This window comes from Erythrolamprus reginae, chromosome 6 (assembly GCF_031021105.1).
Source record: "Erythrolamprus reginae isolate rEryReg1 chromosome 6, rEryReg1.hap1, whole genome shotgun sequence".
Classification (NCBI taxonomy): Eukaryota; Metazoa; Chordata; class Lepidosauria; order Squamata; family Dipsadidae; genus Erythrolamprus; species Erythrolamprus reginae.
The window spans coordinates 72,424,237-72,529,324 of NC_091955.1; the positions used below are offsets into that span (position 1 = coordinate 72,424,237).

General features: G+C 38.2%; 5 protein-coding genes across 6 annotated transcripts in view; 4 read left to right on the top strand and 1 right to left on the bottom strand.

Moving 5' to 3' along the window:
- Positions 1 to 2,684: 2,684 nt before the first annotated feature.
- On the top strand, positions 2,685 to 20,435 carry LOC139169037 (BPI fold-containing family C protein-like). The gene is made up of 15 exons (XM_070754833.1): positions 2,685 to 2,796; positions 4,958 to 5,069; positions 5,977 to 6,120; positions 6,302 to 6,457; positions 7,342 to 7,405; positions 8,017 to 8,077; positions 10,318 to 10,409; positions 11,674 to 11,847; positions 11,946 to 11,999; positions 12,936 to 13,106; positions 14,646 to 14,713; positions 16,508 to 16,550; positions 16,864 to 16,927; positions 18,661 to 18,737; positions 20,162 to 20,435. The coding sequence occupies exons 1-15, from the start codon at positions 2,694 to 2,696 to the stop codon at positions 20,201 to 20,203; spliced, it is 1,425 nt and encodes a 474-aa protein (XP_070610934.1). The 5' UTR covers positions 2,685 to 2,693; the 3' UTR covers positions 20,204 to 20,435.
- A 4,486-nt stretch (positions 20,436 to 24,921) lies between these two features.
- Positions 24,922 to 45,169, top strand: LOC139169705 (BPI fold-containing family C protein-like). Its single transcript, XM_070756227.1, has 16 exons — positions 24,922 to 25,015; positions 27,505 to 27,633; positions 28,435 to 28,546; positions 29,838 to 29,966; positions 33,669 to 33,824; positions 35,095 to 35,158; positions 36,059 to 36,119; positions 36,692 to 36,783; positions 38,114 to 38,293; positions 40,578 to 40,631; positions 40,735 to 40,905; positions 41,104 to 41,171; positions 41,584 to 41,626; positions 43,427 to 43,490; positions 44,048 to 44,124; positions 44,361 to 45,169. The coding sequence occupies exons 2-16, from the start codon at positions 27,531 to 27,533 to the stop codon at positions 44,400 to 44,402; spliced, it is 1,416 nt and encodes a 471-aa protein (XP_070612328.1). The 5' UTR covers positions 24,922 to 25,015; positions 27,505 to 27,530; the 3' UTR covers positions 44,403 to 45,169.
- Positions 45,170 to 46,797: 1,628 nt separating this feature from the next.
- On the top strand, positions 46,798 to 62,217 carry RTCB (RNA 2',3'-cyclic phosphate and 5'-OH ligase). Its single transcript, XM_070756228.1, has 12 exons — positions 46,798 to 47,009; positions 48,857 to 48,935; positions 49,490 to 49,557; positions 50,335 to 50,434; positions 52,364 to 52,520; positions 53,763 to 53,919; positions 54,731 to 54,890; positions 55,337 to 55,512; positions 58,361 to 58,549; positions 58,852 to 58,962; positions 60,935 to 61,054; positions 61,712 to 62,217. The coding sequence occupies exons 1-12, from the start codon at positions 46,917 to 46,919 to the stop codon at positions 61,817 to 61,819; spliced, it is 1,518 nt and encodes a 505-aa protein (XP_070612329.1). The 5' UTR covers positions 46,798 to 46,916; the 3' UTR covers positions 61,820 to 62,217.
- Positions 62,218 to 93,233: 31,016 nt separating this feature from the next.
- On the bottom strand, positions 93,234 to 93,818 carry ASCL4 (achaete-scute family bHLH transcription factor 4). The gene has a single exon (XM_070754967.1). The coding sequence runs from the start codon at positions 93,816 to 93,818 to the stop codon at positions 93,234 to 93,236; it is 585 nt and encodes a 194-aa protein (XP_070611068.1).
- Positions 93,819 to 97,219: 3,401 nt separating this feature from the next.
- The window catches only part of PRDM4 (PR/SET domain 4), a 21,611-nt gene continuing 13,742 nt past the window's right edge, over positions 97,220 to 105,088 (top strand). Inside the window, exons 1-3 of one of the 2 annotated variants that reach the window (XM_070756229.1) lie at positions 97,220 to 97,636; positions 103,985 to 104,118; positions 104,744 to 104,920. In XM_070756229.1, the coding sequence (XP_070612330.1) occupies positions 97,626 to 97,636; positions 103,985 to 104,118; positions 104,744 to 104,920 (322 nt within the window). In that variant the 5' untranslated portion in view covers positions 97,220 to 97,625. The remainder of the gene's footprint in view (positions 97,637 to 103,984; positions 104,119 to 104,743; positions 104,921 to 105,088) is intronic. The other variant, XM_070756230.1, reaches the window with a different exon arrangement.

Below are 105,088 nucleotides of genomic sequence, written 5' to 3' on the forward strand. Positions count from 1 at the left end.
GCAGCTCTAGTTTGGAGTCATGTTGTTAAAAAGAAGAAACTTGTACAAATAATCTCAGTTGCTGGTACCTTTGTGGACACTTCTAGATGACTGTAATGGGAGCATTAATGGAAGTGGTTTCCTTTACCTCAAGCTGCTTTTTCCACTTCACAATTTAGCCTACAAAGGGGGAAGGGGATTTGTGGTGCTCCCATCCACAAACTAGGTCTAACGGGTCTGATCTGCTTGTCTTACAAGCCCATATAGGTTGCATACACGGCTACTCAGCAGTAGTTTACATTCATACATTCACACACACATAAATGGAAATATATGCATTTTAATTAAATGGGAATGGGTCATTGTGTCATGCATAATTTCTTTTAATTATGGTTTATTAAAAGAAGCCATAATGGCTTGTAGATTAAATCTTAAAAGATGATTTATAAATTCCAATCACTGGATTAATACTAGAAACCGAAACTACCACAGAATGGTTTGATGTTGGTTATTCAATCAAATGCCCCATTTGCGGTAACATTGAGTGGAATCATTTCTTGTATTAGCTCGTCATATAATCTTGATTTTAGTAGGAATCATGTTAATAATGTTAAATTTAACTTGTAAATAAAATCAAATTTAGTTTTGCTTCTAATCCTGACTGACTTTTCTAAAGTGAGCCAACATATCATTTAAAGGCCAACTATGGCCCTTAGTCCAGAAAAATTATATAATATTAAGTGTAGCATTATAGTTACGGTATAATTTTAAACCATAGCTTGTTTTTTATCTCACAATTACAGTTTATTCAATAAACCATGTTGTAATTGTAATTACTAATTGTAACAGTGTAACAGTGACATGTTGAATCACTGACATGTTTATGGAGTTATTGTTAAGTTGCAAAACAGTGAACTTCTGAAAAAATGTAATATGTATCACAATTAACATACCCCTATTAAATTAATAGTATAGTTTTAACCTTGGATTTATTTTGTTACTTAATTACAATTTATCAAAGTTACTGCTGTGTCTATAAATTGTTTGAGTATCAAACAGTCCTAAATGAACATTTGTATTTGTATCTAGATTTTTCCAGTTCATGACCATACAGTTCAATATCATATTGGACAATATTTTTTTCTTTCTCGATGAAAATGATTAAATGAACATCCACCTTGGGTGATAGGGGCTGGAATAGTCTTCTGCCTTATAGGAATTTGAAAATAACACACAATGTTCCTTTGCCATTCTAAAAGAATTGAATACATGTGAAACCATCTGGATATTTGTCTTTCTCATCAGACAGACTTGGCACTGACCACACAGTGTGAAGTTCAAATAATAACTAGCAAATTAAGTACACTAAATAAAAGTAGCATGATTAATTGGAACATGTAGTATTTTGCTGCTGACATTAAAATATCTCTGTGAGTTGGTTCTGATTTTAGCAAAAACAAAATCTAGAGAGAATCCAAGCTATTTTAACTGGCAATCTGATGTGCATTTGTGTGGCATTAAGTCCCTATGGTAATTACATTCATTTCTCTTAATTCCCTTCTAACTTTCATTCTGAAACTGGAGAACTATATATATTTAGATGCAAGTCACATATTGATGTAGATATGGAAGCTTGAAGTTTGGGTGAAGAGGCAAGAGTATTTACACATAATTCTCTCTCCATGGGGAATTACCTGAGTTCACACAATACATTAAAACCAAACAAGCCATGCACATCTTTTATGTTGCTCATGCAAATCTGTTAAGGTCTCCATTACAATATATCTTCTTTGCCATTAGAAAATAAGAGTTATCCGCTTAAAGAATCTTGGAGTAACGCTTCTTTATGTTTTTAAGCTTCGGTATTTCTGAGTAGCTGCTTTGGACAGAATCTCAGTTGAGTTAGCTGGCATGTCCTCATTCCTGACTAACTGTTCCAGGATTCTGTATTGTGCATTCTGTACCACAAACAATGAAACCACATACATAAAAAAAGTAGTCAGGCCAACATTTTTAAAAAGTAATGAAGTGTTTGATTCTGCTTATAGGATATACAGTTCTCACATTTTGCAGTGTCATGCTCAGAAAAGGATAATTGCTCCATCAGTTCTTTTTTATATTCCTACTTCTGACATTTAGAACACTAGGAGTTTTTAGAGGTAAGGATTAGAAAATCTTTTTTTAAAAAGATTATTACAATTATCCTGTACCTTGATTTTAATCCTACATGCATTCCCTCAGGGTTTTTTTCTGATCTTAATTTGTTTTGCCAGACTTTAATTTCCTGATCTTAATTTGGATATTGTAGCCAGACTTTAATGGAGATCTGTTGAAATCAGGGATAATCATGATAAAGCATCTCTTTTATTTCAGGACTAAGCCTGCATCTTATGTATTGAAATTAATATGATGTCTATAGGATTCTATTTTTTTTACAAAAACATTTACAATGAAGATATTTTAAAAATATACAGATGAAAATGTTACAGCTGTTAAAATTTATGACAAATTGTGTAAGATAGACTCATAATGGAATTTTTGAAATCTCATGTAAAAATGTTCCTAATTTTTAGATCTAAATATTTGATTGTTATTGGCTAATTGTGCCTTAAATTTTAGTTTTAACAAACATGAAATTAGGATTAGGATTATGAAATAACCAATCTTACAATATATTTTAACAGGTAATACTCAACCAAAGGTGAATAAGGAAGATGAGATTCTGGTGGGTTTTCGTTCTTTTAAGTTTATTTCTTTTTCAACTTGAGGCTAACCCTGAAGTCAGAATAAGAATTACACAAAGGGGATTGAATTATGGTAAATTGGTTTATTTTATTTTGCAGCTATATTTCAATATACTTCAAAACTTTTATATAATACTATGGATTTCCTCAAAGCATCATAGCAATAGACACCTCAGAGAAATAAAGTACAGTGGTACCTCTCCTTAAGAACTTAATTCGTTCTGTGACCAGGTTCTTAAGTAGAAACGTTCTTAAGTAGAAGCAATTTTTCCCATAGGAATCAATGTAAAAGCAAATAATGCATGCAAATCCATTAGGAAAGAAATAAAAGCTCGGAATTTGGGTGGGAAGAGGAGGAAGAAGAAGAGGAGGAGGAGGAGAGTCACTGCTGAAAGAAGAAAGTGAGGGGAGGGCAATCAAAATAATCCAAACCTTTAATGCTTTAAAAAGGGGGGGACTCTGAGGCAGCAAGGAGGAGCACTGACCTCCAATACACCCAGTGTGAGGCTGCCTCACATACACTGTCTCCCATACACTGGCTGCTGCTGTTGCTACCTGCTGCCTCTTCCTTCCCATGCTCACATTAGAGAACCATCTTTCAGCTGTGGCGAGGGGAGAAATTTGCCCAGGTTCGCCTGGTGCACCAGTTGCGGCCCTATTTGGACTGGGAGTCGCTGCTCACAGTCACTCATGCCCTCATCACCTCAAGGCTCGACTACTGTAACGCTCTCTACATGGGGCTACCTTTGAAAAGTGTTCGGAAACTTCAGATCGTGCAGAATGCAGCTGTGAGAGCAATCATGGGCTTCCCCAAATATGCCCATGTTACACCAACACTCCGCAGTCTGCATTGGTTGCCGATCAGTTTCCGGTCACAATTCAAAGTGTTGGTTATGACCTATAAAGCCCTTCATGGCACCGGACCAGATTATCTCAGGGACCGCCTTCTGCTGCACAAATCCCAGCAACCAGTTAGGTCCCACAGAGTGGGCCTTCTCCAGGTTCCGTCAACTAAACAATGTCATTTGGTGGGACCCAGTGGAAGAGCCTTCTCTGTGGCGGCCCCGGCCCTCTGGAACCAACTCCCCCCAGAGATTAGAATTTCCCCCACCCTCCTCACCTTTCGTAAGCTTCTTAAAACCCACCTTTGCCGTCAGGCATGGGGGAACTGAGATATTCTTTCCCCCTAGTACTTTACAATTTATGCATGGTATGTTTGTATATATGTTTGGTTTTATAATAAGGGATTTTTTTAGTTGTTTTAATATTGGATTCTTACATGCTGTTTTTTAACACTGTTGTTAGCCGCCCCGAGTCTACGGAGAGGGGCGGCATACAAATCCAATAAATAATAAAAAATAATAATAATGCTGAAGGGCTCCCCTCTCCTCTCACTCGCTCGCTTTGTAGCCGGTGCCTTTCCTTCGCTGTGGTGACTCCTCGCCTACCCAGAGCGAAGGGAGTGTTTCTTTTCTCTGGGCGCTGGCAGAGGTTTATTTCCTGTCCAAGCGCCCAGAGAAAGGAAAATGCTTTGTTCACTCTGGACTGCCAAAGCCTCCTTAAGCGCCACCAAAAGGCTCCTCTTGCAGTCCAGATGGCCAAGATTAAAGGGGAAATGGCAGAAAACTGGCTGGGCCTTCGTGCCGCTTTTAAATTTCCTGGGAATTTTTTCCTGGCTTGGGTTCTTAAGTAAAAATGGTTCTTAAGTAGAGGCAAAAAAATCTTGAACACCCAGTTTTTAATTAGAAAAGTTCTTAAGTAGAGGCATTCTTAAGTAGAGGTGCTACTGTAATTTGAGCCTGCAGCATACATCTACCTAAAATGCTGTTTATAAACATGCTTAACATATCTTTATTTAATTTTATTTATTTATTTATTTTGTCAAGTACATATTGGTGGTATCTTATATCTGTAAATTAGAAATTAGATTGCATATCTATAGAAATCCATCCTAACTGTCTGAAAGTAAAATACACTAAGCATTCCTATTCATTGATATGCATCCCCATTAAATTCTCTTCCCTTTCTGTGCAATTGACAGAATAACCTCGTTTCTTGACAATATTTCAAAGTAAGGAAGGAAGGAAGAGGATATGAAGAATTAGAGTAATTACTAAGAAATCTGCCCCTTATTTTCCATCTTTCAACATGTTCACAAGAATATTGAGTGGCTTATGAATTCAAGTAAATAATACTGATAAATGATGGATCTGAACACCATGTATTCCTTTTAGCAAAAGAAATTGGAATGAAGCTCCTTAAACAAGAACTAAGGACGAGAATATTTCCAGATGTGATCGGCACTGAGAAATACTTTTTTGGCACAGTTGACTACAACGTATCAAGGTATTTGCCTATCTGCGCCATGTATATGTTATCTTTAATTTTTGAATTTTGTGACAATATACACTGCTCAAAAAAATAAAGGGAACACTTAAACAACACAATATAACTTCAAGTAAATCAAACTTTTGTGAAATCAAACTGTCCACTTAGGAAGCAACACTGATTGACAATCAATTTCACATGCTGTTGTGCACAATCAAATTTGTACAGAACAAAGTATTCAATGAGAATATTCCATACGTTCAGATCTAGGATGTGTTATTTGAGTGTTCCCTTTATTTTTTTGAGCAGTATATATCATTTATAGCAATAGCATTTAGACTTATATATCGCTTCGCAGTGCTTTACAGCCTTCTCTAAGCTGTTTACAGAGAGTATAAGCATATTGCCCCCACCAATCTGGGTCCTCATTTTACCGACTGTGGAAGGATGGAAGGCTGAGTCAACCTTGTGCCTGCTGAGATTTGATCTGCTAAACCGCTGGCAATCAGTGATCAGCAGAAGTAGTTTGCAGTACTTCAAATCACTGTACCACCGAGGCTCTTTGATATAAAATCAGGGGTGGGCTTCTGCCCAGACGGGGACAACGCCACTGCAGTGGGGTAGCAAAAATGGAGTTCCACCCCAGAGCACCCAATTTGCATTGAAAGTTGAAAGAAAATGCATAAGCCACGCCCACAGTATGGTAGTAAAAATTTTGGTAGCCCTTCACTATATAAAATGTATTTGTTCATTTCAATATAACTGCTGCCGCTGCTTATCATTTTTTTCTATAAATGCATATTTCATTTTACAGTTATTCTTTAATTTCACAAGCCACGTCAAAGAACTTTATTCTGAGTTAACATGCCCTGCTTTACATTACATAGATTAAGCTTCATTTCACCTTGCGATATGATATGTCAAATTTCTCTCTTTATAGAATTCAAACCACATCTATCTCAATATATAATTCTTCTGTGGTCCTGATACCTGGGGATGGTATTAGCCTATTAATTAAAAATATTTCTGTGACAGTTACTACACACTGGACTTTGAACAACTGGCTGTTGTAAGTACAATTTTGTAAATCTAAGGCTATTTATTCCGTCACCTGATAATTGAAAATTAGCTTCTTTCATCCAGATATGAAATTGGAAATTAAATAAAGAAATGAAACACAAAAACACTTTTTAAACCGAATGAGATATTGAATTTAACGCTTGCTGTGTCTTCTTATTTTCCCTGTGTAGCAACTATCAGGGAGAAGTTGAAATATCCATTTTAGGACTGTCTATTAAAACAAATTTGATTGTGGCACAAAATAACGGAGGAGATTTTCTGGTGTCTGTTCAAACCTGCCAATTGAGCATTGGTAATATTGAAGTCCAGCTTAATAGTGAAGGAAGGTAAATTCAAGAAATATATTATTAATGATATTCAATTATAAGGAACTACAGTAATGGGGGATCTGTTTTTAATGAGTATTGAACAATGCATGATTGTCAGAATTTTGTTATTTGTATGAAGTTGCAAATTATTTAAATAGCATAAATTGTAGCAGAATCTGGTCTGTTGTATACAAAGCCTGATAGACATCAAAGTCTGATAAATTCAAATTTCACTCGGGTCACCCTAATGAATATATAGAGATATGTACCTGTAATGTGTATATTAAAATTTTGTGTACATTTAAGGTTTCCATGTACTGGAAACATCCAGTTATTAATACACAGTCCTAAGTTTGTCTGTTGTGAACTGTGCTCCAATAAATTAAATGGGATTTGTAACATTCTAGTCTTATTCGGATAAATAGTTATTTTCCATATTGTGTTTCACATATGGAAACCAAATGGAGAATGGAATCATTTTAAAACTTCTCCCAAAAGTAGCATGCCACGAGGTAGTATTTTAATTAATTATTAAGCTTCACACCAGTTAACTTTCAACGACCATCCAAACGTTGCATATGTCTGCATAACTCCTCAAAACCCACCTTTGCCGTCAGGCATGGGGAAACTAAACATCTTCCCCTGGGCACGTTGAAGTTATATATGGTATGTCTGTATGTGTGTATGTTAGTACAGGGGATTTTCTTAAACTTATAATATTTTAATTAATTGGATTGTATTGGATTGTTTTTCACTTGTTGTGAGCCGCCCCAAGTCTTCGGAGAGGGGCGGCATACAAATCCAAATAATAAATAAATAATAAATAAAATAAATATTTCTATTCTCTAATAAATTAAATTATGAAGGAATTAACATATGTTCTGTTTTATTTTAACCTCCAGGTGGTTTTATAATGATTTTGTTCAACATTTGAAAAAGGTTATACAAACAAGATTGGAAAGTCAAGTAAGTTTGGGAAATTTGTGTGGATTACAAATGGCATCGGGCCAGATTACCTCCAGGACTGCCTTCTGCGGCATGAGTCCCAGCGACCGGTTAGGTCCCACAGAGTTGGCCTTCTCCAGGTCCCATCAACTAGACAATGCTGTTTGGCGGGACCTAGGGGAAGAGCCTTCTCTGTGGGGGCCCTGGCCCTCTGGAATCAGCTCCCCCCAGAGATTCGCACTGCCCCCACCCTCCTCGCCTTCCGTAAAAGCTTAAAGATCTATTTATTCCGCCAGGCTTGGAACCATTAGACCCTTGCCCCCTGGCTGATGAGTGTAGTATGCTTTGTTGTATGAATGGTAATGGATGGTTTTAAATTTTATTAGTGTTTTTTAAAGTTTTTCTGCTATATTAATTGGATTTTTAGATATGTATATGCTATATTGTTTTTGATACGTTGTGAGCCGCCCGGAGTCCTCGGAGATGGGCAGCATACAAATCCAATAAATAAATAACAAATAAATAAATTATAAACTTGCCTCCAAAGAGCAATATGTTCTTTTACTTAGTTGACTCTTTCTTACAGTTGACAAAAAACAAAAATTTTATGTATGTTTATATATTTTTCACAGATTTGCCTAAATGTTATATTAAGAATCCAAAAGGAAACTGAAGTACTTAAAGGACTAAAAGGTCAGTCTGTGATAAACTATCAATATTTTTCTGGTGGACTTACTGTACTGTAAACTAACAGCATTTGAGCAATGTGCAAAATCTTTAAAATCTAACAATTGTGAAGTTAAAAATGAAAGCCGTTCTGATACTATTTGTATTGATAAATACTATTTATAATGATACTTAACACTAATATTGAAATAAAGGAAAGGATGCTTAAAACAGCACAGCGTTCAGTACTCAATATAAAACGATAATTTTTCAAAAGTGTGGAATTATATTTGTCACCCATACACTTGGTGATTTGTAGTCATATGTTGAAAGCTTCCTTTCTGAAAACAATTTAATTTTTCTATCTTACCTTTCTTTATTTGTACATGAAAGACTTCATGAAAACAACTCTTGGAAAGATAGCTATTGACTGTATTAACAGACAGAAGGACTATTTCTTCCTATTGCAGTGATGGCAAACTTCTTTTGGTTTGCGTGCCAAAAGGGTGTGTGTGGGTGTGCTAGGATGTATGCACATGTCCACACCCCTTCTCTCCCATACACACATGTGCACACACACACACCCTGCCCACAGGTCTCAGTAAAACCTGGGTCGTGAAAAAATAGCCAAACTGGAAAACCGTAAATTCAGAAAACAGATTTCTGGTTTGCCCACTGTGCTGTTTTTTGCACTCCGGGCTTCAGGAAGCTTCCCTGAACCCTCCGGAGTACAAAAACTAGTACAACAGGCAAACCGGAAGTGTGTTTTCCAAACTTCCGGTTTGTCCGTTGGGCGGGTTTTTTTGCACTCCTGGGCTTTAGGGAAGCTTTCCTGAAGCATCCGGAGGGTGAAACAGGCTTTCCCAAGGCCAAAAATTAGCTGGCCAGCACATGCATGCGCTCTGCAGCTGACCCTTCCATATGGCTCTGCATGCCACCTGTGGCATGTGTGCCATAGGTTTGCAATCACGGTCCTATTGCATGACATGTGGGTTTCTCTGCTCACCCTCTTTCTTGTTACATTTATGTAGTTTTCAAAGTACATAGTACGACCACTATAAGGAAATCCCATCATTTCACTTTAGAGTAAAGAAAACCCAAATGCAAAATTTAATTTGGTTTGTTGCAGTGAAAATACAATACTAAACTCGTGTTAAACATGGATAATTTCTCCCTCTCTTAAATGGGAATACAGTAATCCCTCGTTTTTCACGGGGGATGCATTCCAAGACCACCCGTGAAAAACAAATTTCCGTAAAGTAGAGGAAAGATATTTTTAATGTATTTAATGAGTATTTAGACTTTAAACCCTCCCTGTATTGTTAACAACGCACCGCTGGTGACTGCTGGCGACCGCTGAGAGAGATCAGCTTCTCTCAGCTACCAGGCAGGATAAAGGAGGCCGCCACTGCAGTTGCCCCCCCCCCCTTGCCACGGCGTTCTTCCATCACTGCCCCAGCATTTTTTTCCCATTGAAAAAACCTTTTGAAAAAAACCGTGAAATAGCAAATCCACCAAAGATGAATCGTGAAGTAGTGAGGGATTACTGTATTTGATTTATTTCACTTATACTGTTGATTATTTTATTTATGTATTTACATTATTGCTGTTCCTTCTGTGAGGAGCTGCATCTTGATCGATTTATTACAAAAAGTAGGCTGGATTAACGACACACGGTTTTGTACTATAGCTAACTAACCAAGAATTGTAGCAAATACAGACCAGAGACTTGTAATCTCTTTCTTGTATCTTGCATCTTTTATCAAAATATTTCGTGGCAGTTTTCATTTCTTACGGCTGTGGTCAATCTGCTCATCTTCGGGATTTGGACTAGAAAGGATAAACAAAGAATAAAACCTTTTTTTCCTTTGAAACTCAAGTTCAAGTGTTATCAGGAAATCAGTTAATTTCAATATTATCTGTGCCTAACAGGCATTAGGCATTTCTCACAAGCAAACATGATATGTCACTTGCCATGCTCCTAACATTTTGATCTGCTTCAAGTTTTGTAGTACTAGTTATTTCAAAACACTTCACTTGATTAGCTAGTCATCGGTAAGATTAATGGCAAGGTTATTGGATTTAGAAAAGAGAATTCTTGAAATTCCTGCTGTCTGTGAGGTTTACGGGATGTCATTGAGATGGTTATTGCTTTACAACCCTACCCAACTTTTGTGGAGCAGAGGCTATCTGAGACCTTGAGTATCTGTGATCTTGAGGAAGAGAGTTTAAGAGACCTCAATTTCCCTTTTTCAATAATATTGCAGGTGTATTCCAGATTAATCCTTTTGTTCAAGTAAAGTATTCACTTATTTCACCTCCTGAAGTCTTTACATCCTATGTTGATCTGGATTTTAAGGTAATCCTGTTGGTTATTATACTGCCTGAAATTGTAGTTTAGTAGGCTATTTTTGCTTTAACAATCATCTAGAAATTTTTCAAAATCTAAAACATTGTTTCTTTATTTTAAAAATTTATTAAACCTATAAATATAATTGTACATTATTATTAGATTATTAAATCGATAAAACTGTCAGATTCCCTGATTCATTGTTCATCCATTTCTAGGAAATGTAGATAGACATTTTTATTATTGTACTTCATTCATTCATTCATTCATTCATTCATTTTATATTTATTTTATTTTAGCTTACTTGTTTAATTTTGAGATTTTTTTCATAAATACTCATCCATTGGGACAGGACACAAATTAATAACAAAAACTAAAAGCAGATAAAATTGGACTTAAATATGCCTTCCTCACTGATTTTAATCTGTGTAATTACAAACTCCATAATGCCCAGCCTTGTAGCCGCCCCGAGTCTTTGGAGAGGGGCGGCATACAAACCTAATAAATAATAATAATAATAATAATAATAATAATAATAATAATAATAATTATTATTATTATTATTATTATTATTATTATTATTATATGAAGGACAATGGTAATTATAGGGAAAGCACAGAATAGGAATAGAAAATTTGAAAAATCTGAAAGTCAAAAGTGAAATAAATCAAAACTGAGAGCTAAACAAAATATTGCAATTGTTCATTCAGCACTTGCAAATATTATCGTTCTTTTTAATTTAGTTTCTATTGAAAATTTTTAACAAGATAAAAACAATACTGTACAAATATTAGAAAAGAAACGAAGAAAATAAATAGAACTGGCTCACTGGCCCACTCTGTAAACAGCGAGAGACCGGCTCAAGTGCCTTTGCCAGCAAAAATAAAGCTCAGGAGGACTGCGCACGGCCCTCCTGGGCTCCATTTTGACTGCAATGGCCTTCTGCAACCCTCTGCCAGTAAAACTAGAGGTTGGAGAGGCCATGTGTGGACTGGCAGGCTCTGTTTTTGGCTGCGACAGCCTCCTGGAGCCTCTGCCAGCAAAAACAGAGCCGGGGGAAGCTGCTCCAGGAGTCTGTCACAGCTGAAAACAGAGTCTTAATGAATGACATTGAGCTAGCTTGAATGTAAAGAACAAAAATGGACATTTTCTCAGAGAAGGAGGTACATGTCTAAATGAAGCTCTATTGAAATCAATATGACTAATATGCCATTAAGTGGAATACCTGTTTTGTTCTATAAGTAAACTTCTATTCTGTAAATATATTTTTCAGGTTTCTGTGTCTTCTTCAAGTAATCATACAGAGTCTCCCTTTGTGGCAGCTCCCTTCACTCTTCCAGAAAAGAATAATTATATGCTCTTGGGTGGAATTTCCGAATCTTTGCTCAATTCTATTACCTTAGCTTATTACACTACTAGGGTGTGGAAGATAACTTTTTCTGAAGAGGTAATTATCGATAGTATCAATAGCATCATTAGTAGTATTTAAGTAGTCCTTCATTTAAAAGATGAGCAGGTGACTCATATATTTCTTTCATTTTGCAGCATTCTTCACACTTTAATTTAACCACAGGTACCTTAAGCAGAGTCATTCCTCAAGTAAGCATGAGCTATTTTAAAATTTTAAACAATTTTGGGATTATGAGCATGAATGAGCCTCTCCTATCCCCTTCTCTCTCTTAGGGTTGCTCTACAGAAGCCTCTCTTATCTTATCCTCTTCACTCCCTCAGGATCAGAGATGGGCTACTAGCTGGAACGCCTAATTGGACCCGCTTCCGCGGCTCTAGGGGTCCATGAGTTCGAGCGGAGTTCTGTTGCACCCGTGCAGGTAGCGAAATTGTGCATGGCCGGAAGCAAAAAACTTCACTGAAACTCAGGCGCACCTGCATGATTTTGCTAACTGCACGGGCGTAGCAGCATAACTCCACTCGAACTTACGGGACCTCCAGAGCCGCGGAGAGGAACCCAATTAGGTGTTCCAGCTAGTAGCCCACTCCTATTCAGGATGGTCCCATTGACTCTCTCCTATCCCCTTCTCTCCCTCAGCCTTGCCCCACATAGACCCTTCCTCTCCTAACCCCCATCTCTCCCTCAGGATGGTCCCATCGATTCTCTCCAAACTCCGAGCCCACAGGCCAGATGAGTCACACACTGGCCACGCTCAGTGGCAGTTGGAAGAGAGTTCTTTTCAAGTGAGGAGGGGGAGTATAACATCTAACTCCTTAGCCTCAGAGTGTGTTGATAATAAGAAATACTAATGATCTGATGGTCATTTCGAAAAATCCTTTCTTAGCGAACACCTAGAAGCAAAGAGAAACATACGGGCCAAATTTCAAGTTTGTAGGCTTTATAGCTCTGGAGATTTCATGATTCTGCATGAGTGTTTTTAGTTGATAGATAGATAGATAGATAGATAGATAGATAGATAGATAGATAGATAGATAGATAGATAGATGATAGATAGATAGATAGATAGATAGATAGATAGATAGATAGATAGATGATTATTAATAAATAATCAATTCTTTATGCAGGTTATGCAGCATTATGCCAAATCACATCCAGTGAGAATGAAATTGATGGTCACAACAGCTCCAGTTTTAAGGTTGCAAAATAACAGTTTCACTATAGAGATTCCTTGTTTTGTAGTAGTATCTGCTCTTCTGCCAAGCTCAAGAATTAAGCCCATCTTTGCCGTGAACGCAGTAAGTAATTATAAAATATTACAATATATAAAAGAAATTGGTTGAATAAAATTCACTTTTTCCCTGCCACTTATTACAGAGATGACCAAGAGCCAACCAATAAAAATCACAGCTATGTAATAATTGTTTGTCATGTGCTCAGCCACTGGCAAAAGTAATTAAAGTTCTTGTTTTCTTAGTTCCCATCCATTTTTGTCATTTCTGACTTTCTGTTTTTATGCTGTTTTCTTGTTTTAAAATGTTTTCTCCATATCCAGATTACCTCTGACTTTGTGTTTGCCAATCAGATTTGTTGGCTCTGATTTCACTGAGCTGTCTTCAGTTCTCCATATCTCTCCTGGAAATCCCATCCAGGATATTTTCTAACTTTACATTACAAAAGGACAAATCTAATAATGCTAATCTGTTGGCACTATTTTAGGATTGACTATCTGAATTCCTCCTTTTACAAAGGTACAATATTTGCTTTTGCAGCAAAGTACAAGTGTATGAGTTTGTCTCTTTGATACAATTGTGATAGATAACGGAACTATGGAGTGTTCTCTGTTATTAGCTTGTCTTTGATTTGTTAGTTAGGACTCAGCTATTTGTTAGTTAGTTCTTAGCTATGGTTTACTGAACCATATAAGAGATTATCGTGTAAGTAAATTAAATGACTCCCTCAACAGGGTTTTTGTCCATGCTCATTATTCAAAAATTGTTGGCATTGGTGCTAAGAAGACTGGAGTCTGTTTAAGAGTTGAAATTAATGAAATTGAACACAATGAATTTGTTAAAATGTTCCGTTCATCCAGTATTCTCTTAAGCAAATGAGAGGTTAAAATGTCATTTTTAAAAACTTTAATAATTTAACTTTTATCTCAAGAAACACCTAGAGCTTTTACCTAACATTAATAGCAAATAGGCCAGTCTGTTCCCCAACTTTAAAATCCATTGGGTGGAATACAAAAAAGAAAATAGTGCAAAATGGACTTTCTATAATGTAGATATCTAGTGGTTCTCAACCTGGGGGTCGGGACCCCATTGGGGGGTGGAATAACTGTTTCACAGGAGTCACCTAAGACCATGGGAAAAGACAAATTTCCCACAGTGTTAGGAACTAAAGCTTTTATTCTGGTGCCTTGAAACATATTTTTACAATCCAACCAATCAGGCATTTACAATGGGGGTGTCCCTCTGACCTTCCTGCCAATCAGCTTAAAGCTCTGTAGGGAGAATTGGAGCTAGACTTATGGTTGGGGGTCACCACAACATGAGGAACTGTATTAAGGGATTGCAGCATTAGAAAGGTTGAGAACCACTGAATTCAGGCACTATTTCAGGTTACAAAAATCTTAAATTACCTACTGGAAACAATTTGGAGAAAGGAAATGTTGGTGAAGTAGACCATGAAAAATTATTCCCTGTTGAATACAAAATCAGGAACAAACAAAAAAATGAACTTCTATTTTGAATTTGTGAATAGAATACTCTAATTTTAGCTCAAATAAACACAAATATTTTTTGTTCCTCTATTAATGCTTTTTTTTCTCTTTGTAGTCTATAGGTTTAAAAGCCAATGCAGTAATAGCTAAGCAAAAGCTAATTGCTTTATTCCAGCTCCAGAGGTAATCAAGAAACTCAGTCCATGATTACAATATTAAATAATAATTACATTCTAAATTTCTCACTTGGGATTGTCATTGCTGTCATTTATATAACATAAAAAGAAACATGGTAGGTTTGATTTTTTTTCAGCAGATAGGCTTTAAGAATATAATAATAATGGACTAGATGCAGGGGCAGGTTCCTCTTACCTGCCTGACAATTCAGGTACTCGCACACGTGCACACCATCTCACGCAAGTTTGCTTCTGCACATGTGCAGGAAGCAAAAAAGTACTAAAATATCACAAAGGGACACTCGTATACATGCAATTTTGGTGATTTTTTAAAATTTCTGCACATGCGCAGAAGCAAAACACCGAAATCGTATGCACCCCTCATGAAATTTTGTTTCCACGCATGCACAGGAAGCAAAATAAAGCCAAAATTTCCCCCAAAAAGATGGCGGCACACAACGGACCGTCGAACACAACACTGGAACCGTCGCAAACCAATTGCACAATTCATGGAGCTCTACCGGAACGGAGCTCTGGGGCGTACAAGTAGGGACCCACCACTGGCTAGATGCTAAAAGAGGGAAGTCTGGCATTGAGTTTCATGGAAAGAATGAATGGGTTGAAAAGCAAAATATTAATCACTCCCCCTCCCCTAAAAAAAAATAACCAGCACAGAGACTTCTTGGTATACAGAGATAAGTTTATTATACCAAATAAATTCTTTTTCAAGGACATTTTAATAACTTTTTCCAACCCACCCATAAATAGCTAGAACAACCTTCATCAACACATAGTTGAATTACTGACACTCTGCTTTTTCTTTCAATACTATACCTTTTTTCCTGATTCATATTTCTCTCTCTGTTCCATGTGCTCTAGTTGTCAATTTGTAAACACTCATAGATTACAGGAATGCTCTTTACATATTCTGTGCCATAAGGAAATTTTCCATGTAAAGGAGTGCCTTGAATCTCCCTATCTGCTGTTCTAAGTACATTAGGAACAGATTTTATATTATTGTTTCCAGGGGTGGGTTCCGCTTACCTTCGCCATTGGTTTACATCACAGGTTTTGTGTGTGCACACTTACTCTGATCACGCACATGCGCATGTGCCCCCATGCAATTTTACTTCTGTGCATGCTCATAAGGTGGATTCAGCCCAAAACACAGCTGATCAGCTGTGCTTCAGGCAAAGAAATAAAAGTCAGCATTAACCCCAGGGTGGGCAGAAGGGCTTTTTCCCAAGCACAGAACAAGCAGAAGCCATATAAACACAGGGAAATTCGCCAAAAATTCAGAAAAAAAGAACCGGGTCCATGATGGCAATGTTATGTCATCAGTGAGTTGTTAGCGGTTTGGGCAATCTGGTCCAAACTGGAAGGAACTCACCCCTGATTGTTTCCAGAGTAGCCAATCAAGTGGATCTTGATAAGCACAAGGAGGACATGCACCTATGACCTCCTTCCTACTCATTTTCTGAAATATCTCTTATTTAGTGGTACATTAGTCCTAGTGCTGAAGATAATGAATAGAATCATGAATACTATCTTCTTGCACACTAATCCATACTAGTAGTATTGCTACATCTTGTGATAAAGGAAGTTGATTACTGTACCACTTGTGGTTTATCTAGAGAGGTTGTAAGTTCACATTCAAGCAAAATCTGGATAGATGTTTGCTGGTGAGCTCATTTTAATTTTTCTGTGTTAGAATGGATGCTCCCTTCCAGCTATACCAATTCACACCAAAATGTTAAGACTTACAAATACCAAATTATCACATTCCTATGTTTTATTTTAGATTACATCTGTCTCTGACTTATTCAAGCATTGGCTCTTTCCAGGTAAATGAAAAATGACAACAATAATAGAAACATGTATTAGAATACTTCTTATTGTGAAAATACAAAACAATGAGTTGTGAAAAAACAAGGCAATGAGTTTTAATTCTGAGCTGGACCCAGCAATTAAAAATAGAAGTTAGAGTTTTCTCCTAGATTGTGTGCATTAAGGGACAATATGCCTATTTCCATTTATGTCCTCTTAGCTATACAGACAACTATACAACATTTCCAAGCAATCAAAACATATACATAGTGATCATTTAAAGAGAAAATAAATGAAGAGACATATTAAATATAGCTTTCTATTATATAGGTCCAATGTTTGAAGAATTTCTTATTTCACTCCTTACAAAATACAGTAATTCCACCAATCGCTGGTAAGAATTATGAAAACTTTCTTCACAAGTTATGCTTTTTGGGTCATCATTTAAGTGAACAAAAATTTCCCAAGGATTACCAAGATCCCAGGTATCATAGAAAGGTATGTTATAAATAGCAGAAACAGCCATCAACTGATATTTTGTTACTCCTTAAGAACAAGAACCCCAAAGTAACTGAATCTAAAACCATGTTTAACATGTGAACAACAAAATGACATTCAAATTAAGTTTTGAGAATAATAAATATCGTGTGATATCTATGCAATAAATGTCAATATGATCATAATCTACATTTACTTACTTGTTAGATTTATATCCAACCTTTTTCCAGAAATTTATGGAGACATACAGATGTTAGATTTATATCTCACCCTTATTTTGAGAGGCTGAAAGGAAATGACTGATTCTGTTGGCTAAGAGTTGCCTTAAACTTGGCATTCCATGTTGTAGTCTTAATTACACTTTAATTATATTTATTTTATTTATTTATTTTGTCAAGCGTGTATAAGATTACAGACAAAGTATAAACATTAAAATGAATACATAAGAAGTATTGGTATGGTTTAGAGCAGTGTTTCCCAACCTTGACAACTTAAAGATATCTGGACTTCAACTCCTAGAATTCCCCAGCCAGCGAATGCTGGCTGGTGAATTCTGGGAGTTGAAGTCCAGATATCTTCAGGTTGTTAAGGTTGAGAAACACTGGTTTAGATTACATGGTATTTTATAAATACATGAGGACTTTAGGACAGGGATGGTAGGCATGCTGGTGCACATGTACACCCCTTACAGACCTCTTAGGAATGGGGTATATCAATGTATACAGTTTAAGGTTAAAGTTATGGGGGTTTAGGGAAAAAAATACAGAGGCAGGCACATTATTATTCTTTTGTATAAGTGTTCAGTTTTGGAGATTAATTTAGTTTTTTCAAAGTCAATTTTATGTCCTGTTTTTTTAATGTGCTAGAAAAGGGAGGATGTTTTTTCTTATTTTCTGATTTCATTTTTGTGTTCTGCGATGCGTGCTATTATTCTCCTATTAGGTTGTCCAGTGTATGTGGCTGCACAGATTTTGCATGGTATTTCATAGGCTCCTTGGTTTTCAAGCTGGATTTTGTCTTTGGGGTTTCTTAAGATATTGGATATTTTCTGGTTTTTCCGTGCAAAATCTGTGCAGCCACAAAGAATAATCATGGAAGCCATAGAAATAGAAACACACACACACACGCAATATGAATTCATGTGATGATACCTCCCATCTACCAGACATTTGGGAGCTAGCCCTAGTCAAAAAATGAATCACAATCTCAACTCCACCCTGTCAATCATCTAACCAAATGGGATTCCCCCAACCAATCAACACAGCCTATCCAACCTACTTGCAGCAGTTGAACTAGCATTAAACACACACACACACACACACTATTTATAAGAAAAAACAGCAGTTGAAAACAAACTATATTCGCAGCAGCACGAAGCCAAAGACTTCAATCTGAGGATGGTGAGTGTGATCTCGCCAAAACATTGCAAAAACACTCACAATATTACACAGGAAAAAACCCGAACGTACAAAAACTTACATCTGTCTATCTATCTATCCATCCATCTATCTAATTTGTTCCTAGGAAGCTACCAAATCAAATTATCCAGAGCTTGCATCACTAACAAGCATCCCTATTGCTTCTGTTTATTGTGTGTTTTCCTTCTTTTCCCCCCTTTGTTACCTTAAGCTGCACTGAAGAGAGGATTACAGTTACCTACAATGGCCAAACTTGTTTTTTCTGAAGCTGTGACTGAAGTTAACAAGGTAGAATTTAGTTTTCTTTGTAGAACATCTTCTTTGTTTCCCTCTATTTTTAACTGCAAACTGATGGTGTCCTAGCTGACGAAACTCATAAGTTTAAGTTATTGAGAAGATATATTTGGGAATATTCAGAATATTCAGCCCCAACACAAATAACAACAAATGAAAACTAACCTTGTTTTTAATGAAATATTCAGACATTGGCTCAAAATCAAGCATTAGTAGATAAGAATGGACTTATCTCGTGGACTCAGGGCGGCTTACAGAATAAAAATAAACAAAGATAAAAATTGTACAATACAATTAAAACATTAAGAAAGATAGACATAGAATCCAATGTAAAACAATCAATCATCCCTCATTCATACTACTGGCCCAAGCAGAACTATCACCCACAGCCCCAGGCATGCCGGCATAGATGTGTTTTAACACCCTTTGGAAGGTGAGGAGAGTGGGGACGATATGAATCTCCATGGGAGTTGGTTCCAGAGGACCGGGGTCACAACAGAGAAGGCTCTTCCTCACTGACCCGCCAGTCGGCATTGTTTGGCTGATGGGACCCTAACTGGTCACTGGGACATGTTAGGCAGAAGACAGTCCTGTAAATAATCTGGTCCAATGCCACATAGGGATTTATAGGTAATAACCAATGCCTTGAATTGCAATCAGAGACCAATCGGTAGCCAGTGCAGCTCACAGAATGCTGGACTGATATGGGAGTACCTAGGTATGCCTAACATGGCTCTCGCGACTGCATGCTGGACTAATTGGAGTCTCCGAACCTTCTTCAAGGGTAGCCCCAAGTAGAGCGCATTGCAGTAATCGAGCCTTGAGTTGATGAGGGTGTTAGTGACTGTGAGAAGAGACTCTCTGTCCAAATAATCTTAATAACCATTCCAAGTTAGTTATAATACAACTAGTTCAGGACTGATATGTTAATTAAACTACAATCTCTAATTTAGTTTAAAAGGGCAGAATTAGACATCTCATTTAGCTATTTCAGGCTAGGCTTTCTGCCTAAAGTTTTCTTGATGAAAAATAGCAACCTTCATGTGTCCTAAAATTTACTTAATTTAAAATGATTAATCTGTTGTCTCCTAAATACATGCTGTTTCAGAATCTCGGAATCTTAAAATTATATTATACTATATATGAATTTAGTTCTACAGGTTTCACATTTTAAACAATATTTTAGACAGTGTAATCACTGAAGTCCTTTCAGCAAAATAGAGGAAAGTTAAAATTGTGAGTCACAAATCCACAAGAAAAAAATGATAATAAAATATTGCAAAATACAGTCAGCAATGTGGGGTACAATTAGTGCATAGTGAAAAACCAACGTGAAAACTAAACAATTTAACTACAGTATTTAAATGCAACTGGAGATAATAAATTATTTCTTTCTGTTTCTTTTCTTAACTTTTCAGGGATATATACTGATTGCCACTGACCTAAATTACAAATATTAAGAAATCAGATGTTTTATCATGGAAGAGTCTATGGAGAGGGGCGGCATACAAATCTAATTAATAATAATAATAATAATAATAATAATAATAATAATAATAAAGAATTACTGTGGAATATGTAGCACTCTAAGTAAGCACTTTTCTCTAGCTGATTTTAAAGACGACCATGACTCATCGTTTGAAATAAGTGTAAAAAAAACAACACTTCCAAATGTTGTGAATAAAAAATTTGTTGGTACAACCACATCAAATTTTGAAATCTCAAAAGTTTGTTTGTGAAATAATTTGTTTGTATTTTCCAGTTCTCTCTCACACGTAGTGCATACAACCTGTACTTTGGAATTAAAGTATTTATTTCAAGAAAGGAGGCAAATGTGTAAATATTTCTTTAAGCCAAGAAAAAGCACTTTCATAATGGTCTAGCTTGTGAAAAGACATCATGGAGATGGTTATTTTTATGTTTCTCAAGACCTAGCAGCATGCTGGGTTACCAAATATAAGACTAAATAAGAACAATTTGAGCAACATATTCTGTAGCTCTGTCATGTTATTGCTTAAATGGACTGACTTTGTAAACAGGTGTTTTGAGTCTCATCACTGTATTTGATCATATTCAGATAATCTTTAATTTATGACCATTTATTTAGAAACAATTTTAAGTTACAATGGCACTGAAGAAAGTGGCTTAAAACTAGCCCTTGCAATTATAACCATCGTAGTATCCCTACAATCATGGGATCAAAATTTGGGTACTGATCAACCAGCATATATTTATAGCAATAGTACTTACACATATATACAACTTCATAGTGCTTTACAGCCCTTTCTAAGTGATTTACAGAATCAGCACATTGTCCCCAACAATCTGTGCCCTCCTTTTATCTATCTCAGAAAGATGAAAGGGTAAGTCAACCTTAAGTCAATCAAGATCAAACTGCAGAGAGCCGACAGTCAGCAGAGGTTGCCTGCAGTACTGCATTCTAAACACTGCATCACCATGGCTTATAATCATAGGGTCGTGTGATCATCATTTGTGATTTTTGCAGCCAGTCTCTCAATAGAGAAATTTGCTTAATGACTGTGATTCATTAATTGCATTGTTTTTAAAGGGGGGCCTATGATGTGGGACTGTAAAATCAGGTCCAACTCACCAAAATGAAAGAACACCAAATACAAAAGACCTTGCAGTTGACCCTCATGCTATCAAAGATCTTGGAATACTAATATCAAATGACTTAAGTGCCAAAGCCCACTGCTACAGCATCGCCAAAAAGGCTTCAAGAGTTGTTAGCCTAATGTTACATAGCTTCTTCTCCGGTAATTTCACACTACTAACCAGAGCATACAAAACATTTGCCAGACCAATCCTTGAATACAACTCATTGCACACCGCATATCTGACATATATACATGATAAAGTGTGCAGAGATACTTTACTAGACGAATCCTCCACTCCTCTACTCACAACAGAATATCGTATGCAACCAGACTTGAAATGCTGGGCTTAGAAAGCTTAGAACTATGTCGCCTTCGGCACCACCTAAGGATAGCTTATAAAATTATCTGTTACAATGTCCTGCCGGTCAACAACTACTTCAGCTTCAACCAAAACAATACACGAGCACACAACAGATACAAACTGAAAGTGAACAACCCCAAACCTGACTGTAGAAAATATGACTTTAGGAATAGTGGCTAATGCCTGGAACTCACTACCTGACTCTCTGGTTTCGTCACCAGAGAGTGATTCATTGGTTTTTATCAAAGCCCTGAAGTCCCTGACCTTCTATAGTGAGGTTTCTCTTTCAAATTTAAATCCCTAGTTAGTCACTGTTTGTAAGATATAAGGGTAGACAGAAAATATATCTTGGGAAGATCTAGGTATGTTTTACAACAGTTCATTAAATAGTTTCTTAGGGATGAGTATATATTCTCTCTCTGTCTTAAGCCAGGATGTTGAAATGAAGAATGGATGATAAGCGGGATCCCATAAGGCTAAATTATGCAACCACAAGGCATATTAACATTTTGCCCTTATTCTAATACAGAAGCAATGTTATCTGCAATATTTGCTGTTTTAGAGACCAAATCTGTTGAAAACCTACTGAGACAAACATGTGGAATGTAAAATTATTATTATCTCAACTCTGGAGCCTTTTGTATTGTGGCCAACAATATAATAATCAGGCTTTTGCTTGAAAATTATTATATGTCAGAGTTTCATTCCACAGTACCTAAATGTTTGGCACCCTTTAGGAACCATTTACCAGCAGTTTTATTTGCCCAAGGAGTCATAAACCATCAGAAAGATAGGAAACAGTCTGACAAAACCATTCAGCCCAGAAATCTACAAAGATGGAAATAAAGGAGTAATCTTTTATCTTTTTAAAGAATATCTTAACTAGATCAAATGTTTGCACATCATAAGGTATGGTTAATGTTTGTTTGAACTTAAAAGATTTCTTACAGATTATGTTCATTGCATGAGTTTCTATCACAGCTGGGTTATAAATAAAGATGCTTGCTTATGAGATAGACAAGATTCATCCTGTGCTCACTGAGATTCATCCTAACAAAATTAAGGTAATGGAAACCCATTGATTTGGTGATTAATCAGATGGTTAGCTGATGGGGGGGGGGATAAGCTTTGATTCTAAGGGAAGTACTTAGTGGGGCCTCTTTCAAGAACAGAAAGAAACAAAAATTCTAAGCTGGTCTAAAATGAAAGAGCAAAATTAGCTTTCAGCAGCTGCTGGCCAAAATAAGTGCTATTGTGTGTAGCAAGTCCTGATTAACTTCAATGAGCTGGATCACCACATCTGCTCATTAATTCTAAATAAAGAGCCAATTTCTCATAAACTATTCAATGAGAAAGTACTCCGTGTAAAACAAACTTAATTTAGGAGGTAAACATAGTAACCAATGACTAAAATTCATGATGAAACTGAAAATTCTAGATAACAAAGCAAATAGGTCATTAGAAAGACAGATTATTTATGTTTCTCTCCTTTGTTACAATTTTTCTGTCCTTTGATACAATTTGCTATGTATCATATAGAATAGAATAGAATAGAATTTTTATTGGCCAAGTGTGATTGGACACACAAGGAATTTGTCTTGGTGCATATGCTCTCAACGTACATAAAATAAAATATACATTTGTCAAGAATCATGTGGTACAACACTTAATGATTGTCATAGGGGACAAATAAGCAATGAAGAAGCAATATTAATAAAAATCTTAGGATATAAGCAGCAAGATACAGTCATACAGTCAACATGGGAGGAAATGGGTGATAGGAATGATGAGAAAAACTAGTAGAATAGAAGTGCAGATTTAGTAGAAAGTCTGACAGTGTTGAGGGAATTATTTGTTTAGTAGAGTGATGGCGTTCGGGGGAAAACTGTTCTTGTGTCTAGTTGCCTTGGTGTGCAGTGCTCTGTAGCGACGTTTTGAGGGTAGCAGTTGAAACAATTTGTGTCCAGGATGTGAGGGGTCAGTAAATATTTTACCCGCCCTCTTTTTGACTCGTGCAGTATACAGGTCCTCAATGGAAGGCAGATTGGCAGCAATTGTTTTTTCTGCAATTCTGATTATCCTCTGAAGTCTGTGTCGGTCCTGTTGGGTTGCAGCACCAAACCAGACAGTTATAGAGGTGCAGATGACAGACTCAATGATTCCTCTGTAGAACTGAATCAGCAGCTCCTTGGGCAGTTTGAGCTTCCTGAGCTGGCGCAGAATATATAAGTATATATATAATATATATAATATAATATATAAGTGATACATAGCTCTTTTGCTTTAACTTTTGCAAACCGTGACTAACTAGGGATTTAAATTTGAAAGGGAAACCTCACTATAGAAGGTCAGGGCTTTTTTTTTAAGATGGTCTTTATAGAGAAATTTTCTTTAAAGTTAGAAGCAAGAAAAAGTAGTGATAAAATTTAGCTACCGTGTCAAATTGAAAACAAATGTATAATGGCTGCATATTGGATTAGGAATAGGAGGACTCACATTCATATCAGTCATGAAAGCCTAGCGGTAGAGCTTTTGCCTCACATTCAGGAGGTTGTGAGTTTGATCCTAGGTAGAGGCAGATGTAGGGGTCTCCTGCTTGGGCAGGGAATTGGACTAGATGACCTGCAAGGTCCCTTCCAACTCTGTTAATCTGTTAATCATTTTCAGCCCAACACAACTCACAAGATGGTTTTGAAATACAAATACGTAAGCTGCCATGAGTTTCTACAAAAAATATAGGCCCTAAATCTAACTGGGTAATAATAATTATTTGCCTTTATAAATTGCTTTTTGGAATTCATATGAATAAGGCATGAAGATAAATATCCTATTACAATGTGGTTCATATGGCAACAATTTTTTACAGATACAATACCTTTGTAAGCATGTTAACTTAGAAATATGATTTCAGTGGGGCTTTCTCCCACAGCATTATGCATAAATTCAGCCTCAAACTATTTTTCAGTGTATTTAAAATTAAAGTCTGAGACAATATAATTTTCTGTCTTTGGGGGGCTGTGCTGTATCCAAAATATAGAACTCACTATGATCAAATCAATAGTTCAGTATCTCTTTACAAAGAGTTTCCCAATTACTGAGTTGCTCTCTATAATGGAGAAAAAAAACAATGTAAGTGTGAGAGGGTGAGTTGCCCAGAAAATGGCCAGCAGCTGTGCTACATTCATCCTGTTTCTTTAAGACTTCTCCCCAGAGAACAGGGAAACTATAAAAGCTGTGTTGAGAAGAGCTGGGGTGATCACGTCTGCGAGGGAGAAGAGAGGCAGAGCAAAAAGGTCTGTGTTAATGTGTGGAAGTAAAGCAGTTTGAAAAAGAGTTTTCTCTAGCAGTATTCACTAGGAATAGTAGGATTCACAAGGAGTAAGTAGGAAGGGGGAAGAGTAGGGGTGGGTAGTAATAGCTTGTGTGCAGGTTGCCCTAGGGACCTGAGTTGGCTCTTTCGTGTTTTGAGCCTACTGGAGTGGATATACGTAAAATAACCTAATATATAACCTAATATACTTAAAGTCACAAAGTTATAGTGGTGGATATTCAACACAAGGGGCCAACACACACAAGTGAAATTGGCTTAAACTCAATTTATTAAATACTCCATGAAAAGACAAGAAACCTTGGTGACAAAAGAAAGGGAGTTTGGCAGTGGATATTCAACACAAGGGGCCAACACACACAAGTGGAATTGGCTTAAACTCAAGGAATTTATTAAATACTCCATGAAAAGACAACAAACCTTGGTGACAAAAGGAAGGGAGTTTGGCCCTGCAATGCTCAGGTTTTGCAGGCAATATTCAACACAAGGGGCCATCCTGGTGCAGAAACCAGACCTCTCACTAGAGCCTACACCAAACAGCTGGGACAGATTCTCCCTTAGAAGAGGTTACTGCTTTTGTAGAGACATATATCCACTCTACACCAGTAATTAAACCAACTAACAAAGCAGACCAACCAAAAACTGGGATAGGCTCAGATACCATTACAAAAATGTTGAAGCCACAGAAAGGATTTGGTTAATTAAAAGAGCAACTTTGGAGGCAGACAGAGCAAGGGTCCAGATGAATGTGGAAAGTATAAAAGAAAAAAGAGAAGAGAATGGGGAGTTGATACACTTTCAGAAGGGGCACATTCACCCTTAGGATTTTCAGAACATTTTTTTTTATAATAAGGGTTTTTTAGTTGTTTTTATTAATTGGATTGTTCATGTTGTTTTACCACTGTTGTTAGCCGCCCCGAGTCTGCGGAGAGGGGCAGCATACAAATCCAATAAATAATAATAATAATAAGATGGTACATAAAAGTACCTAAAACTCCCTAAACTGACAGAGGAAGAAGCTTACCTTACTATGCTTGAAATAATTGCTACCTCTTGTAAATGGCCTGAGAATGAATGGGTGGTCAGAATTGCCCCAGGTTTAAAAGGAAAGGCATTTAAAACTTACAATAGTCTTCCAGTGAAAGAGGTAATAGATTATGTTAAAGGGATATTATACTCTTATATGATGTAAGCCCTTATACCCATAGACAGGTTTAGGAGTTACACATATGGCAAACACAAAGGGATTTGTAAGTTAGACTTTTCTGTTCTCCTTGTTGCTAATTAACTGACAACTGACCCAGAACTGGTAGCATAGTTCAGCTCAAAAGTTTTAAACTTCAAACTGAAGTTCTACCATGAGGATATTTATTTCTTTGCCCTGTGGTTGTTTGACCAGCAGAAGATAATATTATGGTACTAATTACAGCAAAATGAGAAGTTATAATAATACACCTGTTTTGATGCATATTAACCTGAGCAGGTTTTATTGAACACAAAAGTGCAATATTGAGCAAAGTTTTTAGTGCTTCCTTCCATGCAAACCCAGTTGCTTGCTTCAATTGACTGTCAACAATCAAAGCAGTCAGCTTTATTTTCATTAGAAAGTCAATTTGCCTATTCATTATTGGGCATAATTTTATTGCTAATTTTTGTGAGAAGTTTAACTTCAACCTAATCTAAATTAGAATGTGTTCACTTTCCAGTTCACTGTAAGCAAAATGTCATAAGAAAATAAAACTGTTCACAATATAATACAATACTTATATATCAACAATATAAGCACTTTAAAAAAGGAAGATTTAATATTGTCAGTATTTTATTCCAAAGTTCAGTTCTCTGATATATATTTTAAAAATGTGATTCTAAGAATATGCAGAATGTCTTCACAACTTTATAATTGCGTTTTCATGATCAAGATACTGTGGTCCCTCGATTTTCGCGGGTTCGGACTTCACGAAACGGCTATACCACGGTTTTTCAAAAATATTAATTAAAAAATACTTTGTTGGTTTTTTCCCTTTACCGTGGTTTTTCCCGCCCGATGACATCATACGTCATCGCCAAACTTTCATCCGCCTTTAATAAATATTTTTTTTAATAAACTTTAATAAATAAACATGGTGAGTAATAATCTAAATGGTTGCTAAGGGAATGAGAAATTGCAGTTTAGGGGTTTAAAGTGTTAAGGGAAGGCTTGTGATACTGTTCATAGCCAAAAATAGTGTATTTACTTCCGCATCTCTACTTCGTGGAAATTCGACTTTCGTGGGCAGTCTCGGAACGCATCCCCCGCGAAAATCGAGGGAACACTGTACTAAGTTTTAAAGATAAAGATACTAAGTTTCTTTCCTTCTGGAAAAAAAGTAGACGAGTGTGATCAGATAGTTAAACAGTATGTATTTAGTCCCCAAAATTTTAAAATTAATTTATCTTTGTATATTTCTGTGAAAGAAGGGAGAAAGAGGTGAAGGAAGAGAATGAAAGTTTTTATTACCTTCCTTATCTTGGGCTTATTCATCCTGCTTCTTGAGGCTAACCCAGGAATCAAGGTGAAAATCACACAAAAAGCATTGGACTATGGTGAGCATGGAAAAAATATTTGGAATTATGACTATGTTGTAATCTTTAGAAGAATGAGTGTACCAGAGGACATTTAATCAAGATGTTGAACCAAATGCCAACCCTGATTGTACCAGTTAAGGTTAATAAATAATGTCTCTTCCCCTTAAGAGGAAATTTATTCTGAGTTCTTACAAGAAATGTGGGATATAATAATCTGTTACACAATCAGACAAATGTCAGGCTGGATTTGGCATTTTTATCCACCTATCCAGTCCTTTCAAAAGGTGTGAGATAGGCAGATATTATTTAAAGGTATCATTGCAGCAAGTAAAGCGGCCTTTTGTAATTGATTAATGGTGATTTTGCCATTGGTGATAGTATTCAAGTTGGCAAAATTGGCAGGATATAATTTTAATAAGTGGCTCTCCACTGTTTTGGGATTGCACCCAAAACACCTATTACTATTAATACCCTCTTTGCTTTCTTTTGCCACAATTGTTTACTTTTCCTTGTAAACCTCTGTATTTTGTGATTTTTTTCCCCATTTCTTTATCTTCTAAAATAATGCACTATCCAAACTTTTGTGTCACATTATTCAATAATAAAATAATGCATGGCCCTCAATAACTGTTAGGAGATCTTTAACAGCATTCTACATAGGATGGACTAAAGCATTTTCAAACTATTTTAGTAACTTAAAATGCAGTAAGTCATTTCTAGCAACCACTCTGGACTGATAAAACAAAGAAGCAGAATAAGAAGTAACACAAATTTCTATAACTTACTATTTCAGTGAACATATATGTTGTATTATTATAGGTAATCAACTTGGAGTAGAGCTTCTGAAGCAGAAATTAAAAGAAAAGACCTTTGAAGATTGGAATGGAGAATCTACATATGGGTTTTTTTCACTCAATTACACAGTTTCAAAGTAAGAAATGTTTTCATAACAGGGCCCTTTAGTATAACTCAGCGTTAAGAACTTCCAATGATTTTCTACTTCTCATTGATTTCACAACCCTGTCTGTGAGCAAGCACTGTTTTAATACAGATTTGTCAAAGTTTCAATTCTTTACTACACCCAGAAAACCCATTTGATTCCTTTTTTTCCAGCTTTAGTCTTGAAATGGGTGAATGAATGTAGGTGTTCTTTCTGCACTTATTGGAATCTGGTTTCCAATTGAAGAGATTACCTGGTATGAGATTAAGACAGTAATCTCATAGAATGGTAGAAGATTAAACTGGTGCCATGTTTGAGTCACTAACTGAGCAAACTTAGCCTTGCTTTCAACAACACAGATAATATATACTGCTCAAAAACATAAAGGGAACACTCAAAGAACACATCCTAGATCTGAATGAATGAAATATTGTCATTGAATACTTCGTTCTGTACAAAGTTGAATGTGCACAACAGCATGTGAAATTGACTGTCAATTAGTGTTGCTTCCTAAGTGGACAGTTTGATGTCACAGAAGTTTTGATTTACTGGGAGTTATATGTTGTTGTTGCAATGTTCCCTTTATTTTTTTGAGCAGTGTATATTCAGGCACTGAACACAGAAGGCTACACAGAAGAACACAGCTGCATGATGGCAAACCTATGGCAGAGAGAGAGAGGGGGAGGGAGGGAGAGAGAGAGAGAGAGAGAGAGAGAGAGAGAGAGAGAGAGAGAGAGAGAGAGAGAGAATGAACACCTCTTGCACCTTATATTTAACCGGTTCTCCAAACTGCGTAAGCAATTTACTTGCTCTTGTGGTCGGCAACATCACCCATCATATGAACAACTTGCAGGACTCAGGAAAATCCAGTTGCCTTTTGAAAAACATCTTTGGGACACGCATGACCTGGATAATTTAGAATATCAATAGCTATTTAGCCATTCATTTGTGATATTGTGAAAAAATATGTGTTATCTTTATCTTTGTTTTATACAGTTATAGGGCAAGTCACCCAAAGTCATTTTCTAAGATTGGCAGAAGAATACAAATATAATAAATTAAATAAAGCAATGTAGTTTGGTTAGTGTCATCTAAACGAAATTGCACATAAAGTCCACTGAGCTCTGCAATGCTAGGAAAAACAGATACAAGTGCATGATACAAAATCAGTGCTTAGTGTTTCACTAGAAATTGGATGGTGAGTTATACTATTCCTGCTAGCCTTAACTATGTTCATGGATTGTGGTTTAAATCAAGCTAACATAATTTTGGTGTTTGACAGGATAAGAATTGACAACATGGAATGTCCCAATACATCCTTGTCTCTCATCTCTGGAACTGGGATTAAACTATTAGTTGAAAATGCTTCAGCAATAGCTACTGCAGATTGGAGTGTGGTGACCTGGCTATTGTAAGTGGAAGCATGAAGGCAAAACGTTAATACCATGCCAGCTTTATGAATTCAAATGCTTGCGCACATTTTATAAAGCACAATTAACAATCCCAGGAGGAGGAGGAGGTGGAAATGCAAGTCATTTATTCCATTGTGGTCCTGTCAAAAATGTTCCCCAAAGTGGCTGTTTGAATCAGGGAGGGACATTGTCAAAGCAGAATGGGGAAAGCACTGTGAACATACTAGACAACCACAAAGGCATAATTATATTTTAATTTTAGAAATTCACCAGCATTGCAAAATAATTTTAAAAAAACTAGGTTTACCTGCTTCATCTTGAGTTCCTTGAAGGGTGTTGCAAAGGGACAAAAACTTTTACATTCTTGCAAGATAAGACAGTCTGCTTCTTGAATAAATACATATTTAGACATATTTATTTATTTATTTATTTAATTTTAATTTTTTATTTTATTGAATTTGTATGCCGCCCCTCTCCGAGGACTTGGGGAGGCTCACAACATATATAAAGAGACATTAGTAAAATCAATCCAATTAAGGGACCGCCTTCTGCCGCACGAATCCCAGCGACCGATTAGGTCCCACAGAGTTGGCCTTCTCTGGGTCCCGTCGACTAAACAATGTTGTTTGGCGGGTCCTAGGGGAAGAGCCTTCTCTGTGGCAGCCCCGATCCTCTGGAACCAGCTCCCCCCTGAGATTAGAACTGCCCCCACCCTCCTTGCCTTTCGTAAACTCCTTAAAACCCACCTCTGCCGTCAGGCATGGGGGAATTGAGACATCTCCCCCGGGCCTATACAATTCATGTATGGTATGTTTGTGTGTATATCTGCTTTAATAACGGGTTTTTTTTTAATGTTTTTAAATTATTAGATTTGTCTTGAATTGTTTTATTGTTGTTGTGAGCTGCCCTGGGTCTACGGAGAGGGCATACAAATAAATAAATAAATAAATAAATAAATAAATAAATAAATAAATAAATAAATAAATAAATAAATAAATAAATAAATAAATAAATAAATAAATAAATAAATAAATAATTAATAAAAATAATCCTTAAAAATCTACTTTAAAAACTTCCATTAACATTCATTCAACAATCATACTAAAAACATTCATTGGTCAGGGGGAAGATCTAGTAACCCCAGGCCTGGCGACAAAGATGAGTTTTTAGGCTCTTTCGGAAAGCAAGGAGGATTGGGGCAGTGTGAATATCTGGGGGGAGCTGATTCCAGAGGGCTGAGTCCCACACAGAGAAGGCTCTTCCCCTAGGTCCCGCCAGCCAACACTGTTTGATCGATGGGACCCTAAGGAGACCCACTCTGTGGGACCTCACCAGTCACTGGATTCGTGCGGCAGAAGGCGTCTTGGAGATAGTCTGGCCCTGTGCCATGTATTTAAGTCTAAAAAGCTTCAACTTTTACATTTTTGCAGGAAAGGGAATCTCTGGATTAATTTAAAAGATACTTTTATCCTGACTCACATAGAAAATAGAAAATAGGGAGATTCAGGAAGTAAGGAGAGCAAGCAGTTAAGAGGAGGAACTCCATCCGCTGCCCTCCGTATCTTCAACCAAAGATGATGATCTTATTCTGGTTCTAGAATAGAACCAAATTTGTAAAAGATATGTACCTATTGAATATATCTCAGATTTCAGGTTTTCCTCAACTTATGACAGTTTATTTAGTTACCATTCAAAGTTACTACAGCACTGAAAGTAAGTCATTGTGGCCATTTTTCACATTTATGACCATTGCAACACCCCTATGTTCACGTGATCAAGATTCAGGTGCTTAGCAATTGTCTCATATTTATCAGACTTGTTGCAGTGTTCCAGGATAATGTGAAGACCTTCTGCCACCTTCTGACAAGCAAAGTCAATGGGGAAGCCAGATTCACTTAACAATCGAGTTGCTAACGTTGTAAAATGGGAAAAAACTTACTTAACAAATGTCTCGCTTAGCAACAGAAAGTTTGGCCTCAATTGTGGTCATAAATTGAGGACTACCTGTACATTCTTTTGAGTGGGTGGAATTGCTTTTCTGGGAGGTACTCCTGGTGTATTTAGGCACAATTAGATTTCGCATCAACTTTCCATAATTTAGTGCTATCCAGAGATGTCAGCAAAAATGATTGAAGTTATAATGCGGTGTATTTAGTAGGCAGAAGTTAGCTATGTTGCTTGCTAAAAAGAACCCACCTTCATGTATTCTTCAGCATTGTTTTCTTGGCATTGTATTTTTTATTGACTTTATTAAATTTCAAAGAGAAATAAAATATAAAATAAAAGGGAAAATGGAAGTTACATAAACAAGAAAAAGTTGATTTCTGACTTTCTTCAGTACAGATACTGAAATATATAATAAAGTAGCCCCTTAGTCTGAGGTTAAAACAAAAAAGCAGTTAAAGTCATCAGAAGTGGAAAAATCTTCAACTTCTCACAACTGAATAGTAGATTGTGGAATAAATGGAACTGGCAGAGATGACAAAACTGACTACTTTGATGAAAAACAAACTCTTGTCTTCAGTGATGGGCTACCAAAATTTTCACTACCACACTGTGGCCGTGGCTTATGCATTTTCTTTCAACATCTTTCAGTGCAAATTTGGTGCTCTGGGGTGGAGCTCCAGTTTTGTTACCCCACTGCATTCCCCCCTCTCTGGGCAGTAGCCCACCCCTGATTATCTACTATATAAAGTGTATATACACACACACACATGCACAGCTCTTCTAAAATTATACACATTCAACCTCATTTACTGTGATAGGAAAAACATACCCAGAGCCCAGAAGGGAAAAAAGAAAAAAAAATCAAAATGTTACTACCGATACTGTGTACTTGTCCAAAATTTTGCTACCGGTACTGCGTACCTAACCGTACCCTTAGGAGCCCACCACTGCTTGTCTTGCTTCATTTCTCTTTAGAGATCACTTTTGAATTTTCTGTTTGAGAAATATAAAAATGAACTTTTAATTTTTGATGGTTAGATCTGTTATTCTTATAGAAATATATATTCTGGTCCAATGCCCTACATGGCATTGGACCAGAATACCTCCGGAACTGCCTTCTACTGCACGAATCCCAGCGGCCGATAAGGTCCCACAGAGTTGGCCTTCTCTGGGTCCCGTCGACCAAACAGTGTCATTTGGCAGGCCCCAGGGGAAGAGCCTTCTCTGTGGCGGCCCCGGCCCTCTGGAATCAAGAGATTAGAACGGCCCCCACCCTCCTTGTCTTTTGCAAATTACTCAAGACCCACCTATATCGCCAGGCATGGGGGAACTGAGACATCTCCCCCAGGCTTTTATATTTTATGTTTGGTATGTATGTGTTGTATGGTTTTAATTGCTGGGGTTTTATATATCTTTTTCTTTTAATATTAGATTTGTTTCACTGTTATATTGTCTTTATTATTGTTGTGAGCCGCCCCGAGTCTTCGGAGAGGGGCGGCATACAAATCTAATAAATTATTATTATTATTATTATTATTATTATTATTATTGTTATTGTTATTATTACTACTACTACTATTATTATTATTATTATTATTATTATTTTAGTTTGATGATTAGACTTATACATTATATATTATATATCTTTATTATATATATCTTAGAGGTTGTTTTGTTATTTAATTCTAAAGCAATCCTGGCATTTTCTCGAGAACAAGAGGATAAAATGAGCATTTGTGTTTTATTGTCCACAGCAAAGATTCTGGAAGTGGGGCTGTCTGCATTTCAGGAGTAAATCTCACAGCAATTATAAAAGTGTCTCAGAATGTATTCGGTCATTTAAAACTGTCGCTTGAGAGCTGTAAAGCAGATGTAAATGATATGGACATTGAATTGAATCAGTCTTACAGGTACAGTGCAAAACGTTCTAATTAAAAAGTACACTTGCAAGTATTGACTTTAGAAATAATAATAATAATAATAATAATAATAATAATAATAATAATAATAATAATAATTTATTAGATTGGTATGCTGCCCCTCTCCGAAGACTCGGGGTGGCATACAAATTCCTAAAACAGTTAAATGATCAGTTTTTAAACACTGGTATGTGTAGCTTTTACCATTACAAATAATACAAATAATATATTCCATAATACTATAGAAAGCAAGCCTAGTAATTACTGTACATTTATGAGACTTCTGATGGTCCAGCGTAATAATAATAATCCTCATCATAATAATCCTGATAATAATCCTCATCACCTCGAGGCTCGACTACTGCAATGCTCTCTACATGGGGCTACCTTTGAAAAGTGTTCGGAAACTTCAGATCATGCAGAATGCAGCTGTGAGAGCAATCATGGGCTTTCCCAAATATGCCCATGTTACACCAACACTCCGCAGTCTGCATTGGTTGCCGATCAGTTTCCGGTCACAATTCAAAGTGTTGGTTATGACCTATAAAGCCCTTAATGGCACTGGACCAGATTATCTCCGGGACCGCCTTCTGCTGCACAAATCCCAGCGACCAGTTAGGTCCCACAGAGTGGGTCCCGTCAACTAAACAATGTTGTTTGGTGGGACCCAGGGGAAGAGCCTTCTCTGTGGTGGCCCCAGCCCTTTGGAACCAACTCCCCCCAGAGATTAGAATTGCCCCCACCCTCCTCACCTTTCGTAAACTTCTTAAAACCCACCTCTGCCGTCAGGCATGGGGGAACTGAGATATTCTTTCCCCCTAGGCCTTTACAATTTACGCATGGTATGTCTGTATGTATGTTTGGTTTTTATAATAAGTTTTTTTTTAGTTATTTTAGTATTGGATTGGATTGGATTGTTACATGTTGTTTTTATCATTGTTTTTAGCCGCCCCGAGTCTACATAAATAAATAAATAATTGACTGAACAAATACAGGTGATTCATTTGATTAAGAAGGAAAAACATGTCTAATGATTTTAATAAGTATCAGGAAATATAAACCACAGCTTTAATCTCCAATGTATACCAGGAGTTTCTCACTAAAAAAAAACACTTCAGGTTTTTTTGCAACGAGGATCAGTTTAAAAAATCCAGAATTGTTTAAACATCTAGCTTTCATTGAGATTGTTTTCCTCATATAATGGATGCACCCATAGAAAATTTAATTAACACAAGTTAACAATATTCTTGCTTTTTTTCAGATGGTTGTATACATATTCTACTGCTTCTCTGGTAACATCTCTGTGTAGCATGCTGGCCACAAATGTAAGCCACAAGGATTTATTTCATAATGTTCTCTTCCTACATCCAATTTCTTCTAAAATGTATTTATTGAAATAAATAAAATAAATAGCAAAAACCTTAATATGTGTAAAAATGTTATAAGTATTTTGCAGTTTGCAAGTTGTGTACCACTTACGTGCAAACATTACCACAAAGACCTTTTCCAAACAGACCAATTAAAAATCATAAAAGGTAGTTTAACGTGGCAATGAATACCTTCATAAAGCTGTTTAATGTTCATTTGAATAAATAGCATTTATATACATATGTACACGTGCATATAAAAAAATTAGGCATGGTTTATTTTGCGCAGATCATATGGTAGAACAGGAAGATGAGGAAGATAAAGCGTTTAGAGCAGTGGTTCTCAACCTTTCTGATGCCGTGACCCCTTAATGCAATTCCTCACATTGTGGAGACCCTCAACCATAAGTCTAGCGCCAATTCTCTTAACAGAGCTTGAAGCTGATTGGTCGAAGGTCCGGCCCCACTGTAAGCGCCTGATTGGCTGGATTGTAAAAATATGTTCCAAGGCACCAGAATAGAAGTTTTGGTTCCTAACACCAGGGAAAATTTGTCTTTTCCCTGTTTGTCTTAGGCGACCCCTGTGAAATGGTCATTCGACCCCCAAAGGGGTCCTGACCCCTAAGTTGAGAACCATTGGTTTAGAGTGAGATTTACACTACCAGTTTTATATATTTAACTGATTACAACAATTGTATTCAATTATGTATGGATTTTAAAAATCACTATTCTTCAAACATGGGATAAAGCAAGATGTAAGCATAGATAATATAGACTTATGAAGTTTTAGAAAGATCTTACTACTAACATATAAGTAAACATTGACTAGAATAATAATTTTTGCTTGTATTTCTATAGTTGTGTCCACAAATGAATTTTTTGATCCGAAGGATTAATAAAGACTTCAGCCAATATCCAGGTATAATTTCTGGTTTGTTGTGGCAAAATGGGTTAATGATTTTAGTCTTTATGACACCTTCCATTTCTAGTAAACTAATGATGTAATAGTTTTACCATGTTATTGCTGAGTTTCTGAAAATAAAAGTGAGGGCTAGAATGATATTTTTGTATAATTAAAAACATAATTGGTGCTTGTTTTGTAAAATTATAAAACTGTAGATTCAGAAAGGATACCCAGATTTACTCCAACCCACTTCAATGCACAGAAAAATGAGCTAGATAATGAATGAGAGGTAGTTTGTTCTAGTAGAACTTTCTGTCAGTCTAATCAAAAAGACCAAAATTATGGCTGATGCTAAATAGCAGAAAAATAGAAATACAGAAATTTTGCAAACCTATATTTGAATAAACGTGCTTATGGTTATGTTGAAAATATAGGTTTACAATATTTATATAACTATTCAATCAGTCTCCTGTACAAGTACCATTGCTTTTGTTTAAAAAAATCATTATTAGGACTAGTTTGTATCCTGCCTATTGTCATTAAGCATCGTTATTTAATCGTGACAATTTTATCCCATATCCCAACAGTTCAAGCTCAGATTGATAATTTTGCAGTAATAGACTATTCCCTGATAAACTCTTCAACTATCTTGGAATCATCAATTAACTTGGATTTCAAGGTAAAGTCTAATACCGTATATTTATAATGTACATTTTCTAAAATTGCATTATGATCTGTCTGTTATTCCCTTGAAAAAATAAGCATTGTTTTGTTTCAACAATAACTTTGATGACAAACCATATCAAATGGTTATTTAAATATATTAATTAGTGCTGTTTTTGCTGCAGCTGTGATTTCCTATTCTACCCACTGCAGGGGTGAGTTCTAACTTCCTCCCATGACACGTGGTTACACCTTGTGGGCATGTGCATGCGCAGTGCCAAAAATAAAAAAAATAAAAAAGCCAAAAAAAAGGTGGCGATGCATGCCCAGAGCCAGAAACTTGACATATATGCATTCATAGAATGGGAAAAAATTCCAACATTTTTTATTTTTTTTATTTTTAAAAAAGATGATGGCACCCATCGAACTACAGTAGTACCTCTATTTAAAAACTTAATTCGTTCCGTAACCAGGTTCTTAAGTAAAAACGTTGTTAAGTAGAAGCACTTGTTCCCATAGGAATCAATCTAAAAGTAAATAATGCATGCAAACCCATTAGGAAAGAAATAAAGGCTCGGAATTTGGGTCGGAGGAAGAGGACAGTCGCTGCTGAAGGAAGAAGGTGAGGTGAAGGGAATCAAAAAAATCCAAAACTTTAAGGCTTAAAAAAAAAAGAGGGACTCTGAGATGGCGAGGAGCATGCGCCTCCCTCTGTTCGCTCTGGGCTGCCAAAGCCTCTTTAAGCGCCACTGAAAAGTTCCTCTGGCAGCCCAGAAAAGCCCGAGATGGCTGGGATTAAAGGGGGAATGACAGGAAATTGGCCAGGCTTGGGTTTTTAAGTAGAAAATAATTCTTGAGAAGAGGCAAAAAAAATTATTTATTTATTATTTATTTATTTATTAGATTTGTATGCCGCCCCTCTCCGTAGACTCTTGAACACCCGGTTCTTATCTAGAAAAATTCTTAAGTAGAGGCATTCTTAGGTAGAGGTACCACTGTAATTCTGTGACTTCATCTTGACATCACCAGCGGGTCACTACCAGTTTGGATGAACTGGTCCAAACCGAGAAAACCCCACCTCTGAGCCAGTGGCAACAGTTGTGACGCCAAAATAGTCCAAGATTTCAGGGTCTTCTATATGCACTACTTTAGGTTACAGTTTATTTTTTATATATATTTTTAAGTTTGAGTTTTGAGTTTTTCACATTTAGGGTCATAGAACTGTACTGAGCGCTCTAGCCATGTCTTATGCTCTTAATTTCAAGGATGCATTTCAATGATCTGGTTCCCGAAAAAACCAAAATTTGCAAGCTATGATACCTTGTCATTGCTGAAATTCTTTTCAGGGAACAGTCTATCCAGTGGAAGAAATCACAGAGCCCTCCTTCAAGCCAACTCCCTTCGTTCTTCTGAATGAGAACAAGTCTATGTTCTATATAGGAATCTCAGAATATTTCTTGCAGTCTGCTTCACTGACTTACTACATTTCTGGGGCTTTTACTATCTCTGCTGAGCATGAGGAAATGGTAAGTGCAAAAGGCTATTTTTTAAAGAGAGGTTTGTTATGGTAGTTCGACTACTGTAATGCTCTCTACATGGGGCTACCTTTGAAAAGTGTTCGGAAACTTCAGATTGTGCAGAATGCAGCTGCGAGAGCAGTCATGGGCTTACCTAGGTATGCCCATGTTTCACCATCACTCCGCAGTCTGCATTGGTTGCCGATCAATTTCCGGTCACAATTCAAAGTGTTGGTTATGACCTTTAAAGCCCTTCATGGCATTGGAACAGAATATCTCCGAGACCGCCTTCTGCCGCACGAATCCCAGCGACCGATTAGGTCCCACAGAGTGGGCCTTCTCCGGGTCCTGTCAACTAAGCAATGCCGGTTGGCGGGCCCCAGGGGAAGAGCCTTCTCTGTGGCGGCCCCAACTCTCTGGAATCAACTCCCCCCAGAGATTAGAACTGCCCCTACTCTCCTTGCCTTTCGTAACCTCCTTAAATCCCACCTTTGTCGTCAGGCATGAGGGAACTGAGACATCTCCCCCAGGCATATACAATTTATGCATGGTATGTTGTATGTATGTTTGCTTAGTAAATGGGTTTTTAAAAATATTTTAAACTATAATTTAGATTTGTCATGAATTGTTTTATTTTGTTGTGAGCCGCCCCGAGTCTGCGGAGAGAGGCGGCATACAAATATAAATAAATAAATAAATAAATAAATAAATAAATAAATAAATAAATAAATAAATAAATAAATAAATAAATACTGCCAAAACCCAGCCGTCTCCTTGACATAGTTTATTATGGTGCTTTCTTCACTTGCAACTAATCATGAAATAAACACATCCAAGTGAAACTTGCTTTCTGGCATTGCCTTCATCCCCTATTCAGCTTGTGAAATGAGTGAGACTTCAATTGTCCTGAAAAATGCAGAAGTTGGAGCAGGATGTTTGTCCTTGTTATGACACCTTAAAATTGGAGCCTAAAAGTAACTGGGAACAAAGGCAAGAGAAGAAAGTTAGGGTATTGACAGGGATACCAAATATCACATAGATATAGTTTCTGTCTACTCAAGATTGTATGGATGGTACTTCAGGTCAACAGTTCATAAGGCTGCGTGAGATATGAATGAATGAAGAGAAGGAGTTCACCTTGCCAAAGAAAAGTAGCTGAAGAAGGGATATATCATGGAAAACTAGATCCAGAAGCATTCCTAGAAAGGCCTCTAGGAAATGCCAACTTTTCTTAGTAATATGAGCCATTTCTTCCATCACATCTGTCTGATCTCTTTGGATGGACATACTCTATTAGCCCTCTGGAATTTTTTCTTGACAACCACTTTCTGAAATATAGGGATCCTGGAAATTGGAATTCCTACACATCTATTTATTTATGTGTACTCTATCAGATGACAACTCATACAGCACCTCTTGGCTGATATTCAAAGGAATTCCAAATGGCCTCAAGCTTTAATCTTCGGTAATATCTTGAGGTTGGGGTGGGATATAATGACTTGCTTTTATTTTACCTTTGAAGAGTGTTCGGAAACTTCAGATCGTGCAAAATGCAGCTGCAAGAGCAATCATGGGCTTACCTAGGTATGCCCATGTTACACCAACACTCCGCAGTCTGCACTGGCTGCCGATCAGTTTCCAATCACAATTCAAAGTGTTGGTCATGACCTATAAAGCCCTTCATGGCATTGAGCCAGAATATCTCCAAGACCACCTTCTGCTGCACGAATCCCAGCGACTGGTTAGGTCCCACAGAGTTGGCCTTCTCCAGGTCCTGTCGACTAAACAATGTCGTCTGGTGGGACCCAGGGGAAGAGCCTTCTCTGTGGTGGCCCCGACCCTCTGGAACCAGCTCCCACCGGAGATTAGAACTGCCCCCAACCTCCTTGACTTTCGTAAGCTTCTTAAAACCCACCTCTGCCGTCAGGCATGGGGGAACTGAGACGTCTCATCTGGGTCTATACAGTTTATGCATGGTATGTTTGTGTGTATGTTTCTTTTAATAAGGGGTTTTTAGTGACTTTTTCATTATTAGATTTGTTATGTATTGTACTATTACTCTTGTGAGCCGCCCCAAGTCTACGGAGAGGGGCGGCATACAAATCTAATAAAAAATAATAATGTCCAGCCTCTATTGGAACACAACAACAAAAGGAAGTTGAAGAAGATGTTGGAACACATTAGATGAACACATTAGATGAAAAGGAGAGCATTGTCTCTCCAGATAATTATGTCCATATAAAGGCACACAATTTTTTTGTAAGTTAACCTAATATGTCATTTCATTTTACAGCTTTCTTCTTATCTCAAATTAACCACAGATGTATTGGAGAGAATCATTCCCACTGTAAGTGTTTTTTTAAAAAAATTCTTCAAAACTTGCTGTTTGCATTTTTAAAAACTCTGTTTTAAATTTTCTGAAACTTGATCTCTACTTTTAACCTCTACAGATTTCTCATATTTATGCAAAGCCATTTCCCGTAATTATGAGCATAAGACTCATTGATGCACCTGTGATCAATCTGCATGACAATAAATTCATTCTGGAGTTTAATGCTTCTATGGAAATATTGGCAAAGACGTCAAACTCAACCACCCAATCCATGTTCACCTTGAACGTAGTAAGTCTTACAATGTCCAATGCTCTCTAGACCTGTTTGTATGAATATGTAATGTTATCAGCCATCCTGCAACTTTTTCATGTTACTCTAGGCAGCATCACTTTGTCTCGAATCCCAAGCTCTTTCCCAGATACTATTACAGCAGCTGTCTAACTGTAAAAGAATTACTTACTATATAGTAACCTTTCTGTTTTACAGACAACCAGAACTCATGCAGATTTTACTATATTTAACCAGAAGTTGCTAACTACATTGTGCTTGAACAGGTAAAAACTTTTATTAGATTTTTAACCCATTGTATCCCAAAAGTTACTTAAATTGATTAATCCAGTATTTAAAAGTATGGCAAGTTAAAGTAAATATAAAATATAAGAAGGTCTTGTTGCAATTTTATTATGGAACCATATTTGTGAAATGGAGTATGTCAGGTTAAGGGAAGGAAGGAAGGAAGGAGGGAAAGGAAGGAGGAAAAGGAAGGAAGGAAAGGAAGGAAGGAAGGAAGGAAGGAGCGAGCAAACAGAAGTATAGATTGCCCCAGTGTGAGTGATTAAGATCATTGAGAGAAATCTGAGCCCCAATCTTTCTCATTCAAGACTAGCAATCCATCAGAATTGCCACACCGACATTATTATCTTGGTCATGTACAGTAATCTCCGTGTTATGCTTTCTTTCTTGCAGTTTCCACAGCTCCTTGGCTCATTCCAATGTTGGTCTCTTTGAGGTAAATTTCAGCCTCTAGGAAAAATAAGCAAGTGCAACTTATAGCAGATAGAACTGAATTGCTTACAAAGTAATATTTACTGTACCTCTTACATTTTCTTCATTATTATTAAATTCTATAAAATATACTCTCCTGGTGATTGATCCCATTATTTTGTTCTTTCCCTTTAACTTTCTTTCCAATAATATTTCAGTACTATTGTCTCCTTCATTGTTTTATCGAAAACTATTTCCCTATTATAGTGTTTTATATCTAAAAAATGAAAAATGAATTTGTAAGCAAAGGACAGAGGGGGATTCTACCACTCATTCATAGATTCTGCATTTAGTACCTCTTCAGTTTTCCATTTTCTATCTTTCTACAGCTAGTTAGTGTTGTTGTATTATTATTGATGATATATTCGCTCTTCACTGAACTCTCTGCAGCATCCTTGACCTTTAGGGCCCTTCTGACAGAGGCACACAGACATTTTATACAATTCTAAAATTCAGCAGTATGCTTCAGGCTGGGAATTTGAATTTTTTCCCCATAAGAGTCTGATGCTTCATTTTCAAGATGATTTCTTTCATTGATGCATAAGCTATTGCAACAAATAGAAGAACAAACTTTATGAGAAATGTTGTTAAATAAAAATATGCAAATAAAATAATGATGCTTCATTTTCAAGATAATTTATTTCATTGATGCGTAAGCTATTGCAACAAATAGAAGAAAAACTTTATGAGAAATGTTGTTAAATAAAAATATGCAAATAAAATAATGATGCTTCATTTTCAAGATAATTTATTTCATTGATGCGTAAGCTATTGCAACAAATAGAAGAACAAACTTTATGAGAAATGTTGTTAAATGAAAATATGCAAATAAAATAATGTGCAAATATAATATTGCACAGTAGTGATGGTGATATGTTTTTCGGCTCGGGTGCCAAAAGGGCACAGGCACACATGATAGCGTGCACGCGCAAGCCCACATCCAGAATGCAATGCTCTGTGCAATGCACACACAACCTCAGTCCATGCACACAGGCCCCACTGAAGCCTCTGGACTTCCAGTAGGCCCGTTGGGCTGTTTTTTGCTCCTTAGAGTTCAGGAAAACCTCCTTAAGACTGGAGTTGGTGAAAAACGGGCCAACGGGCCAATTAAAAGTTCAGAAACAAAAGGAATTGGAACTGCCCTACTATTTACTTTCGGATAGCTGCAGACAGGCCTTGTGCACCTCGGCCCATTTTTTCTCCAGCCGCTTGGGAAGACCTGTGTAGCCAATAATAGAGTTCTGGAGTTCTGTTATCGGCTACAAAGGCTGCAGAATAAATGGGCTGAGGTCTGCAAGGCCTGGCTGTAATTGTCCAAAGCCGAAGAAGTTCCTGAAGACCTCTAACAGCGAAAAGGAGGCTGGGAGTAACGCATACAAGTGAACTTCCAGTTGGCCCATTGGGCCATTTTTGCTATGGGGAGATGGAAACCGCCGAAAAGATGGCTGAAAATCATCTGGCCAGGACACTATTGGGCGCTGGAGCTGACATAGGGTAATGCTTCATGTACCCTCAGATATGGCAGGTTATCCATCACTGTTGTATAGGATTTAGAGAAGGGCTTACAAAAAGGACAAGCAAATAACATGCTTTAATTATTAGGAAACTTAGAAAGTTGCATTTTGTATCTAGCATCAGGTCACTTTGCTGGTGGAATATATCATCCATTGATGTAGTGTACTGATAAAAATAAATCATCCTGTTTAAACGCTTGTCATCCCAGTTCTCTTACTGAAGAAAAGTCAACCTTTGTTTTTCATTGCAGGCTTCACTTCTGGATAATTTCTTGTCTTACATTTTACAAACTGGAATAATTCCAGCGGCCAATTGTAAGTGTAGCTTCATCTTTCTTCCTGTCAATTTCTCTGTCTTTAGTGACTTTTGTTTTTAAGCCATCTTCTAATATGCTAAAGACTGATAAATAATCCTGTAAAATCCAGCCAGTTAAAAATTGAAAATCCAACACCGCAGTATAGAGGTAAACAAGAACTTCTAAGATTGGTGTATCAGTTGTATAGCTTAGGTTTTTATCCCTACATAACATTTACTCAGATTTATATCCATTACATGTGATCAGCCCTATATTACCTCTATGTCTATGCTATATTCACAAATGAGTCAGTGGGATCCAAAGAAAGCCTAACAACTGCAAAAAATTGTACATCTCAATGCCTCCCTTTCTGTCTTTTAAATATATTACACCTCTTTAAAAAATTATAAACTACTTTCTGCAGAATAAACAATAAAACAAATCCTAAATGTTCCTATCTTAGTAATAATATACAACATATTCAACTTTTAGATTAAGGAATGCATCCAATTGCAAAACCTAGTCATAACTACTCAATCTTTTTCTCTCTCTCTCTCTCTTCTATGTTTTATTAAGTTAAATTAAAGGATGGACTTCCTCTGCCTGTCTTGGACCCGATGATTCTTATGAAGCCCAGTATTAGAATTTATGAGGTAAGATTTGGTAACTTACCGTATATCCCCAGAGTGAAAAATAAAAGATGATTAGGATGGTGTATTTAGATCAGATGATATTTTTCAGAAAGTTGTCATGTGCTTTCAATACAGTGAGTTGCTCCATGAAGGAGATAGGTGGTCTCCAAATGTGAGAGATAAAAGAATAAGTGAGATTTCTAATAATCAAGCTGTCATAAACCTGCAATAAAATATGTTTTTGTATGTCTTCTTAGGGTTTCTTGCTGATTTCCACCGATATTCAAAGCCTACGATAACAAGGAAGGTCTTGATCTCCAAGCAAACATTGACTTTTTGTTTTATTATAGATGCATGAAATGCATAAGAGCCAATATGTATTTGTGAGTGAGTGAATAGGTGGATGAAATTTTTAATAGTTCAACCAGAAGTTCACAAATGCATAACAAATTGGTTTAAGATAGCAACAAAAGTGAAAATACTGACCCAACACGACATTTATATCGTATATTGGGAGTAGGTAATGAGTTTCTACAGTGCCCCAAAATGGAATTCTCAATTTTTGAGACAATCAATAGATTTCACAAGTGTGATGCTAGGCAGGAAATGGAGTGATACTAAGTGAATAGATAGTACAGTAGTCTCCTGCTCCTAGGTCTACCTTAATCCTCTCCTCCCCCCAAAAAAGGTTCAGCTACCTACACCTTTCAGGGACATCACAGTATCCTTTGATAGCCTCTTGTGGCCTTCTGGAACATCAAGAAGCTGAGTTGTAGTCCTCAGCCCTATTCCTTCTATCCCTGTTATATATGTCCAAAAGATTTCTAATTCTAGTATCATAAGTGAATTGCCAATTTAATTAGAAAAGTTAAAGAATTTGAGAGTTTTGCAGTGCTGTTAGAAACTTTGTAGAAATATCAATATTTATTTATATTCCTTTCTTCCTGAAGTGGAGAAGATCATGTAAGGTTGTGTAATATTTTATTAAATTTGTTATCTGTGTTAAACAAGACAATGTTTTTAATATGGCTACAACACATTTGATTAAAAAGAAACCACAATATTATTTAGTATGATGAGTGAATCTAATTTCTGTATAAGAAAAATCTTTGATGATGGTTACTCTACAACTACCAGACCTGGCTGCAAAAATTTGGGTTTCAGCAAAGAGATACACAACAGTTAGTCAGTCAGTCAGTCAGTCAGTCAGTCAGTCAGTCAGTCAGTCAGTCATTCTCTCTCTCTCTCTCCCTCCCTCCCTCCGTCCCTCCCTTCTTTTCTGTTTTTTTCTTTTTCTTTTCTTTTTTGCAAATCTACAAGCTTTGGCAAATTTCAATGAACCCACACCACATTTCAGACATAAAAACTCTAGAAAATGTCCAGAGATACTTTACTAGAAGAGCCCTCCACTCCTCCACTTGCAACAGAATTCAACTAGGCTTACAATCTAGGTTTAGAAAGCTTAGAACTATGTCACCTTAAACACGACCTAAGCATAGCTCATAAAATCATCTGCTACAACGTCCTTCCTGTCATCAACTACTTTAGCTTCAACCACAACAACATATGAACACACAACAAATACAAACTTAAAGTAAACCGCTCCAAACTCAACTGCAGGAAATACGACTTTAGTAACCGAGTAGTTAATGCATGGAACTCACTACCTGACACAGTAGTATCATCACCTAACCCCCAAAACTTTACCCTTAGACAATCCACTCGTGACCTAACCTGATTCCTAAGAGGTGAGTAAGGGTCATGCATAAGTGCACTGGTGTACCTTACGTCCCGTCCTAATGTTTCTATTTTACTAGTATCATGTACAGTATCTACACATTGTTGTATCTTTGTATACTACTACCAATACCTACTTGACAAAATAAATAAATAAAATAAATAAATTCACACCAATATTTGGGGAGGTTAAGAGATTCAGTCTAGTGGGGATCAGAACACAGGCAGGTCGCATCTTATAAAATAGTTTCCACCGCTGGCCATATGAGCATCAATCAGAAAACTGTTGATTCCGAAGGGCTGTTTCATATTGATAAATTTAATTGCCACAAATGCAGCAAATATTTTGGTGGCTGAAATTCATCTATTAAAAATATTCATTCAGTTTATACTATATTGCAGTATAAAACATGGGGCATTTTGGCACCTTTAAAGGCTAGCTAATAAATGTTATTATATGAATTCCTGGATTGCAGTAGCCTTTTATCATGTTTACATATTCCAGTTGAATGCCATTCTCCAGCAACTGATGTATATCTATAGATAGCCACTCCTTAGCGAAAATACGCCTAGAGTTATGGTTTGGCTATTTCTCCTTATTCAAAAGGGCATTCCCATATTTTCCCCAGTTCACTCTCCTGAGCGTGTCCACTTTTGTTTTATCTGATATAAGATAGGGCGCAAAAACACCAACTTTTAGCTGTTTATAATTGGGGGGGGGGGGGGGGACGACAAAGGGAGAAACAGACAAGACAGAACGAGAGAAAAGAAGAATCTTTGCTATTTGACTCCTGTTTCAAAATTACAAGCGATCACTACCCGAAAGCAAAGACGGCAGTTTCAGATATCCCTTTATTTCCATCCAGCGATCCTCAGTTTTTCAAGCGTTTGCTGCAGTTATCCTAATTTGAGCCTTTTCCGCCGCCGTACGATCTCTTCTCGCCCTGGAGGGATTTTTGGGCGGAGCCATCTCGGCCTCCGTACTGACGTGAGTGAACGTGGCCGGGCTTTGCGACTGGAAGAAAAAAACGTTATTGTATTGTTACTTCGTTATTGTTACTTCGGAGCTTTTCGCCATGAGCCGAAACTACAACGATGAATTGCAATATTTGGATAAACTGGATAAGAACTGCTGGCGCATCAAGAAAGGATTTGTGCCCAACATGAACGTGAGTTGCTTAGAGGCGTTTTTCATTGGTAAACTTCGTTCTGGAGCAGGGGTCTCCAACCTTGGCCGCTTTAAGACTTGAGGAATTCTGGGAGTTGAAGTCCACATGTCTTAAAATGGCCAAGGTTGGAGATCCCTGTTCTGGAGCAGGATAATGAATAGCTAAAAGCTCCCCAGAGTGCCCTTCATTCCTTTGGGTCAGGGGTGGCCAAAGTTGGCTCTTCTATGACTTGTGGACTTCAACTCCCAGAATTCCTCAGCCAATCATGCTAGCTCAGGAATTCTGGGAGTTGAAGACCACATGTCATAGAAGAGCCAACTTTGCCTATCCCTGCTTTGGGTGATCATTCTTGCCGCTGTGATGAAGATAACAAGGGTTCACTTGCTTTGGTTTTGCTCAGTTTTTAAACGAGTTAAATATATATGATTTTAACCTGCAGTGCATACGATTGCACTTTTATTGTTTTGTATCAATACAAAACAAAACGCAAAGGATGAAAGGCGATTGATCATTATAAATAAGGCATCTAGTATTGCTAGTTTTTACTACTGGGGAGAAAATTTGATCTTAAGTCAGTGGTGGGTTGCTACTGGTGCAATAGCAATAGCATTTAGACTTATATACTGCTTCATAGTGCTAACAGGTTAGAGAGGGCTATAAAAGCACTATGGTATATAAGTCTAAACACTGTCACTATTGCTACCGTACCAGTAGCAACTCACTACTGACTTACAGATCTATCAGCATATTGCCCCCAACTATCTGGGTCCTCATTTTACGCAGATGGAATGCTGAGTCAGCCTTGACCCAATAGTGAGATTTGAACTGCTGAACTACAGCTAGGAGTCTGCTGAAGTAGCCTGCAGAGCTGCACTCCAACCACTGCACCATCCCGGTAGTTGGCTGCGCACCGGTAGCGGCCACCAGATTTGCACAATGTGCATGCGACCTTTAGCGCCGCATGTGCGGAAGCAAAATCACACTGGGGATGGGCATGTGTGCATAGCACACATGTGCATATCACATAACACATGCAAGAATCCCCATGCTGCACATGCAGCGCACTGATAGCAACAGGTAGAAGAATCCACCCCTGCTGTAAATGTAGCTAGTCACAGTACCAACTGTGCTATTGATGGTTTCTCTTAGAAGTGGATTATTTACTTGATTCAAAATCCTGACATTTCTGTTATTTAGAAAGCTTCAGACCAACAATCAAGTAAACAATATCCCAGTCATGAAACTGCCAAGGAGCCATTAGCAGACAGACCAAAGAATCTCTTAAGACTGCCCCTACCCACACAGACAAGGAAGTCATCAGAATATAAACTGATAGCAAACAGTACTCCTTACTAGTATTGATGATGTTTCCCAGTTTTGGTAATGGAACCTCTGCAAGAAAACAAGCAAGCTCAAGAGAGCACCGAGGACCCCTTATTAGGAAGCTATCTCTAAGCTAGCGATCTCCCAAGTTCTCTGGCACTAGAGATAAGTTTTGTTGAAGACCATTTTTCCACAGACCGGGAGGGGAGGGGGAGAATGGTTTTAGGCGAAACCTAGATCCCATGCATGCACAGATAAAGCTTTCCTCACTCACCCGCTTCTTGTGCGGCTCGGTTCCCAACAGGCCATGGACCAGTACCAGACCATGGCCCATAGGATGGGGCACCTGTGCTTTAAACTATTTTTCAACAAATCTCAACCTGTGCTGGAAGGTATTTTTAAAATAACCATAATTGTGGAAGTATTCTAGTTTGCATGACACAGTTAACCAATATTTGTTTGAATGGTGAGTCCAACTTTTGAATATGTGATCCATTTTCTAATTTTCTTCTTTTTGTCTCTAGGTGGAGGGTGTGTTTTATGTGAACGATCCTTTAGAGAAGTTGATGTTTGAAGAACTAAGAAATGCATGCCGAGGTGGAGGTATGTTTGAATTTTTAATTGTCAGTTTGAATGATGCCTCCAATATTTGTCTCCTTTAAATCTGTCACATATTCTATAAATACATCTAGAAATCCAATACAGTTGCTTCTATGTTTAGTTATCATACATATGTTGTGGTTAATAGCCTTATTTATATCCTGTTGCTTGGATAAACCCATTTTTAAAAAGGCCTTGGTTTATGAAGAATCGTTGGTTGGGCATTAAAAAAATAACAATTTGCTCTTTACTTCTGCTTGCTTAAATATAAAGACAAACCCTTTAAATTCCAATTTTGAATTTATAAGTTTTATGCACAATCTACCATGTTTCATAATAGTTTCATTTTATTTTCATTTTCTATATGCCTAGCATGTGAAATATGTATGTGATTATAGTCATAGTTTTCTATATGTTTATCTAGGAATAAGTCTTAAATTCATCATTCGTAGTTCAGAGGAAATGTTAAGAGACTAGCACTGTTCTTTGTCCTTAAAATGTTAATTCTTGATTACATTTTCATATAAAATAAAATTAGTTCCTACCTTTTATTTTAGGAGCTGGTGGCTTTCTTCCAGCCATGAAACAAATTGGAAATGTAGCTGCATTACCTGGTATTGTTCATGTGAGTCCTTGATATTTTAATAATAATTAATAATAATAATAATTTATTAGACTTGTATGCCACCCCTCTCCAAAGACTTGGGACAGTTCAAACAACAATAGAATAATAGAAATACAGATCTAATAATTAAAAACTGTAACTAAAACCCATTACCTTAAAAAAACAATTGATACTACACAATCATAACCACACATAACTTTCAATGGTCAGAGGGGGGGGGGGGATACACTAGTTATTCCATGCCTTAAATCCAGAATAAAATCATTATAGGCAGACTTTACTATGGATTCTTCTATGTAATAAAGTGTTACAAGAATAGTAGAATTATTGCTTCAAATAGAAATAGGAATGATTTACAATAGAAAATAAAATATGTAGTTCAGACTTGAACTGTGAAGCCTTTAGTCCATCTGAACTTTGTTTACTTGCAGATATTTAATTACCCAAATAGGTACCATCATCAATGCAAGGACAGATGATGTTACTTAGTTAGATAATGAAATATCTGCAAGCAAACAGTAAAATTCAAGGGTATGATAAAAATAGAGGGTTTACTTTTGCCACTAATTTTTTTAATGAAATGAGATATTTGTCACTGTGAATATGATATACCCTTTGATATAAATGTTGAACCCTCTGCTTTTGAATGCTGTACAATGGCAATGTGACTTGGCTAGATGCACTTTATAGCATAGGAATATTATTCATATTTATTCTGATATTGATTGCCTTTCTCCCCCCCCCCTTTTTTTTTTTTTACCCTACATTGCATTTCAGCGATCTATTGGACTTCCTGATGTACATTCAGGGTATGGCTTTGCTATTGGCAATATGGCAGCCTTTGATATGAGTGATCCAGAAGCAGTAGTTTCCCCAGGTATGGACAGTTATAGTTGGTATCTGTGTGGAAAGAGAACTCTTAGGTATCTCCAAATATGTATTAGATGTTCCAGTTCAAATGACAAATTTACAGAGATATTTTTAACCACTCTACCTAAGTAACAGGTGATTGGTGATATGTTCTGTAGTATCTTACATTTTCAACTGTTAGGCAATTTTTAGTTTGAAGGCCAAAAATATTTAATTATCCAAACAATTTACAGTACAGATGCCATATTTTTATTCTGGGCTGACCTGAAGAAACAGGTGGAAATTTTTCCAGTACTGTATATGTATGCTGGCCAAAGCAAAATGCTTTCATTGACTTTTTGTGAATAGCATCTATTTATTAGATTTATCTTAAAATAACAAGTGCTTGTATCGCAAAATTCAATGTTAAACTGAAATAATGGAGGATAAATATGTGGTTTATGGAAGATAAATATGTGGATGACCTATGATGAAGTATAACTTTTCAGTGTGTTTATCCTGAAACTAGTACAGAATACCGTATTTTTCAGAGTATAAGACACATCTTAGTTTTGGGGGAGAAAAACAAGAAAAAAAAGGCCTCTGCCACCCAGCAATTTGCCTCCCAGCAAACAGCACAGATGATATACACTGTTCGCTGTGTATTTCTGTGCATGTGTGCCTGACCCATCGAAATAGCAAAGAAGAAATTTACATTATGGCAGTACGGTATATTAATCCCAGAAAGTTTGCTTAAATGTAATCACACGAATTCCTCCCAATTATTTAAATGGATCTAGTCCAAACAAGACTAAGTCAGGGATCAACTCAGCTGCCTTATCTTAATACTAATACTTAATCCTGAAACAGGACATTTCAGATTATACTTTTACAGATCTTTAAAATTGATGTGGCTTTCTGGAAGTACTGTATTCTCTGCTATTTAGAAGAAGATACAATAGCACTGGGCCTCTTCAGATAAAGCATTTATTTTAAAAAGCTTCTTCATTTTGTTGTTTAGAACAATATTAAAGCAGTCTTTAAAAAATAAGTCTAATTTGAACATTCTATGGGCATTTATATTTATTTATTTTATTATTTATTTTATTATTTATTTATTTATTTATTTATTTATTTATTTATTTATTTATTAGATTTGTATGCCGCCCCTCTCCGCAGACTCGGGGCGGCTCACAACAATATATAGTTATTGACTTACCTCCTTGCAGCAAAAAAAACCAAATAGCCAGTTTCAGCCTTTGCCTCTTCTGGCAGCAATTTGTCTCGTGCAGCTTTGGTTTCATTTTCATTTTAGCACATGGGCTGGAGGCAGATAATCAGTGGCTTGTGCTAATCAGGCTCTGCTGCTGTTTTCTGCAAGCAGGTAAATTGCTGACTGGCAGAGACCAAAGAATGGGGGTGGCTGGGTGGGGCTACATTTGGGGTATAAGATGCACCCAGGTTTCCACTCTCTTTTGGGGGGTAAAAAGGTACGTCTTATGCTCCAAAAAACATGGTCGTTCTGTTCTTTCCATGTAATAAAAATATAGCACTACTTTATAGTGCTTTACAGCCCTTTCTAAGCGTTTTATAGAGTCAGCATATTGCCCCCAACAACCTGGGTCCTCATTTTACCAAACTTGGAAGGATAGAAGGCTGAGTCAACCTTGAACTAATGAGAATCCAAGTCTTGGCATTCAGCAGAATTAGCCTACATTGTGCCATATTATATTTCTTTGTCAGAATACAGAACTATATAAAGTTTACGGAATGTAATTAATTATAGCTGCGATGAAAATGCAGTTAATTGCAATGATAGAACCCATCATTGCAATCAATGTTTTCTGAGTTCATATTCTGACAATTAAAAATTGATTAGTTTGAATTAATATTAGAAATTGTACGAAATGACTTCTGGGAGTAAGTTTTAAAAGTTATGTTCTGGTTACTCACACAGGAGGTGTAGGGTTTGACATTAACTGTGGTGTTCGATTACTGCGGACCAATCTTGATGAGTGCGATGTCCAGCCAGTGAAGGAGCAGCTTGCACAATCCATGTTTGACCACATTCCTGTAGGGGTGGGATCCAAGGGTGTCATTCCCATGAATGCCAAGTAAGAGTGCTTTTTTTCCCCTTTTCTCAAATGTTTGCATTATTACTTCATTTTTGTAAGGGAAAGATGGCAGAAGGAAAATGAAATATAACTTATCACATTGCATTGCAAATCCGTTGATGTTAAAATGTCAGAATGTTTTCCAGTTATTGCTATGTAGCTGTTTGAAAGCTTTGCTAAGGTTAATATCATATATTTGGAGGACCTTTATTTCCATAATTCCATTTTAACTGGGAATTATGTTTATGCATCTGGAGGGCATCCAGGTATATAAAAGTTGTCTTAATGTAAACCAGAAGTGGCTTCAACCGGTTCAGGCAAACTAGATGTTAAAAGTCTACCAATTTTCTGCCCAAATTCTAATCCCATCATTGACTGGCCCCACTCCCACCCATTTTTCTCACCTATTTTTCAGCCATTTTCAGACCCTTTTGGATGTTCAGTAGCAGTAAATAACAAGAGAGGGAAATTGAGTCAAAGGCCTCAACAAGGTACAATTTCCCTCTCTATTTATTCACTGCTATTGAACATCTAAAACTGCCCAGAAATGGCCGAAAACAGATGAAAGTTCATTATCTTTCCTAAAGCCAGCCCTCTGAACTAAATCTTTAAATATTTGCTGCATTACAGTTCTTTTGCCCCTGTAACGTGAGAAGAAAGGAAACTTTCCAACCTATCTAGCTTTATTTTTAGTGGTGTGAGAACAATATATTTGGATTTAGTCATTATTTTCTTTATAAAGGAAAATGAACTTCAATTATTTGAAAGAGGTCTATGTTCTAATGGCAAAAGTTTGCTAATAAATGCTTGCTTTAAAAGTTTTACATGGCCATCCACCTTACAGAACACAATTCTGAGTGAGTTACAATGATAAAGTAAAAACAAAAAACCAGAACATTATGCATCTTATCCACCATATCAGTATATCACACCATGCAATCCTCAGAGTCTTTACCCTATCCCTGAATTTGGGAGAAAATCTAGCCCTTTTCAGGTTTTGGGAAAACTAAACGTTTGGGGGGACCTGCCAAATCCCAAGAGAAAGGTTGTTCCACAGGGCATGGCTTTCTATTGAAAAGGGATGCTTTCTACTTCTCACTAGATGACAACACTTAAGCAGTGCAATCTATTTATACTCTGAATAATGTAATGATTGTGAATTAAGGTGTAAGAGCAAGTCTATGGTAACTTTCATTCTGTATGTGTCTGTGGTTTCCTAATTGGAGTGTCTTTCATGCCCAGGGACCTGGAGGAAGCCTTAGAGATGGGGGTAGACTGGTCCTTACGAGAGGGCTATGCCTGGGCTGAGGATAAAGAGCATTGTGAAGAATATGGGAGGATGTTGCAAGCAGATCCAAATAAAGTGTCAGCAAGAGCTAAGAAAAGGGGCTTACCACAGGTAATCGGACTGTAGATATCATTTTGGGTGATCGTTTAATGCTGATTTTAATTTAATTAATTTTAATTACATTTTAATTTAATCAAGTTGATTTTAATAGTATCAAAGCACAGCAGAACAATATCCAGAGATGTGATTAGCTGATGGCATGGATCAAAAAGTTACTCATCCACCTTTGGTTTTCATGTATCATGCTCTGTGATTCACTTAGTAAGTTTCCATGGCTGAGGGTGGAGTTAGACCTGACTCTCTGCAGCCCTAGTCCAGCATCTGTAACTATAGTACCACCCTTGCTTTTGATTAAGGAGGACTTCACTTTGTTGCAATGAAATTTCACAATTTTGTAGATTAGCTTTAAATATTGCCTTTTATTTTTGTTTGATTTGGTGATTGAGTATTAACTGATTTTCTAAAATTTACATCTGAACTAATGTTTTGATTTTAATCTAATACTCTAGGACAGTGTTTCCCAACCTTGGCAACTTGAAGATATCTGGACTTCAACTCCCAGAATTCCCCAGCCAGCGAATGCTGGCTGGGGAATTCTGGGAGTTGAAGTCCAGATATCTTCAAGTTGCCAAGGTTGGGAAACACTGCTCTAGGAAACGTACATTTTAAAAGGAGCTTAACAGTTCAGAAAATAAAGAGAATCTTTTCATTTAACATCTCAAATGTGAAATCTCCTTAATGTCCATTAATAAGATGAATGGATGTAAGATTGCATCAATTTTTGCAGAGTTTCTAATAAAAATCATGAAATCTTTCATTTTTCGTGTTGGAAAAAGCTAAGTTCTCCTATTCTGTTTAACAGCTGGGGACTTTGGGAGCAGGAAACCACTATGCTGAGATACAGGTTGTGGATGACATTTATAATGAATATGCTGCCCGAAAGATGGGCATAGACCATAAGGGACAAATATGTGTGATGATCCACAGTGGGAGCAGAGGCCTTGGCCACCAAGTAGCTACAGGTATGTGATTAATCTCCTTTTTTGTTCTGCAAATTAAATGTGATTATCCAGTGTAATGTTAGAGCTAGTTTCTACATCACAATCTATGTGGGGAAAAAATATAATCTTTATGCAGTTTATTTATATGTATGGGATCTAAACTATACTGCTCAAAAAAAATAAAGGGAACACTCAAAGAACACATCCTAGATCTGAACAAATGAAATATTCCCATTAAATACTTTGTTCTATACAAAGATGAATGTGCACAACAGCAGGTGAAATTGATTGTCAATCAGGTGTTGCTTCCTAAGTGGACAGTTTGATTTCACAGAAGTTTGATTCATTTGGCGCTATATTGTGTTGTTTAAGTGTTCCCTTTATTTTTTTGAGCAGTGTATATTTTATGTTCTAGGTCTGCTGGTCCAGGTTACTATTTCTGAATTTATTTGCTCCTGTTTTTACAGATGCCTTAGTGGCTATGGAAAAAGCAATGAAACGGGACAAGATCATAGTGAATGACCGCCAGTTGGCATGTGCCAGGATAGCTTCTGAGGAAGGGCAAGATTATTTAAAAGGGATGGCAGCAGCTGGAAATTATGCATGGGTCAATCGTTCCTCTATGACTTTTCTTACCAGACAGGTAAAGTAGCTCATCACTTCTGTCTCTATAAAAATGAGACCTAATCAGGTATAACTGTCTAGGGTGGGGAAATTGATCTCCAGCTAAGATATTCTTCTCCACCTGGTGTTCTCCAGATGTGTTTTGATGGTGGATCACATAGACTTCAGCTCCAAAATACAGTGGTACCTCGTGATACGAATCCCTCGTGATACGAACATCTCGAGATACGAACCTGGGGTTCAGAAATTTTTTGCCTCTTCTTGAGAACTTTTTTCGGCTTACGAACCCACCGCAGATCGCAAAATGGCGCTCCGCTGGGTGCCGCCGCCTGGCTGTCACCTTTTAAAACAGCCGGTGGGCTTCTCGGCGTTCTCCCGATCCCGAACTTTTGCCGAACCTTTCGGGTTCGGGAGGCTGCCGAGAAGCACCGCCGCCCAGCTGTCACCTTCTGAAACAGCCGGGGGGCTTCTCGGCGTTCTCCCAAACGCCAAACCCGGAAGTTCGGCAAAAGTTCGGGTTCGGGTTCCGGAGGCCGCCGAGAAGCACCCGGCTGTTTCAGAAGGTTACAGCCGGGCGGCGGCACCGGACAGAGCGCCGTTTTTACGATCGGCAGTGGTGTTTTTGGCCAATCTGGAGGCTGAAACGGAGGTGTGGAATCCCAATAGGGAATTCCATGGGCGGAGCTTCAACGTCACGAAGATGTCCTTCCTGGAGGCCACGTTTCAGCCGAAGTTCGGGTTCGGGAGAACGCCGAGAAGCCCCCCAGCTGTTTTAAAAGGTGACAGCCGGGCAGCGGCGCCCAGCGGAGCACCATTTTGCGATTCCCCCCCCCCCTTTGCATGCATTAATCGCTTTTACATTGTTTCCTATGGGAAACATTATTTCGTCTTACGAACTTTTCGCCTTACGAACCACCTTCTGGAACCAATTAGGTTCGTAAGACGAGGTATTACTGTACCTGGAAAGCATGGATTTGTGGTCTGTGATATGTCTAACTTGAAAGAAATACAGGTAGTCCTTATTTACTGACTGCCTTGTTTAGTTGACCATTCAAAGTTGTAATAGTGCCAAAAATAGCTTTGCAATCAATTCTTGCATTTACGACCATCGGAGCATTTGGTGATTTGCAACTAGTGCTCATTTACAACTGTTGCAACATTCTGCAGTCATTACCATTTGTGCGTCTCTTAATTAGCTTGCACCAAGCAGAATTCCAAAGGTATTAGTAAAATCATAAATCACTGTTGTTGATTCATTGCTTAGCAATCATTTTTCTAGTCCCAATTAGTGCTACTTGTTTATCAGTGCTAACAAACTCAGTTACATTCTGCTTCATGACACCAGACCAACAATTTCAAAAATATTATATTTAAGAAAGATGAATTTGAGATTCAGATCCAAATACATTGGTTCCCAGATTGGATCCACCTATGGTATGAATACATTTGGCTTCCTTCTAAACATTAATGTCAGCTGAGCGTTGATTTAATTACAGCCCTCTTCTTCAAAATTGACTTCCCCTAAATTTGGATCATACTCTCTAGATCTTTAGGGTTAAAAGCCAATTGACTTTAGTTTATTAAGATTTTATATTTTGATCATGCCTATTTTGTACATGGATGGGGCAGTGCTCCAAAATGTTTGCTCACAGTTCATATGAATAGCTTTGCCATAAATAATGGCCATTTTTTGCTATGGAAAAAAACCAGGCTTGGCCTGTTTTTCAAATTGAAGGATTTTGCAATCTTGAGCAGCAAGGCAACATTCAGAAAATATTTTTTTAATGGTTCCATTGAACTGTATCAGTGATGGTGAACCTTTGTTGGCTGGTGTGCCAAAAGGGTGTGCATGCAATAGTATGCACGCATGCCCACACCACTAATGCAATGCCCTTTGTGCGCATACGCACAACCCCTGTACTGCCTCCCATGCATGCACACAAACCCTTCCACGCTGCCCCTACACCTGCGCATATTCACAGGTTTCATTGAAGCTTCTGGACTTCCGGTAGGCCCATTGGGCTGTTTTTCACCATCCCCAAGGTTCAGGAGGCTTTCCTGAAGCCTGGGAAGAGCAAAATGGCCAAAAATAAGGCCAGAAATCAGCTGACCAGTGTACGCATGCACGCTGGAGCTGACTTAGTGCAACCACTCACATGCCCTCAGATATGGCTCCACGTGCCCCCTGTGGCATGCATGCCATAGCTTCCATCACTGAACTATGTGCTCCATTCCAGCCATATACAATAGTACCTCTAGATACGAGCTGCTCCACATGCGAGTATTCCAAGTTATGAGCCACGACAGGAGCAAAATTTCTGTTCGACACCCGAGCTCAAATTCGGGATACGAGCTGAGCTTCCACTAGTTGGCGCAAGAATCCTTGCTTCTGGTTATCTCAGCAGGGGAAAAACAAAATCTAAAGGCATTCGTTCGAGATCCAAGTTGATCCGACATAGGAGCTTGGTTCTGGAACGAATTAAACTCGTATCTCTCTACTACTGTCATTTTCACATTCTTTTCCTCCCTCCCTCCTTTCCCTTCTTTCTTCCTTTCCCTCTTTCTTCTTTCCTTCCCTCCCTCCCTTCTTTCTTTCTTCCTTTTCCCCTTCCTTCCTTCCTTTTCACTTTCCCTATTAGTCAGTTTAGAGAATGTCTCTCAAGTATAGTTACACAAGATTTGCTGTTAATAACTGTTCTTAGAATGCGGGACGCTTGAGATAAACTGATTGTTAGAGAAAGAATTGCAGATAATTGTAACTAAAATTCCAGTTTCCAATTTCAGCTCTAAGTCCCCCTTCCCATATATATAGCAATCCCCCAAAACATAATATTAGAACTACCTTGTGTACCTGTGTTGTTTTATAGGCATTTGCTAAAGTCTTCAACACTACCCCTGATGACCTGGACATGCATGTAATCTACGATGTGTCTCACAACATCGCAAAAGTAGAACAGCACGTGGTAGATGGAAAAGAACGGACCCTGTTGGTGCATAGGAAAGGATCAACCAGAGCATTCCCTCCTCACCACCCTCTTATAGCTGTCGATTACCAAGTAGGAACTTCTGAGATTTCTCTCTTGTTAGCATTCATGAGCTGTCATTTTCCTTTGCATCCTTGGTGGAGTTTTTCACTTAATTGGCTACATAGCCTAATCTAATTCAACCGATATATTGCAAATATATTCACAAATATGTCCTCTTTTGTAAGTTAGCATTTAGAGAAGAAAGTGTAAATTAGCGGATTATGGTTAAAAATGTACAACAGCTGTATTTCAACACATTTATTTTGATTGATTGATAATAATTTGCACCTATTCCAGCATAACTCTAATACTGATTGAATGTGTGTCTACAGCTTACTGGCCAGCCAGTGTTGATTGGTGGAACAATGGGAACTTGCAGTTACGTCCTTACTGGTACTGAACAAGGCATGACTGAAACCTTTGGAACCACCTGCCATGGAGCAGTGAGTAGGAAACCACTTGCTTTATTCTAAATCACGGGCTTTTTGCTTCATATTTCTGCACACTAACCAAAATAAAGTTCCAGTTATTCTGGCGAGAGGAGTGGGGTCGCAAATCTATGACTGCTGTGGGATCAAATGAGGATGCGGAGAGATTATAGTAACTTAGAAATGCAGGCAATGTACTATCGTATATCCAGGATGATTTAGATGGTGTATGTATTTAGTTTATTCAATTCCAATTCTATGCTGACTCTGAATAATAATAATAATAATTAATAATAATTTATTAGATTTGTATCCGCCCCTCTCCAAGGACTCCAAGGTGGAATAATGTACAATTAAACCAAACGGGAGGAAAGGAAGAACTGTCTAATCCACGCTCTGCATAATATTTGGCAGGGACCCACACCAGCCTAATCAAAGGCCTGGGAGAATAGCCAGATTTGTAGATTTTCCAGAATACTATCAGGGTGTCACCCACACAAATAGCAGGGGAGATCTCAAGCCAGCATGATTCCTGGATGCCAATTGATAACATAATTTAATAAAGGAACCCTTAGAATGCTAATCCTGTTAGATCAAGCAAGCCAGCCCAATACTATAGAAAATAGTTGGTCCTTCAAGTAACCAGGCTCTAAAGCAAAGCAATTAGACTTGCCTACCACTTCATAGTGGTTTACAATGCTCTAAGCAGTTTAAAGTCAGCATATTACTCCCAACAATCGGAGTTCTCATTTTACTGACCTTGGAAGGGTGGAAGGCTGAATCAGTCTTAAGCTGGTCAGAATCCGAGTCCTCGGAGAGGGGTGGCATATTAATCCACTTAATAATAAATAATAATCGAACTCCTGGCATTGAGCAGAGTTAGCCTGCAATACTGCATTCTAACCACTGTGCCACCACGACACTAAAAATAATAGCATTTTATAGGTCACAGCCATAGTTCCCTCTAAGCTGAGCAGTGAGCAATTGTCCATTTAAAAATCATCATCAACTCAGAGTTTTTCAAACCTGCCCAGAAGCCAAGAGGGAAAGAGTGAGAGGGAAGAAGAGAGAGGGAAGAAGAGAGAGAAACAGATAGAAAAAAGAGAGGAAGGAAAAGAGAAAGAAAAAGAATGGGAGTAAGGAAGAGAGAAAGAAAATTAAAATCTAGTTTGAAACTAGCTCAACTATTTAAGTGGCATTTTGATATTGATAGAGTTGCCCTATTATGAGCTCACTGTTATAGACACACAGTACAGTATTTTATTTTGAAATTCTCTGAGGCAAAACAGGGTGGGTTTTTGTTTTGTTTTTTGTTTGTTTATTTATTTATTTATTTATTTATTTATTATTTCTGTGCTGCCCAGTCCCGAAGGGACTGCCGCTCAGACACTATACTTTTCCGCCCACCCCCCAAAAAATTAGAGGGAACACTGGTCACAGCTACTTTTTTTCAGTTGCACCCAGAAGAATAGGGGAAACAAATTCAGAATCATAAATTGGCTAACAAGACATGTCCATCACTGCTCTGACTGCTATATTCTTGACCAGTTAAGTTCCAAATGGTCTTCAAAGTTAACACACACATTGCAGTAGTTGATCCATGAAGTGACTAGGACATGAGTGACTCAATTACAAATCAAATTCCTGGCTGTTTTAATTAGGATCCAGCAATCAGTAACCACATTGAGAACCTGTCCATTTCCTCAAGATTTACTGACTCAAACTCATAGCACAAGACTTGAGTCCTAGGCACCTTGATTGGACCTGCCCAGTCCAGGTCTAAGGTCAACCACTTCTAAGCAACTGTCCTTATATATGTATGTGTGTATTAGAAAACTTTTAAGAAATTCAGGAATTTTAAGAGTCTCTTCTCTTTATTCCAATATATAGCCAAGACCATATGTAACTGCTTTCTTCCTTCACAATGACAATGTTTGCTTCAATTGAAGACTGGTACTTAAAGAAATACATGTATATTATCCTACAGGGCCGTGCATTGTCCCGGGCCAAATCACGACGTAACTTGGATTTCCAGGATGTGTTGGACAAGTTGGCAGATATGGGAATTGCGATCCGTGTTGCATCTCCGAAACTAGTCATGGAAGAAGTGAGAGTTCTTTTAATTTTTCTTTGGACAAAGAAAATCTGTATAGTCTGTATAGTCTCAATCTGTATAATCTGGAGGACAGAAGGAAAAGGGGGGGGGGGGGCGGCATTATCGAAACATTTACATATGTTAAAGGGTTAAATAAGGTCCAGGAGGGAAGTGTTTTTAGTAGGAAAGTGAACACAAGAACAAGGGGACACAATCTGAAGTTAGTTGGGGGAAAGATCAAAAGCAACGTGAGAAAATATTATTTCACTGAAAGAGTAGTAGATCCTTGAAACAAACTTCCAGCAGACGTGGTTGGTAAATCCACAGTAACTTAATTTAAACATACCTGGGATAAACATATATCCATCCTAAGATAAAAATACAGGAAATAGTATAAGGGCAGACTAGATGGACCATGAGGTCTTTTTCTGCCGTCAGTCTTCTATGTTTCTATGACAATTTTATTTCTGGGGTGGATTTCTTTTCATAGCAAAGTATTAGCATCTCTTATCAAAAAAAAAAAAACCACAGTTGATTAGAAGCTACCAAATTAAATGTCCTAATTTCTCCTGGAAAGGGCTCCCTTTTTCCTTTCTGTTTTGGGATAAATTGTTTTCTCTTAACACTTTAAAGCATATCATTTCCCTTTTTTTATCTCCTTTTTCCTAGGCGCCTGAATCTTATAAGAATGTGACAGATGTGGTTAACACCTGCCATGCAGCTGGCATCAGCAAGAAAGCAATTAAACTCAGGCCCATTGCAGTAATCAAAGGGTAAAGAAGCCATTCACAGAATCTGACAGAACCTCCTCTTACTCAGACTACTCATTAATTATGTTTCCACCCCGATGGAAACTCTGATTGACAAACTGTTAGAACTTTTGGACTTGAGAAATATGCTTCAAGAAAGAATAAACCAAGATGCGTTGCTCTTTTGATCTAATGGCAAGTTGTCCGAAGCTGACTGAGTTTCTTTAAGGGAAAAATGTGAAACCGGTGTTCGGAAGATTATCTGATCCTAATAAACAGTTTGTTCTGCCTATAATAAGATTTCTGATCAGTTCTAATTTGATAGCTACCTTTTTTCAAGAAGACTGTTGTTGCGTTTTTTCCTTAAGTTTAATTATTTCTCTCTAATAAAGATTTACCATCACCACCACCCCGAATAATAATATATAACATCTCATGAATTTATTTGTTAGCATGGCAATTTTGACCACTAAATTAAACCTAAGATACTAATCTGTAGGATGTAGCAAAATTTGCAAATATTCTTACTGCAGAAGTCTGTGATATAGCAGTTTCTTCTGAGATGTTTTGAGTAGGCAAAGAAAAGTTGCATTCCCATTACACGACGGGATACTTTAGGAGCAGATGAATTTGTCTACATCTCGTGCTAGTAATGTCCCTGATCTGAAACTTTACCCGGACTTTAGTGGGACGAACAATACTACTTTCTTTAAACGAAACCAGCTTTCATGAAGACGTAGATAATTTTCAGTAATACTTTAAGCCATTCATGTCTAGAACAGACATAATAGCTCTATTGATAAAGAGCCATGGTGGTGCAGTGGTTAGAATGCAGCATTGCATGCTAATTCTGCTGACTGCCAGCAGTTTGACTTAATCTTCCATCCTTCCAACATCGGTAAAATGAGAAGCCAGGTTGTTGAGGGCAATATGCTGACTCTGTAACTGCTTAGAGAGGGCTGTTAAGCAGTATATAAGTTTAAACCCTATTGCTTTTGCTATCCTCCAAGCTGTCATTAAAAATTTAAAAAACCTTGGTCTTTTGTTGCATCTTTTTACTCACACTAACTTAATATACCGTGTAGAGCAGAGTTTTCAAATTCACAGCCCACGGGTCAGATGAGTCACACACTGCCCATGCTAAGATTAATGAAACATAGAAGACTGACGGCAGAAAAAGACCTCATGGTCCATCTAGTCTGCCCTTATACTATTTCCTGTATTTTATCTTAGGATAGATATATGTTTATCACAAGCATGTTTAAATTCAGTTACTGTGGATTTACCAACCACGTCTGCTGGAAGTTTGTTCCAAGGATCTACTACTCTTTCAGTAAAATAATATTTTCTCACGTTGCTTTTGATCTAACCAGATTGTGTCCCCTTGTTCTTGTGTTCACTTTCCTATTAAAAACACTTCCCTCCTGAACCTTATTTAACCCTTTAACATATTTAAATGTTTCGATCATGTCCCCCCTTTTCCTTCTGTCCTCCAGATTATACAGATTGAAGGGAGCAAAGTTGTAATATGTCTCATGATGCTACTGTGACGATGCAAGTTTGGCATCCCTGGTGCAGAGAGAGAGCAGTATCTGAGTTTACTTCTTAAAAGGGCAAACTGGAAATCATTGATTTTACTCTTTTTGACTCCTATCTTACAAATTTTAATGGCAGTTTATTTACGTGTTTTCTTTAATTCTCCAAGACTTTTTCTTTAAGATCATTTTCCAGATCTTGAAACTTTCTAAATATTGAGCTGCCCCGAGTCTACGGAGAGGGGCGGCATACAAATCCAATAAATAAGTAAATAAATGAATAAATAAATTTAAAGCTGCAAGGGAATAACTGGAAAATTTCACTCAGATGTTCTGAAATCCTGTGGTGAGATGGTATTGTTGCTACTCAATGGTACAAGTAATTTAATTTGAACTTTACAAAAAAAAATCTCAAGTAGTCCTAAATTCAGTTTGTTTGGACTAAGCTATGTTGATTTTACAGAACTCATAATGAGTTTTTTTACCTCGTTGTAAAATGTGCTACTATGAAGTTATAGCTATTCAGTAGTTCAAATCTCACCAAGCTCAAGGTTGACTCAGCCTTCCCTCCTTTGAAGGTGGATAAAATGAAGAGCCAGATTGTTGGGGGCAATATGCTTACTCTGTAAACTGCTTAGAGAGGGCTGTAAAGCACTGGAGCGGTATGTCTAAGTATTATTGCTATATCAGAGTGTCATCAGTAGAGGGCAGCTTAATAAAGCTAAACTGAAAGAAATGGTGCTACTAGAAAAAAGTTTGAAAGAAACTCTGGATAAAGAGTGCAGACTGAATTTAATGTATTCTTTTAAAAAAGATTGGGAAACTGATGGCAGTAGTACTGTGTTTGGAATTAACTTAACAAGCCTAATAAAATAAAGCTTAAATATAGGATAAAACAGAAAATAGTTTTATAAGAGCTACATAAAATTTACCCTTCAGGCTAAGAGCATGACTTATGTGTGTTATATCTCTGTGTCTCTTTATGTCACTTTGTCACTGCAAACAATAACATGAGTTCACATTGTCTTTAGTACAAAGACAGAGAGATAAAAAAGTCTACACTCTAATTTCTAACAAAAAAAAGCTCTCTCCTACATTATTGAATTCACTTGGGTAGTGATGCTTTGTACTGAAAAAGACAATTTATTCTTTCATCCTACATTGAGAACTCATATACATTTCATTCTTAAAGAAAACTTTTTCTAACTGGATTCTAGTTCCTGCATCAACGAAAACAAAATATCACTTCTTTTCTTAGCTAGTTAACATACAGTACTTCAGAATGGAATAGAATAGAATAGAATAGAATTTTATTGGCCAAGTGTGATTGGACACGCAAGGAATTTGTCTTGGTGCATATGCTCTCAGCGTACATAAAAGAAAAAGATACATTGTCAAGAATCGTGGTACAACACTTAATGATTGTCATAGGGGTCAAATAAGCAATGAAGAAACAATATTAATAAAAATCTTAGGATACAAGCAAAAGGTTACAGTCCTATACTCCTAAGTGGGAGGAAAAGGATGATCGGAATGATGAGAAAAATAGACTAGAAGTGCAGATTTAGTAAAAAGTCTGACAGTGTTGAGGGAATTATTTGTTTAGTAGAGTGATGGCGTTAGGGAAAAAACTGTTCTTGTGTCTAGTTGTCTTGGTGTGCAGTGCTCTGTAGCAACATTTTGAGGGTAGGAGTTGAAACAGTTTATGTCCAGGATGCGAGGGGCCAGTAAATATTTTCCCCGCTCTCTTTTTGACTCGTGCAGTATACAGGTCCTGAATGGAAGGCAGGTAGGCAGCAATTGTTTTTTTCTGCAGTTCTGATTATCCTCTGAAGTCTGTGTTGATCTTGTTGGGTTACAGCACCAAACCAGACAGTTAGGTGCAGATGACAGACTCGATTATTCCTCTGTAGAACTGAATCAGCAGCTCCTTGGGCAGTTTGAGCTTCTTGAGCTGGCGCAGAAAGAACATTCTTTGTTGTGCTTTTTTGATGATGTTTTTGATGTTAGGTGACCATTTTAGGTCTTGAGATATGATAGAACCTAGAAATTTGAAGGTCTCTACTGTTAATACTGTGTTGTCTAGTATTGTGAGAGGTGGAAGGGTTTCTCCTAAAGTCTACCACCATTTCTACGGTCTGCCTGTCCCCAAAAGCATTAATGTGGGGCATGAACATTGAGAAGGAAGAGGCCAAGAGTAAGTTTGCTAATTTCCCTTTTTGCAATGAACTCGGATCATGAATAATGGGGAAAATGGAGCAGCTGAAAAATAAGTGATAAAAATTTAGAGAAGTACTGAAGGTAATACTGTAATTCTAAAATTATTAACTAATGGTGAGCTGGAAAGCATTGATAATCTACCTGCAAACCCTCAAATTGAATCCAATTTAATGGCTTAACACAGTAAATTTCAGAAATTTTGAGTTCTCTAATCATCTTTCTATGCCTGCTACTTCTTTTTTTACCATAAGTTGCTTGAAGAACTAAGAACTAGAATTAGTTCAAGAACTACTCAGTCTCTCATAATATGGTATCTTCTAAGTATTTCTTGACTAGTTTTTGTAAATTCTAGCCACTAAGAGCATTTAGGCGAACCTTTTTTGGCTCAGGTGTTAAAAGGATGTACGCACATGTAGCATGCGCATTCATGCCCACTCTCATAATGCAACGCCCTCCCCCCACACACATGCACACAACCCCCTGCTCTGTGCCTTCCCCAGCGCATTTGCATGTGCCTCATTGAAATCTCTGAACTTCCAGTAGGCCTGTTGAACTGTTTTTTTTGTTTAGGAAAGCTTCCTGAATTCTGGGGATGACAAAAAATGGCCCAACGGGCCATTCCGAAGTTCGGAAATGAAATGAAAGTGGAGTTGGCCTACTACTTACCTTCAGATAGTTGCAACCAGGCCTCGGCCACCTCAGTCCATTTTTTCTGCAGCCGGCAAGGCTTTCCTGAAGGCCTCTACAGCCTATAACATAGCTGGTTGATCTGGCGCTCTCTTATGGCTGGAGAGGCATTCAGGAAAGCCTTGCCGCCTGCAGAAGAAATGGGCCAAGGGGTGCAAGGCCTGGCTGCAACTGTACAAAACTGAAGAAATTCCTGAAGACCTCTGACAGCGAAATGGAGGCTATGGGTGACGCACACAAGTGAACTTCCGATTGGCCCATTGGACCATTTTTGACACCCCTAGGCTTCAGGAGGCTTTCTTAAAGCCTAAGTAGAGTGAAAATGGCCAAAAAGAAGCCCCCAAATCAGCTGGCCAACGCATGTATGCACACGAACTGACAAGGCAACACCTTGGGTGTCCTCAGATATGGCTCCATGTACCACCTGTGGCATGCGTGCCATAGGTTCCCCATCACTGATCTAGGACATAACAGGCAAGAACTTCAGAATTCTATATATTGTTTACTTTTTAGACTGCTATATGACCTATCTGACAACTGGTGGTTTTGTTGTTCACTTGAGTGGCAGTGTGCTGTCTCATACTCCATCTTGGCAAAGACAGATTGCCTTTGTTCTTTCTCATATAAACATACAAAACTAGCTCCATGTTCTCTTCAAAGCAATAACCTTCCTCAAGCATGTACTGGCATGTGCATTAAACTTCAGATGGGAGCCTTCTGTTGCAAAGAGAAAAAGAGACCAGTTTGTAGCTGGTACTTTGCTTTGTCTCTTTCCGGTAGGGGATTATTACATGGCATGAGCTCAAAGTTGCTGGCATGATTTGAAGAAACCAAAAAGTATAAAACTTTGACCAAAATTCAGCTTCAGCATCAGAGCAGTATTTGAGGATAGGAATACTTATTGAAGACAAACTTTTAAAAATTCTGAGTAATTAATCTAGAGTATAAATTCTTGAAAAGTTTAAAATAAAGGTGTACTGTATTCTTTATTTTAAAATACATTATATTTTAAACTTGCATGTTATTTCTCATATGTTAGAACGTTTGTGTGTGAGTATATATATGTGTGTATATATATATGTATACACACATTTAAAATAAAATATATAAATTGGTTGGAATATAATCATGTCTAAAACTTGAAAGTATGGAAAGTGTTACTGCATTAAATGACAGTAAAATAGTAATTGTCTGTAAAAATAGTCTGCATTGGTTGCCGGTCAATTTCCAGTCACAATTCAAAGTGTTGATTATGACCTATAAAGCCTTTTATGGCGTCGGGACCATCTTCTGCCGCACGAATCCCAGCGACCGATTAGGTCCCACAGAGTTGGCCTTCTCCGGGTCCCGTCGACTAAACAATGTCGTTTGGCGGGTCCCAGGGGAAGAGCCTTCTCTGTGGCGGCCCTGACTCTCTGGAACCAGCTTCCCCTGGAGATTAGAACTGCCCCCACCCTCCTTGCCTTTCGTAAACTTCTTAAAACCCACCTTTGCCGCCAGGCATGGGGGAATTGAGATATCTCCCCTGGGCCTATACAATTTATGTATGGTATGTCTGTGTGTATGTCTGTTTAATAACGGGGTTTTAAAAATGTTTTTAAATTATTAGATTTGTCATGAATTGTTTTATTGCTGTTGTGAGCCGCCCCGAGTCTACGGAGAGGGGCGGCATACAAATCTAATAAATAAATAAATAAATAAATTGTGGATAAGCAAACCTTGTAAAGAAATATGCAAAAATAACATTTAAACAATCCCATGAACACAAAGATGTTTACCTCTTATTAATAGATCCATGAAATGGTTCTACAAATTACATTCTGTAATATGATCCAAAGAAGTAAGAAAATTTATGATTGGGATTACTAGTCAACAAATATTTTTATATCTGTCTGTTTATCAGTTTACTTCATGGGTTTAGCCTGAATTTAGGTCCTTCACAGTAATCTCTTCCAAAAAGTTGTGGTTTTATATCTTCTTAAAATTGTGTGTTTAATCGGATTTTTAAAGATTTTGGTTGTTTAGGACAGGGCTTTCAAACTTCCAGGCATAGCCCGCGAGCAGGATGTATCACTTGCTAGCTACACCAACACCCAATTTAGTGAAAGGGGGAAAGTCCTGATACGTCACAGGATGCTGCTGTGACAATGTGAGTTTGACATCGCTGTCTTAGGAAAATCAGAATCTCAAAATTATGTTGCAGACCTAAAATGGGACATTATGTGGGTTGGGTTGTTGTTGGTTTTTTTTTTGTAGTACTGTGTTGTCTAGTTTCTGTAATAATTTCCCGCATCGTTGGACAAAAATGATGGACTGGAAAATTAATAGTAAAATAGATTTGCACAAATTCACATATCAAGCATGTGTCTTTTTCTCACAAAAAATGTAAATCCTATTCTGGGTTTCATCTCTGTTTTTTCCCAATGAATGATGGCCAATCCTCAACTGGTCATAGTTTTCTCTTAGGTCTAAACTTTCTGTAAGCATCAGAATGACCCTACATTTCAACCATATATTTCCAAGCAGCATCTTCATCTACATACACAGAAATAAAAGAGTGTCATTATTTTTTCTCCCTTTGTTCCCCTGCAAAATAAAATCAAGTTGCCTATATTTTTATTACAGGGTTTTGCCACCCACAAACAGTACATTTTGCTTCTTCCTTAAGAGGAACATAAAAGTGATAATTTTGAATGTTATAATTGTCATTTTGAAAGCAGCATGTTAGCTGCCACTGATTATTATGAAGGATTAGTTAAAGCACCCAAACAGTTGCTCCTGGTATTTATTTTGCAGGAAAAAAACGGTCTGTGCTTTCCTAAAACAGAGAGGCTATAATAACATTCACAGAGAAGTCTTTTCATCCTAAAGAAATCCCTTTTCAGAAACAGGAACAGAAGGAACTCAGCTACCTTGTAATCAGTTGATCCAAAGACCCGTTCAACACATTATGTGTCATTGCTGCTTATGATTCTTCCAACTCCAGACATGGCCCTGTTCCAACTTTCTTCCTAGAGTAGTCATTGCTAGAGATCTGTAGGCTCATGTTAGATTGTGTTCGTTTCCAAGTCTAAACATCAGCATCTCCCAAACAAGTGACCTCCCATATATGGGATTAAAATTTTGAGCCAAGCCAAGAATGTTAAAATTTTGAGCCAATATGCCAAGAACGTTGGGAGTGAACACATTTGGGAATAATTTGTCAAGATGAATATTTTAACAAAAAAATAAAGATTTCTCCTGTCCACTGAGGCACATAAAACACTTACCTTACCACCAAAATGGTACCTATTTATCTACTCACATTTGTATGCTTTCGAACTTCTAGCTTGGATAGGAGTTGGAGCAAGTAATGAGAGTTCAGCCTGTCATGCAGAGCTGGGGTTTCGAACCTGGGCTATTCCAGCTGATGAGCTTAGTGTCTTTAACTGCTGAGCCATTACAGTGTTCCCTCGATTTTCGCGGGGGATGCGTTCCGAGACCACCTGCGAAAGTTGAATTTCCGCGAAGTAGAGAGGCGGAAGTAAATACACCATTTTTGGCTATGAACAGTATCCCAAGCCTTCCCTTAACACTTTAAACCCCTAAATTACCATTTCCCATTCCCTTAACAACCATTTACTCACCATTATTACTGGTACTCACCATTAAATAACACACTTAGTGATCCTGATATTTATAAACATAATTATTTATTAACAATTTTTTTTTTGTTATTTATTTGCAAAAATTATTAGTTTGGCGATGACGTATGATGTCATCGGGCAGGGAAAACCGTGGTATAGAAAAAAACCCCGCAAAGTATTTTTTAATTATTATTTTTTTAAAACCGTGATATAGGCTATTCGCGAAGTTCGAACCCGCGAAAATCGAGGGAACACTGTACACTCGTTTTTTAAAAAATATTTTTAAATAATAACCATATACTGAAATACAACTAACTTTTCAAAGGTCTGACTTAGTTGCTGGCCAGGTGTTAATTTTAAAAAAATATATCCCTGATCTTTAAACCAGATTTAGATTTGGAATTCTAGAGCTGTGTGGTTCTAATGCACCTGGAAATGGTTTGGGAAAATTCTATAAACTATATGCTACCTGTTAGGGTTCCAAATAGCATCTGAAATTAAATCAGAGTCCAAGGCAAGGTATTCCTCAAAGTTCCAATTTATTAACAGAGCGATGTTGACACATCTGTGAGAAACCCAAATCTAAAGCTGCAAGGGTTTCTCCATCAGTTTAAAGTTCATTCCCTTGCTCCCAAACCATAAGTTCATCATGTTGACCTGTCATCTTTTGCCAACATGTCCACTACTCTTGAGAATCTAGAAAGAATCAACACAGACTCTACAAACTTTTGCATCTCATTTGGAAACCAAGGACCCAGTGTATGGAGGAAGAATGGAGAGGTACACATTGCAAGATGCTTGAAGTCCAGTGTGAAGTTTCTACAGTCTGTGTTGATTTGGAGAGCCATGCCATCTGCTGGTGTTGGTCCACTGTGCTTCATTAAGTCCAGGGTCAACCAGGAGATTTTGGAGCACCTCATTGTGGATGCTGTCAAAGTCCCTAGTGAAGACAATGTCCTCAAAAGGGGCTAAGAGCAACCCAGCCGTCTGGGGTCACTCACGAATGCGAATCCTAAAAAGAAAACCCGGACACATTGTCTCTCTGGGTGAAGTGACATGGTGTAGAGCCATGTACCCCTTTTTATTTGGGAACATAAGGAAATGGGGATAATTACATATACATGTCAAATGATACATCCAATAGCATAATTTCAAACGTATCTTTTGAGTTCTTCCTTTTCCCATAGATATCAAGAAAAATTTCTAGAAACTCTTCCTAAGAGCAGATGTTTCTCACACCTAATTTCTCTGAAGCCTTCTGCCTTATCTCAACTAATCTTCCTTAATCACCCTGTCGTCCTGTTGTATGCTTCAGGCAATGTAAATCCCCCCCCTTTGATCCTATAACGTCCTGTCCTGTCCGGAGTGGTGAAAACTTTGTTTATTGTGAGATGTTTATTTGAGCCCTTTTGTTTCCCTGTAGTAATTGCCAGGAATGCAGACTAGGCAAGTTAGTGCCCTTCCTGTCCTGGGTTATAGAATCAGGGTAAGCAGAGTATTTTTATGCTAGAGGTCCAGATATATAAATCCTATTCTAACATTTATGCTATACAGTGATCCCTCGATTTTCGCGATCTCATTCTTCGCGAAACGCTATATCGCGATTTTTCCACCCGATGACGTCACTCTCTTCCTTCCTTTCTCATCTTTCTTTCTCTCTCTCTTTCTCTATCTTGCTTCTTCCTCTCTCACACTCTCTTCCTCCCTCTCTCATCTCTTTCTTTCCTTCTCTCTCTTTCTCTATCTCTCCCCCTCTTGCTGGTGGGCGGCGGGCGGGGGCGGCGGGCGGGCGGGTGGGCGCATCAGCGAGGAGCCGGGGTTTCCCCTTTGCGTGGGCGGCGGGGAAACCCGGATCTTCGTCTGCTCACTGCTGCTGCAGGCAGGCAGGCGGTGGACAAGCGGCAGGCGGACAAGAGAGGCGGCGGACAAGCGGCGGGCGGACAAGCGGCGGGCGGACAAGCGGCGGGCGGACAAGCGGCGGGCGGACAAGCGGCGGGCAGGCGGGCAGGCAGGTGGTGGACAAGCAGCGGGTGGACAAGCAGCGGGCGGACAAGTGGCGGGCGCGGCAGCAGCGAGGAGCCGAAGATCGGGGTTTCCCCTTTGCGTGGGCGGCGGGGAAACCCCGATCTTCGGCTCCTCGCTGCTGCGGCGCTGCCGAGCAGATCAGCTGCTGGGCGGTGGAAGGAACCTTCCCTGGGTCTTCCCATGTGCAGAAGTAAAAACACCATCTACGCATGCGCGGCCATGGAAAAAAGGGCGTGCATGCGCAGATGGTGTTTTTACTTCCGCACCACTATATTGTGAAAAATCGAGTATCGCGAGGGGTCTTGGAACGTAACCCTCGCGATACTCGAGGGATCACTGTACTGCAACAGGTACACATTGCAAGATGCTTGAAGTCCAGTGTGAAGTTTCTACAGTTTGTGTTGATTTGGGGAGCCATGCCATCTGCTGGTGTTGGTCCACTGTGCTTCATTAAGTCCAGGGTCAACGTAGCTGTCTACCAGGAGATTTTGGAGCACATCATGATTCTTTCCACAGACAAGCTTCATGGGGATGCTGACTTCATTTTCCAGCAGGACTTGGCACCTGCCCACACTGCCGAAAGCACAAAAAACTGGTTCGGTGATCATGGAATTACTGTGCTTGATTGGTCACAAATTCACCTGACCTGAACCCCATAGAGAATCTATGGGGCAATGCCAAGAGAAAGATGAGAGACGTGAGACCGAACAATGCAGAAGAGCTGAATGCTGCTATTGAAGCATCCTGGTCTTCCATAATACCTCAGCAGTGCCACAGGCTGATAGCTTCCATGCCACGCCACATTGAGGCAGTAATTGCTGCAAAAGGAGCCAAACCAAGTACTGAGTACATATGCATGCTTATACTTTTCAGAGGTCCAATATTGCTCTATGTAAATCCTTGTTTTATTTATTGCATGTAATATTCTAATTTTCTGAGATGGTGGATTTGGGGTTTTCATGAGCTGTATCCCATAATCATCACAAGTCTGTGGAGAAGGGCGGCATACAAATCTAAATAATAATAATAATCAAACTGCCCAAGGAGCTGCTGATACAGTTCTACAGAGGAATCAATGAGTCTGTCATCTGCACCTCTATAACTGTCTGGTTTGGTGCTGCAACCCAACAGGACCGACACAGACTTCAGAGGACAATCAGAACTGCAGAAAAAGCAATTGCTGCCAACCTGCCTTCCATTGAGGACCTGTATACTGCATGAGTCAAAAAGAGGGCGGAGAAAATATTTACTGACCCCTCACATCCTGGACACAAACTGTTTCAACTCCTACACTCAAAACGTCGCTACAGAGCACTGCACACCAAGACAACTAGACACAAGAGCAGTTTTTTTCCGAATGCCATCACTCTACTAAACAAATAATTCCCTCAACACTATCAGACTTCCTACTAAATCTGCACTTCTATTCTACTAGTTTTTCTCATCATTCCTATCACCCATTTCCTCCCATGTTGACTGTATGATTGTAACTTGTTGCTTATATCCTAAGATTTTTATTAATATTGCTTCTTCATTGCTTATTTGACCACTATGACAATCATTAAGTGTTGTACCACATGATTCTTGACAAATGTATATTTTATTTTATGTATGCTGAGAGCATATGCACCAAGACAAATTCTTTGTGTGTCCAATCACACTTGGCCAATAAAAAATTCTATTCTACTCTATTCTATTAATAATAATAATAATAATAATAATAATAATAATAATAATAATAATAACAACAACAACAACAACAACAACAACAATTATGAAAAACCATGGCTTGAACTATCTTGCCTTGCATATAATGAATCTCTCTCATATATTGCTTTTCAGCTTTTAAGTTGCATTACTGAAATAAATGAACTTTTGCACAATATTATAATTTTTCTACTTTCACCTGTAGTCCTGCTCTATGACTATTATAGGCAATCAGGAGACTATTTATAAATTCAGTCCATGCTAAAAGTAGCTAACTAATTTTTATTCTTATGCCAGTAAAGCCATAGAAAGGGAGGGGGGAAATCAATTATTGATAATAAACAAAAATATTCACTGCAACTTGAGATTCAGAGAAGTGTATGTCAAGGAAGTTAGAAGATTGAAGAGCTGAAAAAAAAGCCCTTGATCAGAGATCAGAGTAAAAATGACTCCGATCCCATTACAGCCTGAATTGGATTAGAATTATTTTCGATTGTTTTCTGGTTTAAAGAAGACATCAAATGAAGTTAAGGCAGAAGTCAAAGCATTCATGTTTTGAAAACATACATTATTTTGTGGAATCCTCAGGCTGGAGCCAAGGCTCTTCCACTAATGTTACCAGACAAGAAAAAAAGTTAGATCTTTATCAACAAACATATGGCTTGCCTTCTCTGGAAAGGCGGGGTGGAGACAGAAACCACAATACATGCACCATCATCTAAGACAAGCAAAGGACTATCTGAGAACTCAGCAGCAACAAAAATTGCCAACCCCCCCCCCTCTTTTTAGAAGGAAAAAAAATTAATAGGAAAAAGCTCGTTTATTTAATTGGGAGACAGAAGATGAAAGTTTTAATTCAGGGCTTAAATAAATTTATGAAAAAAAATTATTCTGAAAACATTTAACCAAAGCAAAAGGACTACATTTGTTTGTTTGTTTGTTTAGACAGGTATGAATTGGTAGTATACAAAGATATAACAATGTTTATATACATGATACTAGTATGAGAGAAACATTAGGACAGGGGACGGAAGGCACCCTGGTGCACTTATGCACGCCCCATAAGTATGGAAGCTGCATTGTAAACTGATTTCAGTAAAGAAAAATACAGGGCCAGCTCATCCTAGCTCTGAATGCTTAAAGGTTTATTTATTTGCAACTAAGATCTAAACTGGCATTGATTTTCAAATAAGGTAGTCTATCACCTTAACTGCAATGGCTGAAATTAGAGTGGTCTCATAGTAAAAGATTTAAGTGCCAAAGCCTACTGCAACAATATAGCCAAGAAGACTTCAAGAATTGTAAACCTAATCCTACGTAGCTTCTGCTCTGGCAATCTCACACTACTTAACAGAGCTTATAAAACTTTTGCCAGACCCATCCTCGAATACAGCTCATCTGTTTGGAACCCATATCGCATCGCAGACATTAACACCCTTGAAATGTCCCTTGGCAGGACCCAGGGGAAGAGCCTTCTCTGTGGCGGCCCCGACCCTTTGGAACCAACTCCCCCCAGATATCAGAGTTGCCCCCACCCTCCTAGCCTTTCGTAAGCTCCTTAAAACCCACCTCTGGGTTGACATCCGTGTTTTTACAATGCTGATGTCCCCTGATGTCTGTACTTAAGTTTGTAAGACGAGGTATCACTGTATATATAACTATATATAACTATAACTATATTTATTTATTTATTTATTTATTACGTTTATATATATATATAGTTATAGTTATAGTTATAGTTATATACCTTTATATATAGTTATATATATAAAATAGTAATACAGTATTAGTATTAATTTGACAGTGCTGTAGGAATTAATTGTTTAGCAGAGTGATAGCATTCAGGGGAAAACAGTCTTGTGTTTTGTTGTTCTGTAGAGCACAATAGTGTTGTTTTGAGGTGAGAGGTTGAAACAATTTATGTCCAGGATGTGAGGGGTATTCAGATATTTTCACAGCCCTTTTTTGACTCATATATAATAGACATACCCTGGGTAAATTATATATTATTTAGATATTAAATTAAATTAAATTAAATTAAAAGTAAACCAGGGTATATAGATAGAATAGAATAGAATAGAATAGAATTTTTATTGGCCAAGTGTGATTGGGCACACAAGGAATTTGTCTTGGTGCATATGCTCTCAACTGTAACAGGTGATGTTTTTGAGAGTTTTCCACATGTTTGCTGGTTCATTTGTTGAGAATTGATTCTTTAGCTTTTCAGAGTAGTTCCTTTTTGCTGCTCTGATCTCCCTTGTTAATATATTTCTGGCCTGATTGTACAGCATTCTATCACCTTTTCTGTAGGCTTCCTCTTTGGAATGACGTAACTGCTTGAGTTTGGCTGTGAACCAAGGTTTATTGTTACTGTATATTCGCAAGTTCCTTGTTTTGTATTTCTCATTAGAAATACTGTTCTTAACAATCTGAGTAATAGGTTTATATAGTGGATACGTCCTCAAGGAAGAAAGCAGGAAACTGGGAGTTCCAGTCCCATTTTACAAAGCCAGTTAAGTGACCTTTAGTCAATCATTCTCTCTCAGGCCTAGATAGAAAGGATAAGTTACTTCTGAAAATCTTGCCAAAAAAGGCTAAGTTCTTTCCCCCCTACTTAACTATCTACCTTCATCACTGATGGTTATACAGATAAATACATTATATACTACCAATGCAGTGGCTTCTATTATCAGCAAACCATAAAAATGAAAAATGGGGTGGGTGGGGGAATGACTTGATGTGCTTTTGCAGAAAGACTTGCTGCTGAGAAGGTACTTCACCTTTGCTTTGAGTTCTCAATAGATCAAATGGGAATTTTCTTTTTTGAAGTGAGTTTTCTTTTTATCTCCCCCTTCTGAAAGAAAGGTGGGGGGCGAGGGAGAATCCCAAGGACTGAATTCACTTTCATTTGTGTGTAAATGATCTGTTACTGTTTACTGTCTAGAGTCGGCAGAGGTTGTTCTCCATTTCTTCTTCAAATGGCGTGTTTGTGGTAGGCTACCACTGTTTCTGAACCTTTAAAGTGTTCTCCTAATAGCTGAAGAGATTGGATACTGTAGCCTAGAGGATAATTCTCTGCCTTACAAGGCAAAGGTTGCAGGTTCAAGTCCCAGTGGGTATGGCTAGCTGATGAGGCCAAAATAAGGCCGAAATAGATCTATCCTAGTCCCCCTTAATTTTCAAATTCAGCTTAAACATAAAGCCCTATATGGCTCAGGGCCAGACTATCTATGGGACTGTCTTTTGCCACACATCTCCCAGACACCAATAAGAGCACACAGAGTTGGCCTCCTCCAGGTCCCTAAACAATGCAAGTTGGCGGGACCGCAGGAGGGACCTTCTATGTGGCTGCCCCAGCTCTATTGAACCAACTATTACTATTACTATTTATTAGATTTGTATGCTACCCCTCTCCATAGACTCGGGGCGGCTCACAGCAACAATAAAAACAATGTACAACAAATCTAATATTTAAAAATATCTAAAAACCCCTTATTTAAAAAGCAAGACATACACACAAACACACCATGCATAAACTATATAGGCCTGGGGGAGATGTCTCAATTCCCCCATGCCTGAAGGCAGAGGTGGGTTTTAAGGAGTTTACGAAAGGCAAGGAGGGCGGGGGCAATCCTAATCTCCGGGGAGAGCTGGTTCCAGAGGGTCGAGGCCGCCACAGAGAAGGCTCCTCCCCTGGGTCCTGCCAGATGACATTGTTTAGTCGAACGGGACCCAGAGAAAGCCAACTCTGTGGGACCTAACTGGTCGCTGGGATTTGTGCGGCAGAAGGCGGTCCCGGAGATATTTTGGTCCGATGCCATGAAGGACTTTATAGGCCATAACCAACACTTTGAATTGTGACCAGAAACTGATCGGCAACCAATGCAGACTGCAGAATGTTGCTGTAACATGGGCATACCTTGGGAAGCCCATGATTGCTCTCGCAGCTGCATTCTGCATGATCTGAAGTTTCCGAACACTTTTCAAAGGTAGCTCCATGTAGAGAGCATTACAGTAGTCGAACCTTGAGGTGATGAGGGCATGAGTGACTGTGAGCAGTGACTCCCGGTCCAGGTAGGGCCGCAACTGGTGCACCAGGCGAACCTGGGCAAACGTCCCCCTCGCCACAGCTGAAAGATGGTTCTCTAATGTAAGCTGTGGATTGAGGAGGACGCCCAAGTTGCGGACCCTCTCTGAGGGGGTCAATAATTCCCTCCCCCCAGGGTAATGAATGGACAGATGGAATTGTCCTTGGGAGGCAAAACCCACAGCCACTCCATCTTATCAGGGTTGAGCTTCAGTCTGTTGACACCCATCCAGACCCCAAGAGCCTCCAGGCACCGGCACATCACTTCCACTGCTTCATTGACTGGACATGGGGTGGAGATGTCCCCTGATGTCTGTACTGCTCCCACCCTACTGGCCTTCCATAAGGCCAAGAAGACCTGGCTTTGTCGGCAGGCCTGGGAGCCATGAATTGTACATCTTTCGTGGCCAAACTGTATGAATGGTGTGTATGCATGTGATTATGACTGGGTTTTTTTATAACAAATGGGATTTAGTTTTAGATATTATATTCGACTTCTATTGCTTTGTATCTTTTTGCATCTGTGTTATATTGTTTTGTAAGCCGCCCTGAGTCCTTCAGGAGTGGGTGACATAGAAGTTAAATCAATCAATCAATTGATCGATCAATCAATCAATCAATAAACCAAATGAAATTAAAAACAAGGTTGGGAATTAAAGAATATTAAGGGAGTTCCAGACTGGGTCCAGACTGACCAAGACTGCCTTTGCTGATGATATGTGTTACTTCAGAAATTGCATAATATTTGAGAATTCTGGTAGCTACAGATTTGGAGGGTGCTTCATTAGAAATGGCCGATATAAAATTAACAGAAATGAGGAAAAGTCCTCCACACCTGGTCCCTAATACTCTGGAGAACCAATCCTGGTTCTGAGAAGACCATATTGGAGCATCACTTTTTCTTTTTCTGTTTTTAGCTTAATATTACCTCAATTCAGCTACCAGAAAGTTCAAAGGTTGCTAAGCTTTTGTCTGAAAATATGAAAGGTAGTTAATTTGTTTGAAAGAAGGGAGGGGATAGACAGGAGAAGATCCTAAAATGGAGGGAAAGGGAAGCTATGTTTTAGCTTTTATTCTTATTGATCATGAGATGGAATTAAACTTTAGATAGAAGTGGTTTAGTAGATTCTGAAAAATGCTAATGTGCTGAAACAGAAAATGCAATGATTGAGTTCCTACGGGTGATCAATCGCATTATAATTGTTGCACAATTACCAATTGTGTACATTTATTTATTTGTTTGTTTTGTCAAGTACATATCAGTGGTATACAAAGATATAATAATATTCATATACATGATACTAGTAAAAAAAACACACCATTAGGACAGGGGACGGAAAGCACGCTGTACATGAGAAAATTTCCAAAACAGTTTTTTTTAAGTGTCATAATTGTTTATATTGGCACTCTACAATCAGTGCTTTCAAGCATTTAACCCAAGAGGTGATCCATTTCAAGAAATCCAGAGACACCTCCCTTTCAATAAAGGCAGTAGAAGAACGTGACTGTAAAAAATATGACTTTAGCCATCGAGTTGTTGAAGCGTGGAACTCATTACCGGACTCAGTAGTGTCAACCCCTAACCCCCAACATTTCTCCCTTAGACTATCCACGATTGACCTCTCCAGGTTCCTAAGAGGTCAGTAAGGGGCGTACATAAGTGCACTAGTGTGCCTTTCGTCCCCTGTCCAATTGTCTCTCCTTATTTCATATATCATATATCTTTTCTCCCTTTCATATATCTTCCCCTCTATTTTTATATCTTTTCTTTATATATAATACTTCATGTCTATTCTCTTCAATATGTATTGTGTATTGGACAAAATAAATAAATAAAATAAATAAAATTTCACTGCTTTTCCATGGTACCAGGAAGATATTCCAAGGCAGATATTTTTCTTGAATCCTCAGCTCATGTTGAAGAGTTTAGGTCAAACATTTAATGGTGTGTCCAGTGAAGAATGGCTGGCTGTTTGGGGCATCTCAAACACTATGGTTGCTAAATGATCTTTAGATAGAAGTGGTTTAGTAGATTTGGAAAAGTATGTTGCTAAAGCATGTGGTATACAAGAACCTTTGTCGAATAGCTGAAGGCTGGTTCCCAGTTTATGGAATTTCAAACGGATGTAATTATGACTTGGATGAGGTTCAAGTCTTAAGAGGAATTGCCAACTCTTTCATGAGGGAATAAATCTCTCCCAATGAGAAACTGTAGAAGATGGGTTTGATTTTTCTCTTGCGGGTGTTGCCTCAAAATTCTCACAGAGTAACACATCTCATCATGCATTATTTAACATACACTGAATCACCAGCTAATTAGCTAGTTTTTAGTCATTGATAATTTGGCTTAATCAGCATTCCATTCTTCCAAAAAGTTCATTCGTCTCATAGACTATACACCTATTATTTCTGCCCATTGGCCTTATTAGTTAGGATTAATGTAATTCATAATTCACAACAACTAGAAAGATGCATTGGAGAAGCTCATGGTAAACAGAAAAGAACAGATTGTTATTCAACAGAAATAATAGACCTGATATGGCCAGAATTTAAAAAAATTAAATTCATGTTCCAATATTCTGTTATACTTATCTCACTTCAATCATTGTTCGAACTGTTCCTACTTTGCTTTTGAAGTTTATAATGGAAATATTTTTTAAACGTTGGTTTGAGTTTGTGTTAAGCATGTGAATGCATGAGAATAATGTTAATATATGAGGGTTGTCCAGAAAGTAATGTGCCACATTTTTTTTCTCAGACGACGGTAATGGTACGAATGCGAAACTTTAGATATACATTATTTGAATTGTCAGGCACGTGTGTGCAAATTTTGTGTTTCTTCAGACAGATAGTGTGGTTGTAGCAGTGTTTCAAAATGGTGTCTGTAAGTGATGTATGTTACAAGCAGCATGTCGTCATTGGATTTCTCACTGTGAAGAAAGAAACTGTTGGGAACATTCACAAACATTTGTGTACAGTTTATGGAGAATCGACAGAAGTACGGTTAGTCACTGGGCACAGAGGGTGAGAGGAATGTAAAAGAAACATCATTCTTTCTTGTATATAAGTTTCATTGTGTTGAGTTCAGATCAGTGATGGGCTACCAAAATTTTTACTACCACACTGTGGGTGTGACTTATGCATTTTGTTTCAACATCTTTCAGTGCAAATTGGGTGCTCTAGGGTGGAGCTCCATTTTTGATACCCCACTGCGTTCCCCCCCATCCGGGCAGTAGCCCACCCCTGATTATCTACTATATAAAGTGTATGTACACACACGCATGCACAGCTCTTCTAAAATTATATACATTCAACCTCATTTACTGCGATAGGAAAAACATACCCAGAGCCCAGAAGGGGAAAAAAGAAAAAAAAATCAAAATTTTGCTACTGGTACTGTGTACGTCAGAGGTCCCCAACCTTTTTTGCACCAGGGACCGGCTTTAAGCTAGACCAGTTTTCCATGGCCCGGTGGGTGGGGGGAGCTAGCTGTCAGCGGCGCCGTAAAAGGGGCGATCAAGAGAGGAATGGGTGAATGAATGGACGGAGGGTGGGAAGGAAGGAAGGAAAGAGGGAAGGGACAGGAACAGAAGAAGGGTGCAAAGGAAGCAAGGAAAGGTGTGAAAGGGGAGAGTAAGAGAGGAAGGAGTGAAAGAAGGGAATGAGGGAGGAAAGAAGGGAGGAAGGAAAAGGAAAGCAAGAAATGGAGGGAGGAAAGGAAGGAAGGAAAGAAAGAAAGAAGGGGGGAAGGGACAGGAACAGAGGAAGGAAGCAAGGAAACTTATGAAAGGGGAGAGTAAGGGAAGAAGGTAGGAAGGAGAAAGAAAAGAAATAGAGGAAGGGAAGGTAAAAGAGAGAAAGAAAAAGAGCAAGAAAGAAAGCAAGAAAGAGAAAGAAAGAAAGAAAGAAAGAAAGGCAACTTCAAAGAAAGGCTCACTGAGCATCTCTCACTCTCTCTCTCTTTCTATCCCTCTTTCTTTCTTTCTCTTCCTTTCTCTCTCTCCTCTTCCTTTATCTCCTCTCTCTCTCCCTCTCTCTTTCTCTCCCCCCTCTCTCCCCTTTCCCTCTCTCTTTCTCTCTCTCCCTCTCTTGCTATCTCTCCCCCCTTTCCCTCTCTCTCTCTCTCCCTCTCTTGCTATCTCTCCCCCCTCTCCCTCTCTCTTTCTCCCTCTCCCTCTCTTTCTCTCTCTCTCCCCCTCTTTCTCTCTCTTCTTCTCACTTTCTCTCTCTTGTTTTCTTTCTGTCTCTTTTGCTTTCTCTCTCTCTCACTCTTTCTTGTTTTCTTTCTCACGCTCTTTCTCTCTCTTGTTCTCTCTCTTGCTATCTCTTTCTCCCCCCTTTCTCTCACTCTCTCTTTCTCACTTTCTCTCTATCTTGCTGTCTGTTGCTATCACTCACTCTCGTTCTCCGTTCTTCTCAGCGGTGACGCGCGCACGCCCTGCCCGCCTCACCTTTGCGAGAGCACTTTCGCCCCGGGCTCTCAGCAAGGGGGTTTGCAGGAGAGGTGGGGCCGGCGAAGGTGATATTCAATGTCGGGGGCGCACAGGCGGTTACACGCGCTCCCTATCTCCCTGCTAGCCCACTCGGAATATTCAAAATAAGAAAAGCCTTCGCCGGCAAAGGTTTTTCTTATTTTGAATACTCCGAGTGGGCTAGCAGGGAGATAGGAAGCGCGTGCAACCGCCCGTGCGCCCCCGACATTGAAGACCTCCGCTGAGAAAAGCCTTTGCCGGCATTTCCTCTCGGCGTCAAGGAGGCACAGCGGCGGGCGGAGAGAGGGAAGGGGGGGCAGCGGCGTCCCTCCTGGCCTTGGCGGGCCGCCCGACCCTCCCCACCTCCTGCAAATGCGGCGGGCGGCGGGGGGAGAGCGAGGAGCCGGTTCCGGCGGGCACGGGGCTTGGCTGGCTGGCGGGGGGAGCGCCGCTGGTGGTGCGGAAAGGCCGAGGGGGCCCTGGCGCCGCGGACCGGCTGAAAACCCCCAACGGCCCGGTGCCGGTCCGCGGACCGGCGGTTGGGGACCTCTGGTGTACGTGACCAAACTTTTGCTACCGGTACTGCGTATCTGACCATATCCCTAGGAGCCCATTACTGGTTTAGATACTGAAGAGGTAGGAAACTGGCAGTGAGACTTCAGCTCTTTATTGGTTATAGTGAGAAACATCAGACCCTGCCTGCTTTCGGCAGGGATTTAAATAGGGAGCTCTTTGGGGAAGGAGCCAATCAGAATTTTCCTGCTCTACTTCCTTGTCGGACTGGAGTGAAAACTTCCCAGCTTCCCAACTAAGGATAAATTTCCTGACAATGAGAACAATTAATCAGTGAAAGGGCTTGCCTCCAGAAATTATGTGTACTCCATCACTGGTGGATTTCAAGAAGAGATTGAACAACCATTTGTCCAAAATGTTATCAACTATAAAGTATTGTGTTTGAACAGGAAATTAGACAAAAATATTTCCAATTCCCATCCAACCTTGTTATTTGATGTACTATGTTCTAAATTGAGTAAATTACATCCTATGTGTTTTATAATGTTTTACTTTTTATGACCATTAAGCATAATATTGAGCATTGTGTGTTTTTTGTTTAATAGATGATGTTTTTAAGATTGGGTGTTGGTTTTAAATGTTTGTAATACATAACTTTCTGGAAATTGTGGCATTTGATAGTCTATGTAATACCTGCCCATTGCCCATGGCTGTTAGTTATTTTGGCTGCATAGGAGTCATATTTAGAAAACAGATTGTTCTCTATATAAGTAAGATGACACCAAAGTCTTTCCTCTAGGGAAATATTAATGTATATATTATTAACCTGTTCTGGTAGGGTAATTCACTTATTATTTCCCTTGTTCTCCTGCCCAGAATTCTGATTTAATTGTTAATCCTCAACACAAATATGTGCATTTTCTTTATACCTGGGAATTTGAAGTGGTTTGTTTTTATAATTAACCATGTACTTTTAAATTGCATATTCTCAGTCATAACCTGCTATCTTTTTGATGGAAAATTGTTGATGGGAACAATCTGCTCTTATGAAATTCCTGGATAGCAGGAACTATGTTACTTCCGATATAATATTGTGATACATTATTGGAATTATAATGCTTCATGTTTTGTAGTTATTCAGAGGCAGATTTTCTTTCAAAATGTGAATTCATTTTCTTTTGAGCCCTTGTTCCTTAATTCTAAGATATCAAGTTTTGCGTGTTTTATTATGGTTCCTTCTCTTTTTCTTTGCCCATTTATTGAAACAGAGTAATTTAACTTGAAAGTAACATTAGCAAAGCTATTACTGGGAGCTGGGGAAAACCAACTAAATAAGATATTGGGAATTTCCAAACTATCATATGACTTGGATTATATACTTTAAGAGTAGTTATAGTCTCAAAGTGCTTGTAGATTTGTAATTTAAGGGAAATTTTTCTTTGCCTATGTTTGATAAGAAGATTAAAGCAAGTTGATAAAAATATTGAGCATGTATTGAAAGATATCTGTGAAGTATTTTTATGGTGATCAGTAATCATGTCATGTGGGGAAACATTTCCGGTCTTTATATTTATTCAAACATTAATTAAAATACGTTAGGTTGGATCATTATCTGTTTTCAAAGTTCAATAATAATATTTTTATTAATTAATTTATTTATTCATTTGTCCAATACACAATACAAGTGAAAGAGAATATACATGAAATAATATATATATAAAGATAATATGTAAAAGTAGAGGAGAAGATATATGAAAGGAAGAAAATATATATGATATATGAGATAAAAGAAAGACAATTGGACAGGGGACGAAAGGCACACTAGTGCACTTATTTATTTATTTATTTATTTATTATTTGGATTTGTATGCCGCCCCTCTCTGAAGACTCGGGGCAGCTCACAACAAGTGAAAAAACAATCCAATACATAATCCAATTAATTAAAATATTTCAAAAATTTAAAAAACCCCTATACTAACATACACACACACAAGCATACCATGGATACTCTAAGGGAAAAATGTTGGGGGTTAGGGGTTGACACTATTGAGTCTGGTAATGAGTTCCACGCTTCGACAACTCGATTGTTAAAGTCATATTTTTTACAGTCAAGTTTGGAGCGGTTAATATTAAGTTTGAATCTGTTGTGTGCTCTTGTGTTGTTGCGGTTGAAGCTGAAGTAGTCATTGACCGGTAGGACGTTGCAGCATATGATCTTGTGGGCAATACTTAAATCGTGTTTTAGGCACCGTAGTTCTAAGCTTTCTAGACCCAGCATTGTTAGTCTATTTTCGTAGGGTATTCTGTTTCAAGTGGAGGAGTGAAGGGCTCTTCTGGTGAAATATCTTTGACATTTTCAAGGGTGTTGATGTTCGAGATGTGGTATGGGTTCCAGACAGATGAGCTGTATTCAAGGATGGGTCTGGCAAAAGTTTTGTAGGCTCTTGTGAGTAGTGTGAGATTGCCGGAACAGAAGCTACGTAGGATCAGGTTAACAACTCTAGAAGCCTTTTTGGCGATATTTATTTATTTATTTATTTATTTATTTATTTATTTATTTATTTATTTATTTATTTATTTATTTATTTATTTATTTATTTATTTATTTATTTATTTATTTATTTATTTATTTATTTATTTATTTATTTATTTATTTATTTATTTATTTATTTATTTATTTATTTATTTATTTATTTATAGATTTGTATGCCGCCCCTCTCCGCAGACTCGGGGCGGCTCACAACAAGTGAAAAAAAAAAACAATCTACAACAAATCTAAATTACTGTTTAAAAATATTTAAAAGACCCCATATTCTAAACACACATACATACAAACATACCATTCATAAATTGTATCTGCCCGGGGGAGATGTTTCAGTTCCCCCATGCCTGACGACAGAGGTGGGTCTTAAGGAGTTTACGAAAGGCAAGGAGAGTAGGGACAGTTCTAATATTGTTGCAGTGGGCTTTAGCATACTCCTCACTAAGTTGAAATAAACATTTTTATCCATGTTTAGTATTTCAAATAACAAAAAATAGATATATGACAGAAATTAGAAATAGTCAGCACACTATATCTTTGAAAATGGGATGGGAAAATGAACATGGGATTTTGCCATGATTGAGTTGTAGCTGTGTTCAATAGGATCAAGTGATGACTCCCAATGCTACAACTGTTTCCTACACTAGATGCCCTCCACACATGGGAATTTCCAGAATTTGGACCTAACAGAGAGTTCTGGGACTTACATCCAGAAATAAGAGCAATAACAATGTTTGGGGAAATTGTAATATTGTATATAAAAGTTTAGTCCCAGAAAATATTAAAATGAATCCAGAGTCTCGGAGTCCAGAAGTTGTCCTATCTTGGCTTTCGGTCACCAGATTGGGACTTGTACTACCAGGCCTCAGTACTTACAAGGGTTAAAGAATAGATCAATTTGAAGCCTAAAAGACTATTAATTTTACACCATCAACTAGGTTGGCATGCTTTTTTATGGTATGGGAAGAATAAGCTACATAATTATTTTCAAAGACTTTATGCTAGAAATGTACTATTATCAGTATGGCTTAAAAAGAACAATACTACAGTATTTGAAAATACAAGTCTGGCATTCTACAATGGAAGCATTCATATATCCTAATGTTATTAACATAGAAAAAATGTAAGATATAAATATACAGTACAGTGGAACCCCGACATAAGAGCTGCTCTACTTAAGAGCAACTCGAGATAAGAGCTGGGAGGGGAGAGATATTTTTGTTCTACTTACAAGCCCAAATTCGAGATACAAGCGCCAAGGAGCTGTCTCCTGAAGCCAAACGCTAACTTCCGCGTTCGGCTTCAGGAGACAGCTGCGAAGCGGCGCGCGTGTTTTAAAAGGTTGCAGCCGGCCTGGGGGGCTCGGGGGGGTGCTTGCAGCTTTCTTTCTTGCTCTTTTTCTTTCTCTCTTTTACCTTCCCTTCCTCTATTTCTTCTTTTCTTTCTCCTTCCCACCTTCTCCCCTCCCTCCCTCCCTTCACTCATTCCTCTCTTACTCTCCCCTTTCATAAGTTTCCTTGCTTCCTTCCTCTGTTCCTGTCCCTTCCCCCTTTCTTTCTTTCTTGCTCTTTTTCTTTCTCTCTTTTACCTTCCCTTCCTCTATTTCTTCTTTTCTTTCTCCTTCCCACCTTCTTCCCTCCCTCCCTCCCTTCACTCATTCCTCTCTTACTCTCCCCTTTCATAAGTTTCCTTGCTTCCTTCCTCTGTTCCTGTCCCTTCCCTCTTTCCTTCCTTCCTTCCCACCCTCCGTCCATTCATTCACCCATTCCTCTCTTGATCGCTTAAAGCCGGTCCCTGGTGCAAAAAGGGTTGGGGACCTCTGTCCTACAGGATTGGGTGGCAGAGAAGTTGAACATATGTAAATTTAAAAGTTTAAGAAAGTTTACAAGTGAAAGAAACTTCATTATTCATTTATATGTACATGTACATTTCTTCATTAAAAACATGTCTTTCTGCATAATTTAGACTAACTTTGTGAGTTTTTTGAGGGCTGGAACCAATTAAAATTATTTACATTAATTCCTATGGGGAAAAGTCGTTCGAGATAAGAGCTGCTCGACTTAAGAGCCCAGGTCCGGAACGAATTAAACTCGTATCTCGAGGTACCACTGTATTTTAAATGAAAAGGGGGAATTAAAAACTAAGCAGGAACTTAGCAATCAAGGGATGGATATTGCATGGTGGTCACAAATACAGATACAATCTCGAAATGAGAAAGATGCTAAAATGTACTGTTTCAATAAAGAGTTAACAGAATCGGACCAGATATTAACCGGAAAAACTGATAAAGAAAATATATTGTTACTTATTAGGGATCTAACTTGAAAGTGAGCAAGTAAAGAAGACAATGATTGTTGGGGCTAAATTTTTTGGCTATGCAATAAAACTAGACAAATGGCAGAAATTATGGGATAGAAATGTTAAATTGACTATGTCAATTGCATATAAAGAAAATTTGTAAAATTTGTATAAAATGTTCTATAGATTGCATTTTGCACCAACAAGACTAGCAAAAACATATAAGGATAGATCTGCTAAATGTTGGAAATGCAACCAGATAACTGGTTCATATTACCATATGTGGTGGACATGTCCAAAAGCCAAAAAACCACTGGATGAAAAAGCATACTTGGTTGGAAAGATATGAAACCAGAAATATGTCTATTAGGCATTCTACTGGAAAGATATGACAAAGAGACATTTTACATGTATTAACTGCAGCTAGAATTGTGTATGCTCAACAATGGAAGTGTGATGAGATCCCAACAAATGAGAGTAAAATAAAGAAAATATTAGAATGTGCAGAAATGGATAGATTAATATTTTCTATTAAGGACAAACAATAAACTGAATACTTTTTGACATGGGATTTATTTTAACAATGGTTAGACAATAAAAACTGAAATTAGAAATGCAGGGACATAAAAAGAATAAACATTAAAATGGAAATTTGATAAAATAAACGAACAAAATATTATTGTTATTATAGCATCAGTGTTATTGTGATGAATGCTATTGCAAACATTTTGATTACGATTGCCTAAAATATCCAGACAACACTCTTTTTGATTGAAATTGAATTTTTATATGTTATTCAAATAAAGTAAATAAAATATTTTTAAAAATCATTGTCCTATCTTATCCTACCTTTCCTCACTTACAAATTCCATTCATCTTGCCTGAATTATATATTACTACTTTACCATTCAGTGAGCAACAGACAATATATTTGGAAAACTTAAACATTTGCCTGATATCTATCTTCAGTTCTACTGTTACCTTCATGGGAGACGTAAATTTATTTTTATTTTATTTTTTTTATTTATTAGATTTGTATGCCGCCCCTCTCCGTAGACTAAAAGAAAATTGAATTTCATCAATCAGAGTAAAAATACTCTGCATAAGCTTCTTAAAAATTCAAGAAACCTGAAATTGTGCTTATTTATCCAAAAGAGGAACAATATTTTTTGAGTAGTGAAACATTTCTGCATAATAAGTTAGAGGTTTTATGGTGATGGAACCAGCAGTTGGAAAGTCTACAGCCAAAATTGGGTGGTGATTCCAATTTATTTGTATCTTCTCTTCTCTCTTTCTACTATTCTATTTCTCTTCCAAGTGGTAGGTTGAAGGAAAATTAATGGAGGGGTAGAGGTTGAAATTAGGTCTAATGTCACCAGTAGCCCTAAGGCAAAGTGCTGGTTCCACCAAACTTTAATTACTGTGTTTTTTAAGTTTATAGAAGGCCCAAAGAATTATCTTCATATGTTCAAGTACAAGTAATGTAGACTGAACTCTGTGTGATATATCCTCGTAAACTGATTTTAAAGAACTTTCATGGCCATTAAAATAGATTCAATATAATCAAGTTATAGATTCTTATGGTAATTTCACTCTGCCTTCACCTCTCCAGAGAATATGCCAAAGAGTCAGAGGTATTGAAAATGGACTACATCAGGAATGTTAAACCAGGCCCGTGGCCACCCTGGAAATAGCAAAGGCCCCTGGTGCCTCTGGAAGCCAAAATGTGGAACTGGGAGGCCTCATGCAGCACTCTGCCAGCTAAAATGGGGCAGGGGGAAGGCTGTGCATGGCCACCCTGTACATTCAAGGCCCCCCGGGCCTTGTTTTGTCTGACAGGGTGCTGCAGGAGGCCACTTAGGCTCAAAATGGGGCACAGGGGACTTCTTGCGTTCCCCTGCATCCCGTTTTTGCTGGCAGGATGGTGCAGAAGGAGTCCGTCCCATTTCCCCCATTCTGAGCATCCCGCAGAGGAGAACTACAATGCTGATCTGGTCCTCAAAGAAATCCAGTTTTATTTATTTATTTATTTGTTTGTTTGTTTGTTTATTTATTTATTTATTTAGTCCAATACATAATACACATTGAAGAGAAAGATATGTAATAATATAAGTAAAGAAAAGAATAGAAGAAAAAATATAAAAGTATAGGTGAACATATTTGAAAGGAAGAAAAGATAAATGAGATAAGGAGAGACAATTGGACAGGGGACGGAAGGCACACTGGTGCACTTATGCACGCCCCTTACTGACCTCTAAGGAACCTGGAGAGGTCAATCGTGGATAGTCTAAGGGAAAAATGTTGGGGGTTAGGGGTTGACACTACTGAGTCAGGTAATGAGTTCCACGCTTCGACAACTCGGTTGCTGAAGTCATATTTTTTACAGTCAAGTTTGGAGCGGTTAATATTAAGTTTGAATCTGTTGCGTGCTCTTGTGTTGTTGCGATTGAAGCTGAAGTAGTCATTGACAGGTAGAACGTTGCAGCATATGATCTTGTGGACAATATTTAGATCGTGTTTGACACCCCTGGGCCACATTGTAAAATGGAAACAAAAGGAAACCCCACTAATCAGAGGAATACATTATTCATTTAGCAAAACTCTTGGCAGAACAAATACTTCAGAAAATTTTTTTTGTTTCAGAAGAATTCAGTTTCTGCCAAAACGATAGCCTATTCTTAATAGAATTTCTAAAATACAGTGTTAGCGGAAAATATTAAATTAATCTGCTCTAGCATGCTCAATTCTACCTACCTAAATCTGGATCCATCCCATTATATTTAGCAGTTTGCTCTAGTTTCTTTTACTGTTAATAGTAATATATATTATAATTATACTTGTTTAAAGCTTTTCATCTTCATGGTACTTTATTACCAATTTCATTTCACAGCACTCCTGTTGTGTTTCTGTGTAAATGTGCATTAGTCATGAATTCTGCTTTTAAATGTAAAAGCAACACATATTACAAGACATAAGCTTGTTGTCATGTAGACCATATTATTCTTAATAGCAACGATGTAATCATGGATATAAATTAAAATCCATTTTTGAGACATAACACATGTGGATAATGGATCTACATTTATTCTTGGGCTACTAATTAATTAGTGATAAAGTTGTTAAACCATGTATCTAGGGGAATCTGTGAAGTATTTTTATGGCATGATTATCATGTCATATGAGTATGTCTCCCTATATGACATGGTAATCATGTCATATGGGGAGGCATCTCCTGGTCTTGTTTTTAATTCAAACATTAATTCAAAGAGTGTAAACTTACTATCATTATCTGCTTTCCACAACAAGAATCCTATTCACTTGCTACTCAGTATAAGCATTAAAAATAATTCCAACATGAAGCCTGCTGAAAATGAAGTTAGGGGTTTTACTGCAGTTGTTTTATGGCAGGATATTAGCGATATTAGCCAGAAAAATATTCAGTTAGCTTTCATCCTTACTTGAAAGAATCTGTGATGGAGATGACTAGGACTGAAGTTGTTTTCAAAACTAATACTACTACATGTAGTAGAAATACGTCGTTGTCGTTGTCGTAGTTGTAGTAGTAATAGTAGTAGTAGTAGTAGTAGTAGTAGTAGTAGTAGTAAGGAAGCACTTACCAAAGGTAAAACTTTGTGACTGGAATATCTTCTATATTTTTAACTAAAAATAAAACAGCATTTTTGTAGCATTTTCAAAGATACAGGTCTCTTTCCTATTCCAGAACTGGAATACACAACCAGCTTAAAATATGTCAAGAGTATAAAAGTATTTCATTCTCTTCCAAAAGCCCAAGATCAATACAAGTTGGGCTTCTGAAAATTTGAAAACCCACACATAGAAAACTCACACCATAGATAGAATGCATACTGACTACGTAGAATAAAACACTTCACAAAATGTAAAAGGTAAATACCACCACTTTCCACCCAGTGTTTGATATGGCACTCTTTTCTCAAAGTTTTTAATTCCACATCATTGGAGTTAAAGGATCAGAGTATTTTCCCTGAAAGCAAATCCATCCTTTAAAATCATGGATGGACAAGGAGCTGTAGCTTCATGCTCTTGGCTCCATCCTTAGACCACACTCCTTGATTAATCCTATTTTCACCATGTACATAGAGGGCAAACATTTCAAATGTTACACCGGTGGGCAAGTGTCTATAGAGAATTCTCAGTCATTGAGGTCATGGTTGTCCCAAAGGTGCTTTTTCAAAAGGCAACTGGACTTCATTTTTCCAAAGTCCATTTGCCTCTTGAAAAAGAACCTATGGGACATCTGTGTGCAACAGAGAGTTGTTCTCATGTTTTCTTTTCACAAGTGTTCTTTACCAGCAGCTTGGTAGAGTATGATCTGCCCAAATATGTGATATTAGGGCTATTTTTCCTTCAGTGTCACATCAGTGTATGAATATGTAGAGTAAGACATGAATGAGGGTGGGGGAATTATCATGATAAATACATAGACTTGATAGACTAATGATTTGGCTTATTTTACATTAGCTTTCTTTGTTCTAATGCCACTTGGCTAGGTTTGCAAAATAATTAATTCACAGTAACGGGAATGCATGGAGCAACACCTCCTCCCTTTTTAAGAAAGATTCAGGTTCCTCTTGGTTAGTAAGTATAGCTAAGTTTTGCACCTATTCTCTAAATCCAGTTAAACATACTGTTTGCAAATCTGTGGATAAGTGCAAACTTTATCATCCAAATCTTGGTTTTTTTAGATTTTATTCCCTTCCCCATCACACTGAAATAATGTATCTTTTTTTTCCTTTGGGGAGTTCAAAGAGGTGGAATTCCTTTGAAATTATGTATCAATCACTTCTTTATCTATATTTTTTATCATCTTTTTGAAGGTTACCCATTGTTTTTTGCTCCTCCTATTAGTGTGTATACACATGAAACCTATATATATCACCCAAATGTCATAGTAATTAAGTTTATATGTACATATAGGTTGGTTATTAATAAGCAAGACAAGAACATCAGAAAAAAGCATGTTTCATTCTTACATTAGAGCTACCTAAAATAAAATTACAGCTAAACACATTTCATCTATTTTAGTCTATCTGGCACATTAAAATCACATATTGACAAAAAATGAAGTTCTGTTCACATTTTTCAATCTAGCACATCCTAAATGCAAAGCCTAAAATATGAGCACAGTAATCTCATTGTAGGCAGTTAAACAATTTCAAAACAATTTAATTTAAATCCCATTAAAGTCAAGATAATTGTGACTGAATCCCAAGTTTCAAAACATTCCCTGGGGTGTAAATATAATTCACTTTATTTAGAGATAATGCTTTGCTAATTATTAATATTAATTACAGCCTTATTGTCCAGTGTCCACTAAACCTTGGCAGTGTCTTAATAAACAGTTACTACAAGAAAGGGAGAAAAGCACATCTGACTATATTGTTGCCTTTAACTAAAACAAAAGAAAACGAAGATTACAAGTCAATGATGTTTCCAATTTTAGAAAAGATAGCTCACTCATAAAATATTCAATAATATAAATAAAGAAATGTTAGGAATTATGTTATATTTTTCTTACATAAACACCTGACGATTGTCAAGAATGAATTATACTGGAAACAGTCTTCTCAATATCTTTGTCCAATTTTTCACTTGAGATGAAGTTTTGTCCTCCAGGTGATCCACGAAAGATTGGAAATTTTTGACTTTTTTTTAATTTAAAGAAATTGATGGTCTTCAGGTCATTTGTTTCTATAGACTGTTTTCCTGACCACAAATTTCCTCAAATTCACTGTAAGGAGATGATGCTAATGAAGTTTTAGATTCTCCATCACTGTTGCATTCTCTTCTTAAATTAGGACCAGAAACCCCCTGTGCATCTGTAGCCGGAATGGGTGTCTTATTATTTGTTCCTAAAGGATGATATTCCAGCAAATTCTGAAGGTGTTTGATGTAAGTGATGGCAGCTCTCAAAGTCTCCACTTTGCTGAGACGCTTCTCAGCAAGATCTTTGGGAAGATGGTCTCTGAGGCGTGCGTAGCCTTCATTTACACAACGAACCCTCTGCCTTTCCCTCTCATTTCTTTTCCGTATGAAAGCAGGCTCAAACGAGTAGTCATAAACTCCCACATACCCAGAAAAGGGCAAGTAAGAGAATCTTCCTGAATATCCATTGTAAGGTTGATGGTCCCAGTACGTTTGTCCAAAAGGAAGAGGGATGCCAAATGGTTCTCGGAGTGGTAAACCATGAGAATCCATAACATGACTGCGTCCAAGAGATGCTGGTCCAGAACATGAGATCCTGTTCAAGAGCCCATCATCTTTCTTACTTCCCATCTTAGAAGCAATTCAGAGTCAAATTCCAGAATAGGCTTTCTGGAATTTATCCATTGAAGGAGAGATCAAATAGGCCAGATGCTCTGCTCCATAACTTGTGGTGATCAGGGAAGTAGGCATTGGCTTAAGGTCCATAGCAATAAAAATGACCCTGAAATTCCGCTCTTCTATCCAAGTATCAGTTCTGTTCCTTAGTCTGTTATTAGTGAATCAGGATGCCTTCTAATTTATAAGCAGGCTTCTAGGAGCATCACTCCACACTTTAAACTCAGGTTTTCCTCTGATCTTCATATTTCAAAAGATAATGAGAGGGTTCCCGTGTTTCTTTTCTTCAAGCTTGGATGTGCGACTATAGAGATAAAACCAAACATAAATAATCTTCTAGGCTGTAAACACTCTTCACATATTGTAATCCGCAGTGCCCTTTGATATTACCTGCCTCCAAAAGGATGGATAACTTGAAAAGTTTGCAGGCATTTGACAAGAGTTGCCAAAACTCCACCTCTTTCAACTCAAGAATCGAGGATCTCCTGTCAGCTGAAAAAAAAATTAGCCAAGAGCTTTCTTTATTGAAATCCAAGGCAGGAGTGCAGACTTTGCAGCTTCCGCTGTTCTAAAATAAGGGTATCAGCCAGTTCATAGAAGATTGCAGATTTAAACTGCATCTGACAAGTTGTGATGGGATGTGTATGTCTATATGTGTGTGCGAATGTGTGCAAAAATGTGAGATATAGACTATTAAGGGAAAGAGTGCTCCCTTGTGGTTGAGGGTGTGACAGAGGAGGCATATGTCCAAACATGATTGGTGGGAATTGTCCTCTAGGATTCTTTAAGATGTGTGCAACAGTGAAAGAAGATAGTTGCTAAATTCAATATATGCTTCTTATTCTTCTTCCATGTAACCATTTCCCAACCCCTTTCCCCTTGTCCTATCTGATGAATTGTAGATATAATGAGTCTTGGAGCAATCATCTGTACTTTGAATTATACTATATAAATTATGTGCACCATTGTCACAACTAAATTGATTGTTTTAGTTCTACTATAATTATTCCTTGTATTATATGCAGAGCTCTACCCCACATTTTAAAATATACATTTCCTATTTTTTTAAAAAAGCAATTTCAATTTTTTCAGGAAAAGAAATGAATTCTGTTTGAAAATGTTGTAACTTGGGAGACTTTAAGAATGAAACCAAAGGAAATGGAAACATTTTTGACTTCAAAACAAATGTATTTCACAGATTAAAGTATTTATTGTTTATTTTATTTATTAGATTTGTATGCCGCCCCTCTCTGAAGACTCGTAAAGTATCCTATTGCACATGTCCTATCTTGCTTACAAAAAAGGGATAGGATCTATTTTTCAAACTGTAATATAAGAAAATATGATAAATGTAATTGTGTTAGATACTAACATACTGTAAGCAAGTTGACTGAGTTTGTAGGTAGATTTTTTTTCCTTTTAAAAAAGATATCCTTAGCTTTTTAGATTTTCCCCAAGCCTTTCCTATGTTCATTTTCTCCAGATGGAAATGTAATGTAATGTATTTATTTTGTTAATCTCGTATTAGATAGTACATATAAGTATATACATAATTTGAATACACAAAATTAATAAAATAAAAACATTAGGACAGGGATGATAGGTGCATTGGTGCACTTATGCACGCCACTTACAGACCTCTTAGGAATAGAATGAGGTCAACAATAGACAGTCTAAGATTAAAATTTTGGGGGTTTGGGAATGGAACAACAGAGTCGGCTAGTGTATTCCAGGCATTGACCACTCTGTTGCTGACATCGTATTTTCTGCAACCTGAGTTTGTACTGGTTCCCTTTAAGTTTATATCTATTGTGTGTTCATGTATTGTTGTGGTTGAAGCTGAAGTAGTCATTGACGGGTAGGACATTGTAGCAGACAATTTTATGAAGTTCGCTTACCAAAGGTGATATAGTTCTAAGTTAGCTAAGCCCAGAATTTCAAGTCTGTCCTATTTCATTTCTTTAAAAAAATAAAATTCTAGTTAAAATTTGAAAAAATTTACAATTTTGATTTCAAATTTTAATTTTTTAAAAAATTCAGTTTTTTTAAAAAAATTAAAATGTATATTTCCTTGCTTCAATGCTGCCAATGCTTCATTCACAGTTTTTTGATGGATCACTCTATTTTTTTTCCTTTTTTGTGAAATCCTTGTAGAGTTTAACAAAAGAAGAGTGTCTTTTTATGAGTCTAACTGAAATTTCTGCTACTTGATCAACAGAAAAGACATGGTATCCACAGAAAGAGCAAGACAGAGTAATGGCAAAATTATCTCATGAAAACAGGATCTGCATGAAACATCCCTGTGTATTCCAACATTTTGGCATCATCATTTCATGCAGATGCTTCTGACTACAAAGTTAATATGACTAAGTATAGCCGCCCCGAGTTTTCGGAGAGGGGCGGCATACAAATCCAAATAATAAATAAATAAATAAATAATGTACTTTGTGCCTTCTTTTCCATATACAGTAGAAGATTATGACTTGTCCTTTGGAATGTTTGGGATACAGCTTTATTTGCCCCAAGAAAACATTTATTTAAAAAGTTCTTTACAGTAGCATTATGTTTCTCCATTTTATTCACAGATAACTTTAAACTATGTACCTAATTTGCATAGTGTTTAAATATTGTCCTTATAAGAAGGAAGCAGTAGAGGTGACCATGTTTGGAATTTGTGAATAATGTCTTGATTTCCTGAACCGCCTGCTCTTCAGCAGTACAGCAAAATAACTTTATTTTTTATATGTCTACACCAGGAAGTTTGTTTCTTTTTTACTGTATATGAATATTATATACCACCAATATGTACTTGACAAAACAAACAAACAAATAAACAAACAAACAAACAAATAAAATAAAAGGTCATTTAGGAATGAAAAATAAATGAATTTTTAAGATGAATCTCTTTGAAGGACTTGATAGCAGGAGTCAATGCTTGCTGGTCTCTTCCTGCAAACACATTTTTCTCTGGTATTTGGCTATTCTAATTCTGCGTGGACTTCAATTCCCAGAATTCCCCAGCCAGCCAAGCTAGCTGAGGAATTCTGGAAGTTGAAGTCCTCCAGGCTTAAAGTTGCCAAGGTTGGAGACGTCTGCTCTAAAGTACACGCCAGACTGCCGATTTAATTCCCAGTAATTCCAGTGGAGTTTAAACCGTATTACTATATTGCGTCAGGAAACGTTTTCCGTATTCAAGGCAGCGCCGATCACGCTGGGAACGAAGACCTGAGGAGAAAACCCCAGCAGAAATCAGGCGGCCAGCAACACCACGTCCAAAGGGAGGGTGGGCTAGTAGCGAGAAGAGCAACGAAGGGGCGTTTCCAGCATATAAAAAAATGGCACAAACCGGAAATGATCTCCGGAGCGATTTTGACCCCGCCCCCTTCCTCTCCGAGGAGGAGCCCGTCCACAGCTGCACAACCGCCCCTTCCGGAGGGGGGCGCTCTGCGCGCTTGGTGCTCCGGTTCTTTCCGTGTCCGCGCTATATCTCCTTCCCCCGCCCCCGCTCGCCCGTGGTCCGCCGGCTACTTCATGAGGCGGCTCTGGTTCCGGCAGTGGGCGGTGTCGTGTCCAGGGCCTGGACTCAGGTGCTGGCAGGAGGTGGCTGGGTCCGCCTTAGACTGATGCTGGCTTGTCTGGAGCTCGGCGGTGGAAAGCGCCGAAGGACAAAAGCTGGACAAGGGGAACCAGATGTGGAGGAGGAGGAGGAGGAGAAGAAGGCCGTCGCCACTGGGACCCTCGTAGGCCCGGCCTCGCCGGCAGATGCATTTCAGGTGGGATCATTCTATGTGGGTATGGCTTCCTCTAAAACGACGAAATAATTCTGGTTCTTAACCCAGGAATAGAATAGAATTCTTTATTGGCCAAGTGTGATTGGACATACTGTATAAGGAATTTATTTGTTTTGGTGCACATGCTCTGGGTGTACATAAAAGAAAATATACATTTGCAGTAATGGGCAGCCAAAAAATTTACTGCCACGCTGAGGGCGTGGCTTATTTTGGGTTCATGTGACTGGATAGGAGTGGCTTGCCGGCCATGTAATCAGGTGGGAGTGGCTTGAACAATCATTGTTCAAGTGAACTGTAAAGTCCTTGACTTACAACCTTACCAGTGTCACTCGCTGGGGTGACAATTTGCTTCGTGTTTCCCACGGTCTCCTTCTTGGATCGCCCCCTGCCTCAAAGTGGGTAACTAGGCGAATGGGTGTTGGCAGAAGCATAAATGCTGCCAGTGCCGCTTCCACCCATTCCTTCTGCTTGCACCTCAGGTGGGAGGTGGCTGTGTGAGGCTGGATGGGAGCTGGGCAGGAGAGAGGGAGGCTCGTCCGAAGCCAGGAAGGAGGAAAGAGGAAAAAAGCAAGGAGCGCAGACGCAGCACCAGCAGCAAGGGAAAAAAGGAGAGCCGAGCCAAGCCAAGACCAGTAATCCAGGAAGGGACAGCTGCCAATGAGCTGGAGCTGCACATGCATCTTCATTTCTGCCGGTGGAACTGCGTTCCACCCCATCCTGCCTGCTGCCCACCCCTGTACATTTGTCAAGAATCATGAGATACAACACTTAATGATTGTCATAGGGGTCAAATAAGCAATGAAGAAACAATATTAATAAAAATCTTAGGATACAAGCAAAAAGTTACAGTCATACAGTCCTAAGTGGGAGGAAAAGGATGATAGGAATGATGAGAAAAATAGAATAGAAGTGCAGATTTAGTAAAAAGTCTGTCAGTGTTGAGGGAATTATTTGTTTAGTAGAGTGATGGCTTTTGGGGAAAAACTGTTCTTGTGTCTAGTTGTCTTGGTGTGCAGTGCTCTGTAGCGACGTTTTGAGGGTAGGAGTTGAAACAGCTTATGTCCAGTATGCGAGGGGTCAGTAAATATTTTCACAGCCCTTTTTTTGACTTGTGCAGTATACAGGTCCTCAATGAAAGGCAGGTTGGCCTTTTTTCTGCAGTTCTGATTATCCTCTGAAGTCTGTGTTGGTCTTGTTGGGTTGCAGAACCAAATCAGAGAGTTATAGAGGTGCAGATGCAAATAATGACGAAATCTGTTTCTGATGCCTCAGTTTTTAGGTGAGTGTCTCTGAAGATGCTTAGGGTTCTGTCACGACTGACTTACACTCTTGAGGGGGGAACAGGAATTGATGCAGATCCTAAATTAGTCTTTATCTAAACAGCAGAAGCCTTTAAAGATATAACCATTGGGTCATGAAGAGCAATCATGACCTTGTGGCATAGAGTCTGAGGAGAAGGGCGGCATAGAAGTCTCATTAATACATAAATAATAAATAAATGAATAGGCTTTTTGATGAAACAGTTTCCTTCAAAGATTAAGCAGCTGCTGTTGTTTTGTTAATAAATCAGAAACACTTCTGCTAAATTTTAGTAAAGAAGATTCCCAAATGACATGTTCTTTCAGGCTGTGGGACTTAACATTATTGGTTAATTAGCATCTACTTAATTATAAGTCAAAGTATGTATGTGTGTGTGTGTGTGTGTGTGTGTGTGTGTATATCAGGTATCGACAAACCCAGGCGCCTGGTCGCCAGTGGCACCTAGAAAATGTTGTCTGGCGCCTAGAAAATGTTGCCTGCTGTACTGTATGTATACAGCAGCGTTTCCCAACCGGTGTGCCGCGGCACACCGGTGTGCCGCGAGACATGGCCAGGTGTGCCGCCAAGCTCCGGCTGGGCGGGGCGCTGCCGGTACTTCCGTCCCGGGGCTCCCGCTCGCAGCTGTCCCCCGGCTCCTGCTCGATGCCGCGGTTTTCGGCGCTCTCCTGGTGGGCTCCAAAGAAGGAAGGCGGGAAAAATTCCCGCCTTCCTTCTTTGGAGCCCAGCAGGAGAGCGCCGAAAACCGCGGCATCGAGCAGGAGCCGGGGGACAGCTGCGAGCGGGAGCCCCGGGACGGAAGTACCGGCAGCGCCCCGCCCAGCTGGAGCTTCTCTGTCATCCACGGCAAGTGTCCTTTGTGGCCCCGCGGGAGGGCACTGGCGTTGGGAGCGGGGGGGGGGGGGCGGCCGCAGCAGCCGCAGGCAGTCGCGAGAAGATGTTGGCGGCGAGAGGGAGCTCTCTCTCTCTCTCTCAGCTGACTGCAAGCGGGAGCCCTGACGGTGGCGGTTGGACCTGCGGCAAGTGTCCTTTGTGGCCCGGCGGGAGGGCACTGGCGATGGGAGGGGGGGGGTGGCCGCAGCGGCCGCAGGCAGTCGCAGGGAGATGTCGGCGGCGAGAGGGAGCTCTCTCTCTCTCTCAGCTGACTGCAAGCGGGAGCCCTGACGGTGGCGGTTGAACGTGCTGCTGGCGCTGCGGGCCTGGCATATACGGTGTCCAGCAGCACGTCCAGCTGCCGCCGTCAGGGCTCCCGCTTGCAGTCAGCTGAGAGAGAGAGAGAAAGAAAGAGAGACATAGCAAGAGAGGCAGAGAAAGAGAGACAGAGCAAGAAAGAGAGGCAGAGAAAGAGAGATAGAGAAAGAGAGAGAGAAAGAGAGACATAGCAAGAGAGGCAGAGAGAGAGAAAGAGAAAGAAAGAGAGACATAGCAAGAGAAAAAGAGAGACTTAGCAAGAGAGGCAGAGAGAGAGAGAAAGAAAGAGAGACATAGCAAGAGAGACAGAGAGAGAGAAAGAGAGAGAAAGAAAGAGAGATAGCAAGAGAGGCAAAGAGAAAGAAAGAGACATATAGCAAGACAGTGAAAGAGAGAGAGAGCAAGAGAGAGAGAGAAAAGCAAGAAAGAGATAGCAAGAGAGACAGAGAGAGAGAGCAAGGGAGAGAGAAAGACATAGAGGAAGGGAAGGAGGGAGAGAGAAAGAGAAAAAAAGAGAGGAAGAAAGAAAGAAAGGAATGGAGAGAGAGAAGGGAAGGAAGGAAAAGAGAGAAAGAGGGAGAAATAGAGCGAAAGGGAGGAAGAGAGGGTTTTTTTGTCCAAACTTTTCTTTAGCCCGCCCCCCCCCGCCCCGCCCCCCTTCAGTGTTCCCGAGGATTTTGAAAATATGAATAATGTGCCGCGGCTCAAAAAAGGTTGGGAAACACTATATTTTTCCCGCCTTGTGTTTACGCCCAGAAATGGTACATCTTGGCTTCCGTAGCTCCGCCCATCAACCTCGGAGCGAGCTGCTTTCCCAGCGTCCCCTGCGCTTGCGTGCGTCTCTCCCTCCCCCCCTTGCCTCCATTCCGCCTCCTACTCGAACCCCTTCACTCCCCCCCACCGCACACAGACGCTCCGATCTTGGCCGCTCACCCGCCTTCGGAGAGAAGCGGAAGCCCCTCCCCTCCCGGCGTGAGGTTTTGTTCATTCCTCCTCCGGCCGCGTGCGCGGTGACTTCCGACGGTTAAAAACCAAGTTTGCTTAAAAAAAATTCTGGCTCCTAAATTTTTTGGCTGGCTCCTAGATTCTGAACAACTTTGTCGACCCCTGGTGTATATATATATATATACACACACACACACACACACACACACACACACACACTGCTCAAAAAAATAAAAGGAACACTCAAAGAACACAGCCTAGATCTGAATGAATGAAATATTCTCATTGAATACTTTGTTGTGTACAAAGTTGAATGTGCACAAGAGTATGTGAAATTGATTGTCAATCAGTGTTGCTTCCTAAGTGAACAGTTTGATTTCACAGACGTTTGATTTACTTGGAGTTATATTGTGTTATTTTAGTGTTCCCTTTATTTTTTTAAGCAGTGTATGCATACATACATATGCCAAAGTGTATGTAAATTGAAAAGATCTGAAGCTAATAGAAATAAAGACAGGTTTTATTGAACTGTCATACAAAATGGGATGGACTAATCCTTTTTTATTGTTAACACTGGTGTATAAATAACCTCATGAGGATATTGACAAAAACTGTAGACTGGAACAGTGATGCTATTTGGTGTATTAAACTCTTCCATTTCACTGTAAGTGAAGTGATCTGTCTATCCGCATATTAAGAATGCTAAAAATGGTGTAGGGAGGCACTGTTGAGATTGGGAAAAATAAACTATATGCTCTATATGCAAACATTATTCCTTTTGTAATTGAAAGCTGTAGTTGAAAGAATATTTACATTCTTAGAAAGAAGATTTAACTCAGGTCTAAGAAAGTGAGTTGACAAATTGGCATTTTTTCTTCAATTTCATTTCTTACAGCAAAGAAGAACATCCTTCGTGTGTGGGTAGAGCATGATAGTGCTAGTTGTCATTTCTCTTTACTGCTATTATATAATTTGACATGATGTATGGCCATCAATCAAGTTTCTCCCTAGTAGGAAAGGGCCCGGGACAATTGGCATTCATCATTATGGTACACAACAAGGGACTCTTATTCATATCTGGTGCACAATTGATGGCAACGTATGTCCATTGCATAGCTTAGGCCTGGACTGAGGTTCTTTTTCTAAATTATACCTCTTGGGGCCTGTGCTTCTCTGTATTCAATGAAAGGACATGTCTTTTTTCAGAAAAAAAGGTGGGAAGAGAAAGAATGAGAATAGTCTATCCCTGAGACTGGTTAATTTCGGGGATATTGGGAGTGGGAGCCTGCCTCAGAGAAAATTTTGGGGTACATTTCTGCTGGTTTACTGTTTGTGAGCTTTGGCTGAATTAATTCACATTTCTGTATTTAATTTGGTCAAATTATAATACTGATTCATGCTTGTTGCAGCAGAATTATACATCTTTGGAAGACGTCCATTTTTGCCTCTGGGAAATCACTGCTCTTGCTTTTTTTCAAATAGGAGGTATGCTCAAGAGCCTAGTTCTTGTGTTTTTGTTGTATGAATCCAGGCAATGTTGATCAGAGTAAGTGTCAATTACAAAGCCTAAATGAGTTAAATATTCATTAAATGAACAAAGACGGGAATAAAAAGCCTATTCTACATGCTTAACTCTGATTAGATAACGATGTTACGAATGTTTTGTTGACTTATAACTAATTTGCAATGAGTTCTAATATGTAGCAACACTAAGGATAAAATTCATGAATATCTTTTCCTTCTAAAATAATTATAGTTCCAATCAATCTAAAAATAATATGATTTTTATTTGGGCTTAGTAACTTTTTAAATAAGCAACATTTTAAAGATGGCAGTTAAAATGTAAGAATTATAAGCCATTGCTGTGATTTGGTAAATTAAGGCCTGCAGTATTTTGAAAATCACAGATTTAATAGATCATTCAGGGATGTTAATTCCCAAATATCCATTTAACTTGAACAATGTCAGTCACAGTGATGTACAGCATTTGTATGATAATGTAATGACATGAATTATGTAAACCATGTCACAATGTAAATTAGGTATATATAAGTATCTGATCTTAACAGTTTGAATTAATGAACTTGTCTATTATGTTGAGGGATGCCCCGATAAAATATCCATTGCATCCAGTATCCATTAAATGATTTTTCTTTCAATCAATGCTTTATATTTAATAATGAATTTATTACTGGTACTGAATTTATTACAGTTTAGTTTTGGTATCCTTTAAAGAAGGACACAGAACCACGAGAAATTAAAAGATTAGCAAATGCTTAAAGATTTTAGCTTCACGATTAGCTCCAGATTGCTTTTATAGATTATGAGGATATTTTAAAATCCCAGTCAATTTTTTCTTGTCCCATTGCACTTTATTTGAAATCGGAATATAGCTATTTTTTTCTTTGCGGCATTGTAATACTACAACATTTATGTTGCAGCCTGGTTTCCCATTGGAAAACTCTGCTTATCAATTCTTTGATTTTATCCCAATTTCATCTCAGCTTCTTTGGAGTATTAAATACGCTGGACTCGAGGAATAGAAAAAATAGAGTGGAGGGAAAAAAGCAAAATGGCATGATCTATTGTGCATCTCCTAAAATCTCTCCAGAAATTTCCAGAGAATTTTAATTTTTAATATACAGAGAGATATTGAATTCATTAAATTGATTATATTTATTAATAGCATTAAAATTGCTTATTTAAATATATTTAGTTTTTGCTTTGACCCTCCATGTTAGAATGCAGCTCCATATAATAATTCAGAAGTGGTAGAAACCTATTTTTTGTACCGTGTTCTGTATGTTTGTCAAATACAAAACTCATGCTTGCCTGAACTATTGTATACATTTTAAATATCTCCTTTTTTGTGTCTAGGATGAATGAAATGAATCTGAGCCCTGTGGGGATGGAACAGCTGGCAGCTTCTTCTGTGAGCAATGCCCTGGCTGTTGCAGGAAATCACATAGCTTTGACCTCCTCACCCACCCATAATGCTATACCTGCACCAGGTAATGTATCAAGTTAGGATAAAGAGCATTTTGTTGATGTCTGCGAGCTGCACTGGCTTCCTATTAGTCACCGGGCACAATTCAAGGTATAAAGCCCTGCATGGCTCAGGGCCAGACTATTTACGGGACCGCCTTTTGCCACATACCTCCCAGAGACCAATAAGAGCACACAGAGTTGGCCTCCTCCGGGTCCCATCGGGATCGCGGGGAGGGCCTTCTCTGTGGCTGCCCCAGCTCTATGGAACCAACTACCCCTCCATGTCTGCACTGCTCCCACCCTACTGGCCTTCCGTAAGGCCATGAAGACCTGGCTTTGCCAACAGGCTTGGGGGCCATGAATTGTACATCTTTCAGGGCCAAACTGTATGAATGGAATGTGTGCATGTGATTCTGACTGTTTTATAATTAATGGGCTCTTTTATTATAGGGTTTTATAGTTTTAGATATTATATTCAACTTATTATTGTTCTGTATCTATTTGTATTTATATTTATATTATTATTGTAAAAGTCCTTTGGGATTGGGCTGCATATAAGTCACATCACTTTTCCTGTCTTAATCACTGTGCATCCAGTCTCTCCAAATGTTTGATCAGTTGTAGACTAATTATTTTGTTTTTTATTAGGATTACCTGTTACAATTCCAAATTTGGGGCCCTCCTTACCTTCTGCTTTGTCTCTGATGCTTCCAATGGGCATTGGAGATCGAGGAGTGATGTGTGGTATCCCAGAGAGAAATTATACCCTACCTCCACCACCTTACCCTCATCTAGAGAGCAGCTACTTTAGACACATTCTGCCCGGTATGTAGCATGACACAATAGACTTTGTTTAAATCTTGGGATCAATGTGACTATGGTTAACATTTTACTGTAAGTTGCAAAGCCTTAGTTGAGCAGGCAACAGTATATACATTTTACAGGTAAATAGGGATGTGTTGAATGTTCTCTTCCAGATTTATAATTATGTTT

Excerpts from the sequence above, each read along its gene's own strand:
- RTCB (XM_070756228.1), top strand. The coding sequence starts at position 46,917 with ATGAGCCGAAACTACAACGATGAATTGCAATATTTGGATAAACTGGAT. Across the intron at positions 48,936-49,489 it reads AAATGCATGCCGAGGTGGAG|GAGCTGGTGGCTTTCTTCCA; the intron begins GTATGTTTGAAT and ends CTTTTATTTTAG. Across the intron at positions 61,055-61,711 it reads CGAAACTAGTCATGGAAGAA|GCGCCTGAATCTTATAAGAA; the intron begins GTGAGAGTTCTT and ends CCTTTTTCCTAG.
- ASCL4 (XM_070754967.1), bottom strand. The coding sequence starts at position 93,818 with ATGGGAAGTAAGAAAGATGATGGGCTCTTGAACAGGATCTCATGTTCT.
- LOC139169705 (XM_070756227.1), top strand. The coding sequence starts at position 27,531 with ATGAAAGTTTTTATTACCTTCCTTATCTTGGGCTTATTCATCCTGCTT. Across the intron at positions 35,159-36,058 it reads GTAGCATGCTGGCCACAAAT|TTGTGTCCACAAATGAATTT; the intron begins GTAAGCCACAAG and ends GTATTTCTATAG. Across the intron at positions 36,120-36,691 it reads AGACTTCAGCCAATATCCAG|TTCAAGCTCAGATTGATAAT; the intron begins GTATAATTTCTG and ends ATATCCCAACAG.
- LOC139169037 (XM_070754833.1), top strand. The coding sequence starts at position 2,694 with ATGAGATTCTGGTGGGTTTTCGTTCTTTTAAGTTTATTTCTTTTTCAA. Across the intron at positions 12,000-12,935 it reads TAAGCAGAGTCATTCCTCAA|GTTATGCAGCATTATGCCAA; the intron begins GTAAGCATGAGC and ends TTCTTTATGCAG. Across the intron at positions 18,738-20,161 it reads CTGTGACTGAAGTTAACAAG|GGATATATACTGATTGCCAC; the intron begins GTAGAATTTAGT and ends TTAACTTTTCAG.